The sequence below is a fragment of the Argiope bruennichi genome, chromosome 5, assembly GCF_947563725.1.
Source record: "Argiope bruennichi chromosome 5, qqArgBrue1.1, whole genome shotgun sequence".
NCBI lineage: Eukaryota > Metazoa > Arthropoda > Arachnida > Araneae > Araneidae > Argiope > Argiope bruennichi.
Window position 1 is genome coordinate 3,685,105 of NC_079155.1, and position 144,179 is coordinate 3,829,283.

At 38.0% G+C, this 144,179-nt stretch overlaps 10 protein-coding genes across 10 annotated transcripts; 7 read left to right on the plus strand and 3 right to left on the minus strand.

The window, feature by feature from the left end:
• The first annotated feature begins 31,972 nt into the window (after window positions 1-31,972).
• Window positions 31,973-47,855, plus strand: LOC129969057 (uncharacterized). Its single transcript, XM_056083465.1, has 3 exons — window positions 31,973-33,324; window positions 33,916-34,205; window positions 47,728-47,855. Exons 1-3 carry the CDS (start codon window positions 31,973-31,975, stop codon window positions 47,853-47,855), a joined length of 1,770 nt encoding a protein of 589 aa, XP_055939440.1.
• A 3,004-nt stretch (window positions 47,856-50,859) lies between these two features.
• Window positions 50,860-51,846, plus strand: LOC129969059 (uncharacterized). Its single transcript, XM_056083467.1, has one exon. It carries the CDS (start codon window positions 50,860-50,862, stop codon window positions 51,844-51,846), a length of 987 nt encoding a protein of 328 aa, XP_055939442.1.
• A 7,308-nt stretch (window positions 51,847-59,154) lies between these two features.
• LOC129969061 (uncharacterized) lies at window positions 59,155-60,423 on the minus strand. The gene has a single exon (XM_056083469.1). It carries the CDS (start codon window positions 60,421-60,423, stop codon window positions 59,155-59,157), a length of 1,269 nt encoding a protein of 422 aa, XP_055939444.1.
• Window positions 60,424-61,423: 1,000 nt separating this feature from the next.
• Window positions 61,424-62,506, minus strand: LOC129969062 (uncharacterized). Its single transcript, XM_056083470.1, has 2 exons — window positions 61,871-62,506; window positions 61,424-61,657 (listed from the first exon to the last, which is right to left on the minus strand). The coding sequence occupies exons 1-2, from the start codon at window positions 62,504-62,506 to the stop codon at window positions 61,424-61,426; spliced, it is 870 nt and encodes a 289-aa protein (XP_055939445.1).
• Window positions 62,507-64,695: 2,189 nt separating this feature from the next.
• Window positions 64,696-66,722, plus strand: LOC129969064 (uncharacterized). Its single transcript, XM_056083472.1, has 2 exons — window positions 64,696-65,754; window positions 66,642-66,722. The coding sequence occupies exons 1-2, from the start codon at window positions 64,696-64,698 to the stop codon at window positions 66,720-66,722; spliced, it is 1,140 nt and encodes a 379-aa protein (XP_055939447.1).
• Window positions 66,723-70,611: 3,889 nt separating this feature from the next.
• On the plus strand, window positions 70,612-71,880 carry LOC129969066 (uncharacterized). The gene has a single exon (XM_056083474.1). It carries the CDS (start codon window positions 70,612-70,614, stop codon window positions 71,878-71,880), a length of 1,269 nt encoding a protein of 422 aa, XP_055939449.1.
• A 2,972-nt stretch (window positions 71,881-74,852) lies between these two features.
• LOC129969068 (uncharacterized) lies at window positions 74,853-76,875 on the minus strand. Its single transcript, XM_056083477.1, has 2 exons — window positions 76,084-76,875; window positions 74,853-74,906 (listed from the first exon to the last, which is right to left on the minus strand). Exons 1-2 carry the CDS (start codon window positions 76,873-76,875, stop codon window positions 74,853-74,855), a joined length of 846 nt encoding a protein of 281 aa, XP_055939452.1.
• An 18,244-nt stretch (window positions 76,876-95,119) lies between these two features.
• LOC129969069 (uncharacterized) lies at window positions 95,120-96,406 on the plus strand. Its single transcript, XM_056083478.1, has one exon. The coding sequence runs from the start codon at window positions 95,120-95,122 to the stop codon at window positions 96,404-96,406; it is 1,287 nt and encodes a 428-aa protein (XP_055939453.1).
• An 8,275-nt stretch (window positions 96,407-104,681) lies between these two features.
• LOC129969074 (uncharacterized) lies at window positions 104,682-105,860 on the plus strand. Its single transcript, XM_056083482.1, has one exon. The coding sequence runs from the start codon at window positions 104,682-104,684 to the stop codon at window positions 105,858-105,860; it is 1,179 nt and encodes a 392-aa protein (XP_055939457.1).
• A 21,252-nt stretch (window positions 105,861-127,112) lies between these two features.
• LOC129969077 (uncharacterized) lies at window positions 127,113-128,384 on the plus strand. Its single transcript, XM_056083487.1, has one exon. It carries the CDS (start codon window positions 127,113-127,115, stop codon window positions 128,382-128,384), a length of 1,272 nt encoding a protein of 423 aa, XP_055939462.1.
• Window positions 128,385-144,179: the final 15,795 nt, after the last annotated feature.

A 144,179-nucleotide genomic window follows, 5' to 3' on the forward strand; every position in this document is an offset into this window, starting at 1 on the left:
TTTCACTTCTAACCTTTATCCGAGCACACCTCTAACTCTACATACATCTCTACAGGCTGTGGCTGTACAAGTTCATGTACGGACATTAGTCACAGTCTGCTGTCTTTACTTACCACCTCATGCAGTTATATGTCAGCAAGATCTTGATAACCTAGTAGACCAGCTTCCCTCACCATTTCTCTTACTGGGCGACTTTAACGGACATAGTACATTGTGGGGTTCAGAAAGTACAAACTCTCGAGGGCGGAAAATTGAGCAGTTTATTTCTAACAACTGTCTCTGCCTGCTCAATACTGAACAGAGAACTTACTTCCATGAACCCACACGTAGCTTCCATACACTTGATCTGGCCATATGTTCTCCTGAACTCTTGCCGTTGCTTAAATTTTCAGTCAGTAATGATCTGTACAATAGTGATCATTTTCCAGTTATTGTCTCATATGCTGAAGGAGGAAATAAGACTCTACTTCCTCCACGTTTTTTATTCCATCGAGCAAACTGGGATATGTTTATGTACTCAGCAGACATCTCGCAGGCTATGGTCAGTATTTCAGACATCACAGAAGCAGTTCAACATGTCATTCAAACACTTATAAAAGCCGCTAATAATACCATACCAAAATCTTCCTCGCGTCTAAGGAAGTTTTACAAACCGTGGTGGAATAAAGAATGCCACGACAGCCATAAGAATCAAAAGAAACTATGGAATATTTTTAGACGATACCCAACAACAAAGAATCTTGTCGCTTTCAAAAGAGCCAAAGCGCTTGCTCGCCGCATTCGCCGACGTAGTCAAAGAGAATCGTGGATAAAATTTATATCATCAATCACATCTTCTACTTCCAGTAAACATTTATGGAGGAAAGTAAAGGCTGCTAATGGGATTTATAGTGAATCATCCATCCCTGTTTTAAAAACCGGAACTGAGATGCACTCTTTCCCATTAGACATAGCCAATATTCTTGGTCATACATTCGCACAGGTTTCCGCTATGGATTCTTATAGTCCTGAATTTCTGGCAATTAAGAATCCAGCGGAACGGTTATCATTGAATTTTAATGACCGAAGTTCCTATCCATACAACTGTGAGTTTAGGATGTTTGAATTAAAAGCCGCCTTGTCTCAAGCCCGTGATACAAGTCCTGGGCCAGATGGAATCACATATAGTATGCTTCGCCATTTGAATGAAAACTCGCTTTCCAACCTACTGTTTTTATTTAATAGAATCTGGACGGAGCAGAAGTACCCATCACAATGGCGTGAAGCTATTGTGATTCCAATCCTGAAACCTGACAAGGAATCTTCCAATCCTCTGAGCTACAGGCCAATTGCTCTAACAAGTTGCATTTGTAAAACCTTTGAGCGCATGGTCAACGCTCGTCTTATCTTTGAATTGGAGAAACAAGGATGTATCTCGCCGTTGCAGAGTGGTTTCCGGAGAGGTCGTTCCACCTTCGACAATCTCATTTTACTGGAAACCCAGATCCGTAACGCTTTTGTTAAGAGGAATCACCTTGTCTCCATATTTTTTGATATAGAAAAGGCCTATGACCGTGCTTGGCGCTTTGGAATACTTTCAACACTTTTTAACTGCGGTTTTAGGGGAAACCTACCTATGTTTTTACAGAACTTTTTATCTCATCGGACTTTCAGAGTTCGTGTAGGCAACTTTTATTCCGATTCTTTTATTCAAGCTGAGGGAGTTCCGCAGGGAAGTGTCCTCAGTGTCACGCTTTTTATCGTTCATCTTAGCCAAATTTTAACAAGCTTACCTTCATCTGTACATGCCAGCCTTTATGTTGACGATCTGCAGATATCATGCCAAGATAGCGATATGAATGTAATTGAACAAAATTTACAAACTGCCGTAGATAAATTAGTATCTTGGTGCGATAACAATGGGCATACTATCTCTCCGGAGAAGAGCCAATGTGTCCACTTTTGCCGGAAAAGAAAGCTTCACCTTGATCCGAATATACATATTCGAAATACTCAAATCCCTGTGGTGAACGAAGTACGGTTTTTAGGAGTGATTCTTGATCGGAAGCTCACCTTCCTTCCGCATATCTTATATTTACGGAAGAAGTGTGAGAAATCATTGAACATTTTAAAAGTGCTCTCGAAAACATCTTGGGGTGCCGATCGAACCTCCTTAATCCGTATTTACCAAGCAGTAATTCTTTCCCGAATTGACTATGCTTGTATGGTGTATGGTTCCGCCTGCCCATCAGTTTTGAGGCGACTGGATACCATTCACCATTCTGCTTTGCGTATCTGTTCAGGTGCATTCCGTACTTCTCCGGTTGAAAGCCTATACGTTATATGCCATCAGCTACCTCTTTGTTTAAGGCGTAAAAAATTGTCTGCCATATTTTATTTTCGAATTAAATCTGTTTTGAATCATCCCTTGAGCCACATGCCATTACCAGTTAGTCTTCGTCGACTTTATAATGCACGTCCCTCTCACATCCTCCCATTTTGTGAGAGAACTAAATTGCTTTTGAATGACTCGGACATTAACGCTGTTCATGTTAAAGTTGTTGACACTTTTAGTTTTTCACCCTGGGATATACCGCAGTTTTCGTTTTTGAATCCTTTTACTGGCTTTGATAAATCATTAACTGCTCCAGTTGTCTTCCAACAGCTCTTTTTATATCATCGCTATCAATATTCTTCCTTTGTGCCAATTTTCACGGATGGCTCAAAATCGGATGGTTATGCTGGTTGCGGCATCATACTTCCATCTGATACACTCAGCCACCGTCTGCATAATTGTTGCTCAGTTTTTACTGCTGAGTTGGTGGCAATTTTCTGCGCACTTGAGAAAATTTCATCCTTTACTCAGCACAAATTTATTATTTACACTGATAGCATGAGCGCACTGGAGACACTGTCGCATTATCACAATCGGATACATCCGATTGCCATTAAAATTTTGCTCACTTTGCGCCTGCTTCAGAATGATGGGTTTCAAGTAATCTTCTGTTGGGTTCCGAGTCATGTCGGTATCTTGGGAAATGAGAAAGCAGACTTGGCTGCAAAATCTGCATCGACTTCTTTGAGCATGAGCCTTCCCTTTAATGATGTTAAAAGGTCCATTGCTCATCATTTCTCATCTATCTGGCAAAAATCATGGGATCTGCAGATTGAAAATAAATTGCATTTTATTAAAGCGAACATTGTGCCTTGGCCTGTCCATCCTATACGTGAGATGGATGTTAAATTAACACGTCTCCGTATAGGACATACGCGCTTTACACACAAACATCTCATATTTGGCGAAAATGCGCCTATGTGCAATGGCTGCAAAGTTAATTTTACTATTCGGCATATCCTAATTGAATGTCCTCTATTTAATTCATACCGTGCTCGTTTTTTTACCCTGTCTTCAACATTGCAGGACTTAGTGGGTGAAAGATACCACCCAAATATTTTTAAATTCTTAAAAGCTATTGACTTTTTAACTTGTATATAGACTTTTTAATCATTCCTTTTTGTGTATTTGTACATTCCATCATTGTATCAAAATTTCATGAATCATAGTTTTTTAATTTTAAAATGTTAAAACTATTTTCACATTTTTTTTGGAAATTTTCTTTATGTCTGTGTTAATTAAATAAATGGGTGTTTTTGAACAAATTTTATACTTTTACCATTTGATTGGCGCAGTATAGCCAAATATGGCTCTTGCGCCAGTAAAAAACACACAAAACCAAAAAATCCGCCTGATGAACTTTTATCTATTAATCCATCCTCTTCAGACCTCTCTGAAATGGATATGGAACCTTCTACGCAGCTCGATGATGTTACTGCAGGCAAAGTTAAGAAAAAATCTCAACGTAAACGCTGATTTTATGGCCACACTTATTTCATGGAACTGTCGTGGCTTTCGCAATAAATTGCACCAAATCAAGGACTTTATTAACAATTTTCACCCTGTCTGCATGGCATTTCAAGAGACATACTTAAAATCAAGCGACCCAGCAAAAATTAAACGTTATAGTTTGATTCGAAGAGATGGTAACTCTGATAGAGCATCGGGAGGTGTTGCTCTCCTCGTCTCGCATGACCACCCCACATCTATAATCCCACTTCACACACAACTGCAAGCGGTTGCGATTCGTACTGCGATTCCGCGCTGAATTACAGTTTGTTCTTTTTACTTGCCTCCTAATTCCGCCATTGATAAACATGAACTTGATAGATTAGTTTCTGAATTGCCAGCACCGTTCATAATAATAGGTGATTTTAACGCTCATAGTCCTGTTTGGGGTAGTAATAGCACGAATCCTCGTGGAAGACAAATTGAGGAATTTATTTCTGATCACTCTCTTTGTCTTTTGAATAATGGTGACTATACCCATTTTCATTTGGGTAGTAAAACTTTCCATTGTTTAGATCTTGCTCTCTGTTCAGCGCCTATTGCTACGTTTTTCACTTTTCGAGTGGGGAATTACTTATGTGAAAGTGATCATTTCCCAATTTTCCTCACTCAAGTTAATATACCTGTCATGGTACCGCAACGACCTAAACGTTATATTTTTGATAAAGCTGATTGGACGAGTTTTACTAGCAGGGCCAAAATATCAAGGGATATGGTGGAACATCCAGACCTTGATGATGTTGTCAATAATGTGACCTCTTCAATACTCAGAGCAGCAGATGAAACAATTCCGAAATCTGGCACTGCTTTCCCTAAATTTCGGAAACCTTGGTGGAATAGTCAGTGCACAGAAACGCGCCGGAATCAACAAATTGCATGGAATAAGTTCCGAAGACGGCCATCTACGAAAAATTTTATTTTATTTCAAAAAGCTAAAGCTATAGCTAGACGTACTCGGCGCCAAGCCCAACGGAATTCCTGGATTAAACTTACATCCAATATTAATTCTTCTGTATCAGTGACAGAAATGTGGAATCTAGTAAAAAAGGCGTGTGGAATTTATTCTGAATATCCTGTTTCATATTTAAAAGTGAAGGATCGGGAAATTTGTGACTTACAGGAAATGACTAATATTTTAGCAGAAACATTTGCATCTGTATGCGCAGCACAAAACTATACAGAACCATTTCTGTCATATAAGAACAAAACAGAAAAAATTCCCCTTCGATTTCGCACAAAAAAGATTCTCACATATAACGTCGATCTGACCATAGAAGAATTACGTGAATCATTGTCCACAACTAAGCAAACTTCACCAGGTCCTGATGGCATCACTTATTCTATGATCTCGCATCTGTCAGATGACTCTCTTGATAATATTCTATACATGTTTAATAGAATATGGAAAGAGCATTATTTTCCATCAAAATGGAAATATGCCACCGTCATTCCCATATTGAAGCCTAATAAAGATCCTTTAGATCCTCTCAATTACCGTCCAATTGCATTGACCAGCTGCATGTGCAAACTTTTCGAAAAGATTGTAAATGCGCGTTTGACCTACATTTTGGAAAAAAAAGGATGTATTTCGCCATTTCAGAGCGGTTTCCGTAAAGGCAGCTGTACAACAGATAATCTGATTTTATTAGAAAGTGCCATTCATACAGCCTTTCTCAGACGCCACCATCTGGTCTCAATTTTTTTCGACATAGAGAAGGCTTATGATAGAGCATGGCGATATGGGATTTTGAAAGACCTATTTGAGCTGGATTTCCGTGGACATTTGCCTATGTTTATACAAAACTTTTTACAACATCGTTATTTTAGATTTAGATTGGGAAATACTTATTCTGATGTTTATTGCCAAGAAGAGGGCGTTCCTCAGGGCTCAGTTTTAAGTGTAACCCTATTTATTTTAAAAATTAATAATATTTTATCAGTTTTACCTTCCTGCATACAAAGATCACTTTATGTGGACGATCTTCAGATATCTTGTTCTGGTAGAGATATGAGATTTATTGAAAGACAGCTGCAAACAGCAATCAATAATATGATAGCTTGGACAAATAAAAACGGTTTCACGTTTTCTGCTCAAAAAACCTTTGGTGTTCATTTCTGTAGAAGATTGTTACATCCAGATCCGGAATTATTTATTCAAGACACACCTTTAATTATGCAGAATGAATGCAAATTTCTTGGGGTAATTTTTGACAAAAAATTGACTTTTCTTCCCCATATTACATATTTGAGGAAGACATGTCTCAAGTCTCTAAATATTTTAAGAGTTCTCTCAAACACTGCTTAAGGCGCTGATCGCACTTGCTTACTACGTGTATATAGAAGCGTCATACGTTCAAAACTGGATTATGGGTGCATCGTTTACGGATTCACGCGACATTCATACCTTTCACGGCTTAATTGTATTCACCATCAGGCTTTAAGACTATGCTCAGGCTCTTTCCGCACCTCTCCAGTAATGAGTTTGTATGTGGAAAATTTTGAGCCATCTTTGACTCGCAGAACACACATGCTATCCTTTTGTTATTACTTTCGAGTTTTATCAAATGAAAATAACCCTTTGAGCAAAATAATTTTGGATCACAGCACAGACAGGCTATTCAATAACCGGTCTTCATGTATACCTCCTTTAGGACTACGAATTCGCCAATTACTTCCAGATGAATTTCAGACTCTTGATGTCAGCAATAGTGATTCATTTGTAAACCCCCCTTGGATCTGCAATAACATCACCTACCTGAATCCATTTAAGAATCTATACAAAGCAGAGATATGTAGCTCTATTTTCAAATCTATTTTCTTTTCCCACAGACAATTATTTCATGATTATCTACCCATTTATACAGATGGCTCTAAATCTGATACAAATACTGGTTGCGCTTTTGTTTGTGAGAATGACATTATAAGTTATAAACTTCACGATTTCACCTCTGTTTTTACCTCTGAATTGGTAGCATTGTATATATCACTAAAATATCTTTCTGAAAAAAGTCCAGTAAAAGCCATTATTTACTCTGATTCTTTGAGTGCTTTGGAATCCTTGAATGGTGGTAAGAATTCTCATAGTCTTACATGGGAAATCAAGCGTTTGCAATCCCATCTGCATAGGAGAGGTTTTACAATTTTATTTTCATGGATACCAGCGCATGTCGGCATAACAGGAAATGAACAGGCAGATACTGCAGCTAAATTTGCTACTACATACCGCCCTCAACCTCTTCATTACACTGATATAAAGAGCACAATACGTAAGTGGATGCTGAAGACTTGGCAAAATGACTGGAATCAAGAAGTAAATAACAAACTCCACGAAGTGAAACCGTATATTACGACATGGACTTCAACTTTCAACAGAAAATTTGATGTAATTTTAACTGGACTGCGTATTGGCCATTCACGTGTCACACACAGACATTTACTATTCGGTGAATCTCCACCTATGTGTGGTTCGTGCAATGTTCCACTGACTACACGTCATATTTTAATTGAATGTTCGGATTTTTATAGAGAGCGCATTAATTTTTTTAACTCCTCTGATTTTAACTTGTCTTTCCTTATAGGAGAAAGACCCCATAAAAATTTATTTCCGTTCTTAAAGAAAATTGGAATTTTTAATGAAATTTAAATTTACTATTATAGTACTTTTACCTACTTTTTTACCAGTATTTTACGTTGGATCTTAAGGAGCTAAATAGAAACTCGACAAATGAACTGTGTTTTCGGTGCAGCATATCCTAGAAAAGGATCTTGCGCCAGAGAATTATCACATCCATCCATCCATCAGGGGTTTACTACAAATTTATTAAAAATAAGACAAGGATACAGGTTTATAGAGACAACCGTGATAATCACAAAGAAACAAAAGAGCATCATGGAACAAACACCTTACTGGTGGGTTAAGGCAAAAGTTCCGCCTTGTTCACCTACTAATTGGAAGCGCAAAACGGCATGCTCTACAACAGATCGGGGGTATCTACTGCAAGAATGGATGTGGTAAGAACTGCTAGATTCTTAATACGACAGCTAAAAACAACCTTCTTTAGGTACTCCGAAATCCAGAAATCACATGTGTTTAAATCGGGAGGGGGGGGGGGGGTACGTGGCGGCCACGTTTTTGGAAAATGGTGGCTTATGATCCTATCATCTCCGAAGTAGTAGTAGCTGCTCCCCAGGAGTAGAAATGTGCGAAGGAGCTCCATCTTGCTTGAATATTGTGCGATCAATAAACTGACGCTGCTGGTATCGGAAGGACATGGTTACGCAAAAGTGTTTCAAACCAGTTGACAAAAATTGTGCTGGTGACGGGATCCGCAGGTGTAATCTCCTAGAAGAAAAACGGACAGACGATAAATGCTGTCGTTATTCCGCACCACACAGGGACCTTTTCAGACTGAAGAGGTAGTGGTTGTAGCTGGAACAGGATTCACGGTCGCCCATATTCTGCAATTTTACGTATTTTATAGAATCGTGCAAATGGAAATGGGTTACGTTAGACCACAGAATGTTCCATGACCATCCGTTGTCCACTTCCATCTGGGCAAGAAATCATAGTGCAAAAAATCCATGTACTTCCAGGTGAGCAAGTAGCAACAGCTGCACATGAGCTTTCTTGTACGTATAATAGCCGTTCCGTAGGACTTTATGCATCGTGATGATCGGCATAGTCAGCATTCGGTCAACTCCCGTTCACTGCTCATTCCAGCATCACTGTTAGTCTGTTCCTGTAATGCTATAGCCCCATTTTCCACTGCCTTCCGGTTTCCTTCCTCTAGTCTGTTTCACGTTAAATAAACCGGTCTCTTCAAATTTATCAATCATTTTTCGCAGGCCATTTGTGGTTATCGGATCCGATTTTATGGATTTTAATGTCCGTAACTTCCTGATAGCTGTAAGTGCTCAGTCATCATTCTTATAAAAAAGCTTCAAGTCAGAGTCATGATGAAGCATTTAGGCAAAGAGCTGGTGTTCTGCATTTTAATCGCAGCTATGTCTGCGGTGTGCATGCCACGTATAAGTAATTCCCATAACTCCAGATAGTATGAACTTGACAATGCCATCTATTGGCAGATTTTGGAACCCTTTTTTCCTTCGCCAAAAAAAATTCCATTGCCCCTCGTATGATTACCAAGTCATTCTAACCAGTAGTTTTAAAATTATCGATTTTTGAAATCGTAACTTTAATTATAATCATATAAATTGTAAATCATACAATTGTTAAACAAAATTTAATTCAATATAATTTCCTTTTTTTAATCATCTTTGTTCAAAAATTAGTGATTTCTCTGGTTTCGGATACTATATAACGATAAAAAGCATCTAGAATAAATTGAAATGGTTTCATTATTCTTTTTATTTATATTAAATATCGTCAATTTTTAAAAAAAGTTTTTGAAACACCCCTCACAATAATAATTTATTGTGTTATTTTATTTTATTATTGGATTTTATTTTTCGCTTTTATAATTAATTTGTAGATTTAACCAAAATCGTTCATTTTTCTTTATTAAGCTAAACATTTAATGTGACCAAATATTTTTAACAGGTGTGTTCATAAAATTATTTATCTTCCATTTCATTTAACCTCCTGACATTACTGATTTCCTAATTGAACCTTATCTTTGCCTTCAAATTATTGAAACATAACTACACAATTGTATAATCAACCTGAATAAAATTCAACTATAATTAGCAATAATGGAAAATTTTCCAAAGAATAAATAAAAGCGCAAAACCCTACCTTCAAGCCAGATATTTGATCTATGCTTATGAGATTATTTGCGTCTAATTACACTCAAGAGAAACATGCAATTCATACAGGATTTGAATATTCGACATTGTAATGAATATTTTAGTAACCTCGAATATTAAAGGACATTTCGGTCAGGATAAATGAATCGACGGCGAAAGCAATTACTCCAGTTATTTCAAATCACCGAGTAATTGGAACACAGCCAATATCTCCTCGTTGCAAGAATTTCAATAATAATAGATATTGACGATGAAATCCTTTGTTCGCGTATTTGTATATGTTCTCCCAATAAAGCTCAGCCCTAAGAAAATATGCTGTTATTACTCCTGTTAATGAATGCTCGGCATGAACTTGACTACACTGTTTTCGTTCCGAATCGTATTGCATAGATGTGAATTTTTGCTATATGCTTACAGTTTTGTTTATAATAGCAGATTATTTTAATTAAAGGGTCATTGTAAGAAATGAAGTAAACCATCTCTTTCTTGGAAATTTAATCAAATTATCAGTAAGTCTTTGCTTTCAAATTTATTTCTTTACATTACAAAATCAACGCCTCTTGTCTTTATTCTATATAAATAGAAGATGTTTAATTTTATGAAATTTAGGGGTATTCTTTTCCAATTTTTCTATAATTTCACGAGTGTGTATATTTGAACATCATCTGCCGTCTTGATATGAAATTTCAAACACAATTTGATATAATGGCTTTCGTATCATTTATATTCACACATTTTATAAATAAGTATTTTTTACTATTGTTATACATGAGGCTTCTGTTCTTTTTCTCTATGCTCACTATTTTAATACTTAAAATTTCTGGCGTACTTAAAAACAGAGCGTGGGAGACATTGCCATACAAAAAGCAATGTTCATTTCACCATTAAGAATTGTTATAAAGAAGAAAAATATCCTAAACGATTGTTCAAACGAATATATGATAGGCAAAAATATATTGGATAGCTTTTGCTGACAAAGAATTTATGAAGTTATCAGAAATGTATTAATAGGTAATTTGGGATAATTTAAATTTGATAAATGTGAATTTCAGACATCTCAACTTCAGCTTAGATATAATAACGTTCCGTTTTATAGCAACATTAGAGCTATTTCTGGACGGACTTCGAAATTTTGAACTATAGTCAGATACCGTGAATGACACCTGAGCTGGCACCCCATCTCCAAACTTTCACACCACACCAGTGAGTAGACGCTGGCTCCAACAGATTTAGTCTGCATCAGAACCGCTTACACAAAGGGTCTTCGATGATAAAATGTATCGAACTTGAAGCCCTCTGGTTCCAAAGCCGGGATTTTACCACCAGGCCACCGCGACCCGTACTGATCTCTCAAAACAGGTTTTTTTTTTATGTACTGAATCATTTTCACTAGAATAGAAAACCATCACGAAGAATAAGAGATTTGTGGCACTCATTGAGATTTTGGGTTATTAAGCTCACACGCACATTGACTCAAAGAAATAGAATTCTCATTGAGAAATTTCACTTCAAATTTTATATAAAAATGTCTTGATTTAAATATTCCTCACTACATTATAGAGGGAATTATATTTTCAAATAAAACTCCTATACCTAAGAGATGGATTAAATAGATAACGAGTTCCTTCAAATTAGAAAATTAAATTATTATTTAGTAAAATATAAAATTAATTTTAAAAAGAACTTTTTTGAGATTACATGTGAGCCTTTTATAGAATGAGTTTAATTGTTTGATTGTGTAGATTACATTTGCTTTAATTCTCGTGATCTAAGAATTAATCTTTCTTAATATAATAAAATTTCATATCTGATGTAGAATTATACCCAATTAAATTAAACTGTGTAATAAACTTTTATAACAGTGCATAGTAAACAGAAATTCCAAAAATCAACTTACGATTTTACAAACATATTACTTTTGAGCCTTTAAGATACAGACAAGAATTTACAAAGATTAATATAAGTATAAATTATTCAGATACTTATATTATATCAGTTAAGCGTTATTCATTCATTATTAATAGATTCTTATTTTAATTCTTAATAATTAATTCTTGTTTTATGAGAAATAATTTTAATTCCTTGCATGTTGCAAATATAACATATTTGCAACATGCAATAATTAATCAAATATTCACTAGTTACAACAAAGTGAAACAAAAAAAAAGTGTCTTGATTAAATTCTTTCAAAATATATTGCTTTCCTTTTCCACATAAATTAATAATGAATTTACAAACAAAACATAATATACACACATGAATTTATAAATATATAATTCAATTTTTGACAAAATAAGAAAGTTAGACATTTTCCTAAGTTTTTGGGTAAAGATTAAATTTTTGAGTAAAGAAATAATCCGATTGTAATAAAAAAATTCGGGGTATAATTCCAGGCTCATTTTCAGAATTTCGTTTATGCATAAAAGAGTTCAATATGTAGAAATAATATCATATCTCTAACAACCATTTGTCATCTAATGAAACCGAGAAAACGGATAAAAATTATTCTTCAATTCAAATACTCTTTTATTTCCACTTTTTGAATTAATTATTAAGGATTCAAAGATTGATGAAATCCTACGTGTATCACACAATAACTTTTTGTCGATTAATTTTTTTTTAATTTTTAATATTAGTTCGCCTTAAGGTTTAACGAAGAAAATATTATGGTTTTACATAGATTTCCTAAGAAATCTTACGCTCGATAAACTTTTGTGGAAGTTAAAAAAATTCTTTTCAAATGAAATATACTAATTAGAAAATAAATTCTGAATATTCAAATCCTAGCCTGATATGTTATTAGCTGGAAGTAATAGAATTTTTTAGAAGAAAGAAGGCTGTGAAATGAGATTTTTACAATTGTATCCTGCATTATTTATGAAAAAAAGAATAGAAATGACCTATTTTCGACATGTTGTATAAAATGGATATATACGACATCAGTTTTGCGCATTTGAATTTTTCTGTATCAGCAGTTTTGACGCTGAGGTTATCTGCTAAGTGTTCGATTTTACTTTTAAGTATGTTCGTTTCTTTGCATAGTTTATGAATTGATTTATAATGGTGGTTTTGCAGATTTTGAAAGATATATTAGACTTCTAAAAATGAATCTATTAATGCTAAATTTGAGAACTTGCTTCTTTTGCAGTATTAGCATACATTCTTATATTGCATTTTTCTTTGTATGATTAGATCTAAAAATTATTTTTTTAAATAGGTCAAGAAATAAAAGATATCTCGCAGAGAACTAGTTTCTTCTTTCTACTGGGTTATCTATGTTTTCAATTTGCTTTGAAGGAACTCGTGTGTTAAAGTGAGAAGCGTGCTTTAAGCCCTCTTCTGCATTGATGACCTGAGTTTATTTAAGCTCTAAAGCTTCAACTCGTATCCTACATAATAACAAATAAGAACTAAAAGTCATCGAAACCAGTAATCATCAACATACAGTAATTTTAAATCTAATCATAAAGACAAAACAATATAAAAATTCATATTTATAAGAAAAATAATGGTTTCAAATTCAGCGTTAATATGCATGTTTTTGCACTTTTCTTATTATTTTTATTTATATTGTGTCTCAAATTTATATCTGTTTCTTTATAACATTCCTTTTACAATAAAATTCGACATTTCAGTTTTCAGAACATTTGTTTCTGCATTCACACCTCAAAGCTAATGTAAAGTGTTTGTTTGAAAGCGCTTAGGTAAAGGTGAGTGCTTTTTGTCATACCAACTAATCTTTTGTTTGAATAATTTGTAAGCAATAATTCTTGGTCCGAAATGATACTCGAAGAATCAACTTTTACCCCCCTCCAACTTAATATACATACCATATAAATAAACTAAGGCAGATAATATACTTAAATAATACAAGGAATTTTACTTCATATCTCAACGAATAAAAATGAACCACGAATAAACATATGAATTTGAGAAACATGAAGTAAAAATATTATTTATAAAAAATTTAATAAAGATTAGGATTCTATATATATACAGGCAAAATAAAATACAAAAGTGATTGCCTATTAGTATACAATATCTTTTGAAATCTTATTCTTGGTACGTAGAAATCCGTAAAAAGCAATTACGGATTGATGAATTAAATTAGATGAATTACTTGAATTAAAACACTTAACCTGCTAAAAAGAGTACAAAAGATTTCTTCATGGCAATCATATCTTTTCACTCTTTGAATCACCCTGGAATAATTCAGATTACATTTCAATAAAATATCTATGACAAAAGAATGTTTTAAAAATGTATAATTCAATCATAACATTCAACGCTTAGACCATAAAAATAATTAAAATAAACAAAGCAAATTGCTGAGGAGGTGTTGTAATATCATAATTTATTTACTGATTAATATTGAAGTAAGTATTAATCAATGTGATGAAGAATTCAATAAAAGTAATTTTTATGGCTGATTCAATTTTCTTCCTTTCTAATGACATTTTTCATTATCTTATTCTTAAAAGATATTGTATAATATTTATGAAGTAAATCTTAACATTAATATAAGATTTTATAAAATCATTTATATCTACTTTCAAGCAATTGGAGAAAAAAAAATCGCCAAGTATTAAAGGTACAGATTTTGTAAATGATTGGAATAATTTATCATTATCATACTTATTTTTCTACTTATCATACTTATTTTTCTTTCTTTTCTTAAAAAATTAAGAAAACAACTTATAAATATTTATTTAAAATCATCTGCGAAAAGAAAATCGAAAATTAGTTCATGTGTAGATAAAGTAATACTCATTTAGCTTTATAGTGCTTGATTTCTTAAATAAATTGAAGAGATCTATGCAATTATTCCTAAAATAGAACAACGCTCTAAGTAAGAATTTTATATTGAATGAATAATTTATATTTTGAGCGAATGAACTTTTCATCGTGATTTTTTTTATTCCCATCATTCTAAATATATCTAAGGATTAAATGTGTGAAAAAAGATTTTTTGAATAGTTTATGACGTTGAATAAACGTAAAAGAAATTATTGAAGATTTGAAATAGAATATATCAACAGTATAGGTTATTTTTTAGTTTAATTTCATTTTAAAAATATTTAAACGCATTTTTATTTTTGAATTTAATACTTTGTTCATTATTTTATAAAAGATATTAAACATATTTTATTCATTCGTGCACTTTCTGTTTAGTGAAAACCCTATTTTATTATAAATAAAATTTTTAAAAAATATTTTCAGTAAACTCACGACTGTGAATTTACTCTTGGTTTAATTGAAGCATAAATCTCTGCAACTGGTTCAAGTTTACTTATAATGTCACGTCTAAGCAAACTTTGACGCTATCTAATGTTTAATGTGCTAGGCAAAGTAAAAGATCAAATGAAAATTTAAAGAAACTAGTTAAAGGTATTTTCACATCATCTGTACCAGAAACGTATGATATTTTATCTAATCTTCAAACACATTAGAACATCAAATAATCCTTTTCTCTAAAGAGAGAGTTTAGAGTATTTGCAGAAATTCTTGATTAGAAATGCTCTCGAACGCCTTTATTGGGACAACTCTCAGAACTATTTACCGGCACATTATTTTAGCTTAGATAAAATAATATATTTTGAATCCAAATAGTATGAATTTTCTGCAAGTCGTGATTTGCTAAAGGAATTAGATTTATTTGGAAATGCGTTATGTTTTCAGTGTACATAACACAAACAGAAATTAATTTCACTTTGCTTCTTTATTTTAAATATGTAGAGAATTTATTTCGCCTAAATAGGATAGTAACGCTTAAATTCTTTAAAAACTGCATAAAAATTTCTAGTATTTTTATAGTAAAGCCATCAGTGATTGTTCACAGAGACGGTAATTATAAATTGCATAGTAATTACAAATAAATATCAGTTTTTGTAGTCTATATTATTTTATTGCACATTAAATCTCATTTTTGTTACATTAGTCATATTTTGATAACATTCATGTGTTTGATTTTAACTGTGATTTTAAATTTCACCTAAAATCCCCATCTGTTTGTTTAATCCATTGACTTCGGGATAAATAGTTGTGTCAGTCTAGGCAGAAAATATCCCACCGCGAACACATTGAAATTCAACATATTTTCTGTAGAATAAAATTCATTAATTTCTGTTCATTCTAATATTGAAAAACTTTCCGGTATAGAAATAAAATCTTTATATAAGCTTCCTCTTTAGAGCATTAATTCACCAATTTTACATTTAATTGTCTTATATGCCAAGTTTGTTTGCGTTATGATTAGAAATCTAATTAATTTAATTATTTAAAAATAAATGTTATAATTAACTTATTAAGTGAATTTGAAATAATTCCAATTAAAATGTATATTGATAAATTACAAAATCAAAATAATTCGTTATTTATTAATTGCACTTACAAAAAAATATATAAATGCTTTAGTGAAAATTGTGTTTCGTTTACAGTATTTAAGTAGATCGAGTGTAACGGGCATTCACTTATTTTTTAAAAAAATTGTCTTGAATATATTCTTCGTTATAGTAAAGTGTTTACCCTTCATAGAAAGCTACTGAAAACCCTTACATGAAGTATGTCTCTCCTCTATATAATATCATTTTTTCAGAAGAATCTCTTGGAGTTAATGCTAATTTTAAAGAAAACGTTATTAGATATTGGCGTTTATGAATGAAAGGTATCTATATATATGTTTACTACAATTCAACATTGTGGAATTTTCCTTAGGATTTTTTTACCGTCTGGTTGTTGACTGTAGATTTCCTGTTTAGTCAACTTGAGTAGTCACATACAGCAATCATAAAGAAATTGTGGAGATCTATATAACAATCTTCATCACCACTCACCAACACTTCCTTTACTTGACTGTGAAGCCTTCGTGTATTATAAAAAAGGAAGACATGACTTGTGTTCACGGACTTTTTTGTCTCATTTTTGAACTATTATGCTTATTGATTTGAATTTCAATAAAATTAACTAAATTATTTTTATTAACTTGCATATTTTGATAAAATTCATTGGTAAAGATTTGAGAGCAAAATAGTGACTATTTTGCTATAAGCGCTGTAAAATAATATACCGGAATAATATTACTCCAAGCAAAAATGTCCTGAAATTTTAAATAATTGTTTCCAGAATTTGTTTCAACTGGAGTTCTTTTTTAAAATGCGTCAAACCATGGTAAATTGAAATATTTTCTGAATGGTAAATTAAATTTTCTGAATACAATTTTTCAGCAACATTTCCTGCACTCAATCTTACCCTTTGCTACGTTGGAATCTTTGTGCTTTTTACCTCCATTCTTCGATTTCAAATGATACAGCTCTCTGCATGAAAAGCTGACAACTCTCTGATTGGTTTGTGATTCTCATGAATTACCAAAAACCACGCATAAGCCCTGTGAGATGATCTAATAGGTGTGTAATGCTTTATAGTTACCACGGCAGGAATTTAACTGATAAAAAAAGTATACGAACGATTAATTTATAAGTGATCAGACAAAAGGATAATTTTTTGATGTTTAATGTCATGGATAGATAATATTTCTGGAGGTGAATTCCTAGCATATAGATTTCGACTAGAACTGCGTTAAGCTGGGATTAAAAGTGTCCAGAACCTGTGGCTTGTTTTATTTGTTGAACTCACTGATCAATGGTGAAATCGGGATAGGAATTAACTTGGGAACTGGGATGATCTGAAGAAAACTTCTCCATCCATTGGGCACTCGTTATCATTTTTTTAACCATTATGAAACATAATGGTATCTTTTTTTTACTGTCAAACCCTTTTGTCTGAAATTGAAATGTTTCATTCCGTTTCATCTTTTTGTTTCGAAAATCAATAGTTGGATACGTTTGTAGATCCATCTTGCAAACGCCGACCAAGCAGTTACCAGATAGAGTTTACATCAAGAATTCAATATCAAAAATTATGAAGTAAAAACTTTTAAACATTTACCGTTTTATGGGGAACCTCATAGCTCATTAAATTAGCCTGAAGGTGTTATATTTTTCATGCAATTGTCAATGAATCGACTTATTAAGTAACAAAAAAAGGAATGAAAAGTGGTAGATCATATCTCTGTATGAATATGCTGTTGTTATAGTTCTGTACGAAAATAAAGATGGTTTAACATCTCCAGGCTCTTTTAAGATACCTCGCTCGACTTCTTCCACTTAGTTAACGGTTGAATCGATCCCAAACAATGTTGCATTCTTTGACGCACATGGTGCAATAAAAACTAAGCATAAGCAAACAAACATTAGCATTTGGTTATAATGGAAATGAAGCAATTATTTCAAATTCCTGAAAGTTAACCTACATTATTAAGAAGCGTCGTCAGATTCATTTAAAGAATCACAAAAACATTGTAAATAGTTTAAAACAAAGAGAACAAATTTTCAAACCTATCCAACAATTATCTTTGAAAAAATAAAATAATTTGGCTTTAATCTATAAAGAATGATTTTAAAAGGAAATTATCGCTGGCAGTACACGAGTTTGAATAGAAAATAAGTATTCCAATTTGAAATCTGCATGTGTGTGTTTGAGAGAGAGAGGGAGAGGGAGATAGAGGAAGAAAATATTCGTTCTATTCTTCTCATTCTCCCAGACAAGGAAAGAGTGAGCTTGATACGATAAAGATTATATTTTTCCTTTCTCAGCTTTTCACAGAGATTTCTCTCATCATAGCTGCAGAACTTGGAAAGAGAGACGAAATTTAATTGCGTAACGCAGTAGCTGTTTCCCATGAAATTTAACTGAAATGGGCAATGTGGGGAAAGAATCGCAAAGATACTCCATTAAAAATGTATCAAAAGACGGAAAATTCACTTTTCAGTTTCAAAATATTCTCTTAGGTCCCTGTTTTGACGTAGAAATGTAGTTCCTTACTTATTAATGTTACGGTAATGTCTCATAGCTGTCTCGGAATCAATTTACATCAAGAGAGTAGAATAGTTTCGAGCAGTTCCTATCCAGAAAATAATGAAAAGGGTATCATATTTATTTAAATCATCCGTTCTAGTATGATAACGCTTACATAAAATTTGAATATAAATAAGCCGGTTCGTGTATCCTGAATTGTAATCCAACACAGATCTGAAATCGAAGATGAAAGAAGAAAAGGAAACAAATGTTTGAAACGATGTACAAAAGATCGTGTATTAGAAGTTATTTTTTAAATTTCAAATTATTCGTGTAGTGTGATGAATATTTTGTTAGGTTTAAAAATGGGTTTTATTATGATATAGAGCAGAGAAATAATCATTGTTTTCAGAAATAAAAATTAAAAAGCTAATACTCTTTCTGAAAAATTCTTCAAATGTCACATTCCGATTATAAAGTACTTAAGTTAATTTAATCCTCCCTTGCATTATAGATAAAATTAATATTCAAATCGAGTTCCAAACTTACGTGTTGAATTAAATGATTATTGAGTTCATCCTAATTAGAAAATTAAATTTAAATATAGTAAAATAGCAAATTAATTTCAAAAGGATCGTTTTTGAGATGACGTGTAAGCATTCTATATAATTAGTTAAATCGTTTGATTATGTAAGCTACATTTTCTTTAATTCACTTGATTTAAAAATCAAACTTTCTTAATCTAATTAAACTTTATATCTGATGTAGAATTATACCCAATTAATTCAAATTGCGTAATAAATTTTAAACTTTTGCGTAAAAACAAGTAATGCATACTAAATAGAAATCTGCAGAGGATTTTACAAACACAATACTTTTGAGCAATTAAGAAACATATCAGATTTTACAATTATTAATATATGTAAAAAAAAATATTCTGAAACTTGTATTAAATCAGTGAAACCTTATACATTCCTTATAATTAAATATAAAATTCTTATCAAAAAATTATTTTAATTTCTTGTATAAAAGCGAATATAATGTTTGCAACATGCAGTAATTAGTCAAATATTCACTCGTTACAATAAAGTGAAACAATCAATAATGTCTTCATTAAATCCTTTCAAAATATATTTCTTTCCTTTTACACAGAAATAAATAATTAAATTCCAAACAAAATATAATATACATATGTAAATTCATAAATATATAATTCGGTTTTTGACACAAACACATACTCACACACAAAAATACAAAAAGCTTTCGGCATTTATCTAAGTTTTTGGGTGAAGATTAAATTTTTGAGTAAAGAAATGATCCGATTGTAATAAAAAATTCAGGGTATAATTCTAGACTCATTTTCAAAATTTCGTTTATACATAAAAGAATTCAATATGTAAAAATAATACCATATCTCTAACAACCATTTGTCATCTAATGAAACCGAGAAAATGGATAAAAATTATTCTTCTATTCAAATAAATTCTTTTATTTCCACTTTTTGAATTAATTATTAAGGATTCAAAGATTGATGAAATCCTACGTGTATCACACAATAACTTTTTGTTGTTTAATTTTTTTTTTAATTTTTAATATTAGTTCGCCTGAAGGTTTAACGAAGAAAATATTATGATTTTATAAAGATTTTCTCAGAAATCTTGAGCTCCATATATTTCTCTAAAACTTAAAGAATTCTTTTCAAACGAAATATTCTAATTAGAAAATAAATTCGGAATATTCAGATCATACCCTGATATGTTATTAGCTGGAAGAAATAGAAAATAAATTTTTTGAAAGAAAGAGGGCTGTAAAATCATACTTTTACAATTGTATTCTATATTATTCATGAAAGAAAGAGTAAAAGTAATATAAAAAAGAGTAGGAATGACCTTTCGACACTGTCGTATAAAATGGATGTATATGACATCCATTTTATATATGTATATGAAAATGGAAGTATATGACATCCATTTTATGGATGTATATGAAAATTGATGTATATGACATCCATTTTATGTATTTTAATTTTTTAATATTTAGTATGCCAGCAGTTTTGATGCTGAAGTTATCTATTAAATGTTTGATTTGATTTTTTAACTGCGTTCTTTCCGTTTCATATATTATTAATTCATTTAAAATGGTGGTTTTGCATATTTTGTTTTATATATTTAGGGTTCCAAAAATGAATCTATTAATGCTGAATCTGCAAAATTGCTTCTTTTGTAATGAGCATACATTTTATTGTTTTTTTCTCTCTATAAATATATCTAAAAAGTTCCTTTATGTTAAATGTACCTCTAAAGTTAATCTATGTTTTTACTTTTCTTGAAAATAACTCGTGTGTTAATATAAGATGCAACGTGTTTTAATCATTCTTATGTATTGATGACCTGAATATATTTAAGCTCTAAAATTTCAACTCTTTTAGCCTACTTAATAACAAATAAGAGCTGAAAGTCATCAAAAAACAGTAATCATCAACGTACAATATTTTATACCTAATCATAAAGACAAAACAATATAAAAATTGATATTTATGAGAAAATAATTATTTCAAATTTAGTGTTAATATACATATTTTTGAGCTTTCTTCTTCTTATTATTATTTATTTTGTGCCTCAAACTTATACCTATTTCATATCTTTATAGCGTTTCATTTACTATCTAATTTAGAAAGAAGGCAGTATCATTTGAATTAATTATCCGTGGTAATTTGCAAAAAAAAAAAAAGAAAAAAAAATTCTATACATGCTTTTATGATCTACATTTATTTCACCCCCTAATGATTAAAGACACTTTTGAAATTTTAAAACTTTTATTTATTTCGCTACGGAAGGCATAATTTACGTATAGAAAATAAGTGGTAAGAAATACGTCTGTCTATATAGCGATAGAAGAGCAGAAGATACCAAAATTTTTCCCCTCAGTGATTTTTCTATTTTGATAGAAAATTCTTTGACGTGTGACGATTTGGGAAAAGGAATTTTAGGTTTCTTTAAAAAAATATTTAACAATTAAATATTCTTATCCCTTCACTTGGAGAGTGAGAAAATGCTGAAGTGAGCAATTTTATAGTGTGCGTGTAGGATTAATTAATAAAAAGCAGGAATTTCACCAGGGAATAAAAGGCCATTTCCGAATGAAGTTAATAAGAGCTAAATTAAGATAAAAATTTGGCAATAAATTAAGATTTAAATTAAGTTTAAAAATATCCTCATACACACACACACACACACACACACTTTGTGGACTTTGTAATTTTTAAAGTCTTTTTAATCCCCATCGGAAAAGCATAATTATTTACAAGCAAAGACGCGGGTAAGACGTCCGCCCCAGCGCAGTACAAAAGCCGAAGTGGGGAAGAAGAGAGAAATAAATTATCCCTCGTCTTATATAACATGAGATATGGATAGGGTCATAGTGCTTATATATTATTAAGATTCTGATAGGGATTTCTGAGAATGTGCTTACTGGACATTTGCCTATCTCTCCAAGCGGAGCGTGAGAATGTGTCGGCGTTTAGTCGATTCAGAAATTTTATAAGGCTTCTCGTGAATGATAATTAGTAAATTTATCATTTTATTTATATAAATTATTTCGAAATTTAGAAAGAAAACAATTTCTTGAAATTAAGTAATTGTACTAAGAGAATAAAATGTGTCTAGTCGTATTTCCATACAAAGATTCACACTGATGAATGTATGATAACTCGTTTCATTGGAACAAACAAACGAGCCACATGCACTGAATTTTAATATTCATGTTGCTGATGTCACTATTTTTACATCATAATTTTATTATTATTGTCTCATATACAATTATTCCAATTCATTAATGTCAATACCCTTATCTTCCTGCACAGTCGTTGTTTTTCTACTCATTCCATTCAACATATGACATGACCAACATTGCCCGGTGGGCTCACATATAAATAAAGTATGTTCCTCTTCGCTACATATAAGTTCTTATTTTTTCTTGTAATATTTATCACATGATTTTTTTTCCATCGAAATATATTCTTTTCGTTATTATAAACTGGTCCATATCTTATCTCACAGTTTTGATTCTTCACAAAATTTTTACATTTATTTATGCCAAAGGAAGTTTTTACAAGACTTAAGAAAATTTATTCGTAATGCAAAAATTGAAAATCTAGCAGGGTTTTTTTTTTTTTTTTTTTTTTTTTTTTTTTACATTCACATCTCAAACCAAATAAAAAAAATCTTTGCATGCATACTCTTAGTAAAGGTGAGTGCTTTTTTCTCAAACAAGTCAAATGTTTGTTTGAATAATTTGTACGATTTGATCATTGGGTCGAATGGATGTTCGAAAAAACGGCTTTTCCCCCGCTTCAACCTAATACATACCATATAATTAAATAAAGGCATACAATACACTTCAATTATAAAAAAATACTTCATATTTCGACGAATAAAAGTGACCATCAATAAACAAACATTTTGAAAAACATGAAGTAAAACATAACATAATTTAATAAAGATTAAGATTCAAAATACATGCAGAAAAATACAAAATATACAAAAAATGATTGCCTATTATTGTATAATATCTTTTGAAATCGTATTATCGCTGTGTAGAAATCCGTAAAATGCAATTATGGACTGATAAAAGGTCGGTCACTTGGATTAAAAGGTTTAGCACGCTAAAAAGAGAATAAATGGATTTTTTTCATGGCAATCATATTTTTGCACTCTTTGAATGACACAAGAATAATTCAGATTTTCAGATATTCAGAATTCAGATTTCAATAAAATATATTTGAAAATTGCAAGATCAAATTTTTAAAACACATCAAATAAATCTGATTTAATGATAATGTTCAATCTTAGACCCAATACATAATTAAATTCAACATAGCAAATTGCTCAGGAATTGTAGTAATACCATATATTATTAGACTCATTGATACTGAAATAAGTGTTAACCAGTGTGGTGAAGAATTTAATATTATTGAATGACTTTTACTGGCTATTTCACTTTTTTTCCCTTTTTCTGAACCTGATGATGATGTCTGTCTTAAAATATATCGTATCATATTTTTGAAGCAGATTTTAACATTAGAAAATGCTTTTATAAAATATTTTATATTTACTTTCAAACAATTGAAAAAAAATCACCAAACATTAAAATGACAGTTTTTGTAAATAATTGGAATCAATTATTATTAATGCACTTAAACTGCAGACATATTTCAATATTTTCCCATTGTTTTCATTTCTAAAAAAAAGCAAGTAAACATGTCATGAAATTTTTATTTATAAGGTCGCAAGCGAAAAGAAAAACAAAAATCATTGAAATGTGAATCATGTGAAATTTAGGTAATACTCATTTAGCTATATAGTGCTTGATTCTTAAATAAACTGAAGAGATCCATGCAATTATTACTAAAATAGAACAACGCTCTAAGTAAGAATTTTGATATTGAATGAATAATTTATCTTTTGAGCGAATGAACTTTTCATCGTGATTTTTTTTTATTCCCATCATTCTAAATATACTTAAGGATTAAATGTGTGCAAAAAGATTTTTTGAATAGTTTAGGACGTTCAATAAACGTAACAGAATTTATTGAAGATTTGAAATAGAATATATCAACAGTTTAGGTTATTTTTTAATTTAATCTCATTTTAAAAATATTTAAACGCATTTTTATTTTTTAATTTTATACTTTGTTCGTTATTTTATAAAGGATGATAAACATATTTTGGTTATTCATGCACTTTCTGTTAAGAAGTGAAAACTCTATTTTATTATAAATTAAATTTAAAAAAATATTTTCAGTAAACTCACCACTGTGAATTTTTTCTTGGTTTAATTGAAGCATAAATCTCTGCAACTGGTTCAAGTTTACTTATAATGTCACGTCTAAGCAAACTTTGACGCTATCTAATGTTTAATGTGCTAGGCAAAGTAAAAGATCAAATGAAAATTGAAAGAAACTAGTTAAAGGTATTTTCACATGATCTGTACCAGAAACGTATGATATTTTATCTAATCTTCAAACACATTAGAATATCAAATAATCCTTTTCTCTAAAGAGAGAGTTTAGAGTATTTGCAGAAATTCTTGATTAGAAATGCTCTCGAACGGCTTTATTGGGACAACTCCCAGAACTATTTACCGGCGCATTATTTTAGCTTAGATAAAGTACTATATTTTGAATCCAAATAGCATGAATTTTCTGCAAGTCGTGATTTGCTAAAGGAATTAGATTTATTTGGAAATACATTATGTTTTCAGTGTACATAACGCAATCAAAAATTTTGTTTGCATTATATAACTTTGATTTTGCTTATTTTTTTTCGAATTTGTAGAAAATTGATTTAGCCTAAGTAAGATAGAAATTTTAAAATACTTTAAAATTTGCTTTAATGTTTCTAGTATCTTTACAGAAAAGTCATCAGTAATTACAAATAAATATCATTTTTATAGTCTAATTTATTTTGTAGGTCATTAACTCTCATTTTGGTTGCATTATTATTTATTAGTTATTATTTGATAAATTAAAAATTTTTAAACTTAACTGTGATTTTATATTTCACCTAAATTCCCCATCCGTTTATTTAACTCTTTGACTTCGGGATAAATAATTGTGTCAGTCTAGACAGAATATATTCCACCCCAAACACTTTGAAATTCAGCATATTTTCTATAGAATATAAGATTTATTATTTCTAATCTTGAAAACCTTTCTGGTATGGAAATAAAATCTTTATATACTGCTTGACAACTGCAAAGGAAGAGTTACGTTTTTCGAAATAATTAAGTATAGACAATGATTGAAGAAATGAAACTAAGTACATAATTAGTAGGGAGGATGTGCATTTATTAGAGTGGAAAATGATGCACATATCGACACATAGAAGAATTAAAAACTTAAAAACAAAAAAGATGCTCATTAGATTATTTCCAAACAGTCCCACAAAAATTGATCTTCAGGTCACAATGACGCAGGCATGAGTACCTTAGTAAGATGTGTGAAAATTTCGGACACTAATGCACATTTTGCATCCGTTCTCCGTGATCTCCACTAAACTATCGAGGAGTTCTTGGGGGATATTGTCCCATTCCTCTCTCAAGGCGATTTTGAGCTCTTGCACTTTTTGGGAAGGAATGGTTCTTTGTGAAACACGTCTGCCAACAGCATCCCAGACATGTTAAATGGGATTTAGGTCGGGAGAGTAAGTAGACCATTGCATACGGACAATATTTTCACTTTGCAGTGTGTCCGATACCTCAACACTTCTGTGTGCCCATGCATTATCGTCCGTAAACAAAAACTCTGGACCTACAGCACCCCTAAAAATACGAACAAGATCTAGAATATCTCTCTGCAATACCGTTGCGATGCAACGCTTCCTTGCTCAAAGATTCAAAGATGTTAAGCGGTGTTCTGCCATTGTGCATGATGCCTGCCCACACCATCACGCCTGGGCCGTTCCGATCACGTTCACTACCAAAATGTTGTGCATAACGTGTTCCACGCTCTCTCCACAGTAATTGGTGACCAGAATCGCTCGTCACACTGAAACGAGATTCGTCTGAGAGCATCACTCTAAACCAATTTTGGATATCCCAACCAATATGTCCTCTACACTAGCGTAATCTCTCACGACGATGGCATGGTTGAAGCGGGATGTAACGAACATGCTTGAGTGCATACAAATCAACTTGATTTTATCGCCTTGAGATAGTTCTTGTAGAAACATGCGTACCAGTAGAGGTTACAAGTTTTGCAGCTATCTAGCCAGGAGTTAAATTTCTGTTCCTTTTTACCACGAGGGCTACATAGCGATTCTCTAAAGGTGTGGTGTTTTTACCACGATCCCCGGCATGCTTTTGGAAAGCATTTTCACCTTCAGCGGCCTTCTTTAATCGCGATATGACACTCTTTGATACACCCATTGCAGCAGCTAAAGTGGTGACACTTTGACCTGCTTCCAGTCGTCCAATTGCTCGTCCACGATCGTAGGCACTTAAATGATGTCTTTTTAACATTTTGCTTTTAATTATTGCAAAAAAGAACCAAACAGAATTTCAGAGAAAAACTTTTATAACATCCTGCACTACTTTGGGTTAAACATCAAAAAACATGAATTTTCGTATGAATCATGAGCTTGTATACAATGTCTTTTATACAAATAACGAGTCCTGGTCTACCACGACCTCTCAACTTGAATTTGCTTTTATTGGTTACTGTCTGAGACGCAATTTTGCATAAATCACTTGTTCCTTAGCAATTGTCAAGTAATGCATAAGCTTCTTCTTTACGGCATTAGTTGACCAATTTTACATTTATGTTTAACATACCAAGTTTTGTTGCTGTTATGATTATAAATCTAATTAATTTAGTTGCTATTTAAAAATAAATGTTACAATTAACTTATTAAGTGAATTTGACATAATTCCAATTAAAATGCATACTGATAAATTACAAAATGAAAATAATTCTTTTTTTATTAATTGAACTTACAAAAATTATAAAAATACTTTTATGACCATTGTGTGGCATTTAAAGTATTTAATGAGAACGAGTGTAACTGACACTCACTCATTTTCTTATCTGTCGTAGATTATATTCTTCGTTATGGTAAATTGCTCAACTTGCCTAAAAAGCTAAAAAAAACTTTATATGAAGTGCGTCTCTCCGCAACATAATGCCGTTAGAAGATTTTCATGGAACTAATGCTATTTTTAAAGAAACCTTTATCAGATATTAGTGTTTAAAAATGAAAGTTATGTATACAGGATGTCCTAGGATTATTGGAATAAACTTTTAGGGGTGGCCGTGGACATCACAAGGATTTAGATTTGCATAGCAATCCATGGTGGCAAACGTCATCATTCGGCGCTAAATAGCGTTGTTTACAAGAGCATTAGAGAAAACAAACCTCACTGCAGCAGTCATTTCAGCTGCAATTGCCCATAGAGGTGTATGGAACGTTTTACAAAATATCGAGATGTCAGATATTCACCTGATTTATGGATTCGCAGAGAGAAATGTACTAACAGCAGAAAGTTTGTGTCGCGAAGGTTACCCACAGAGAGATGCACTGGATTGCCAGATTGCATCACAATTTGTGTGAATATAGATCATTACGAGGTAATAAGCATAATGAGGGTAGTCCATGAGTGACTCGAACTCTCAGCATGGAACAATATGTGCTGCATACCATTCCAAAGAATTCGAGTATTAGCGTAAGAATTGTTCGAGGATCTTGGAGTAGTGTTCGTCGTGTTTTGAAACGTGGAGGCTTACACCCATACCATCTTCAAAAACTAATGTCTCTTTCCCCACAGATCATCTTGCCCGTGTGCGTTTTGCACAGTGGTATCTCGACCAATGTCGCCAAGAAGAGTATTTCCCATCCTACGTTTTATGTATGGATAAGGCTTACTTTACCCAAAGTGGTGGTTCAACCACCACAATGTGCATTTACGGGCTGGCGAGAATCCCCATGGGATGAGACCACATGCTGCCTAACATCACTTTTCAGTGTATGTTTAGGTTAGTGTGGTTGGAGTCCTCTTATTCGGCCTTATTTTTTGTCAGCACCTCTAACAATTGCAGATTATCTGTTATTTTTTAAAAGAGGTGCTAACAAGCTTACTTTACCCTATGCTACAACATATCAGACCTCATATGTGATTTCAACATGATAGGACACCTTCTCATTTTGGCAGATGTGTTTGTGAACATTTGAATCAGGTGTTTTGTCCCGGATCGAATCGGCATCGGTTCCCGGTTACTTGACCACCACGCTCTCTTAATTTAAATAGCATGGATTTCTTTCTTTGGGTTGCACTGAGACTAAGACTTGTGCAGGTACGCAACACCTGCGGATTCCGAAATAGATCTGGGTTTCATTTGTGTTTCTGCGGATATCCAACAAAATCCAGGAATATTTGTGCAAGTCAGCCAATCCATGGTCCGATGGTGTGACACATGCAACGCTAGCAATGATGGAAACTTTGAACATCTTTTGTGAATTTCACATATTATCTACCAGAGCTATGTAATATCTTTGATCAATAAATATTTCAGATGATCTCAATCTTGTGTCTCTTCGTTTCTTGTACCTGTCATATGTACCTCAAGACGTTTCCGACAATGGGTTGATTTTCAAACTTGAATCCTTGTGATGTTCTCGACCTCCCGTTAAAGTTTATTCCAATAATCTTGGATCAACTTGGATATATTTACTACAATTCAATACTGTGTAAATATTCTTAAGAGAATTTTACCGTCTGCTTGTTAACTAGTTTTCCTGTTTAGTCAACTTGAGTAGTCACATACATCAATCATAAAGAAATTGTTGATATCCATATAACTATCTTCTTCCCCATTCACCAAGGCTTCCTTCATTTGATTGTGAAACTGGCATGTATTATAATAAAGGAGGACATGGATTGTGTTGTCTGCCCTTTTTATTTCATTTTAGAAGTATTATGCTTATTTATTTGAGTTTCAACAATATTAACTAAATTGTTTTTGTTAATTTGCATATTTTGATAAAATTAATCTGTAAAATTTGAAAGGCAGACTAATTATCAGCATAATAAAATAATATATCAGAATTATATTATTTAAAGCAAAAAAAAAAATGTACTAAAATTTTAAATTTTTTCCGACATTTATTTCAAATAGAGTTCTTTTTTTAAAAAGCGTCAAAACATGGTAAATCAAAATAATTTCTGAATAGTAACTTGAATTTTATGAATAAAATTATTTAGGAGCATTTGTTTTTTTATATGATTGAATTTTGAAAAAAAAATAATTAAAATTATCATACGAATTTTAATAAAAATATGTGTCCTATTTTCGAAGAGTGTGTTACCCTTAATTACAAATAAATATTAAAATTTAAAAAAAAAATGAAAAAAAATATTTTAAATAATTTTTGTGTTATTTATTTTTTTCCATCATATTGTTTAATATTTATATATTCTGTGACTCATTTTCTGCATGTTTGATATGCAAATATAATAAATGGCAATTCAGTAATAAATTTACTTCTAAACTCTCAAATGAAATTTCGAGTAGATATTAAATCTTGGTTCGAAGTAATGTTATCCAACCAATAGCGTGCAATATCAGTCATGGGTTTACATTCCTTAGGCGGATACAGATGACAAACTGGTGCACACAGGAACATTTCCTCCACTCAAGCTTACTTAATCCTTTAGCCTTTTCTTACTCAAGCTTCTTCCTCCACTTTGCTCCTTTGCTACGATGGAATTTTTGTGCTTTTTGCCTCCACTCTTTGACTTCAAATAATTGAGTTTTCTGCATGAAAAAGTGTTAGCTCTATTATTGGTTTCTGTTTTTCATGGATTTTCAAATTTATATGTGGTCAGAAAAAAAATTTTGAGACTTTATGTCATGGAAAGCTAATATTTCTGGAGGTGATTCTGAACATATAGGTTTCGACTAGAATTAAGGTAAGCTGAGATTAGAAGTTCCCAGAGCCGATGACTGATTTACTTGTTGAGTTCTTTGATAGATGGTGAAGTCGGGATATGTATTTCCTCGGAAACTGAGTTGGTCCTAAGAAACCTTCCCCTTTCACTGAAATGTCATATAGCATCAGCTTTTGATTTCTATTTATGCCACTGATACCGTTTCCATTCATGCCACGGACTACTACCACTTTAACAAATCGAACAAACGATTTCCCCTCAGGGGCTCACCTACTATAGGTGGGTACGGGTGTCCCAACCCCGAGGTACCCAGGGATCTTTACTCCCTTTCTGTTCGCACTCCTCTACGCCTTCTGCTTTTTGCTGTATTTTTTCTTTCCCTCGACGGCAAGCGAGGGAGCTCTCCATGAGAAGCAGTCGCCGCTCTGTTTGCTTCTTGCTTCTCATGGACAGCCAATGTCCCACGTGTTGGCCGTGCGTGGCGACCCATTTGAAAGACGGGTGGTGTACTGTGGTCCCCTGTACATCAATCGGCTGGTCGCTAGCCACCTAAGTGGTTAGTTTGCTAGGGATCAAGCGAAGGGGTTACTCCTTGGGCTTGGCGTTAAGGGTGGTCACTGTCCCCGGGGGTAACTCCGAGCGTATAGGTTCCGGCTAGCACCAAGGTAAGCGCCGAGGCTGGGAATGGCCAGAGCCGGTGGCTGCCTTCCCTTGTTGGGCTCCGTGGTGGGCGGTGCCGTCGGGCCCGAACCTTACACAATGTCGTATGGCTCCTCCCAAAAAGGGTCCCTTCAGTGGGCATCATCACAAAGTTCAAATCCAATCAGCTGAAAAATATTTCGATCATTTTTTTATTGTACACCGTATTTCTGATGAAAATGAAACTTTTAACACAGTGTCACCGTTTTTGGTAGACAAAGCATTTCTTAGTACAGTTGGTGAAGTTACTAATATTCGCAAACTTCGATCAGGTGATTTGCTGGTTGAGGTAAGCTCCCGTCAGCAATCCCAGAAAATTATGAAATTGAAAGCCTTGGCAACAATTCCGATAAGCGTTAGTCCTCATAAGTCTTTGAACTCTTCAAAAGGAGTAATAACTTGTGGGGAATTATTCAATGTCCCTGTCGAAATTATAACCAAAGAATTAAAATTCCAAGGGGTGACTCATGTACGCCAGATTACCATTCGGCGGGATGGACAACTCCTTAATACAAAGCACTATGTTCTTACGTTCAATAGTCCCCAATTACCTGAATCAATTAAAGCAGGATACATAAATTTGCCTGTACGACCATATATTCCTAACCCTCTACGCTGTTTCCAATGTCAGCGCTATGGTCATTCTAAAATGAACTGCCGCGGGACTCTGACTTGCGCCCGCTGTGCAGAAAAGGGTCATGATGGTCAGCAGTGTTCTGCACCTGAAAAGTGCATTAACTGCAATGGAGACCACACTGCTTATTCCCGACTTTGTCCGCGGTGGCAACTAGAGAAGAAAATAGTTGCAGTCAAATTTAAAGAGAACATCTCGTATCCTGAAGCGAGACGCAAGATTATAGCTCAAACTCCTACAGAAGGTTCAAGTTATGCATCAGCTGTTCAAAGGAATCCCCCAACTGTAGTTAATCAAAACGTTCAAATCGAAAAAACAAAACTTTCCATTCAAGCACAATCCTCGAATTCTGAATGTGACTTAAATGATATTCCTGAGCCATCTAACGCCCGTAGGCGTAAATCTAAATCTAAATCACAGACTTCTTTGGCACTTAGACTTTCAAAGCGAGGTCTAACAAAACATGATTTACCGATAAAATTAAAAAAATCTACAGTTAAAAACTCTGTCGCTCTAGGTTTAGCAAATAAGGGTGTTGTCCAACAGGACTTAACGTCAATTTTTGGGGCTCCCTTAAAAAGTCCTGAACTTATTTCCCTTCACCCATCGGAGGAAGAGGATGAGTTAAAAATGAGTTGCGATGCTCCGGCAACTCCAACAACTTCTATTTATCCCCTTACTAAAACATTATCTTAATGGGTACGTTCCTTTCATGGAATTGTCGCGGCCTTCGTTCTAAACTACAAGACATTAAAGATATCATCAACAAATTTCATCCAATTTGTATTGGACTCCAAGAAACCTTCTTGTCGTCCAACATTCCTCTCAAACTACGTGGTTACAACAGTGTTCGGAAGGATACAATCCATGGAACTGGTGGCGTTTGTGTCCTTACATCTAACTTATACCCGAGCACAGTTCTCGCTTTGCGCACTACATTGCAGGCTGTGGCTGTGCAGGTTCATGCTCGAAAATTAGTCACAGTTTGTAGCATTTATTTACCACCACACGATTTGATTAACCAACATGATCTTGATAATCTTATGGACCAGCTTCCCGCGCCTTTTCTGTTATTTGGCGATTTTAACGGCCACAGTATCTTGTGGGGCTCTGATAGTACAAATTCTCGCGGGCGACAGATCGAACGGTTCATATCTGATAACTGTCTCTGTCTCCTTAACAGTGACGAGAAAACCTACTTTCATGAGCCCACACGTACCTTCCACAGCTTAGACTTGGCCATATGCTCTCCTGATATCCTACCTTTGCTTAATTTTATAGTCGGAAGTGATCTCCATGATAGTGATCACTTCCCTTTAATAGTCTCCTATACTGAAACTGATTTCAAGCAATGTCCACCACGTTATGTCTTTCAGAGGGCTGATTGGGCTGCTTTCATGCAACAAGCAGTGATTTCTGAGAATATGGTCAGCATGGCCGACATTACACACGCAATACAAAGTGTCGTCGACTGTTTACTTAAAGCCGCCAATAATACCATACCTAAAAGTTCCCCACGTATGCGAAAATTTCGAAGACCGTGGTGGAACGAAGCCTGCCGCGATAGTTACAGGGAACAAAAGAAACGGTGGAACATTTTCCGCAGGTACCCTACATCGGAGAATCTTATTGCCTTCAAACGTGCTAGAGCGAATGCTCGTCGAATTCGTCGGCGTAGCCAGAGGGAGTCCTGGTGTCGCTTTATTTCCTCAATCACATCCTTTACTTCCAGCAAATTGTTATGGAAAAAAGTCAAAGCTGCTAATGGAGTATATAAAGATTTCTCCTTCCCAGTTTTGAATACTGGAAATGGGGTGATGTCTTCTCCATTAGACGTTGCCAATACTCTCGGAGAAGCCTTTGCAAAGGTTTCCGCAGCTGATAATTACATGCCTGCTTTTATAATGGCTAAGAATCGCGCGGAACGGAAGTCTTTGCGTTTCACTACCCGAAACTCCTACTCTTACAATTCAGAATTTAGGATGAATGAATTATTGACGGCCTTGTCTAAAGCACGTGATACCAGTCCTGGTCCTGATGGAATCACGTATAACATGCTTCGCCATTTGTCTACCACTTCTCTTTCCAACCTGTTATTTCTATTTAACCGTATTTGGAATGAACAGAAGTTCCCATCACAATGGCATGAAGCTATTGTGATTCCAATCCTGAAACCCGGCAAAGACGCCTCTAACCCTCTGCACTATAGGCCAATTGCTCTCACAAGTTGTCTATGTAAAACACTAGAGCGCATGGTTAATGCCCGTCTTGTGTTTGAGTTGGAGAGAAAAGCATGTATTCCGCCATTGCAGAATGGCTTCCGCAAGGGACGCTCGACATTGGATAATATCGTCCTTCTCGAGACCCAAATTCGAAACGCATTCGTCCGGCGGAATCATCTGGTCTCCATATTCTTCGACATAGAAAAGGCTTATGACCGTGCCTGGCGTTTTGGCATTCTTGATACTCTTTCAAATTTCGGATTTAAGGGAAATTTACCCGTGTTTTTAAAGAACTTTTTATCATTAAGAACATTTCGTGTACGCATTGGAAATTTTTATTCTGATCGTTTTATTCAAGCTGAGGGAGTTCCACAAGGAAGTATCCTCAGTGTGACGCTTTTCGTAACTCATTTTAGCCAGATTCTTAATGTGTTACCACCATCTGTTAAAGGCACATTATATGTGGATGATCTTCAGATCTCTTCCCAAGGGAGCGATATGCGCGTAATCGAACGCCAACTGCAGGTTGCGGTTAACAGGCTAGTAGACTGGTGTGATGGAAATGGGCATACGATTTCTCCCGAGAAAAGTCGATGTGTTCACTTTTGCAGGAAGCGTGGCATCCATTTGGATCCTTTAATCCATATCCGGAATGCTAACATTCCTGTAGTAAACGAAGTAAAATTTTTGGGAATAATATTTGACCGTAAGCTCACTTTCCTTCCGCATGTCTTACATCTGCGGAAGAAGTGTGACAGGTCTTTAAACATTCTCAAAGTACTTTCTAGTACATCTTGGGGTGCTGATAGCATTTCATTACTCCGCATTTATCAAGCAGTGACACTATCACGTATTGATTACGGATGCGTGGTGTATGGCTCTGCGCGATCTGCCATTTTACGTAGATTAGACACTACACACCATTCTGCTTTAAGAATTTGTTCGGGTGCATTTCGGACTTCGCCAGTGGAGAGCCTTTATGTAACCTGTCATCAGTTACCACTAAGTTTACGACGCCAAAAATTAGCTGCCCAGTACTATCTTCGAGCTGTGTCTATTCCGAAGCACCCCTTGTGTTCTATAGCTGTTCCAGCGAGTCTTCGGAGACTCTATACTGCTCGACCCTATAATATTCTACCATTCTGCGAAAGGGTTAAAATAATACTTCATGATTCGGAACTTCATGATGTAGCGATTCAGACTACAGATCTCTTTCCGTTTCCACCATGGGATATTCCTCAATTTCGTTTTCTAAATCCATTCTCAGATTTCGAGAAAACGACAACTGCTCCTGTAATTTTTCAGAAACTTTTTGATTCTCATCGTAGTCAATATTCGGACTATTTGAAAATTTTCACAGATGGGTCAAAGTCAGACGATCACGTTGGTTGTGGTATTGTTTCTGACACTAATATACTGAGCTACCGTCTCGATACAACATTCTCGGTCTTATCTGCCGAATTAGTGGCGATCCTTTTTGCCCTTCAGATGATTTCACTGTCTACTGAACGAAAATTTTGCATATATACAGACAGCTTGAGTTCCTTGGAAGCACTTTCCCACTTCTGTAGCCGAATTCATCCTGTTTCCCTGGAAATTTTGAGTCTGTTAAGGACTCTAAAAAACAGAGACTACGAGATATTGTTTTGTTGGGTTCCGAGTCATGTCGGAATTGGTGGAAATGAGATGGCAGATAATGCAGCAAAGAGAGCATCTTTACTGTTGAAACGAGATATACCAAGCAATGATGTAAAAAATTCTTTGGTGCGTCATTTATATACGCTGTGGCAGGAATCATGGAATCACCTTGTTAGAAATAAACTTCATTCAATAAAACCCACAATTTCATCCTGGCCTTGCCATCCAGTGCGTGAGTACGATGTTAAACTAACTAGACTCCGCATTGGCCATACCCGTTTAACTCATCGACACCTTTTATTCGGCGAAAGAACTCCTACTTGTCCAAATTGTCATGTAAATTTAACTATTGTTCATGTTTTGATCGAGTGTCCTAATTTTAGATGTCATCGGAAACAATTTTTTAACAGCTCATCGATAGAAATGCAAATTCTGGTGGGGGAACACCCCCATCAAAACATTTTTAAATTTTTAAAAGCTATTGGCGTGTACCATTTTATTTAATATTTTATCATCATGTAATTTAAACATCTTGTTCTCTTTTAAAAACCCCATGCCGACATTTTAATCAAAGTGCATTTTGACAATTATTTAATTTTACATACATAATTTTTTATATCTATTTTAACCATACGTTTGGCGCAGTATGGTCAGAATTGGCTCTTGCGCCATTAAAACCCACAAATCCACAAATCCACGAACAAACGATTTCTCCTAGATATTGCTAGATGCTTCCGGATAATATCAACGTGACTGTTAATAACAATTGAAAATCTATAATCCCGCAGAAAACGTATTCACGAAATCACGAAGATTACGTTTTTGCCCCTTTTCTCCCGCTACTATATAAGTATTCAATTCTTTAAAATAAAAGTTTTAGCTATTCATTTTTCCATACATTTTCTTTTGGTTCATTACCATCATGCATATACCTGTGAATATTAATATTATTGCTATGTTTTTAATGATGAGCTTAGAATTCATGCCGTACTTTAACTTTTGGAAGGAAGTATAGTATTTTTTAATTATATTTTTGAATTTTTATTGTTTTTTTCTTCTCAATATTCTTGGAAAGTTTCCTTTCTATGACTTAGCATTTGAAAGTTTTAAAGAACTATGTTAGCATCACTATTTGTTTTTAAATTAAATCCCTGCCCTTGTCATAAACCTATGATTTTTCAGTCACATTTACCTTACTCTTCCAAATTATATACTTCATAGCTTTATTATTTCCATTTGCTAAGTGTAATATGGCCAATTGTAAGTTAAGTGCCATAAAACTAAACACAAATAAATAGAATTAGGTTATGGTTGTAATGAAAAAGAAGTAATTATTGTAAATTTATGAAAGATCTCTTATGTTATTAAGTAGCATTTAACTATATAGTTAATGAAGAATTCTTCTTCACCATGAGATTTATTTAAAGAAGCAAAAAAACACTGTAAATAGTTTAAAACAAAGAGAACTGATTTTGAAACATATCCAACAATCATCTTTGAAAAATAAAATAATTTAGCTTGAATCTAGAAAGAATGATGTTAAAAAGTAATTATCGCCAGCAGTACACGAGTTTGAGTAGAAGATAAGTATTCCAATTTGAAATCTCCATGACACTGTGTGTGTGAGAGAGAGAGGGAAAATATACGTTCTATTCTTCTCATCTTCCCAGACAAGGAAAGAGTGAGCTTGATACGATAAAGATTATATTTTTCATTTCTAAGCTTTTCACAGATATTTCTCTCATCATAACTGCAGAACTTGTAAAGAGAGACGAAATTTAATTGTGTAATGCAGTAGCTGTTTCCATGAAATTCAACTGAAATAGGCATTGTGGGGAAAGAATCGCAAAGATACTCCATTAAAAATGTATTAAAAGACGGAAAATTCACTTTTCAGTTTCAAAATATACTCTTAGGTCTCAAGTTTGACGTAGAATTGTAGTTCCTTACTTATTAATGTTACGGTAATGTCTCATAGCTGTCTCGGAATCAATTTACATCCAGAGAGTAGAATAGTTTCGAGCAGTTCCTATCCAGAAAATAATGAAAAGAGTATCATATTTATTTAAATCATCCGTTCTAGTATGATAACGCTTACATAAAATTTGAATATAAATAAGCCGGTTCGTGTATCCTGAATTGTAATCCAACACAGATCTGAAATCGAAGATGAAACAAGAAAAGGAAACAAATGTTTGAAAGGATGTACAAAAGATCGTGTATTAGAAGTTATTTTTGAAATTTCCAAAGAAAAATGAAATTAATTTCATTATAATAATTTCATCTTTATTATATTTGTTAATTGTTAATTACTGCTACTTAAAAACATTTAAAACATTCAAAAAAAATTCCTACTATTCATTCTTTACAATTTACATCAAATACTTAGAATTTTACTACTATAGTATTTTTTGTATGTTTCAAATCGCTACTTGCTTTTTGAATTATTTAAGCGCTATACCCTAAGTAAATTAGATCCTAAAATAAGATGATGTATCAAAAATAATAACATTATAACTTATACCCAAATAACAGTCTTCATTTTCGAGTACGCAACAGAATAAATCATTTAAATGAAAAAGGATAATAAAAATTGTATTAAAGTGAGAGATTTTATTTCAAATAGAAGTAAAATAAATAATTTTAATTCTATTATAAATCTAAAGATGCAATCGACGAAGAAAGGAGAAACTTACAATCTTTAAATTTTGCTACCCCTCAGGGGCTCACCTTCTTTAGGTGAGTACGGGTGTCCCAATCCCGAGGTTCCCAGGGATCTTTACTCCATTTATGTTTACTCTCCCCTCCGCCTTCTGCTGTCTGCTTGATTCTTCCATCCCTCGACGGCAAGCGAGGGAGCTCTCCATGAGAAGCTGTCGCCGCTCTGTTTGCTTCTTGCTTCTCATGGACAGCCAAAAACCCCACGTGTTTGCCGTGCGTGGCGACCCATTTGACGGGTGGTACATTTTGGTCCCCGGTGTATCAATCGGCTTGTATCCCAGCCATTTGACTGGTCTGCTCAAGGGGATCAAGCGAAGGGGCCACCTTCTGGGGCTCTGCGTTAAGGGTGGTAGACGTTCCTGGAAGTGGCTCTCAGCGTATAGGTTCCGGCCAGCACCATGGTAAGCGCCGAGGCTGGGAATGTCTAGAGCCGGTGGCTGCCATCCCTTGTTGGGCTCCGTGGTGGGCGGTGCCGTCGGAACCCGAATTTTTTTCTGACTCTTATGGGTTTTTTTTCTTCCGACACTGAACCGTTTTCTGAAACTGCTCGTTTTGTTATTCTTTCCATTACTGATGGAAAAATATCTCAATTATCTCCTTTTGCCGTTGAAAAAGCTTTGAAAGGTATTGGCGGTAGTCCAAAATCAGTCAAGAAACTTCGGTCGGGCGACTTATTGATCGAAACAACTTCTGCTCTTCAAACCAAATCCTTTTTGCAAGCAAAATCATTTTTAAATCATCCAGTTTCTGTAACACTTCACCGAACACTTAATTTCTGCCGTGGTGTTATATCTGAAAAGGAACTCTTGAATTCTCCAGAAAGTGAAATTCTTGATGGCCTTGCCAGCCAAGGTGTAATTGCAGTGAAACGCATTTTTATGAAAAAAGGAAATACTCTGGTTGCCACTAATAGTATTATCTTAACTTTTAATACAACGAAATTACCATCCAGCATTAAAGCAGGCTACTTAAACTGTAAAGTACGCCCTTATATACCTAATCCTATCAGGTGCTATAATTGCCAACGTTTCGGTCATTCCAAGACAGCTTGTAGAGGGACACAGACCTGTTCTAGATGTGCAACTGCTGGCCATCAAGCCAATGAGTGCACTGCAGACCCACAATGTGTAAATTGTAAACAAGCACATCAATCTGACTCTCGAGACTGTCCACAATGGAAATTAGAAAAGAAAATCCAAGAACTTAAAATAAAGAAAAACATATCATACTTTGAAGCAAAAAAGCTGTTGACACCTGAACAAAGGCCACTTTCTTATAGCAATGCAGTGAAGTCAGTAACTTCCTCAAGTACACTGACTGATGAAAACATTACAAAAATAATTTGCCCCCCGTTATCTAAATTAAAACCGATAGCTAAGAATTTTCCACTCAATAATACTTCTGCATCCATTGAAACTGGGAAATCCAAACCAAACACCAAGCAGAAAGTTGAGACTAAGAAAGCAAACAAAAAATCTGACCAAATAAAACAAACTAAAGAAACAAAAGACAATAAACGAACTAAAATTTTAACAGAGCGTAGAGCCCAAATGAGGTCTTCACCAAAACATTCCTTAACACAGGAAGACTTCTTAAAAGAACAGAAAAAGATTAAAGACAAAGAATCGGACAGTGATCCTCTCTTCAGTGTTCACTTGTCTGACGAAGAAATGTCCTTTAGTGACTCGAACGAATCGGTCTCCTCTAAGAAATTATAAAGCAGTTTTTCTCCTTTCTTCCCCTCTTTAATGGCAGACTTTCTTTCTTGGAATTGTCGTGGGCTAAAAACTAAAATATCAGACTTAAAAGATCTCATCAATACCTATGCACCAGTATGTGTCGCTTTACAAGAGACCCATCTGAAACCGGGCGATAATATCCATGTTTCAAACTACACTGCTTATTACAAAAATCATATAAATGATAGAGCTACAGGTGGAGTTTCACTGCTTGTTGCAAGCGGCCACCCGTCCACTCCGTTGAATTTAAACACAAATTTACAGGCTATTGCTGTTCGAATACATATAAAATCCTTGATAACCATATGTAATTTATATTTACCTCCCAATGAACACATCAATCAAACAGATTTAAATTGTTTAATTCAACAACTTCCTACTCCGTTTCTTATCATCGGAGATTTTAATGGCCATAGCCTCATTTGGGGAAATTCTGACACCAATGCAAGGGGTTTACAGATTGAAAAACTTTTACAGGATCACAATCTATGCCTTCTAAATACAGACGAACTAACGTATTTCCACCAGCCTACAAAATCCTTCCATGCAATCGACCTTGCCATTTGTTCTCCATCAATCTTACCGTTTCTTAATCTGACTGTAGACAAGTATCTCCACAACAGTGACCATTTTCCTCTGATTATAACTGATAATAGGCATAACCATCATAATTATTATCAACCATCTAGATATATATTCACAGCAGCTGACTGGAATACATTCTCAGTTCTTTCAAAAATAAGTAAAATTATGGTAAAGAATTATTCTATTGATCAAGCATTAGACTTAATTACCCAAACTATAATCCATGCTGCGAATGCGTCCATCCCGCAGACTAAATGCACTCGGAGGAAGCAAAGTAAACCATGGTGGAATAGTGACTGTCAACAAGCCCGTAAGAAACAGAGGAAAGCATGGAACAACTTTCGAAGATACCCCACAACCGAAAACTTAATTGTATACAAAAGAGCCAAAGCAGAGTCACGACGTATTCAACGATATAGTCGTAGAATGTCGTGGCAAAAATTTGTTTCAACATTAAAAGTTCCTATTTCAAGCCGAGAACTTTGGCAAAAAGTTAAAAAAGCTACAGGCACTCCTTTTTCTAATACTGTATCAATATTAAATGTTAATAATCAGACTATTTCAAATTTAAAAGACATAGCCAATACAATAGCTTCTACTTTAGCAAGTGTATCCTCCAGTGAAAATTATAATCCACAATTTTTAAATTTCAAAAGACTTTCTGAGAACAAAAAATTGAATTTTGAGTCACAATCTGATTTGCCTTACAATAGTAATTTTACATTTCAAGAACTTCAGTTTGCTTTATCAAATGTTCATAAATCTTCTCCTGGTCCAGATAACATCAGCTATGCAATGATCCAGCATTTAACTTACGAATCGCAGAAAAACTTGTTGTATCTCTTTAATCGAATTTGGAAGGAACAATATTTTCCGTCTTCTTGGCAACAGGCAATAATTATTCCTCTCTTAAAGCCCAATAAAGATCCCACGAATCCTTTGAATTATCGCCCAATAGCTTTAACAAACTGTCTGTGCAAACTCTTAGAAAAAATGATTAACCGACGACTTATATACTTTTTGGAAACAAACAAAATTCTTAGTCAGTTCCAAAGTGGCTTTAGAAAGGGAAGATCAACCTTAGACAACATTTTAAGTTTAGAAAACGATATTCGATCTGCTTTTTTACAGAGAAAACACTTGGCGGCCATCTTTTTTGATATCGAAAAAGCCTACGATCGCACATGGAGATATGGCATCCTGAAAGATCTATACGACTTTAATTTACGAGGAAACCTTCCAATTTTTATTCAAAATTTTTTACGATTGAGACAGTTTAAAGTTAAACTAGGACATGAATTTTCTGATATTTTTACCCAAGAAGAGGGTGTCCCACAGGGCAGTGTTTTAAGTGTCACACTTTTCATTATAAAGATTAATAGCATTTTAAACCAGCTTCCACCATGCGTCAAAGGATACCTTTATGTAGATGACCTATACATTTCTTGTATGGGAAATCATATGTGTTTTATAGAGAGACAACTGCAAACGGCTGTGAACAAAATTAAACAATGGTCAGATCTAAATGGTTTCACTTTCTCAACGGCAAAAACAGCGGGAGTGCATTTTTGTAGGAAGAGAAATCTTCATCCAGACCCTGAAATTATTCTATATGGTCAAAAAATTCCTTTTCTAAATGAAATTCGTTTCTTAGGAATCATTTTCGACAAAAAGCTAACGTTTCAATCCCACCTAACTTTTTTAAGAAAAAAATGTGAGAGATCTTTAAATATCTTGAGAGTTCTTTCTAATACATCTTGGGGAGCTGACAGAACTTCACTGCTGAGGATTTATAGAGCTACCATCCTTTCGAAAATAGATTATGGATGCGAAATTTATTACTCAGCTAGGAAAAGCATACTGAAAAAAATTGACCCTATTCACCATGCAGCTCTTAGAATATGTTCTGGAGCTTTCCGCACCTCTCCAGTTAAAAGCTTATATGTTGAGTGTTACGAACCAGATTTACACCTTAGAAGACAAATGCTTTCTTTACATTATTATTTTAGAATTCAATCTCATCCTTGCCATCCATATTACGATTTTAAACTTCGACCTTTTCTCCTTCGTTTGCAAGAAGCTAGAAAGAATTTTGAACCTATATTTTTAACCAGGGTACGCATTATTTTATCAGAACTGAATATGAACCATCTAGAATTATCACCACAACCTTTTAACAGTATCCCCCCATGGAGAATCCATACCTTTTATTTTCTTAATCCTTTTGAAAACTTTAACAAATCGGACACAACAGATATTGTTTATCAAAAATTATTCCTCGAACACAGGTCTCATTATCAGTCTTTCGTTCCTGTTTACACTGACGGATCTAAGACATCCACCCATGCCTCATTTGCTGTTATATTTCCAGATAAAAAGTCATGTTTTCAACTTCCTTCATGTTGTTCCATTTTTACTGCTGAGACCACTGCAGTTTTGCATGCTTTATTAGAAATTTTAAATAGACGTAGTGGAAGCTATATTATTTACATTGATTCCTTAAGTGTTTTACAATCTTTAAAATCACTCCAAAATCATGCTCATCCAAATATTTTAAAGATTTTAGACCTATTTTATAAGATTATCTCTCATGGTTTTACAGTCCTATTCTGTTGGATACCATCCCATGTGGGAATTTGTGGGAATGAGCAGGCTGATAAGAGTGCCAAATCGGCAACTCATTTTTTAGAAACACCCATACCTGCATGCGATTTGAAGAAACAGGCAAAAATCTGTCTTTACAAAAATTGGCAAATTCAGTGGGATTCGGAAACTCTAAACAAACTTCATACTTGCAAGCCTACCATAGAAAACTGGCCTTCTTTGAATGATCGAAAACATGACACAGTTTTAACTCGTCTGAGAATCGGTCACACTAGATTCACACATAGACATCTATTATTAAAGGATCAATTGCCAACATGCCCACATTGTGACTGTGGAATAACAGTTTATCATATCCTTGTTGAATGCCCTTATTTTAATGCTCAACGCTTATTTTACTTCAAAACAACTACAGTGACTTTGCCCTTGTTGCTTTCTAGGGATCCACATGAGAACCTTTTTGTCTTTTTAAAATCTATAGGTTTTTATTCCTTAATTTGAACTTACCATTATGGCTTCGTTTTGAGTTTTTGTAATTTATCATCATTTTACCAATGTTCTTTATATCACTTTTATAAAAACTGTTTTTATTAAACTTTGAATTAGAAATAATCTTGTTTGGCGCAGTATAACCTACATATTGGTTCTTGTGCCATAAAACCTCAAATCAAATCAAATCAAATTAAATTTTGCTAATACTATTAATAAAGGAAAAAAATGAAAATACAATATTTTGCCTAAGGACATTTTATTTAACTTGCAATCAGCTGGCCAATTCTTTATTAATCGAACTATATATGCAGATAAAAGAGAATATTTCGAGTAATTAGGTCCGCGGGTTTTTCTTTTTCTCATATCTTCCAAGAACATCAATCAATAAAACATCGCTATTCCCCTTTAAGGAGATATCACACCTGGATCTATTTTCCATCTCGGAATCTATTTAATTGCATTAACGCGGTTTCTGAGAGGAAAAAAAATGTTTTGATAACTGTAATATCTATATTTTACTCCCTTTCTTATATATGTACTAGCATTGATCCTTGTTCTGTAGTGTATCTCTTTTGGAGATTAAGTAGTCATCAGAACACACACACACACAGAAAAAATGGAATAAAAAAATAATAAGTTTATATTATCATTCTTTATTTTTTATTTTTGTAAAATTGTCCGCCACATTTTTTCACTCTCAAATAACTGGATCTTGATTAATTTTCGTTAGAGCGTAAAAGTGGACGAGTGATGACTCTTCATATTCTCTAAGAATCGAAAAAAAAAAAAAAAAAGAAAGAAAACTAAAAGGCTTTTAATATCAATTTAAAACTTATCAATTACTTTTTAAAGAGTTTTTTATTGATTCTTACAATGACGTTTCGAAAATAGGAAAACATTTTGTTTATGTGGCATATTTAATGAAAAAATGGCAACGATAAAGGAAGCATTTCTGACATTTTTTTTTGATAAACTCTATCATGAATTTAATATTTACTCTCCTTTCGAGATGTAGCCACATATACTTTAGCAGACTCTAGAAGAACATTGAAGGTATTGCTGATCACATGTCCTATGAGTGGGATTGATGAAGAGCACTTGATACAGGGTAATTGACCGCCGAATCCTACTTGTTATTCGATATGACCTGTCATTCAAATACATCAAGTGCCTTTGAGTTAAGGCGGGTAAATTTTGCTCCAATATCATATTTGTTTAGTATCATTAAATATTATTTAAAGCAAATATTTCGAGAATACATGTTAATATTTCATTATTGTAAATCATGCAAAAAAAAAATCAAAGCATTACATTTTTATTCAATCTGTTGTTTTAGTTTATTCAATAAATTGAAAAATAAACTGCAATTAAGAGACCCTTTTGCTTTAACAAATGAAATCCTTTAAATTAGTATAAGAGTTACAGTGTAAATATCTCAGATGCACTTAAATAACATATGAAATTATTTCAAAGCAGCACCGAATTTAAAAGAATAAAACTTATTAATAAATGAAAATTAAAAAAAAATGTGAGTCAATAAATTATTTGATGGTAACTAAATGAAAGAAAAGATGTTAAATGTCCATTCCCAACACACGAGTGTTGGGAATGGGATTCAAATCATGAATTATAATGAACTTAAAATAATTTGTGGAAAAAAAATTCATGTCTTTCCTTCAGTTTTTGTGCATGCTTTTTCAAACAAAATATTGTTGTTCGGAACATAATAAAATTTTACAAGACGTTTATTTAACAACGGAGAAAAATATCAAGAAATCTATCTGAATTCCAACTATGAAATAATTTAAATATCTTTGCTTAGCTTTTATCACTAATACTTAAATCTAAAAATGGATATCTTAATGGAATCCAAATTTAAATAATGTGTTTCTTTTGAGATTCATTATTTATTGGAATCATCAATGTAACATATAGTCTAAATGCGCATCAATAAAAATATAATCTTATCAAATGCCTTTAGTGAAGTTGATATTTAATACATATGAATTACCATGCGAATATCAAATATTATTAGAGTATGCATTTTGGGAGTCACGTTAAAGTCTACTTCAATAATATTTCCAGTTCTTTATCCTTGAACTATTTTAATACATATATCACTTTGTTCCACGCGCTTTAATCGCTTTTAGTTTTTAAGTTTTTATCAAAAACTTGATAACTAAGGGTGAAGGCCATTGAAGCTCGTTAAAGAAGGCCGAATGTATTGTTTTAGACGTTTTTCTCCATCTGAGGAAATATTGATCTTACGAACATTTGATACTTTTATTTCTTTTCGTATCGAAATGTGCAAGCCTTTATTTAACAATAATATAATTGAAATGAGAAATATTCTCTTATCTTTCTCACTCACTCTTTCTTCTCCTAAGTTTTCAATGAGACTTTACTATCATAGTCAAAGATTCAAATATGTCTTCTTCTTCTAGATTTCACTTTCGAAAGATGACCAAAATCGTCTCTCTAAAAATGAAACTATAAAGTAATAGAAATTTTCGAATACCGGACACATTTCTCTAGAGAAGCATTTCTCCACTGTTTTTGAGCACATACCCTGTGATCCAGTTTGCAAAAAATAGAAGATTATACGCAAGAAAAAGCAGGAAACAGTTTTCTTAAATAATCGTCCATTTATTAACATTGAACTACTGTTTATTTTTATATCATTTCTAATAAGCAATTCCATATCATGGTTACGAATATTTCTTAAAGACAGTAAAAATTATTTTCCTTTAAATTGCTAATTTCACAAGAAACTCGCTCTGTTTCCACATGATCGTTAAAATAAATTTGCTCTCTACGTGAACATATACTTTTCTTGATTAACCAAGCATGCAAGAAATCTTTTCAGCATAACTTTCAAGATAGCGAGAATGCGCTGCCATTTTGGGTTAGGAAGGGAAAATAATCCCAATAGATATATTATATATAACAACAGTTATGCAAATATATTTCTGTTTAATTCTCATTAAAAATAAAACATCACCAAATTGTGCATTTTACCACATAGAAGAAGTGCTGATACGTAAAATTTTCGCTTAATGTTCAGCGGTACCCTCATACGAGTTTTAAATAATGAATCACTCTATTTGCCATCTCACTCAAATGAAAGGTGCATTCATAACCACATAAGTTTTATTTAGTAGTGCATCCATATGCATAAGTTGAGGATAAAATCGGTTTGTTTGATTTAGGAAGAAAAAAAAAAATAAACAACTTATTGTAACTTAAATAAATTAATAACTTATCTTAACTTATTATATTAAAAAATAAATAACTTAAATAAGGCCTGTTTAAAGAAAACGAAAAGATGCCTATACTACAGTACTTAATAAAATAAAGGGAGAACCTTTATGCAGCAAAAGGAGAATATAGTTCCTATATAGAGAAGTGAACAATGTAGCAGAACTTCTGTTAATATTTTGTGTGTTGCATACTGAAAGATAGTTTGTACGATGCCAGAGAATACTTAAATTAAATTACCTAACTGCTTTTGCAGTATTTATTCCCTCTTGAATCACAGTCATAAAGTGAAGTAAAGTTGTCTAAATGAACAATCTTAGTAGATGATATACCAGAACGCGTTACCCGATATTGTCTCATATATGCTTACATGAACATTCGTTGTAACTGCTAAGTGAAAATGGACCATAATTCCACAAAAATCCGAGTTTATTCAACTCTTAGCATTCGAGCATGTTATCGCAAAATAATTTTCTGGTAAGTATAGAAGTTCAGGATATCATACATATTCCGAAGGCCATATATGTTCAGTATTGGATATGAAGATGGGTTTTGCAGAATTTCCCTGTGATAATATTAGTTCGGTTACACCTTAATGATGATACTGAATAACTTTTTCTTTGTTTTAAGAAGTTTTAGATACTTCCTCTCTAAGAATATATGACGTAAGGTTATATTACAGGTAAACTTGAATTCACTAGAATTATCGTTCTAGTATCCACTTGCTAAATTTTTATACCATGCTAAATGATCCTTGATTTCTGCCGGTTAGCCTGGTAGCCAATACAAGTTTTTAAAACAGTTTACAGATTGTATTCTCCTGACATTCTGTATGCAATAGTGATAACAATTGTGAGACTCCACACATCTATTCTCAATGACGAAGGCTGAAATATTGGCAAGAGTGCAAAAATCACATAGTATCTGAGGTGAGGAAGCCAAGAAATAATACACTTTCTTAATTTCATTAAAATAATTTTCGTTCTAAAAGCCTGTTTATTGGAGAAACTTAACAATAATGATGATATATAATTAGAAGAAATATATGACGATAAATTGATTTAAATTTCAGCTGTGGGATTTTTCAAACAGTTTTCAATATTTCAGTTACAACAAAAGGAAATTTATTCACGTGGATACGAATAAAAGTTGCATGGTAAGCTGCAACTCCTTGCATTTTTCTTTTAATAGTTAGGGTCAAATACTTACCATCTTATGAGTCCATACCCAATGACGGTTATCCTGAAGAGCCTTCATGGGTACCGATTTTCGATAAACGGTTTCCAAAGCCCAAAAAAACCCCTTTGAGCTTGCAATAATAATTTTGAATAATCATTCCTTAGCATCAAATATATAAACGTTACATCAAATTGAAAATGAATGATAAGGAACCATTTTTTTTTTTTTTTACAGAAAAGAACCATTTTAAAAGGCAAAAGCAGCAGATTGATCATTAAAAAAGAGAATAATATCTGTCAAAACTTGTTACCCTTTGATTTATATTTTAATATATGACTCACACGCTATATTTTATTCATCCTCAATGTCATATCAGTATAGTCCATATTATTAACATTTCAATGAAGTTTTGAAGTTCGTACAGACTTTGCATTTGAAGTCATTGCCTTTAATATCCTGCAATAATCCACTTCTCTTATGTATTATCCACTCTTACATCCAGCAACATGTACTATGTTTGACAGAAAGATGCATTTCACTCATTCACAGAGTAGACGATTCTGTCAGTGTCATCTGGATAAAATCATGCTACTTGGATAACCTTCAAAATATTTTAAAACATTATTTAAGTTATTTCGAGTCAAACAGGCGGCTATATCATTACCATATATTTAACAATCATCATCAGTTTGTTTCTGGGCCTAAATTGGAAATAAACAATAAAAAGCCCAACTTGCTCATATCAGCCATTAGGAGTAGATGAGAGATTCAAGAACTTACACAATCAGATCTGGAGAAAATTGTTTCATCTTAACCCATTTATATAAAATCCCTCACATTTGTGAGCCCTTGACGTTAATAAAATGTGCAAATTTGAAGATATTTTGAGAAGACTTCTGTGTATTTTAGGTTGAGAGGATAAATTATGCAATATTCGTTATACGTTATAATTGTTGATCATTTTTCAAATAAGTAAACATTCATTTTTATTGAAATTAAATATTTAGAAACTGTTATTTAGTTTTCCTAAAATAAAATATTCCTATTCCAAAATTATACCAAACTTTTGGCACTTCAAATATTTTCTCCAACTGTTTAAATCCTCTAAAGAATGTAAAGAACGTCTTCATTTTAAATTCTTCGTCGCCTCCACACTCGTTTTCTTTTGAGTACTTATTACAATTTGACACTGAAGTATTATTACATTTGAGCTATAGATGACTCAGGAAACTCCGGTTGAAATAAAATTACTATCCATAATGAATGATTTACATCACAGGAGCGGACCGCCCATGATATTAACAATTCTGTGTTTCCGGACTTCAATCTTGAAGGGAAGGAACAGATTACGTAACAGCAGCAGAAATTATTCCTCGCCTCTCTAGCATTAGCATTGACGAATGGAGATCAGACGTTCACGTTTTCTTGAAGGAATTTTATTTTTCAGATACTAAATCCAAAGAATGGTAAGGCGAAGGCGAATAGATATTACTTATTAATATCTATTACTTTAAAAATAGTTATACAGTTTTGAATGTTTCTGTAGATAAATAGATTTACTAACGTGTCTTATATTTAAAAAATAATGTCTAGCTGAAGTGAAAAAAAAAAAATGCTACATACAATTATGCTGAATCAAATAAGAAATTTAGTTTAATTATATATTTATGTCCTTTTTTAAAGCAACGATAGGATTATTTTCGGACAGTCCTTGTCATTTTAAACCGCGGTCAGATGACGAAGACGACAGCTGAGCTGGCACACCCTCTCCAAACATCCACACCACACTTGCGGGAGGACGTTTTGACGCGGCGGTTCAAATTAGAGAAGGATTCAGGATGAAACCTTTTTTCATTAGATACAACAACAAGTCCCTTGATAGCAGTTCCTTACGTACAGTTTGCAAATCAAATATTCGAGCTACATACATTTATATAGACACTGGCTGAGAAATTAAACATAAGCAATAAAAACAACCAAAAGCCTTTGATTAGACTAGAACCGGCGACATGGCAGCCCGCAGATAAAGATGTATCCTCTAGACTAATGCAGCACGCCGCATATGTCTCCTACAAATGTTATAGTATTTCAAAACCGATTTATTAATTAGCATAACAGTAAAGTTATGCTAATTAATAAATCGGTTTTGTTTTTAAATTTTCTCTACAAACATTATAGATTCTTTACTGGAGAGATGTTTACCTGTGAAAGCATTTTTCGAAAAAAAAAATTATACTGGTACACCTCAAATGATGACAATTACCAAAGATTTTGTGCATTTGAATTAAATGAGAAAAATGAAATATGTTGAAATAGCGCTTTAATTGTTACAACTTTAATCATATCTCGGGCTTGAAACAACTGATAAGATTTGATAATATAGTCCTGATTCTAAAATCGTCAAAATCGCTGAATATTTTATTAATGAATAATTAAGATAATAAAAAAAAACAATAATTTGAAAGAAGAAATCGCAAACTACTAAAAATATAAGTGTCTTTCCAAACATTATTACGACTCAACCTGGCCGTTTCTACTGTGGAAGAAGCCCCTTAGGGGCTCACCTACTACAGGTGAGTACGGGTGTCCCAATCCCGAGGTACCCAGGGATCTTTACTCCCTTTAGGTTTACTCTCCTCTGCGCCTTCTGCTGTCTTCTTTTTTTCTTTCCCTCGAGGGTAGGCGAGGGAGCTCTCCATGAGAAGCTGTCGCCGCTCTGTTTGCTTCCTGCTTCTCATGGACAGCAAATACCCCCCCGTGTTTGCCGTGCGTGGCAACCCATTAGACGGGTGGTGCACTGTGGTCCCCAGTGTATCAATCGGCTGGTACCTAGCCACCGGAGTGGGTAGTCTGCTAGGGATCAAGCGAAGGGGTTACTCCTTGGGCTTGGCGTTAAGGGTGGTCACTGTCCCCGGGGGTAACTCCCAGCGTATAGGTACCAGTTAGCATTATGGTAAGTGCTGAGGCTAGGAACATCTAGAGCCAGTTACTACCATCCCTTGTAGGGCTCCGTGGTGGGCGATGCCGCTGGGCCTGAATCCCCATCAATATCGTATGGGCCGTAAAAACTTTGCTCCCTTCAGTGGGCAACAAAAGAATCAAACTTCCTTAATACATTTTGACAAATTTTTCATCATAAAGCGCATGTCTACAAACAATGAAACCTTCCATAATGTTTCACCTTTTATTGTTGAAAAGGCCATCACTGGAACACTTGGTACTGTATCATCGACCCGGAAACTACGATCTGGTGATTTGCTTGTGGAAGTGAGTTCCCGAAAGCAATCACAACAAATACTGAAACTGAAAACATTGGGAACAATATCTGTAAGCGTAAGTGCTCACGCTACATTAAATTCTTCAAAAGGTGTAATAACGTGTGGCGAGTTGTTTAATGATTCCATTGAAAAAATTACTGCAGAACTGAAACCTGAAGGAGTAACTCATGTACGCCGTATAACTATCCGACGGGATGGACAACTCCTTCCTACTAAGCACTTCATTCTCACGTTTAACAATCCTAAATTACCTGAATCTGTGAAAGTCGGCTATATGAAATTGCCTGTTAGGACATATATTCCAAACCCACTTCGATGTTTCCAATGCCAACGCTTTGGGCATTCTAAAGCCAGCTGCCGCGGGACTCTCACCTGTGCCCGCTGTGGAGAAAAAGGCCATGACAACCAACAGTGTTCTGCAGCGGAAAAGTGCGTGAACTGTGATGGTAACCACAGTTCCTTTTCTCGATCTTGCCCCCGTTGGACATTGGAAAAACAGATTGTATCGGTTAAATTCAAGGAAGATATTCCATATCCTGAGGCCAGGCGAAAAGTACTTGCTCAGACGCCAACACCAGGCGTGACTTACGCATCTGTTACCAAAAAACAATTTTGTGCAAATTGCTCCTGTGCAAATTGTGTGCAGAATATGCCCAGAACTAAACCTCTACCAAAAGTATCTGATACAGATTCTGAAATTTCTATAACCAGTGCTTCTGAACCCAGTAAACCGGAAAAGCATCAACGCAAAGTAAAACCGAACAAAGCATTGAAGCTTAAGATTTCGAAACGCGGCATCCCTCAAAATAATCTTCATCAAAAAATGAAAAAGTCAACTTTGATGGATGGATAGTGGGATTTAGTGGCGCAAGAGCCAAATTTGACAATACTGCGCCAGTCGTATGGTTAAAATATATAAGGTGGTTTTTATGCAAGGTTCTGTAGAATTAAAAACTGATTAAAAAATTGCAAGGTCATATCTACAAACATTGTACAAATTGGTAACAAATTAAAATGTCAAATAAAATTGTAAAAGCCAATTTCTTTTAAAAATTTAAAAAGGTTTTTGTGGGGACGTTCCCCCACGAGCATTTGCATGTCCACTGTTGAAGTACAGAAAAAACGTAAACGATGATGATTAAAATTAGGACACTCTATTAAAAGATGAAGAACGGTTAAAATCACTTGGCATCTAGAGCAGAAAGGAGCTCGATCGCCGAATAAAAGGTGTTTATGTGTATAACGAGTATGACCAATGCGGAGTCTAGACAATTTGACGTCTAGCTCTCGCACTGGTAAACAAGGCCAGGATGAAATGATAGGTTTTATGACATAAAGTTTGTTATTGATATGATTATTCCATGATTCCTGCCAGAGTGAGTACAGACGACGTTGAAAAATATTTTTAGCATCACAGAACGGGATGTCTCGCTGTGCAAGCAAAGATGCACTCTTTGCTGCGTTATCCGCCTGCTCATTACCAGTGATTCCGACATGACTCGGAATCCAGCAAAATAATATCTTAAATTCCCTGTTTTTTAAAGTTCTTAGAAGATCAAGAATTTCCAGGGCAACCGGGTGAATCTGATTATTACAGTTGGAAAACATTGTCAATGAACTCATGCTGTCAGTATAGATACAAAATTTACGATCAGAGGAGAGTGAAATCCTCTGAAGAGCATAAAAGATGGCTAATAATTCAGCAGATAAAACAGATAGAGATGAATCTAGACGGTAACTAAATGTGTCGGTATCAAAAACCATACCGCAACCAACATGGCCTTCTGATTTCGAACCATCCGTAAATATTTTTAAATAATCTGAATACTGACAGCGATGAGAATGAAACAGATTCTGGTAGACAATAGGGGCAGTACTCTGCTTCTCAAAACCAGAGAAGGGATTTAAAAATGAAAACTGAGGAATATTCCAGGGAGGAAAGGAAAATGGATCGGAAGTCTGGATTACCTTATCATGAAGTCCATAATCACGAAGGAGCAGTTTAACTCTCTCGCAGAATGGAAGTGCGTGAGAGCGACGAGCATTATAAAGTCTCCGAAGACTAACTGGAAATATCAAAGAACACACCGGATGCTTGGGAACAGACAGTGCTCGAAGATAATATTGGGCAGATAATTTTTCACGCCGTAAACTTAGTGGTAGATGATTGCAGAGAACATACAGACTATTCACAGGCGAGGTGCGAAATGCTCCTAAGCTAATTCTCAAAGCAGAATGATGTATGGTATCAAGTCTACGTAAAACCGTAGGACGAGCAGAGCCATACACCATACTTCCGTAATCTATACGGGATAAAGTCACTGCCTGATAAATTCTGAGCAAAGAAGTTCGATCTGCTCCCCAAGTGGTTCTGGACAGTACCTTGAGAATATTTAATGACCTATCACACCTCTTCCGCAAATGTAGGACATGCGGAAGGAAAGTGAGCTTACGGTCAAATATTATACCCAAAAACTTTATTTCATTTACCACAGGGATGGTAGCATTACGAATCTGAACTTTGGGATCTAAATGAATACCCCGTTTCCTACAAAAATGGACGCATCTACTTTTCTCTGGAGAAATCGTATGTCCATTTTCATTGCACCAATTTACAAGTTTGTTTACAGCAACCTGCAGTTGTCGCTCTATCAGGTGCATATTGCTCCCTTGGCAAGATATCTGGAGATCATCCACGTATAATGTGCCTTGAATAGATGGAGGTAAAACATTAATTATTTGGCTAAAATGGACAATAAAAAGAGTAACACTAAGGATGCTACCCTGCGGGACACCTTCAGTTTGAATAAAATCATTTGAATAGACGTTACCCATGCGAACTTTAAACGTTCGACAAGATAAAAAGTTTTTTAAAAATATCGGTAAATTTCCTCTAAAGCCATAGTTAAAAAGCGTTGAGAGTATGCCGTGACGCCACGTACGGTCGTACGCTTTCTCTATATCGAAAAAAATAGATACAAGGTGATTTCTCTTCACAAATGCATTGCGGATTTGCGTTTCCAGAAGGACGAGGTTGTCAACAGTTGACCGTCCTCTACGGAAACCACTCTGTAACTGAGAGATACATCCTTGTTTTTCTAATTCAAAAACCAGACGAGAATTGACCATACGTTCTAAGGTTTTACAGAGACAGCTCGTCAAAGCTATTGGTCGGTAGTTCAGAGTATTGGATGGTTCTTTGCCAGGTTTTAGGATTGGGATAACAATAGCTTCGCGCCATTGAGAAGGGTACTTCTGCTCGATCCAGATTCTGTTAAATAACAACAACAGGTTGGAAAGGGAAGTGTTACTCAAATGACGGAGCATATTGTATGTAATCCCATCTGGCCCTGGACTGGTGTCATGAGATTTAGATAAGGCCTTTTCGAGTTCAAACATTTTAAATTTACAGTTATATGAATACTTGCGATGGTCATTAAAAAGCAGAGGCAACTGTTCCGCGGGATTCTTAATCGCCAGAAACTCCGGATTATAAGATTCTATTGCGGAAACTTGTGCAAATGCTTGGCCCAGGATATTGGCTACTTCTAATGGAGCCGAATGTATCCCACTTCCTGTATTTAAAACAGGAATGGAAGATTCACAATAAATACCATTCGCAGCCTTTACTTTTTTCCACAACTGTTTGCTGGAGGTCGATGATGCAATGGACGATACAAATTTAATCCAGGAGTCCCTCTGACTCTGACGACGAACGCGACGAGCTAGCGCTTTGGCTCTTTTAAAAGCAATGAGATTTTCAGTTGTCGGGTACCTCCGAAAGATGTTCCATAATTTTTTTTGCTGCTTGTGGCTGTCGCGACAAGCCTCATTCCACCACGGCCTGCGAAATTTTCTGAGACGTGGGAAGGTCTTTGGAATGGTGGCATTTGCGGCGTTTAATATGGCGTCAATAACAAGTTGCATTGCTTCCGTGATATCATAAGTACTGATCATGGTCTCAGTTATATCTGCCAATTGCGTGAAAGTATCCCAGTCTGCCCGCTGGAATAGAAAACGCGGAGGACGGAGAGTCGCACCGCCGCTATCAGCATGGGAGACAATAATAGGGAAATGATCACTATTATGTAAATCTTTGCTAACTCCAAAGTTCAACACCGGCAAAAGTTCAGGAGAACACATGGCTAGATCAAGGCTATGGAAGCTACGTGTGGGTTCATGGAAGTACGTCTTCTCTTCATTATTGAGCAAACAGAGACTTGTTGTTGTTGTGCGATTTTATTGGCGCAAGAGCCATTCTTGGCCATACTGCGCCAAGCGTATGGTTTTTGGTTTCATCTCATGATACAAGATATTTTTCTAGAATTTAAAATAGAAAGTTCTGATAAAAATTAATGAATTATTATTTTTTAAAATTGTCCAAATTCAAATTTAACATTGAGTAAAGACAACAAAATTACTCCAAAAGAGAAAAAAATGATTCTGTTAAAGGCTCAGTAATAGACAGTTGAATGATAAAAATGTCAGATACAAGTAAAAAACCGAATAGATTTTAAAAATTTAAAAATATTTGGATGGTATGTTTCACCCACCAAGTCTTGCATGTTAAGTGACGAGTGGAAGAAGTGACGACGATGAACATTAAATTCAGGGCATTCGATCAAAATATGTTTAACGCTAAGTTCAGTACGACATTTGGAACACGTTGGCGCTCTCTCACCAAAAAGGAGATGACGGTGAGTATGACGAGTGTGTCCTATACGTAGGCGAGTCATTTTGACATCAGCCTCACGTTGTGGAAGAATGGGCCATAAACCAATTGTGGGTTTGATGAAATGTAATTTATTATTGATCTGCAGATCCCATGCCATCTGCCATTTAGAAAAGATTTGACATACAAGAGACCTCTTAGCATCACAATATGGAAGCGATTGCGATAGAAATAATGTTGCAGATTTGGCTTCAAAGTCTGCCTTTTCATTTCCGGATATACCTGCATGCCCTGGGATCCAACAAAAAATAATTTTGAAACCCCTATTTTCTAGGAGTCGTAATGTACACAAAATTTGAATGGCAATTGGGTGCATCTGATAATGATAATGAGAGAGTGTTTCTAAAGCACTCAGACTGTCAGTATAAATTATAAAATTACGCTCAGAAAGAGGCAAGATTTCGCGAAGAGCACAGAAAATCGCCACCAACTCAGCTGTGAATACAGAGGAATAATTATGTAGGCGATAGCTCAGAGTATCAGCTGGAATTATGATGCCGCAGCCGACATGCCCATCTGATTTGGAGCCATCTGTAAAGATTGGTGTGAAAGAAGAATACTGACAGCGATGATAAAGAAAAATCTGCTGGTAAACAATAGAAGCAGTAGAAGACTTATCGAATCCTGCAAATGGATTCAGAAAGGAGAAGTATGGGACATCCCAAGGCGGAAAGCAAAATGAATCAATTGTCATGATGGTGAGATTTGAAAGACCCGAATCACGCAAGAGCAATTTTGCTCTCTCACTGAATGGAAGAATGTGAGAAGGACGGGCATCATATAGTCTACGAAGGCTAACTGGAAGGTTCATTTGACAAATAGGGTGATTGGGAACAGATTTTGTACGGTAATAATATGAAATAGATAACTTCAAACGCCTTAAATGAAGAGGAAGTTGATGGCAAATGACATACAGGCTTTCTACTGGAGAGGTGCGAAACGCTCCGGAACAGATTCTTAGAGCAGCATGGTGAATGGTATCCAGTCGCCTTAAAACTGTAGAGCGTGCGGAGCCATACACCATGCAGCCATAATCAATGCGAGAAAGGATGACTGCTTGATAAATACGGAGTAGGGAGGTTCTATCAGCTCCCCAAGATGTTTTAGACAGAACTTTTAAAATATTCAATGCTTTTTCACACTTCTTCCGTAGGTGTAAGATGTGCGGAAGGAAGGTGAGCTTCCGATCAAGAAACACTCCCAAAAACCGAATTTCATTCACAACAGGAATAGGGGTATTTTTAATGCAAATACTTGGATCCTGGTGAATGTTTCTTTTCCTGCAGAAATGAACGCATCTGCTCTTCTCAGGAGAGATAGTATGCCCATTGTTATCGCACCAATCTACAACTTTATTAATGGCATTTTGCAATTGTCGTTCGATTGAATTCATATTACTGCCTTCGCATGAGATCTGCAAATCATCTACATAAAGTGATCCCTGAACAGATGAAGGTAAATGAGTTAAAATTTGACTAAGGTGGACGATAAAAAGTGTGACACTGAGGACACTACCCTGTGGAACTCCCTCAGCTTGATTAAAATGAGTTGAATAAACATTTCCAACACGAACTCTAAAAGTCCGATTTAATAAGAAGTTCTGTAAAAATATGGGAAGGTTTCCCCTAAAACCAAAGTTAAAAAGTGTTGAGAGTATGCCAAAACGCCAAGCACGGTCATAGGCCTTCTCGATATCGAAGAATATGGAAACTAGGTGGTTCCTCCTGACGAATGCGTTGCGTATTTGGGTTTCCAATAGTACGAGGTTGTCAAAAGTTGACCTACCTCTTCGGAAACCACTCTGCAACGGGGAGATGCATCCTTGTTTCTCCAATTCGTGTATGAGACGTGCATTAACCATTCTCTCAAAGGTTTTGCAGAGACAGTTTGTCAGAGCAATTGGTCGGTAGTTCAGAGGGTTGGATGCTTCCTTACCAGGTTTTAATATCGGAATCACAATAGCTTCGCGCCATTGTGAGGGATACTTCTGTTCAGTCCAAATTCTGTTAAATAATAGTAACAGATTTGAAAGGGAAGTTGCATTCAAGTGGCGGAGCATATTGTATGTTATCCCATCTGGTCCAGGGCTTGTATCATGAGCATTAGATAAGGCCGTTTCCAGTTCAAACATCCGGAATTCACAGTTATATGGAAAAGTACATCGGTCATTAAAGCGCAGAGGCAACCGTTCCGCTCGATTCTTAATTGCCAGAAATGAAGAGCTATAAGAATCCGTTGCGGACACTTGTGCGAATGCTTGACCGAGAATATTGGCAACATCTAATGGGGCTGAGTGCGCCACATTTCCTATATTTAAAATAGGTATGGTGGTTTCACTGTATATCCCATTAGCAGCCTTAACTTTTTTCCACAAATGTTTACTGGTAGTGGAGGATGTGATAGATGATACAAACTTAATCCAAGATTCCCTCTGACTACGGCGACGAATTCGACGAGCAAGGGCCTTGGCACGCTTAAAAGCAACAAGGTTTTCTGTTGTCGGGTATCTTCTAAAAATATTCCAAAGTCGTTTTTGGTTTTTATAGCTGTCGCGACAAGCTTCATTCCACCACGGTTTACGATATTTTCTTAAACGTGGGGAAGTCTTCGGAATGGTGGCATTTGCTGCACTTATTATGTTATCAACGACATGTTGCATTGCTTCCGTGATGTCGCAAGTGTTGACCATAGTCTCGGTGACATTTGCCAATCGCATGAAGGCACCCCAGTCTGCCCGCTGGAATAGAAAACGGGGGGGACAATGAGTCACACCACCTCTATCAGCATGGGAGACAATAATAGGGAAATGATCACTATTATAAAGATCTCTGCTCACTGCAAAGGTCAGCAATGGCAGAAGTTCAGGAGAACATATGGCCAGATCAATTGTATGAAAGCTACGTGTAGGTTCGTGGAAGTACGTCTTCTCTTTATTATTGAGCAGACAGATACAGTTATTAGTTATAAACTGTTCGATCTGCCGCCCACGAGAGTTTGTACTATCCGAACCCCACAAGGTACTATGTCCGTTGAAATCTCCGAAAATAATAAAAGGCTCAGGAAGCTGGTCCACTAAATCATCAAGATCTTGTTGGCTAATGACATCGTGAGGTGGCAAGTAAATACAACAGACTGTGACCAATGATCGTACATGAACTTGTACAGCCACAGCCTGTAGAGCTGTATTCAAAGTGAGAGATGTGCTCGGATATAAATTTGATGTAAAGATACAGACACCACCAGAACTGTGAGAGCCAGTGCCTGCATCTTTCCGAATACAGTTATAACCACGCAATTTAATGGGAATGCTTGGTGTCAAAAAGGTTTCTTGGACACCAATGCAAGCAGGATGAAATGTGTTTAAGATAGACTTGATGTCAGAAAGTTTGGACCGGAGGCCGCGACAATTCCATGATAAGAAGGTACCCATTAAGAGGTTCTTGTTGCAGAAAAATTTGGAACAGTGTTAAGGGGTTGCGAGATTTCGCAACTCATTTTTAAATCGTCATCCTCTTCTTCTGATGGATGAAGTGATATGAGCTCAGGGCTTTTGGACGTTCCACCAAAAATTGAGGTTAAGTCCTTGTGGACTATGCCCCGATTAGCAAGACCAAGAGCGACTGAATTTTTGAAAATTGATTTTTTTAATTTTGGAGAAAGGTCTTTTTCAGATAGGCCACGTTTAGAAAGTTTTAGCTTCCGAGATTTATTAGGTTTCGGTTTTTGTTTGGAAGTTTTTGATTTGACAGGCTCAGGAGCACTGGTAGTTGAATTTTCTGTTTCTGAATCAGATGCTTTTTCAGGAGGTTTTTTATGGGAAGTGTGTTTTGAGCAATTTGGGCAGGAACAGTTTTCACAGAAGGACTTTTGGACCGCAGATGCATAGCTAAGACCAGGTTTAGGAGTCTGGGCCAAAACTTTCCGTCTGGCTTCTGGGTATGAAATATTTTCTTTTATTTTAGTTGCAACTATTCGTTTTTCCAGTTGCCAGCGTTCGCATAAACGAGAATATGATGTGTGGTTGCCATTGCAGTTTGTGCACTTTTCTGGTGCAGTGCACTGCTGACAATCGTGGCCTTTTTCTGCGCAGCGGGCACAAGTGATAGTCCCGCGGCAGTTAGTTTTCGAATGCCCAAAACGCTGGCATTGAAAGCATCTCAATGGATTGGGGATATACGGGCGTACAGGTAATTTTATATAGCCAGCACATATATATTCAGGTAACTGATGGCTATGGAATGTTAGAATAAAATGCTTTGTTGGGAGGAGTTGTCCATCCCGCCTAATTGTTATCTGGCGTACATGTGTCACTCCCTGCGACGATAGTTCTTTCGTTATCTCTTCTATAGGTACATTAAACAGTTCTCCGCATGTTATTACCCCTTTCGAATAGTTTAGCGATGCATGTGAACAGACTGTAACTGGTATTGTGGCCAATGCTTTTAGTTTAATGATTTGCTGGGCTTGCTTTTTAGAGCATACTTCAACCAGCAAATCGCCTGAACGCATTTTGCGGATTGATGCAACCTCGCCGACTGTCGCCGATATTGCTTTTTGGACCAAAAAAGGTGAAACAGAGTTAAATGTATCGTTTTTATCGGATACTCGCTTGATAACAAAAAAGGAATCAAAATGGTGAGTGAAGGATTTGTAATTAGAATGATGCCCACTGAAGGGAGATTTCTTGGAGGAGCCCATATGACATTGTTGAATTTTCGGGCCCGACGGCACCGCCCACCACGGAGCCCAACAAGGGAAGGCAGCCACCGGCTCTGGCCATTCCCAGCCTCGGCGTTTACCTTGGTGCTAGCCGGAACCTATACGCTCGGAGTTACCCCCGGGGACAGTGACCACCCTTAACGCCAAGCCCAAGGAGTAACCCCTTTGCTTGATCCCTAGCAGACTAGCCACTCAGGTGACTAGGTACCAGCCGATTGATACACCGGGGACCACAGTGCACCACCCGTCTTTCTAGTGCGTTGCCACGCACGGCCAACACGTGGGGTTTTGGCTGTCCATGAGAAGCAAGAAGCAAACAGAGCGGCGACAGCTTCTCATGGAGAGCTCCCTCGCTTGCCGTCGAGGGAAGGAAAGACAGCAGAAAGCAGAAGGCGTAGGGGAGTGGAAACATAAAGGGAGTATAGATCCCTGGGTACCTCGGGATTGGGACACCCGTACTCACCTATAGTAGGTGAGCCCCTGAGGGGGAGCAAACAGAGACAATTATTAGAAATAAACTGTTCTATCTGTTGCCCACGAGAATTTGTATTCTCCGAACCCCACAACGTACTATGGCCGTTAAAATCGCCAAAAATAATAAATGGTGCAGGCAGTTGGTCCACAAGTTTATCAAGATCTTGTTGACGAATGACATCATGAGGCGGTAAGTAAATGCAGCAGACTGTGACCAAAATTCGAGTATGAACTTGAACAGCCACAGCCTGCAGAGAAGTATGTAATAGGAGAGGTGTGCTCGGATATAAATTCGACGTGAAAATACAAACTCCACCAGAAGGATGAGATGCTGTTTCTGCATCTTTACGAGTACAGTTATAACCGCGTATTTTGATGGGGATACTAGATGTCAAGAATGTCTCCTGAACACCAAAACAGATAGGATGAAAGTTGTTAAGGATGGTCTTGATGTCATTTAATTTGGACCGAAGGCCACGACAATTCCATGAAACGAAGGTACCCATTACGAAACTTTTGCTTCAAGTGAAGGATTGGAAACAGTGTTGGGAAGTTGCGAAATATCGCAACTCATTTTAAGTTCATCCTCTTCTTCAGATGGATGAAGTGCGATTAGGTCAGCACTTTTGGATGTGCCACCAAAAATGGATGTTAGGTCTTTGTGGACTGCACCTTGATTTGCAAGTCCCAAAGCAACCGAATTGCGCAAGGTTGATTTTCTGAGTTTTGTTCTAATTTCCTGTGGAGAAAGACCACGTTTTGAAAGTTGTAATTTTAAATGCTTTCCAGATTTTGATTTGTTTATTTTAGGTTTATCAGGTTTCAATAATTCAATTTCATTGTTTGTGGAATGCTCTGTTTCTGAATCACTTGACTTTTCAAGTGTTTTTGTGTGGGTAACAGATTTAACACAATTTGGACAAGAACAATTTACACAAAACTGTTTCTGTACCACAGAAGCATAAGTTAAACCAGGCGTAGGTGTTTGAGCTAGAATTTTACGTCTAGCTTCAGGATAAGTTATATTTTCTTTGAATTTGAGAGTGGTTATTTGTTTCTCGAGTGTCCAACGTTTGCAAAGTCTCGAATAGGAAGCATGATCTTCACCACAATTGACGCACTTTTCTGGTGCAGTGCACTCCTGGCTTTCATGACCTTTTTCAGCACATCGGGCACAAGTTACTGTCCCGCGGCAATTAGCTTTGGAGTGACCGAAACGTTGGCATTGGAAACATCTCAAGGGATTAGGAATATAGGCTCGAACAGGTAATTTCAGGTAGCCGGCATATACAAATTCAGGCAGTTTAGGTGAATGAAATGTGAGGATGAGGTGTTTCGTATTAATGAGTTGCCCATTCCGCCGAATGGTTATGCGGCGTACATGAGTTACTCCTTGCTGTTGAAATCCTTTAGATATTTCTTCAAGAGAAACATTGTACAGCTCTCCACAGGTTATGACGCCTTTCGAGTAATTTAAGGAAGAGTGAGGGGAAACAGTAACAGGTATTGTAGCTAAGGCTTTTAGTTTGGTTACTTGCTGGGCTTGCTTCTTAGAATTAACTTCTATGAGCAAGTCACCAGAACGCATTTTGCGTATACCTGCAACATCACCGACGGTTGCTACTATGGCTTTTTGCACAAGAAATGGTGATACAGAGTGAAAAGTATCTTTAGATTCAGAAACTCTTTTTATGATGAAAAATGTGTCAAAATGTGAAATGGTTTGGATTTGATTTGGTAATATTTGACGCCCACTGAAGGGAGAACGGTTTTTTTTGCCCATACGATATTGATGGGGCTTCGGGCCCCGACGGCACCACCCACCATGGAGTCCAACAAGGGAAGGCAGCCACCGGCTCTGGCCATTCCCAGCCTCGGCGCTTACCCTAGCGCTAGCCGGAACCTATACGCTCGGAGTTACCCCCGGGGACAGTGACCACCCTTAACGCCAAGCCCAAGGAGTAACCCCTTCGCTTGATCCCTAGCAGACTAGTAACTCAGGTTGCTAGCTACCGGCCGATTGATACACCGGGGACCACAGTGCACCGCCCGTCTAATGGGTCGCCACGCACGGCAAACACGTGGGGGTATTTGCTGTCCATGAGAAGCAGGAAGCAAACAGAGCGGCGACAGCTTCTCATGGAGAGCTCCCTCGACTACCCTCGAGGGAAAGAAGAACAAAGGAGACAGCAGAAGGCGGAGAGGAGAGCGAACTGAAAGGGAGTAAAGATCCCTGGGTACCTCGGGATTGGGACACCCGTACTCACCTAAAGTAGGTGAGCCCCTGAGGGGAAGTCAACTTTGAATAACTCAGTCGCTCTGGGACTTGCGAGTCAGGGCATAGTCCACAAGGATTTATCATCCATTTTTAAAGGCGTGCCCAAAAGTCCCGATAGTATTTCGCTTCATCCATCTGAAGAGGATGATAATGACCTCCAAATGAGTTGCGAGTTATCGCCAACTCCATCTAATGTTCCTACCACTGCTTTTAAAACACACGCTTCTTAATGGGTTTTTGTATTTCATGGAACTGTCGCGGCATTCGTCCCAAATTAAATGAAATTAGGACAATGCTTAACAAATTTCATTCCGCTTGTCTCTGCCTTCAAGAAACTTTCTTGAAGACAAACATCCCACTTAAATTACGTGGTTATAATACCGTTCGGAAAGATGCAGAAAACGGCTCCCATAATTCTGGAGGTGTCTGCATTCTAACCTCCAATTCCTTTCCGAGCACACCTCTTTCGCTCCATACTGATTTGCAAGCTGTGGCTGTTCAAGTGCATGCACGAGCATTAATTACAGTCTGTTGTATCTATTTGCCACCTAATGCTTCTGTTAGTCAACAAGATCTTGACAGTTTAGTGGATCAACTTCCAGCTCCGTTTATTCTACTTGGCGACTTTAATGGCCATTCTACTTTGTGGGGTTCAGATAGAACAAATTCTCGTGGGCGGCAGATCGAACAGTTTATTTCTAATAACTGTCTCTGTTTGCTCAATAATGACGAGAAAACTTATTTTCACGAACCAACACGCTCCTTTCACAATCTAGATCTTGCAATATGTCCGCCAGTTCTCTTTCCGCTTTTGAATTTTACAGTTGAAAATGATCTTCACAGTAGTGATCATTTCCCTATAATAATTTCCCATGCTGACAGTGGCGGTATGATTCAAGGTCCGCCTTATTTTCTATTTCAGCGAGCGGATTGGTCTGCATTCACAAAACAGGCAAAAATCACTGAAGCTATGGTTTATACAGCAGATATCCCCTCAGGGGCTCACCTACTACAGGTGAGTACGGGTGTCCCAATCCCGAGGTACCCAGGGATCTTTACTCCCTTTATGTTTACTCTCCACTGCGCCTTCTGCTGTCTCCTTTTTTCTTCTTTCCCTCGAGGGTAGGCGAGGGAGCTCTCCATGAGAAGCTGTCGCCGCTCTGTTTGCTTCCTGCTTCTCATGGACAGCAAATACCCCCACGTGTTTGCCGTGCGTGGCGACCCATTAGACGGGCGGTGCACTGTGGTCCCCGGTGTATCAATCGGCCGGTAACTAGCAACCTGAGTTACTAGTCTGCTAGGGATCAAGCGAAGGGGTTACTCCTTGGGCTTGGCGTTAAGGGTGGTCACTGTCCCCGGGGGTAACTCCGAGCGTATAGGTACCGATTAGCGCTAGGGTAAGCGCCGAGGCTGGGAATGGCCAGAGCCGGTGGCTGCCTTCCCTTGTTGGGCTCCGTGGTGGGCGGTGCCGTCGGGACCCGAAACCATATTCATATCGCATGGGGCCTAAAAACTTTCAGCAACGAACGGAAATCAAAAAAACTAAACTAATCTATTTTGATCATTTTTTTGTCATCAAGCGTTTATCAGACACAAAGGAAACATTTCACACAGTTTCGCCATTCCTTGTCGAGAAAGCTATTGTGAGCGTAATTGGAGAAGTACCATTAATCCGTAAACTTCGTTCTGGTGACCTACTTGTGGAAGTTGGTACTCAAAAACAATCTCATCAAATTTTAAAAATGAAAGCTTTGGCTACAATTCCTATTGAAGTGAGCACTCATTCTTCCCTTAATACCTCAAAGGGTGTTATAACCTTTGGGGAGTTGTATCATTCTACGATTGAAGAAATTACAGAAGACCTGAAATCTGAGGGAGTAACTCATGTGCGTCGTATCTTTATCAGACGAGATGGACAACTCCTCCCCACAAAACACCTTGTTCTCACTTTCCAATCTCCAACTTTGCCAGAAAAGGTTAAAGCAGGCTATATGAAATTGGCTGTGCGACCCTTTATTCCTAATCCTCTGCGATGTTATCAGTGCCAACGATTTGGACATTCTAAAATTTCCTGCCGCGGGACACCCACTTGCGCCCGTTGTGCAGAGAAAGGACACGACAGCCAGCAGTGTACGGCTCAAGAAAAATGTGTTAACTGCAGCGGCGATCACACATCTTTTTCTAGATCTTGTCCGCGTTGGCAGTTGGAGAAAGATATCATTGCATTGAAGATTAAGGAACAAATATCGTATGTAGAGGCAAAAAGAAAGATTCTCGCTCAAACACCTAAGCCAGGTCTAAGTTATGCTACAGCTGCAAAAGTTCCAGTTCAGGGAAATTTCTGTACAAACTGCTCCTGCATGAATTGTATTAAATTTACCACCAAAACAAAAATTGTTGAAAAAACATCAGAGTCAGAAACTGAACCATCCTCAAATAGTGTTCCAGACACAGATAAACCCACAAAACGGAAAACATCATCCAAATCGCAGAGATCACTTAAACTGAAACTTTCGAAATCTAACATTCCAGAAAAAACGATTTCAGAAAAATTAAAGGCAAAATTAAGAAAATCAAAAATCAAAAATTCTGTTGCTCTGGGGCTTGCAAATCAGGGTGTGGTCCATAGAGACCTTGCGTCTGTTTTTGGTGGCATGTCCAAGAGCCCCGACCTTATAACGCTACATCCGTCTGATTGGTTGGTTGGTTTGTGCGGTTTATTGGCGCAAGAGCCATATTTGGCCATGCTGCGCCAAGCAAATGGTAAGAAAAAAGGCCAACAACAAAACCAAACACATTAAAAAATATAAAAGCGAAAATGATCAGCATAAAAATGCAGGAAATTACTGTGCGATTAAGTTAAGGGATTGGATTGGATATTGTTGTTTATTGGCGCAAGAGCCATATCTGACTATACTGCGCCAGACATATGGTTAAAATATAGTCTTAGACTTTACGTCCTACAGCTGATTAAATAAAACTGATAAAATTGCAAAGCAGCAACTCTTAAAATTGTAAACAAGGTAAAACCAACAAAGTTAAATGTTAAATAAAATGGTAAAATCCAGTTGCTTTTAAAAATTTAAAAAGATTTTTGTGGGGACGTTCCCCCACGAGCATTTGCATGTTCAGTGTTGAAGCATAAAAAAAACGTAAACGATAATAATCAAAATTAGGACACTCTATTAAGAGATGAAGAACGGTTAAAATCACTTGGCATTTCGAGCAGAAAGGAGCCCGTTCGCCGAATAAAAGGTGTTTATGAGTAAAACGAGTGTGACCAATGCGGAGTCTAGACAATTTGACGTCTAGCTCTCGCACTGGTAAACAAGGCCAGGATGAAATGATAGGTTTTACGTTATGAAGTTTGTTATTAGTATGATTGTTCCATGATTCCTGCCAGAGTGAATTCATACGACGTTGAAAAATATTTTTTGCATCACAGAACGGGATGTCTCGCTGTGAAAGCAAAGATGCACTCTTTGCTGCATTATCCGCCAACTCATTACCAGTGATTCCGACATGACTCGGAATCCAACAAAACAATATCTCAAAATCCCTGTTTTTTAAAGTCCTTAGAAGATCGAGGATTTCCAAGGCAACCGGGTGAATCTGATTATTACAGTTGGAAAACATTGTCAGTGAACTCATGCTGTCAGTATAGATACAGAATTTACGATCAGAAGAGAGTGAAATCCTCTGAAGAGCATAAAAGATGGCTAATAATTCAGCGGATAAAACAGATAGAGAGGAATCTAGACGGTAACTAAATGTGTCGGTATCAAAGACAATACCGCAACCAACATGATCGTCTGATTTCGAACCATCCGTAAATATTTTTAAGTAATCTGAATACTGGCAGCAATGAGAATAAAACAGATTCTGATAAACAATAGGGGAAGTACTCTGCTTCTCAAAACCAGAGAAGGGATTTAAAAATGAAAACTGAGGAATATTCCAGGGAGGAAAGGAAAATGGATCGTATGTCTGGATTACCTTATCATGAAGTCCATAATCACGAAGGAGCAGTTTAACTCTCTCGCAGAATGGAAGTACGTGAGAGCGACGAGCATTATAAAGTCTCCGAAGACTAACCGGAAATGTCAAAGAACACACAGGATGCTTCGGAACAGACAGTGCTCGGAGATAATATTGGGCAGATAATTTTTCACGCCGTAAACTTAGTGGTAGATGATGGCAGAGAACATACAGACTATTCACAGGCGAGGTGCGAAATGCTCCTAAGCTAATTCGCAAAGCAGAATGATGTATGGTATCAAGTCTACGTAAAACCGTAGGACGAGCAGAGCCATACACCATACTTCCGTAATCTATACGGGATAAAGTCACTGCTTGATAAATTCTAAGCAAGGAAGTTCGATCTGCTCCCCAAGTGGTTCTGGACAGTACCTTGAGAATATTTAATGACCTATCACACCTCTTCCGCAAATGTAGGACATGCGGAAGGAAAGTGAGCTTACGGTCAAATATTATCCCCAAAAACTTTATTTCATTTACCACAGGGATGGTAGCACTATGAATCTGAACTTTGGGATCTAAATGAATACCCCGTTTCCTACAAAAATGGACGCATTTACTTTTCTCTGGAGAAATCGTATGTCCATTTTCATTGCACCAATTTACAAGTTTGTTTACAGCAACCTGCAGTTGTCGCTCTATCAGGTGCATATTGCTCCCTTGGCAAGAGATCTGGAGATCATCCACGTATAATGTGCCTTGAATAGATGGAGGTAAAACATTAATTATTTGGCTAAAATGGACAATAAAAAGAGTAACGCTAAGAATGCTACCCTGCGGGACACCTTCAGTTTGAATAAAATCATTTGAATAGACGTTACCAATGCGAACTTTAAACGTTCGACAAGATAAAAAGTTTTTTAAAAATATCGGTAAATTTCCTCTAAAACCATATTTAAAAAGCGTTGAGAGTATGCCGTGACGCCACGTACGGTCGTACGCTTTCTCTATATCAAAAAAAATAGATACAAGGTGATTTCGCCTCACAAATGCATTGCGGATTTGCGTTTCCAGAAGGACGAGGTTGTCAACAGTAGACCGTCCCCTACGGAAACCACTCTGCAACTGAGAGATACATCCTTGTTTTTCTAATTCGAAAATCAAACGAGCATTGACCATACGTTCTAAGGTTTTACAGAGACAGCTCGTCAAAGCTATTGGTCGGTAGTTCATAGGATTGGATGGTTCTTTGCCGGGTTTTAGGATTGGGATAACAATAGCTTCGCGCCATTGTGAAGGGTACTTCTGCTCGGTCCAGATTCTGTTAAATAATAATAACAGGTTGGAAAGGGAAGTGGTATTCAAATGACGGAGCATGTTGTATGTAATCCCATCTGGTCCTGGACTGGTGTCATGAGATTTAGATAAGGCCTTTACGAGTTCAAACATTTTAAATTTACAGTTGTATGAAAACTTGCGACGGTCATTAAAATGCAGAGGCAACCGTTCCGCGGGATTCTTAATCGCCAGAAACTCAGGACCATAAGAATCTATTGCGGAAACTTGTGCAAATGCTTGGCCCAGGATATTGGCTACTTCTAATGGAGCAGAATGTATCCCACTTCCTGTATTTAAAACAGGAATGGAAGATTCACAACAAATACCATTAGCAGCCTTTACTTTTTTCCACAACTGTTTGCTAGAGGTCGATGATGTAATAGACGATACGAATTTAATCCAGGATTCCCTCTGACTCTGACGACGAATGCGACGAGCTAGCGCTTTGGCTCTTTTAAAAGAAATGAGATTTTCAGTTGTCGGGTACCTCCGAAAGATGTTCCATAGTTTTTTCTGCTGCTTGTGGCTGTCGCGACAAGCCTTATTCCACCACGGTCTGCGAAATTTTCTGAGACGTGGGGAGGTCTTTGGAATGGTGGCATTTGCGGCGTTTAATATGGTGTCAATAACAAGTTGCATTGCTTCCGTAATGTCGAAAGTACTGACCATGGTCTCTGTGATATCTGCCAATTGAGTGAAAGTATCCCAGTCTGCCCGCTGGAATAGAAAACGCGGAGGACAGAGAGTCGCACCGCCGCTATCAGCATGGGAGACAATAATAGGGAAATGGTCACTATTATGTAGATCTTTGTTAACTGCAAAGTTCAATACCGGCAAGAGTTCAGGAGAGCACATAGCTAGATCAAGGCTATGGAAGCTACGTGTGGGTTCATGGAAGTACGTCTTCTCATCATTATTGAGCAAACAGAGACAATTGTTAGAAATAAACTGTTCTATCTGTTGCCCACGAGAATTTGTACTTTCCGAACCCCACAACGTACTATGGCCGTTAAAATCTCCAAGTATAATAAATGGAGAAGGAAGTTGGTCCACAAGGTTATCAAGATCTTGCTGACGAATGACATCATGAGGCGGTAAGTAAATGTAGCAGACTGTGACCAAAATTCGTGTATGAACCTGAACAGCCACAGCCTGCAGAGAAGTGTGTAATAGGAGAGGTGTACTCGGATATAAATTCGACGTGAAAATACAAACTCCACCAGAAGGATGAGATGCTGTTTCTGCATCTTTACGAGCACAGTTATAACCGCGTATTTTGATGGGGATATTAGGTGTCAAGAAGGTCTCCTGAACACCAAAACAGATAGGATGAAAGTTGTTAAGGATGGTCTTAATGTCATTCAATTTGGACCGAAGGCCACGACAATTCCATGAAACGAAGGTACCCATTAAGTAACTTTTGCTTCAAGTAAAGGATTAGGAACAGTGTTGAGAAGTTGCGAAGCATCGCAACTCATTTTAAGTTCTTCATCCTCTTCTTCAGATGGATGAAGTGCGATTAGGTCTACATTTTTGGATGTGCCACCAAAAATGGACGTTAGGTCTTTGTGGACTGCACCTTGATTTGCGCCCCTCAGGGGCTCACCTACTATAGGTGAGTACGGGTGTCCCAATCCCGAGGTACCCAGGGATCTATACTCCCTTTATGTTTCCACTCCCCTACGCCTTCTGCTTTCTGCTGTCTTTCCTTCCCTCGACGGCAAGCGAGGGAGCTCTCCATGAGAAGCTGTCGCCGCTCTGTTTGCTTCTTGCTTCTCATGGACAGCCAAAACCCCACGTGTTGGCCGTGCGTGGCAACCCACTAGAAAGACGGGTGGTGCACTGTGGTCCCCGGTGTATCAATCGGCTGGTACCTAGTCACCTGAGTGGCTAGTCTGCTAGGGATCAAGCAAAGGGGTTACTCCTTGGGCTTGGCGTTAAGGGTGGTCACTGTCCCCGGGGGTAACTCCGAGCATATAGGTTCCGGCTAGCACCAAGGTAAGCGCCGAGGCTGGGAATGGCCAGAGCCGGTGGCTGCCTTCCCTTGTTGGGCTCCGTGGTGGGCGGTGCCGTCGGGCCCGAAAATTCAACAATGTCATATGGGCTCCTCCAAGAAATCTCCCTTCAGTGGGCATCATTCTAATTACAAATCCTTCACTCACCATTTTGATTCCTTTTTTGTTATCAAGCGAGTATCCGATAAAAACGATACATTTAACTCTGTTTCACCTTTTTTGGTCCAAAAAGCAATATCGGCGACAGTCGGCGAGGTTGCATCAATCCGCAAAATGCGTTCAGGCGATTTGCTGGTTGAAGTATGCTCTAAAAAGCAAGCCCAGCAAATCATTAAACTAAAAGCATTGGCCACAATACCAGTTACAGTCTGTTCACATGCATCGCTAAACTATTCGAAAGGGGTAATAACATGCGGAGAACTGTTTAATGTACCTATAGAAGAGATAACGAAAGAACTATCGTCGCAGGGAGTGACACATGTACGCCAGATAACAATTAGGCGGGATGGACAACTCCTCCCAACAAAGCATTTTATTCTAACATTCCATAGCCATCAGTTACCTGAATATATATGTGCTGGCTATATAAAATTACCTGTACGCCCGTATATCCCCAATCCATTGAGATGCTTTCAATGCCAGCGTTTTGGGCATTCGAAAACTAACTGCCGCGGGACTATCACTTGTGCCCGCTGCGCAGAAAAAGGCCACGATTGTCAGCAGTGCACTGCACCAGAAAAGTGCACAAACTGCAATGGCAACCACACATCATATTCTCGTTTATGCGAACGCTGGCAACTGGAAAAACGAATAGTTGCAACTAAAATAAAAGAAAATATTTCATACCCAGAAGCCAGACGGAAAGTTTTGGCCCAGACTCCTAAACCTGGTCTTAGCTATGCATCTGCGGTCCAAAAGTCCTTCTGTGAAAACTGTTCCTGCCCAAATTGCTCAAAACACACTTCCCATAAAAAACCTCCTGAAAAAGCATCTGATTCAGAAACAGAAAATTCAACTACCAGTGCTCCTGAGCCTGTCAAATCAAAAACTTCCAAACAAAAACCGAAACCTAATAAATCTCGGAAGCTAAAACTTTCTAAACGTGGCCTATCTGAAAAAGACCTTTCTCCAAAATTAAAAAAATCACTTTTCAAAAATTCAGTCGCTCTTGGTCTTGCTAATCGGGGCATAGTCCACAAGGACTTAACCTCAATTTTTGGTGGAACGTCCAAAAGCCCTGAGCTCATATCACTTCATCCATCAGAAGAAGAGGATGACGATTTAAAAATGAGTTGCGAAATCTCGCAACCCCTTAACACTGTTCCAAATTTTTCTGCAACAAGAACCTCTTAATGGGTACCTTCTTATCATGGAATTGTCGCGGCCTCCGGTCCAAACTTTCTGACATCAAGTCCATCTTAAACACATTTCATCCTGCTTGCATTGGTGTCCAAGAAACCTTTTTGACACCAAGCATTCCCATTAAATTGCGTGGTTATAACTGTATTCGGAAAGATGCAGGCACTGGCTCTCACAGTTCTGGTGGTGTCTGTATCTTTACATCAAATTTATATCCGAGCACATCTCTCACTTTGAATACAGCTCTACAGGCTGTGGCTGTACAAGTTCATGTACGATCATTGGTCACAGTCTGTTGTATTTACTTGCCACCTCACGATGTCATTAGCCAACAAGATCTTGATGATTTAGTGGACCAGCTTCCTAAGCCTTTTATTATTTTCGGAGATTTCAACGGACATAGTACCTTGTGGGGTTCGGATAGTACAAACTCTCGTGGGCGGCAGATCGAACAGTTTATAACTAATAACTGTATCTGTCTGCTCAATAATAAAGAGAAGACGTACTTCCACGAACCTACACGTAGCTTTCATACAATTGATCTGGCCATATGTTCTCCTGAACTTCTGCCATTGCTGACCTTTGCAGTGAGCAGAGATCTTTATAATAGTGATCATTTCCCTATTATTGTCTCATTGTGACTCATTGTCCCCCCCGTTTTCTATTCCAGCGGGCAGACTGGGGTGCCTTCATGCGATTGGCAAATGTCACCGAGACTATGGTCAACACTTGCGACATCACGGAAGCAATGCAACATGTCGTTGATAACATAATAAGTGCAGCAAATGCAACCATTCCGAAGACTTCCCCACGTTTAAGAAAATATCGTAAACCGTGGTGGAATGAAGCTTGTCGCGACAGCTATAAAAACCAAAAACGACTTTGGAATATTTTTAGAAGATACCCGACAACAGAAAACCTTGTTGCTTTTAAGCGTGCCAAGGCCCTTGCTCGTCGAATTCGTCGCCGTAGTCAGAGGGAATCTTGGATTAAGTTTGTATCATCTATCACATCCTCCACTACCAGTAAACATTTGTGGAAAAAAGTTAAGGCTGCTAATGGGATATACAGTGAAACCACCATACCTATTTTAAATATAGGAAATGTGGCGCACTCAGCCCCATTAGATGTTGCCAATATTCTCGGTCAAGCATTCGCACAAGTGTCCGCAACGGATTCTTATAGCTCTTCATTTCTGGCAATTAAGAATCGAGCGGAACGGTTGCCTCTGCGCTTTAATGACCGATGTACTTTTCCATATAACTGTGAATTCCGGATGTTTGAACTGGAAACGGCCTTATCTAATGCTCATGATACAAGCCCTGGACCAGATGGGATAACATACAATATGCTCCGCCACTTGAATGCAACTTCCCTTTCAAATCTGTTACTATTATTTAACAGAATTTGGACTGAACAGAAGTATCCCTCACAATGGCGCGAAGCTATTGTGATTCCGATATTAAAACCTGGTAAGGAAGCATCCAACCCTCTGAACTACCGACCAATTGCTCTGACAAACTGTCTCTGCAAAACCTTTGAGAGAATGGTTAATGCACGTCTCATACACGAATTGGAGAAACAAGGATGCATCTCCCCGTTGCAGAGTGGTTTCCGAAGAGGTAGGTCAACTTTTGACAACCTCGTACTATTGGAAACCCAAATACGCAACGCATTCGTCAGGAGGAACCACCTAGTTTCCATATTCTTCGATATCGAGAAGGCCTATGACCGTGCTTGGCGTTTTGGCATACTCTCAACACTTTTTAACTTTGGTTTTAGGGGAAACCTTCCCATATTTTTACAGAACTTCTTATTAAATCGGACTTTTAGAGTTCGTGTTGGAAATGTTTATTCAACTCATTTTAATCAAGCTGAGGGAGTTCCACAGGGTAGTGTCCTCAGTGTCACACTTTTTATCGTCCACCTTAGTCAAATTTTAACTCATTTACCTTCATCTGTTCAGGGATCACTTTATGTAGATGATTTGCAGATCTCATGCGAAGGCAGTAATATGAATTCAATCGAACGACAATTGCAAAATGCCATTAATAAAGTTGTAGATTGGTGCGATAACAATGGGCATACTATCTCTCCTGAGAAGAGCAGATGCGTTCATTTCTGCAGGAAAAGAAACATTCACCAGGATCCAAGTATTTGCATTAAAAATACCCCTATTCCTGTTGTGAATGAAATTCGGTTTTTGGGAGTGTTTCTTGATCGGAAGCTCACCTTCCTTCCGCACATCTTACACCTACGGAAGAAGTGTGAAAAAGCATTGAATATTTTAAAAGTTCTGTCTAAAACATCTTGGGGAGCTGATAGAACCTCCCTACTCCGTATTTATCAAGCAGTCATCCTTTCTCGCATTGATTATGGCTGCATGGTGTATGGCTCCGCACGCTCTACAGTTTTAAGGCGACTGGATACCATTCACCATGCTGCTCTAAGAATCTGTTCCGGAGCGTTTCGCACCTCTCCAGTAGAAAGCCTGTATGTCATTTGCCATCAACTTCCTCTTCATTTAAGGCGTTTGAAGTTATCTATTTCATATTATTACCGTACAAAATCTGTTCCCAATCACCCTATTTGTCAAATGAACCTTCCAGTTAGCCTTCGTAGACTATATGATGCCCGTCCTTCTCACATTCTTCCATTCAGTGAGAGAGCAAAATTGCTCTTGCGTGATTCGGGTCTTTCAAATCTCACCATCATGACAATTGATTCATTTTGCTTTCCGCCTTGGGATGTCCCATACTTCTCCTTTCTGAATCCATTTGCAGGATTCGATAAGTCTTCTACTGCTTCTATTGTTTACCAGCAGATTTTTCTTTATCATCGCTGTCAGTATTCTTCTTTCACACCAATCTTTACAGATGGCTCCAAATCAGATGGGCATGTCGGCTGCGGCATCATAATTCCAGCTGATACTCTGAGCTATCGCCTACATAATTATTCCTCTGTATTCACAGCTGAGTTGGTGGCGATTTTCTGTGCTCTTCGCGAAATCTTGCCTCTTTCTGAGCGTAATTTTATAATTTATACTGACAGTCTGAGTGCTTTAGAAACACTCTCTCATTATCATTATCAGATGCACCCAATTGCCATTCAAATTTTGTGTACATTACGACTCCTAGAAAATAGGGGTTTCAAAATTATTTTTTGTTGGATCCCAGGGCATGCAGGTATATCCGGAAATGAAAAGGCAGACTTTGAAGCCAAATCTGCAACATTATTTCTATCGCAATCGCTTCCATATTGTGATGCTAAGAGGTCTCTTGTATGTCAAATCTTTTCTAAATGGCAGATGGCATGGGATCTGCAGATCAATAATAAATTACATTTCATCAAACCCACAATTGGTTTATGGCCCATTCTTCCACAACGTGAGGCTGATGTCAAAATGACTCGCCTACGTATAGGACACACTCGTCATACTCACCGTCATCTCCTTTTTGGTGAGAGAGCGCCAACGTGTTCCAAATGTCGTACTGAACTTAGCGTTAAACATATTTTGATCGAATGCCCTGAATTTAATGTTCATCGTCGTCACTTCTTCCACTCGTCACTTAACATGCAAGACTTGGTGGGTGAAACATACCATCCAAATATTTTTAAATTTTTAAAATCTATTCGGTTTTTTACTTGTATCTGACATTTTTATCATTCAACTGTCTATTACTGAGCCTTTAACAGAATCATTTTTTTCTCTTTTGGAGTAATTTTGTTGTCTTTACTCAATGTTAAATTTGAATTTGGACAATTTTAAAAAATAATAATTCATTAATTTTTATCAGAACTTTCTATTTTAAATTCTAGAAAAATATCTTGTATCATGAGATGAAACCAAAAACCATACGCTTGGCGCAGTATGGCCAAGAATGGCTCTTGCGCCAATAAAATCGCACAACAACAACCTTGATTTGCGAGTCCCAAAGCAACCGAATTGCGCAAGGTTGATTTTCTAAGTTTTGTTCTAATATCCTGTGGAGAAAGACCGCGTTTTGAGAGTTGTAATTTCAAATGCTTTCCAGATTTTGTTTTATTTCTTTTAGGTTTGTCAAGTTTCGATAATTCAATTTCATTGTTTGTGGAATGCTCTGTTTCTGAATCAGTTGATTTTTCAAGTGTTTTTGTGTGTGTGGCAGATTTTACACAATTCGGACAAGAACAGTTTACACAAAACTGTTTCTGTACCACAGAAGCATAGGTTAAACCAGGCGTAGGTGTTTGAGCTAGTATTTTACGTCTAGCTTCAGGATATGTAATGTTTTCTTTGAACTTAAGAGTGGTTATTTGTTTCTCGAGAGTCCAACGTTTGCAAAGTCTCGAAAAGGAAGCATGATCTTCACCACAATTGACGCACTTTTCTGGCGCAGTGCACTCCTGGCTTTCATGACCCTTTTCAGCACATCGGGCACAAGTTACTGTCCCGCGGCAATTAGCTTTGGAGTGGCCGAAACGTTGACATTGGAAACATCTTAAGGGATTGGGTATATATGCTCTAACAGGTAATTTCAGATATCCGGCTTTTACAAATTCAGGCAGTTTAGGCGAATGGAAAGTGAGGATGAGATGTTTTGTATTAATGAGTTGCCCATCCCGCCGAATGGTTATGCGGCGTACTTGAGTAACTCCTTGCTGTTGAAATCCTTTAGATATTTCTTCCAGAGAAACATTGTACAGCTCTCCACAGGTTATGACACCTTTTGAATAATTTAAGGAAGAGTGAGGGGAAACAGTAACTGGTATTGTAGCTAATGCTTTTAGTTTGGTTATTTGCTGCGCTTGCTTCTTAGAATTAACTTCTATAAGCAAGTCCCCAGAACGCAGTTTACGTATACCTGCAACATCACCGACGGTTGCTACTATGGCTTTTTGTACAAGAAATGGTGATACCGAGTGAAAAGTATCTTTGGAATCGGAAACTCTTTTAATGGTAAAAAATGTATCGAAATGTGAAATGGTTTGCATTTGATTCGGTAACATTTGACGCCCACTGAAGGGAGAATGGTTTTTTTTGCCCATACGATATTGATGGGGCTTCGGGCCCCGACGGCACCACCCACCATGGAGTCCAACAAGGGAAGGCAGCCACCGGCTCTGGCCAATCCCAGCCTCGGCGCTTACCCTAGCGCTAGCCGGAACCTATACGCTCGGAGTTACCCCCGGGGACAGTGACCACCCTTAACGCCAAGCCCAAGGAGTAACCCCTTCGCTTGATCCCTGGCAGACTAGTAACTCAGGTTGCTAGGTACCGGCCGATTGATACACCGGGGACCACAGTGCACCGCCCGTCTAATGGGTCGCCACGCACGGCAAACACGTGGGGGTATTTGCTGTCCATGAGAAGCAGGAAGCAAACAGAGCGGCAACAGCTTCTCATGGAGAGCTCCCTCGCCTACCCTCGAGGGAAAGAAAAAACAAAGGCGACAGCAGAAGGCGCAGAGGTGAGTAAACCTAAAGGGAGTAAAGATCCCTGGGTACCTCGGGATTGGGACACCCGTACTCACCTATAGTAGGTGAGCCCCTGAGGGGCTACATCCGTCTGAGGAGGAGGATGAAGAACTTCAAATGAGTTGCGATGCCACGCACTCTCCAACTACCGTCTCAAATACCTCTCCCCAAAATAAACTTTCTTAATGGGTACTTTTCTTTCGTGGAATTGTCGCGGCATTCGTTCAAAACTTCACGACATCAAGTCCATGTTCAATCAGTTTCATCCAATTTGTTTCGGTGTTCAGGAAACTTTCTTGTCACCTAACATTCCCATCAAATTGCGCGGGTATAACTGCGTTCGGAAAGATGCAGACACTGGATCTCGCAGTTCTGGAGGAGTCTGTATCTTCACATCTAATATTTATCCGAGCACAACTGTCACATTACATACATCTCTGCAGGCTGTGGCTGTACAAATTCACATACGAACATTGGTCACAGTCTGTTGCATATATTTACCACCTCATGATGTCATTCTTCAACATGATCTGGACAGCTTGGTAGACCAACTTCCTCCGCCTTTTATTATGCTTGGTGACTTTAATGGGCACAGTACCTTGTGGGGTTCGGCGAATACTAATTCTAGAGGAAGACAGATTGAACAGTTAATTTCAAATAACAATCTCTGCCTACTTAATAATGATGAAACAACATACTTCCACGAACCCACACGCACCTTCCATAGTCTCGATCTTGTTATATGTTCTCCAGAATTGTTGCCGTTCTTAACCTTCGAAGTTTGCGAAGAATTATATGATAGTGATCATTTCCCAGTTATTGTTACCCATGCTGATAGAGGCGGTGTGGTTCATCAGCCTCCGCGTTTCTTATTTCAGCGGGCAAACTGGGATATTTTCTCGAAACTGGCAGTTATCACTCAGGAAATGGTTAGTTCCGAAGACATTTCGGAGGCCGTTCAACATGTAATTGATGTCATAATGAATGCCGCTAATAATAGTATCCCTAAGAGCTCATCGCGTCCAAGAAAATTCCGAAGGCCATGGTGGAATGATGCTTGTCGAAATAGCTATAAAAACCAGAAAAAGCGATGGAATATTTTCAGGAGATATCCTACGACCGAAAACCTTGTAGCCTTCAAACGAGCGAAAGCCATAGCCCGTCGCATACGGCGTAATAGTCAAAGGGAATGCTGGATAAAATTTGTATCGTCTATTACATCCTCTACTTGCAGTAAACATCTATGGAAGAAGGTGAAGGCCGTAAATGGGATTTATACCGAATTTTCTATTCCTGTTTTGAAATCGGGAAATTTGATGCATAGTGCCCCATCAGACGTAGCCAATGTACTCGGACAAACGTTCGCACGAGTTTCCGCAGTTGATTCTTACAGCTCTGATTTTCTAGCAATTAAGAATCGCGCGGAACAGTTGCCGTTGTGTTTCAATGACCAAAGTACCTCTCCATACAATTGCGAGTTTAGGATGTTTGAATTGGAAAGGGCCTTATCTCAAACTCACGATACCAGTCCCGGCCCAGATGGAATCACGTACAGCATGCTCCGCCATTTGAATAAAACTTCACTTTCCAATCTACTGTTGTTATTCAACAGAATCTGGATAGAGCTGAAGTACCCAATACAATGGCGCGAAGCTATTGTGATTCCGATCTTAAAACCGGATAAAGACTCATTCAACCCTCTTAACTATCGGCCAATAGCTCTGACGAGTTGCCTCTGTAAGACTTTAGAACGGATGGTCAATGCTCGCTTTATGTATGAATTAGAGAGACAAGGATGCATCCCCCTCAGGGGCTCACCTTCTTTAGGTGAGTACGGGTGTCCCAATCCCGAGGTACCCAGGGATCTTTACTCCCTTTCATTTCGCTCTCCTCTACGCCTTCTGCTTTTTGCTGTATTTTTTCTTTCCCTCGACGGCAGGCGAGGGAGCTCTCCATGAGAAGCTGTCGCCGCTCTGTTTGCTTCTAGCTTCTCATGGACAGCCAAAACCCCACGTGTTTGCCGTGCGTGGCGACCCATTTGAAAGACGGGTGGTGCATTGTGGTCCCCTGTGCATCAATCGGCTGGTAGTTAGTCACCTGAGTGGCTAGTCTGCTAGGGATCAAGCGAAGGGGTTACTCCTTGGGCTTGGCGTTAAGGGTGGTCACTGTCCCCGGGGGTAACTCCCAGCGTATAGGTTCCGGCTAGCACCATGGTAAGCGCCGAGGCTGGGAATGTCTGGAGCCGGTGGCTGCCATCCCTTGTTGGGCTCCGTGGTGGGCGGTGCCGTCGGGCCCGAAACCTTCTCTAAGTCGCATGGCTTCTACTATTTCTAACCATTGTAATGCGTTTTCTAAATTTTTTGTTATAAGTGCTGAGAAAAGTTCATTGAAATTTGTTTCACCAATTGTTATTCACAAATGTATAACTAGTCTCATTGGAGAAGTTAGTAATATAAAAAAATTATTTAATGGTAACCTTCTTATAGAAGTGAAAAATAAACAGCAATCAGTAAACATTGAAAAGCTAAAAATGATAGGGGAAACCCAAGTCACTGTTGCAGCCCATCGATCTTTAAATCATTCTAGAGGCGTTATATCGGAACGAGAATTCCAGACGGACCTTGAGGAAGACATCCTAAATTGTCTCAAAGAACAAAATGTAATAGCTGTTCGTAGAATCACGATTAAAAAAAACAATCAAATCCAGCCTACAAAGTACCTTATCTTAACATTCAACACTCCTGTTTTACCAAAATCTGTGAAAATAGCATATATAAACTGTTCTGTTAAACCATACATACCGAATCCCATCCGATGTTTCAAATGTCAGAAATTTGGACACACCATAACTGCATGCAGGGGAGACAAAGAAATTTGTGCTCGATGCTCCCTTCCTGATCATAATAGTAACAATTGCACTTCGACAACACCAAAATGTTTCAATTGTAGCGGTGACCATCCGGCATACTTCCGATCATGCCCACGTTACAAAGAAGAAAAAGAAATTCAAACAGTTAAAATCACAAAAAACATACCTTTTCCAGAAGCTCGAAAAATAGTAACAGACAGAACACCTAAACCAGGTCTCTCGTATTCTGCTGCATTAAACTCAACAACTGAACGAAATTCGCAGCCAATACCTAAACCGACTGTTAATAATCCTGTAACACCTTCAAATACCAACCCAGATACTGTAACAATAAAAAGAAGTGATTGGCTCGCACTTCTTGAGATAAAAAGATTATATGAAGAAAATTCCTCCCAGCCTCCTAAAAACGTTAAGCGAAAAAAGATTTTAAATAAAGTAAAAGCTCGTCAACATCTTGAAAAAGAAAATAAAAAACATCAAATCGAGGAAAAGGAAGAACAACTGACAATTCATCCATCAGACGATTCTATAAGTAGCATGGATGAGGACAAAGTTAATTCTGTTTCTACTCACATGACATCCGAACATTTTAAATCAAAATTTTTTAAAAAACCCAAATAATGGCTATTCATTTAATCTCTTGGAACTGTAATGGATACCGCACCCATTCTGATGACATCAAATCTATTTTGAATAAATATCAACCAGTTTGCTTAGGGATCCAAGAAACACATCTCCACTCTATGACTGACGTGAGAATAAAAAATTATAAAATAAATAGAAAAGATTATTTACAAAATACTCGTGCTTCTGGAGGTGTCGCCACTTTCATACCCAGCTGTTTTCCATCCAAGAATATTGATATTACCTCTCCACTGCAGGCTGTAGCTGTACAAATTCAGATCAAATCTGTAATTGCCGTCTGTTTTGTGTACCTTCCACCTAATGACACCATTCACCAGAAAGATCTTGATGATCTTATCAAACAGTTACCAGCTCCCTTTATTATTCTTGGAGATTTTAATGGGCATAATACGCTTTGGGGTAGCACAGATACAAATGCAAGAGGTCGACAGATCGAAAAACTCATTGATGATCATTCTCTTTGTCTTTTAAATGATTCAAATGTTACTTATTTTCATCAGGCAAATAAAACTTTTCACACCATTGATCTAGCCATTTGCTCACCTTTACTTGTTTCCCATTGGGATTTCTCAGTTTCAGACGATCTATTCAATAGTGACCATTTTCCCATTATTTTAAAATATTCAAAATCTGATGTTAGCCTTCCCAGGAGACCTGAGCGTTTTATCTTTGACAAAGCCAACTGGCAACTTTTTAGATCACATTCCGAAATTACAGAAGACATAGTAAAACAGCCAAATATTGATAATGCAGTAGATTTAATAACAAAAAGCTTGATAAAAGCTGCTGAAATAGCAATTCCGAAATCCTCTGGAAATTTGCCAAGGTTTTACAAACACTGGTGGAATGAAAAATGCGCTGCTGCTAAAAAAGCACAAAGAAAGGCTTGGGATAAATTCAGAAGATATCCTACCACCCCAAATTTTATTGCCTTTAAAAAATCTAAATCCTTTTTTAGAAGAATTAGACGAGAGAGTCAGTTTAACTCCTTCCAAAAATATGTTAGCTCCATCCACGGACATATGTCTTCCAAGCGCATGTGGGAAAAAGTTAGGAAAATTTTAGGGAACAATAAATCATATCAGAAACTTTCATTCTTACACAGCAATGGAAATTCCATCACTGATACAAAAGATATAGCGAATACATTGGGTACAGCTTTTGCTAATGTAGCCAGTGAAGAATCGTATTCTCAAAGTTTTATTACCTATAAAAACAACAAGAAAAAAGAAAAATTGATTTTAATACCTTAGCGTCATATGCTTATAATGCTGATTTTCAGCTTCATGAACTTAAGCGAGCATTGCAGAACTCACATCCTACAGCACCTGGACCTGACGGCATTCATCATGACATGATAAAAAATTTGAGTTCCAATTCGTTAAATTCTCTTCTAATTTTATTCAATAGAATATGGAATGAGCATGTTTTCCCAACGTCCTGGAATCGAGCAACGATTATTCCCATTCTAAAACCTGGTAAAAATCCAGAGCTTCCATCAAGCTACAGGCCTATAGCCCTTACCAGTTGCCTCTGTAAGACTCTGGAAAGAATGATCAATGCTAGATTAATCCATGTTCTAGAAGAGAAGAAACTGCTCTCTAAATATCAGAGTGGATTCAGACATGGTCGTAGTACTTTAGATAACATACTAATCCTGGAAACGGCCATCAGGGAGGCGTTCATTACCAAAAAACATCTAGTATCTATTTTTTTCGACATGGAGAAAGCATATGATCGTACTTGGCGGCATGGCATTTTAAAAGATTTACATAATATGGGTTTTCGTGGAAAATTGCCAATATTTATTCAAAAATTTCTTCAGAAAAGAATTTTTAACGTTCGTATTAATGATGTTTTATCTGAAGATTTTATTCAAAATGAAGGGGTACCGCAAGGGAGTATTTTAAGTGTTGTTTTATTTATTATTAAAATTAATGGAATTATGGAAAAACTTCCACCATATGTTCATGGGTCATTATTTGTCGACGATTTTCAAATCCATTGCTCAAGTACACACATGCCCTTTATCGAACGACAATTGCAAGCTGCTGTCAAATCTATAACGGAATGGTCTGATAAAAATGGTTTCGTCCTTTCTACTCAAAAAACCGAATGCACTCATTTTTGTCGAGTTCGTGGATTGCACCCCGACCCAGAAATTCAGTTAAATGGCACAGCTATTCCCGTTGTGCCGGTCGTTAAATTTTTAGGCCTCTTATTTGATTCTAAACTAACATTCCGTTCTCATATTCTTCATCTAAAGAAAAAATGCGCTCAGTCTTTAAATATTCTCAAAGTTTTGTCAAATACAACGTGGGGATGCAATACTTCAACTCTATTAAAAATTTACAAAAGTGTCATTTTATCAAAATTAGACTATGGTAGCGTGATTTACAACTCAGCAGCAAAGTCTATTCTGCAACAGCTTGACGCAATACATCATCAGGGGCTCCGACTTGTATCAGGGGCTTTTAGAACTTCTCCTGTTCAAAGCTTATATATAATAACTAAAGAACCAGGTTTACAATTACGACGCCAGAGATTTTCTCTCAAATACTTTTTTAAAATAAATCAGAATCCGTCACACCCTTTATATGACAGAATCGTGAATCCGATTTATGGACAATTATACGAGAAAAAGATTTCATTTATTCCATCATTTGGTTTTAGAATCCGCCCTCTTTTAGATAGTTTTAACCTAAAGAACATTGACATTTTAACTAAAGAAGACGAAATTCCTCCTTGGACATGCAAAAGCATTCTAACTGTCGATGATTTTAATAAGCTACCAAAATCTACAACTGCACCATCTGTGTACATACAAATTTTTTGTGATCATAGGCAGTCGTTTGAAAAATACGGCACTGTTTTTACAGATGGTTCCAAAATCGGTGACCACGTTGGCTCAGCTGTAATATTTGACCACATTGTACTTTCCAGAAAGCTAAACAAACATTGTTCTGTTTTTACCTCGGAGATTTTTGCCATCTACACTGCTTTAAGAACGATAAGATTATTATCGAAGAAAGACTGGATCATATATACCGATTCAAAGAGTTCAATTGAAGCAATTTTGAACTCATCCAAACAAAGCCATCCTTTAGTGCTCAGTACAGTAAAACTATATTTTAAATTGCTGGATCGTAATTTTAATATTCTATTTTGTTGGATTCCCGGACACGTTGGTATCCTTGGGAACGATCAAGCTGATGTTGCCGCAAAAACAGCTAATTCAAATGAAGAAACCTTTGTCCCATTTCAAGACTTAGATCAAATTCTAAAGCAATGTTCACTTCGTATATGACAGAGTACTTGGGACTCGCAACTTGATAATAAATTGCATTCCATCCAACCATTTATTTCTGGGTTTAAGAATGACTCTCTCAGCCGTAGAATGAGTGTTGTGTTAACAAGGCTTCGCATAGGTCATACTCATTTTACTCACAAACATTTACTTCATTCAGTCACAGCTCCAATTTGTACAAAATGTAATGTTATAATTTCAGTTCGGCATATCATATGTGAATGCCCTAAATACCGCTTTCTAAGAGCAAAATATTTCGGCAGTGATTATCCAAATTTGAAAGATATAATTGGCGAACCTTTCCATATTAATGTATTTTCATTTTTACTTGACATTAATTTCATGCATAATATCTAAAATTCTATTTTCACCTTGTTATTTTAACTTTACACATCCCCTTACTGAAATGAGTTTATTTTTTGTATTTTAAGTTAATTCGAGTTTGGCACAGCTTGGCCAGTATTGGCCCTTGCGCCATAAAAAAACAATCAATCAATCAATCAAACAAGGATGCATCTCTCCGTTGCAGAGTGGTTTCCGTAGAGGTCGGTCAACGTTTGACAATCTAATACTTCTCGAAACCCAAATCCGCAACGCATTTGTTAGGAGAAACCACCTTGTTTCTATATTTTTTGACATAGAAAAAGCTTACGACCGCACATGGCGTTACGGCATACTTTCAACACTTTTCAATCTTGGTTTTAGGGGAAATTTACCTATATTTTTAAAAAACTTTTTATCTTGTCGAACATTTAAAGTTCGCATAGGAAACGTTTATTCTAATAATTTTATCCAAGCTGAGGGTGTTCCGCAGGGAAGTATCCTTAGTGTTACCCTTTTTATCCTACATTTTAGTCAGATACTAAACGTATTATCTCCACCCATTCAAGGCACTTTATATGTAGACGATCTTCAAATATCTTGCCAAGGGAGCAATATGCACTTGATTGAGCGGGAATTGCAAGTTACTGTTAATAAACTCGTAGATTGGTGCAATGAAAACGGACATACGATTTCTCCAGAGAAAAGTCACTGCGTTCACTTTTGTAGGAAGCGGGGTATTCATTTGGATCCTATAATCCGTATTCGAAACGCTACCATCCCTGTGGTTAATCAAACTAAATTTCTGGGTATAATATTCGACCATAAGCTCCCCCTCAGGGGCTCACCTTCTTTAGGTGAGTACGGGTGTCCCAATCCCGAGGTTCCCAGGGATCTTTACTCCCTTTACGTTTTACTCTCCACTACGTCTTCTGCTGTCTCCTTTTTTCTTTCCCTCGAGGGTAGGCGAGGGAGCTCTCCATGAGAAGCTGTCGCCGCTCTGTTTGCTTCCTGCTTCTCATGGACAGCAAATACCCCCACGTGTTTGCCGTGCGTGGCGACCCATTAGACGGGTGGTGCACTGTGGTCCCCGGTGTATCAATCGGCTGGTCGCTAGCCACCCGAGTGGTTAGTTTGCTAGGGATCAAGCGAAGGGGCTACTCCTTGGGCTTGGCGTTAAGGGTGGTCACTGTCCCCGGGGGTAGCTCCCAGCGTATAGGTACCGATTAGCACTAGGGTAAGTACCGAGGTTGGAAATATCCAGAGCCGGTGGCTGCCTTCCCTTGTTGGGCTCCGTGGTGGGCGGTGCCGTCGGGCCCGAATCACCATCAATATCGTATGGGCTCCTCCCGGAAATCTCCCTTCAGTGGGCAACAAAAAGAAACAAAACAAAATTTTCATTTCAACAAAGACAAATACTTTGATCACTTTTTTGTCATTAAACGAATATCGGAAGACAATGAAACATTTCATTCTGTTTCACCGTTTTTGGTTGAAAAAGCCATCGATAGTACACTTGGTGAAGTCGCTTCAATTCGGAAACTCCGCTCTGGAGACTTGCTCGTTGAAGTTTCATCTAAACAGCAAGCTAATAAAATCGTAAAACTGAAAGCTTTGGCCACAATACCAATCACTGTAAGTGCCCATAACTCACTTAATAACTCGAAAGGTGTAATAACATGTGGAGAGTTATTCAATTCAACAATTGAAGAAATTATGAAAGATTTTCAGCCTGAAGGAGTTATACATGTACGTCGTATTTCAATACGACGAGATGGGCAGCTCCTCCCCACGAAACACCTTGTTCTTACATTTAAAAACCCGTCTTTGCCGGAATCGGTTAAAGTGGGTTACTTGAAATTGGCGGTCCGACCTTTCATTCCGAATCCTTTGCGTTGTTTCCAGTGCCAACGTTTTGGGCACTCTAAAATGGCCTGTCGCGGGACACTCACTTGCGCCCGTTGTGCAGAGAAGGGACATGACAGCCAGCAGTGTAGCGCACAGGAAAAGTGTGTTAACTGCGATGGCGCCCACACCTCCTTTTCACGATCATGTCCACGTTGGCAAATGGAAAAAGAAATAATAACGCTCAAAACGAAAGAGCAAATTTCGTACCCTGAAGCGAGACGGAAAATTCTCGCTAGAACACCATCACCTGGGAAAAGCTATGCCTCAGTTGTTCAGAATACATTTTGCAAAAACTGTACATGTACAAACTGTGCTAAATTTACTTCCCAAGCAACTCACAGTGAAAAGTCATGCGACTCCGACACCGAACCATCAATAAACAATCCAACTGAAACACATATATCCCAAAAGCCCAAATTAAAATCAAAAATGCAGAAATCACCCCAGCTAAAGCTTTCTAAACGTGGTCTATCACCAAAACAACTGACATCGACCCTTAAAAAACCCCATATTAAGAGTTCTGTAGCTCTGGGACTGGCAAGAAAGGGCATAGTTCAAAAGGACTTACCAAGCATCTTTGGTGGCTTACCTAGAAGTCCCGATCACATTTCCCTACATCCATCTGATGAGGATGATAATGACTTTGCAATGACTTGCGAAGTCACTCCTATTCAGGCCACTGACCCTACTATTTCAAAAATTAAAAAACTTTCTTAATGGGTACCTTCCTTTCATGGAATTGTCGCGGCATTAGATCTAAACTTTATGATATCAAGTCCATTATTAACAAATTTCATCCAATCTGTTTCGGTGTTCAAGAAACTTTCTTGACGCCTAGCATTCCTATAAAATTGCGTGGTTTTAACTGTGTGCGAAAAGATGCAGACACTGGACATCATAGTTCGGGAGGCGTCTGTATCTTTACTTCGAATTTGCATCCAAGCACACCACTTATTCTACACACTTCACTACAGGCTGTGGCTGTACAAGTTCACACTCGAACATTGGTCACAGTCTGTTGTATATATTTACCACCTCATGATATCATACGTCTCCAAGATCTTGACAACTTAGTGAATCAACTTCCTAAGCCATTTATCATACTTGGCGATTTCAACGGGCATAGTACTTTGTGGGGTTCGGACAGTACGAACTCTCGCGGGCGACAGATCGAACAGTTTATTTCTAATAACTGTCTCTGTCTGCTCAATAAGGATGAGGAAACATACTTCCACGAACCAACACGCACTTTCCATAGTCTGGACTTGGCCATTTGTTCTCCTGAGCTTCTTCCATTCTTGAATTTTACAGTCGGGAATGATCTTTATAATAGTGATCATTATCCTATAATAGTCTCCCAAGCTGATAGCGGTGGTGCGACTTCATGTCCTCCACGTTTCCTATTCCAGCGGGCAGATTGGACTGCTTTCTCGAAACGGGCAGATATCACAGAGACTATGGTCAAAACTCCTGACATTTCGGAAGCAGTGCAACATGTCGTTGATATTATAATGAACGCCGCAAATGTAACTATACCAAAATCTTCTCCACGTCTAAGGAAATTTCGTAGACCGTGGTGGAATGAAGCTTGCCGTGACAGTTATAAAAATCAGAAAAAGCTTTGGAACATATTTAGAAGGTATCCAACAACGGAAAATCTCGTTGCTTTTAAACGTGCCAAAGCCCTTGCTCGTCGCATACGCCGTCAAAGCCAGAGGGAATCCTGGATATCCTTTGTTTCTTCTCTGAAATATTATACTCCCAGTAAAACTTTGTGGAGGAAGGTAAAAGCTGCTAATGGGATTTATAATGAATCTTCCATTCCTGTTTTAAAAACCGGAAATGTGATGTATTCTGCCCCATTAGAAGTTGTCAATGCTCTCGGCCAAGCATTCGCACAAGTGTCAGCAATAGATTCTTATAGTCCTGATTTCCTGGTAATTAAGAATCGCGCGGAACGGTTGCCTTTGCGTTTTAATGCTAGAAGAAACCTCGCATATAATTGTGAATTTACGATGTCGGAACTGGAAATGGCTCTGTGTCAAGCCAATGATACTAGCCCAGGGCCAGATGGAATCACCTATAACATGCTTCGCCATTTGAATACCACTTCCCTTTCTAATCTGTTAGAGTTATTCAACAGAATTTGGACTGAGCAGAAGTTCCCTTCACAATGGCGCGAAGCTATTGTGATTCCAATCCTAAAACCCGGTAAGGATTCCTCCAACCCCCTGCATTACAGGCCAATTGCTCTGACGAGCTGCCTTTGCAAAACTTTTGAGCGCATGGTCAATGTTCGACTAGTATACGAATTGGAAAAACAAGTATGCATCTCTCCGTTGCAGAGTGGTTTCCGAAGAGGTAGATCTACTTTCGATAACCTCGTATTGCTGGAAACTAAGATACGAAACGCATTTGTCAGAAGGAACCACCTTGTCTCCATATTCTTCGATATGGAGAAGGCCTATGACCGTGCTTGGCGCTTTGGCATACTTTCGACACTTTTCAACTTTGGTTTTAGGGGCAACCTGCCAATTTTTTTACAGAATTTTTTATCGCATCGCACTTTTAGAGTTCGTTTAGGAAACTTTTATTCTGATCATTTTATTCAAACTGAGGGAGTCCCACAGGGAAGTGTCCTCAGTGTCACACTTTTTATCCTTCATCTCAGCCAAATCCTTAATCATTTGCCTTCTTCTGTATCTTGTAGTTTGTACGTGGATGATCTACAGATTTCTTATGAAGGTAGTAACATGAGCCTAATTGAGAGGCAATTACAAAATGCCGTGAATAAAGTAGTGGCATGGTGCAAGGGCAATGGATATGCTATCTCTCCTGGGAAGAGTCGCTGTCTACATTTTTGCAGGAAGAGAGGGATTCATCCAGATCCGAATATTTGCATTGAGAATGTTTCTATTCCTGTTGTGAACGAGATACGATTTTTGGGAGTGGTTTTCGATCATAAACTGACTTTCCTTCCTCATATCTTATACCTGAGGAAGAAGTGCGAGAAGTCCTTGAATATTTTGAAGGTACTATCCAGAACATCTTGGGGAGCTGATCGAACCTCCCTACTCCGTATTTACCAAGCAGTAATTCTCTCTCGATTAGATTACGCTTGTATGATATACGGTTCAGCCCGTGCGTCTGTTTTGCGGCATTTGGATACCATTCACCATTCTGCTTTAAGGATCTGCTCAGGGGCATTCCGAACTTCCCCGGTAGAGAGCCTGTATGCTATTTGTTATCAACTACCTCTTTATCTAAGACGAAAGAAGCTATCTGCCCTTTATCATTTTCGAACAAAGTCTCTGTCAAATCATCCCATTTCCCAAACAACTTTACCAGTTGGTCTTCGAAGACTCTATGATGCCCGATCCTCTCACATTCTCCCATTTACTGAGAGGATCAAAGCAATTCTCCACGATTTAGATATTAATGAAGTTGCCATAAAACCGCATGATTTCTCTTCTTTTCCACCCTGGGATATCCCAAAATTTTCCTTTCTGAATCCCTTCTCAGGATTCGACAAAAATTCAACTGCTCCAGTTGTTTTTCAACAGCTATTTAACTATCATCGCTGTCGGTATTCTTCATTTACACCAATATTCACTGACGGTTCCAAATCAGTTGATCATGTTGGTTGTGGCATTGTTCTCCCATCTGGTGTTCTGAGCTATCGTATACATAAGTACTGTTCTGTATTCACTGCTGAGCTAGTAGCTATTTTTTATGCTCTCCAGGAAATTTCCTCCTTGGCTCAACGGAATTTTATTATTTATACCGATAGCATGAGTGCATTAGAAACTCTTTCTCACTACCACAATAAGATGCACCCGATTGCTAATAGCATTCTGTTTACTTTGAGTCATTTGAAGATCGATGGTTTTAATGTCATTTTCAGCTGGGTGCCAAGTCATGTTGGTATCCCTGGGAATGAGATGGCGGATTCTTTAGCTAAATCTGCATCCTCCTTCCTAAACCAAGAACTCCCATACTGTGATGTCAAGAGACTATTGGCGTGTCGTGTTTTGATTACTTGGCAAGAAACGTGGGATTTATTGACCCACAATAAATTGCACTCTGTCATGCCATCCATTGCTATGTGGCCACCTCTTCCTATCCGTGAGGTAGATGTCAAGCTAACACGCCTCCGTATAGGACATACGCGCTATACTCACAAACATCTGATCTTTGGCGAAAGGGCACCAATGTGTCAGACGTGTCATGTTGATTTAAGTATTAAGCATGTTTTAATTGAATGTCCTGTCTACCATCCCCATCGTGTCAGCTTTTTCAATACATCATCCGTAACTCTAACCGACTTGGTGGGTGAGAAATACCACCCAAATATTTTTACATTTTTAAAAGCAATTCACCTTTTTACTTGCATCTAATTGCCTTTAAACATTTTATCGTCTGTTATTGCATTTTTATGGAGTCGTATCATTAATATCACACTTTTACCGTTTCATAATTATTTTTTCCTGAGATTCATAAATTTTAAAATTTTATTAGTTGATTGCTACATCGCTTATACTATATACAGTTTATCTTAGTTGGTATTAATTTATAATTGATTGATTCAGTTCATATTAATGTGCTCTTAAATTAAACCATATGACTGGCGCAGTATGGCCTCACATGGCTCTTGTGCCAATAAACCATACCTACCTACCTACCTACCTCGACCATAAGCTCACTTTCCTTCCGCACGTTTTACATCTGCGGATGAAGTGTGACAGGTCATTAAATATACTCAAGGTACTTTCTAGAACTACGTGGGGAGCAGATTGTACTTCCATGCTCCGAATTTATAAAGCAGTTGTTTTATCTCGTATTGATTACGGATGTATGGTGTATGGCACTGCGCGTTCTACCATCTTACGCTCCCCTCAGGGGCTCACCTACTATAGGTGAGTACGGGTGTCCCAATCCCGAGGTACCCAGGGATCTTTACTCCCTTTCAGTTCGCTCTCCCCTACGCCTTCTGCTTTGTGCTGTGTCTTTCCTTCCCTCGACGGCAAGCGAGGGAGCTCTCCATGAGAAGCTGTCGCCGCTCTGTTTGCTTCTTGCTTCTCATGGACAGCCAAAGTCCCACGTGTTGGCCGTGCGTGGCAACCCATTTGAAAGACGGGTGGTGTACTGTGGTCCCCTGTGCATCAATCGGCTGGTACCTAGTCATCTGAGTGGCTAGTCTGCTAGGGATCAAGCAAAGGGGTTACTCCTTGGGCTTGGCGTTAAGGGTGGTCACTGTCCCCGGGGGTAACTCCGAGCGTATAGGTTCCGGCTAGCACCAAGGTAAGCGCCGAGGCTGGGAATGGCCAGAGCCGGTGGCTGCCTTCCCTTGTTGGGCTCCGTGGTGGGCAGTGCCGTCGGGCCCGAATCATATTTCATATCGCATGGCTCCTCCCAAGAAGGGTCCCTTTAGTGGGCGTCACATAGTTCCTAACACTTTTTCTATTAACCAACATTTTGATCGATTTTTTATAATAAAACGAATTTCTGAAAGTGAGACATTTGAAACAGTTTCCCCTTTTTTGGTACAGAAAGCAATTTGTGCTACAATTGGTGATGCGACGTCAATACGCAAGATGCGTTCTGGCGACTTACTGATTGAGATTAATTCACGAAAGCAAGCCCAGAACATACAAAAGGTAAAGGCTTTGGCAACTATACCAATCAAGGTATACCCACACACATCTTTAAATACATCAAAAGGTGTTATTACATGTGGAGAGATTTTCAACTTGCCTGTAGATTTAATTACCGAGGAATTAAAATCGCAAGGTGTCACACATGTCAGCCGTATTACCATCCGGCGAGATGGACAAACTCTTGAGACTAAACATCATATACTTACTTTTATGTCCCCTAAACTCCCGGACTACATATATGCTGGTTACATTAAGCCTCCCGTGAGACCATACATACCGAATCCTCTCAGATGCTTTAAATGTCAGCGTTTTGGGCATTCGAAAGCAAACTGCCGTGGGACAGTCACTTGTGCCCGCTGTGCTGAGAAAGGACATGAGAGCCAGGATTGTTCAGCACCAGAGAAGTGCGTGAATTGTAAAGGCGAACATACGTCCTTCTCCCGCTTATGCCCACGTTGGAAAATCGAAAAACAAATTACAGCAACTAAAATTAAAGAAAATATTCCATATCCTGAGGCTCGAAAGAAAGTTCTTGCACAAACACCCTCCCCTGGCGTAAGTTATGCATCCATAGTAAAGAAAAACTTTTGTGAAAATTGTACCTGTCCCAACTGTGCTCAAAATACCACCCGTATGATCTCTCCTAAACAGTCATCTGATTCTGATACAGAAAAATCGATTGGCAACACACCTGATATTGAAAAACTAGACAAAAATAAGCGAAAAACAAAGCCGGTAAAATCTCTTAAACTAAAGCTTGCAAAACGTGGACTGTCGAAGAAAGAACTGTCTTCGCAGTTAAAGAAATCAAGCACCAAACATTCTGTTGCATTGGGACTTGCTAGTAGGGGTATAGCCCATAAGGACTTGACGTCCATTTTTGGAGGCTTATCAAATAGTCCCGATTTAAAACTCCATCCTTCTGAGGATGAAGCTGAATTTGACATGAGTTGTGAAGTTTCAGCAACTCCAACCACTGCTCTTAATTCCTCTTTTCGCAATAAAATTTTTTAATGGGTACCTTCCTTTCTTGGAATTGTCGCGGCATTCGTTCCAAACTTCATGACATCAAGACTATTCTTAACAAATTTCATCCCATCTGTTTTTGTGTCCAAGAAACTTTCTTGACACCAAACATCCCTTTAAAATTGCGTGGCTTTAATTGTGTTAGAAAAGATGTGGAAACAGGATCTCACAGTTGTGGAGGTGTCTGTATATTTACGTCAAACCTGTATCCAAGCACACCACTAAGTTTACATACTTCCCTGCAAGCTGTGGCAGCACAGGTTCACGCAAGAACGCTGGTCACAGTTTGCTGCATTTATCTTCCGCCTCATGATATCATCAGTCAGCAAGAACTCGACAACTTGGTGGATCAGCTTCCTTCACCTTTTATCCTACTCGGCGATTTCAATGCGCATAGTACCTTGTGGGGTTCGGATAGCACAAACTCTCGTGGGCGACAGATAGAGCAGTTCCTATCAAATAACTGCCTCTGTCTGATAAATAATAACGAGAAAACGTACTTCCACGAACCCACAAGAACCTTCCATAATCTTGATCTGGCCATTTGTTCTCCTGAGATCCTCCCTTTGCTTAATCTCACAGTCGAAAGTGATCTCTATAATAGTGATCACTTTCCTGTAATAGTTTCACAAAATGGCATTAATGAGGTGACACCATGTTCCTCTCGTTTCATATTCCAGGGAGCAAACTGGAATGCTTTCTCGGAACTTGCATTACAGAGACAATGGTCAGAACTGCGGATATCTCGGAAGCAGTGCAAAATGTTATTGATACCATAATGAGCGCCGCTAATGAAACCATACCAAAGAGTTCCCCACGTCTCAGAAAATTTCGAAGACCATGGTGGAATGAAGCTTGTCGCGACAGTTATAAGACTCAAAAAAAAACTTTGGAACATATTTAGAAGGTACCCAACAACAAAAAATCTAATTGCTTTTAAACGAGCCAAAGCCTTTGCTCGCAGAGTTCGCCGTCAAAGTCAAAGGGAATCATGGGCATCTTTTGTTTCATCCATAACATACTCCACTTCCAGTAAAACCTTGTGGAACAAAGTTAAGGCCGCCAATGGGATTTATCGTGAATTTACCATCCCTGTTTTGAATACAGGAGAAGTGAAACATTCCGCTCCATTGGACATAGCTAACATTCTTGGCCAAGCATTCGCGAAAGTTTCAGCAATTGATTCTTATAGTCCTGAATTTACGGCAATTAAGAATCGCGCGGAACGATCGCATTTGCGTTTTAATACCAAGAGAACTTTTCCATATAACTGCAAATTTGGAATGTCAGAACTGGACGCAGCGTTATCTCGCACCCGTGATACCAACCCCGGGCCAGATGGAATCGTATATTGCATGCTTCGCCATTTGAATAGAGTTTCCCTTTCCAATTTATTATTTTTATTCAATAGAATCTGGAATGAGCAGATATACCCTCATCAATGGTGCGAAGCTTTTGTGATTCCAGTGTTAAAACCTGGCAAAGAACCATCAAATCCTTTGAATTATAGACCAATTTCTCTTACGAGTTGTCCCCTCAGGGGCTCACCTACTATAGGTGAGTACGGGTGTCCCAATCCCGAGGTATCCAGGGATCTATACTCCCTTTATGTTTACTCTCCACTGCGCCTTCTGCTGTCTCCTTTTTTTTCTTCTTTCCCTCGAGGGTAGGCGAGGGAGCTCTCCATGAGAAGCTGTCGCCGCTCTGTTTGCTTCCTGCTTCTCATGGACAGCAAATACCCCCACGTGTTTGCCGTGCGTGGCGACCCATTAGACGGGTGGTGCACTGTGGTCCCCGGTGTATCAATCGGCCGGTAACTAGCAACCTGAGTTACTAGTCTGCTAGGGATCAAGCGAAGGGGTTACTCCTTGGGCTTGGCGTTAAGGGTGGTCACTGTCCCCGGGGGTAACTCCGAGCGTATAGGTACCGATTAGCGCTAGGGTAAGCGCCGAGGCTGGGAATGGCCAGAGCCGGTGGCTGCCTTCCCTTGTTGGGCTCCGTGGTGGGCGGTGCCGTCGGGACCCGAAACCATATTCATATCGCATGGGGCCTAAAAACTTTCAGCAACGAACGGAAATTAAAAAAACTAAACAAATTTATTTTGATCATTTTTTTGTCATCAAGCGTTTATCTGACACAAACGAAACATTTCACACGGTTTCGCCATTCCTTGTTGAGAAAGCTATTGTGAGCGTAATTGGAGAAGTACCATCCATCCGTAAACTTCGTTCTGGTGACCTACTTGTGGAAGTTGGTACTCAAAAACAATCACATCAAATTTTAAAAATGAAAGCTTTGGCTACAATTCCTATTGAAGTGAGCACTCATTCTTCCCTTAATTCCTCAAAGGGTGTTATAACCTGTGGGGAGTTGTATCATTCTACGATTGAAGAAATTACGGAAGACCTGAAATCTGAGGGAGTAACTCATGTGCGTCGTATCTTTATCCGACGAGATGGACAACTCCTCCCCACAAAACACCTTGTTCTCACTTTCCAATCTCCAACTTTGCCAGAAAAGGTTAAAGCAGGCTACATGAAATTGGCTGTGCGACCCTTTATTCCTAATCCTCTGCGATGTTATCAGTGCCAGCGATTTGGACATTCTAAAATTTCCTGCCGCGGGACACCCACTTGCGCCCGTTGTGCAGAGAAAGGACACGACAGCCAGCAGTGTACGGCTCAAGAAAAATGTGTTAACTGCAGCGGCGATCACACATCTTTTTCTAGATCTTGTCCGCGTTGGCAGTTGGAGAAAGATATCATTGCATTGAAGACTAAGGAACAAATATCCTATGTAGAGGCAAAAAGAAAGATTCTCGCTCAAACACCTAAGCCAGGTCTAAGTTATGCTACAGCTTCAAAAGTTCCAGTTCCGGGAAATTTCTGTACAAACTGCTCCTGCATGAATTGTACTAAATTTACCACCAAAACAAAAATTGTTGAAAAAACATCAGAGTCAGAAACTGAACCATCCTCAAATAGTGTTCCAGACACAGATAAACCCACAAAACGGAAAACATCATCCAAATCGCAGAGATCACTTAAACTGAAACTTTCGAAATCTAACATTCCAGAAAAAATGATTTCCGAAAAATTAAAGGCAAAATTAAGGAAATCAAAAATCAAAAATTCTGTTGCTCTGGGGCTTGCAAATCAGGGTGTGGTCCATAGAGACCTTGCGTCTGTTTTTGGTGGCATGTCCAAGAGCCCCGACCTTATAACGCTACATCCGTCTGAGGAGGATGATGAAGAACTTCAAATGAGTTGCGATGCCACGCACTCTCCAACTACCGTCTCAAATACCTCTACCCAAAATAAACTTTCTTAATGGGTACTTTTCTTTCGTGGAATTGTCGCGGCATTCGTTCAAAACTTCATGACATCAAGTCCATGTTCAATCAGTTTCATCCTATTTGTTTCGGTGTTCAGGAAACTTTCTTGTCACCTAACATTCCCATCAAATTGCGCGGGTATAACTGCGTTCGGAAAGATGCAGACACTGGACCTCGCAGTTCTGGAGGAGTCTGTATCTTCACATCTAATATTTATCCGAGCACAACTGTCACATTACATACATCTCTGCAGGCTGTGGCTGTACAAATTCACATACGAACATTGGTCACAGTCTGTTGCATATATCTACCACCTCATGATGTCATTCTTCAACATGATCTGGACAGTTTGGTAGACCAACTTCCTCCGCCTTTTATTATGCTTGGTGACTTTAACGGGCACAGTACTTTGTGGGGTTCGGCGAATGCTAATTCTAGAGGAAGACAGATTGAACAGTTAATTTCAAATAACAATCTCTGTCTACTTAATAATGATGAAACAACATACTTCCACGAACCCACACGCACCTTCCATAGTCTCGATCTTGTTATATGTTCTCCAGAATTGTTGCCTTTCTTAACCTTCGAAGTTTCCGAAGAATTATATGATAGTGATCATTTCCCAGTTATTGTTACCCATGCTGATAGAGGCGGTGTGGTTCATCAGCCTCCGCGTTTCTTATTTCAGCGGGCAAACTGGGATAATTTCTCGAAAGTAGCAGTTATCACTCAGGAAATGGTTAGTTCCGAAGACATTTCGGAGGCCGTGCAACATGTAATTGATGTCATAATGAATGCCGCTAACAATAGTATCCCTAAGAGCTCATCACGTCCAAGAAAATTCCGAAGGCCATGGTGGAATGATGCTTGTAGAAATAGCTATAAAAACCAGAAAAAGCGATGGAATATTTTCAGGAGATATCCTACGACAGAAAACTTTGTAGCCTTTAAACGAGCGAAGGCCATAGCCCGTCGCATACGGCGTAATAGTCAAAGAGAATGCTGGATAAAATTTGTATCGTCTATTACATCCTCTACTTGCAGTAAACATCTATGGAAGAAGGTGAAGGCCGTAAATGGGATTTATACCGAATTTTCTATTCCTGTTTTGAAATCGGGAAATTTGATGCATAGTGCCCCATCAGACGTAGCCAATGTACTCGGACAAACGTTCGCACGAGTTTCCGCAGTTGATTCTTACAGCTCTGATTTTCTAGCAATTAAGAATCGCGCGGAACAGTTGCCGTTGTGTTTCAATGACCAAAGTACCTCTCCATACAATTGTGAGTTTAGGATGTTTGAATTGGAAAGGGCCTTATCTCAAACTCACGATACCAGTCCCGGCCCAGATGGAATCACGTACAGCATGCTTCGCCATTTGAATAAAACTTCACTTTCCAATCTACTGTTGTTATTCAACAGAATCTGGATAGAGCTGAAGTACCCAATACAATGGCGCGAAGCTATTGTGATTCCGATCTTAAAACCGGATAAAGACTCATTCAACCCTCTTAACTATCGGCCAATAGCTCTGACGAGTTGCCTCTGTAAGACTTTAGAACGGATGGTCAATGCTCGCTTTATGTATGAATTAGAGAAACAAGGATGCATCTCTCCGTTGCAGAGTGGTTTCCGTAGAGGTCGGTCAACGTTTGACAATCTCATACTTCTCGAAACCCAAATCCGTAACGCATTTGTTAGGAGAAACCACCTTGTTTCTATATTTTTTGACATAGAAAAAGCTTACGACCGCACATGGCGTTACGGCATACTTTCAACACTTTTCAATCTTGGTTTTAGGGGAAATTTACCTATATTTTTAAAAAACTTTTTATCTTGTCGAACATTTAAAGTTCGCATAGGAAACGTTTATTCTAATAATTTTATCCAAGCTGAGGGTGTTCCGCAGGGAAGTATCCTTAGTGTTACCCTTTTTATCCTACATTTTAGTCAGATACTAAACGTATTATCTCCACCCATTCAAGGCACTTTATATGTAGACGATCTTCAAATATCTTGCCAAGGGAGCAATATGCACTTGATTGAGCGGGAATTGCAAGTTACTGTTAATAAACTCGTAGATTGGTGCAATAAAAACGGGCATACGATTTCCCCAGAGAAAAGTCACTGCGTTCACTTTTGTAGAAAGCGGGGTATTCATTTGGATCCTATAATCCGTATTCGAAACGCTACCATCCCTGTGGTTAATCAAACTAAATTTCTGGGTATAATATTCGACCATAAGCTCACTTTCCTTCCACACGTTTTACATCTACGGAAGAAGTGTGACAGGTCATTAAATATACTCAAGGTACTTTCTAGAACCACCTGGGGAGCAGATTGTACTTCCATGCTCCGAATTTATAAAGCAGTTGTTTTATCTCGTATTGATTACGGATGTATGGTGTATGGCACTGCGCGTTCTACCATCTTACGCAGACTTGACACTATACACCATTCTGCTTTGAGAATTTGTTCAGGAGCATTTCGCACCTCACCAGTGAATAGTTTGTATGTTCTCTGTCACCAATTACCACTTAGTTTACGACGCGAAAAATTATCCGTACAGTACTACTTTCGAGTTTTGTCTTTTCCGAAGCACCCCTTGTCTTCTATGACTTTTCCGGATAGTCTTCGGAGACTTCATAATGCTCGACCGTCTCACATCCTTCCCTTCTGCGAGAGAGCTAAATCTATCCTTCATGATTCTGAACTCCACGGTAGGGTAATCCAAACTACTGATCTCTTTTCCTTTCCCCCTTGGGATATTCTCCAAATTTCGTTTTTAAATCCCTTCTCTGGGTTTGGGAAGCAGGGTACTGCTCCTATTGTCTATCAGCATTTATTCAATGCTCATTGCTGTCAGTATGCAAAATACTTAAAAATTTTTACGGATGGTTCGAAGTCAAATGATCATGTTGGTTGCGGTATTGTTTTTGATGCCGATACATTCAGTTACCGTCTTGATACTTCTCTTTCAGTTCTATCTGCTGAATTATTAGCAGTTTTTTATGCTCTTCAGAAGATTTCACTCTCTCCTGAACGCAAATTCTGCATTTATACTGACAGCATGAGTTCATTGAAAATTCTTTCTAATCTCCAAAACCAGGTTCATCCAGTTGCCTTGGAAATCCTGAGACTCTTAAGGACTCTACAAGACAGGGATTTTCAAATACTTTTTTGCTGGATTCCTAGCCATGTTGGAATAATAGGTAATGAGATGGCGGATAGTGCAGCAAAAAATGCGTCTTTGGTTTTGCAGCAAGATATTCCGTACAACGATGCAAAAAATGCCTTTACGCGTCGTGTATACTCATTATGGCAAGAGTCATGGAATAATCAGACGAATAATAAACTCCATTCTGTAAAACCGATTATTTCTTCCTGGCCTTGTTTACCAGTGCGAGAGTTAGATGTCAAATTGGCTAGACTCCGCATTGGCCACACACGTTTTAGCCACAAACATCTTTTATTCGGCGAACGGGCTCCTTTCTGCTCAAAATGCCAAGCGTTTTTAACGGTTTTTCACCTTTTAATTGAATGTCCTAATTTTAATCATCATCGTTTGAGATTTTTTAATGCTTCATCAGTGGATATGCAAATGCTTGTAGGGGAACATCCCCACAAAAACCTTTTTAAATTTTTAAAAGCAACTGGATTTTACCATACTATTTAACATTTTTCTTTTTACCTTGTTTACAATTTTAAGACGTACTGCTTTGAAATTTTATCAGTGTTCAGTGTTATCAGTGCTCTATCCAGTTTTTAAAATTATTTAAATAAAGTCAAAGACTACCTTTTTACCATGTGTCTGGCGCAGTATAGTCAGATATGGCTCTTGCGCCAATAAACGCCAAATTCCACTCCACTCCACTCTTACGAGTTGTCTCAGCAAGACCTTTGAGCGTATGGTCAATGCCCGCCTTGTGTTTGAATTAGAGAAGCAAGGAAGCATTCCCCTGTTTCAGAGTGGTTTCCGAAAAGGACGATCAACTTTTGATAACCTGATCCTACTGGAGACCCAAATTCGCAATGCTTTTGTCAGGAGGAATCACCTTGTTTCTGTTTTCTTTGATATTGAAAAGGCATATGACCGTACATGGCGATACGGCATACTATCTACGATCTTTAATCTTGGTTTTAGAGGAAACTTGCCCATCTTTTTAATGAATTTTTTAGCTTACCGAACGTTCCGAGTTCGCTTGGGTAATTTTTATTCTAATTATTTTATTCAAACTGAGGGTGTTCCACAAGGAAGTGTCCTCAGTGTTACACTTTTTATTCTTCATTTTAGTCAGATACTTAATCATTTGCCATCCTCTATTCATGGAAGTCTTTACGTAGATGATCTGCAGATCTCTTGCCAAGGAAGTAATATGCGTTTGATTGAGCGTCAGCTACAGAATGCAATTAACAAGATAGTAGCTTGGTGCGATACAAACGGATATAAAATCTCACCTGAGAAATGTCGGTGCATTCACTTTTGTAGAAAACGGAACATTCACTTGGACCCTGTACTATATATACGCACTACTACCATACCTGTCGTAGAGGAAATGAAATTTTTAGGGATCTTCTTTGATAATAAACTAACTTTCCTTCCACATATTCAGTTTTTGAGAAAGAAATGTGAGAAAACCTTAAACATTCTGAAGGTTCTCTCCAAAACAACTTGGGGTGCAGATAGAACTTCCCTCCTCCGTGTGTACCAGGCTGTTATCCTTTCTCGGATTGACTATGGATGTATGGTGTATGGATCTGCTCGCTCTAGCGTTTTACGACGTCTGGACACTATCCACCATTCGGCTTTGCGAATTTGCTCGGGCGCCTTTCGAACATCACCCATAGAAAGCCTCTATAATATCTGCCACCAGTTACCACTCGACTTAAGGCGAAAAAAAATATCTACTTTATACTTCCTACACGCACACGCTAACTTGAATAATCCATTGGGTGAAATGACACTATCGGCTGGACTGCGGAGACTCTATGATGCGCGTCCCTTTCACATACGCCCTTTTTGTGAGAGAATGAAAATGCTTCTGAATGATTTGGAACTTAATGATATTACTATTAAATCAGTTCCTTCTCTCCAATTCTCTCCTTGGAATGTTCCAAAATTTACCTTTTTGAACCCGTTTTCTGGTTTCAATAAAGACATAACTGCGCCAGTTGTTTTACAGCAGCTTTTCCACTATCATCGCTGCCAATATTCTTCTTTTGCACCAATTTTTACAGATGGTTCGAAATCGGATGGACATGTCGGTAGTGGCATCATACTTCCATCTGAGACACTGAGCTATCGTTTGCACAATTGTTGCTCAGTGTTTACTGCTGAGTTGACTGCAATTTTCTGTGCTCTTGAGAAGATCTCGCCAAACACTCAGGGTAATTTCATAATCTATACTGATAGCATGAGTGCATTGGAGACATTATCCAACTACCATAATCGAATGCATCCGATTGCCATTGAGGTATTGTCTCTTTTACAAACTCTTAAGGAAAAGGGATTTAATATTATATTTAGCTGGGTACCAAGTCACGTGGGCATTGTTGGAAATGAAGCAGCAGATGTCGCTGCAAAACATGCTTCCACTTCGCTGTGTCAAAGCATCCCATATAGTGACTTTAAAACAGCCATTTTTTCCGGCCTGCTATCAATATGGCAAGGAAAATGGGATCTGCAGACTGAGAATAAGTTGCATTCAGTCAAACCATCCATTGGTTTATGGCCTACGATTCCTATACGAGAGCTTGATATTAAGTTGACTCGTCTCCGTATAGGGCACTCCCGCTTTACGCATAAGTATCTTATTTTTGGAGACAGTGCACCGATATGTCCCACATGTCGGGTCGTTTTTAGTATTGAACACATTTTAATAGAATGTTGCTCATTTAGCTCACATAGAATTTGTTTTTTTAAATCTTCATCTTTAACTTTAACAGACTTGGTGGGGGAGACGTACCACCAAAATATTTTCAAATTCTTAAAGGCTATTCGCCTTTTCACGTACATTTAATTCATTTTTTTGGCTTGTTTGACAACTAAAAATAACTTTGTGACTTTCACTTTTTATTTCCACATTTAAACCATCATTGTTCATTTTAAATTTCTGAATGTTATATGTTCATTTTAATCTATTCAATTTTCACCTTCTTTTACCGAGACTAAACTGTTTTATATTTTAATTGATGAAGCAATTTTTTATGTAGTATGATTTTAAACCATATGCTTGGCGCAGCATGACCAGATATGGCCCTTGCGCCAAAAAAATCCAAAACAACAACAACAACAACAATCTACCATCTTACGCAGACTTGACACTATACACCATTCTGCTTTGAGAATTTGTTCAGGAGCATTTCGCACCTCACCAGTTAATAGTTTGTATGTTCTCTGTCACCAATTACCACTTAGTTTACGACGCGAAAAATTATCCGTACAGTACTACTTTCGAGTTTTGTCTTTTCCGAAGCACCCCTTGTCTTCTATGACTTTTCCGGATAGTCTTCGGAGACTTCATAATGCTCGACCGTCTCACATCCTTCCCTTCTGCGAGAGAGCTAAATCTATCCTTCATGATTCTGAACTCCATGGTAGGGTAATCCAAACTACTGATCTCTTTTCCTTTCCCCCTTGGGATATTCTCCAAATTCCGTTTTTAAATCCCTTCTCTGGGTTTGGGAAGCAGGGTACTGCTCCTATTGTCTATCAGCATTTATTCAATGCTCATTGCTGTCAGTATGCAAAATACTTAAAAATTTTTACGGATGGTTCGAAGTCAAATGATCATGTTGGTTGCGGTATTGTTTTTGATGCCGACACATTCAGTTACCGTCTTGATACTTCTCTTTCAGTTCTATCTGCTGAATTATTAGCAGTTTTTTATGCTCTTCAGAGGATTTCACTCTCTCCTGAGCGTAAATTCTGCATTTATACTGACAGCATGAGTTCATTGAAAATGCTTTCTAATCTCCAAAATCAGGTTCATCCAGTTGCCTTGGAAATCCTGAGACTCTTAAGGACTCTACAAGACAGGGATTTTCAAATACTTTTTTGATGGATTCCTAGCCATGTTGGAATAATAGGTAATGAGATGGCGGATAGTGCAGCAAAAAATGCGTCTTTGGTTGTGCAGCAAGATATTCCGTACAACGATGCAAAAAATGCCTTTACGCGTCATGTATACTCATTATGGCAAGAGTCATGGAATAATCAGACGAATAATAAACTCCATTCTGTAAAACCGATTATTTCTTCCTGGCCTTGTTTACCAGTGCGAGAGTTAGATGTCAAATTGGCTCGACTCCGCATTGGCCACACACGTTTTAGCCACAAACATCTTTTATTCGGCGAACGGGCTCCTTTCTGCTCGAAATGCCAAGAATTTTTAACGGTTTTTCATCTTTTAATTGAATGTCCTAATTTTAATCATCATCGTTTGAGTTTTTTTAATGCTTCATCTGTGGATATGCAAATGCTTGTGGGGGAACATCCCCACAAAAACCTTTTTAAATTTTTAAAAGCAACTGGATTTTACCATACTATTTAACATTTAACTTTGTTCTTATCTTGTTTACAATTTTAAGAAATACTGCTTTGAAATTTTATCAGTGTTCAGTGTTATCAGTGTTCCAGTTTTTACAATTATTTAAATAAAGTCAGACTACCTTTTTACCATGTGTCTGGCGCAGTATAGTCAGATATGGCTCTTGCGCCAATAAACGCCAAATTCCAATTCCATCCCTTTAGGTTTACTCCCCTCTGCGCCTTCTGCTGTCTTCTTTTTTTCTTTCCCTCGAGGGTAGGCGAGGGAGCTCTCCATGAGAAGCTGTCGCCGCTCTGTTTGCTTCCTGCTTCTCATGGACAGCAAATACCCCCACGTGTTTGCCGTGCGTGGCAACCCATTAGACGGGTGGTGCACTGTGGTCCCCAGTGTATCAATCGGCTGGTACCTAGCCACCGGAGTGGTTAGTCTGCTAGGGATCAAGCGAAGGGGTTACTCCTTGGGCTTGGCGTTAAGGGTGGTCACTGTCCACGGGGGTAACTCCCAGCGTATAGGTACCAGTTAGCATTATGGTAAGTGCTGAGGCTAGGAACATCTAGAGCCAGTTACTACCATCCCTTGTAGGGCTCCGTGGTGGGCGATGCCGCTGGGCCTGAATCCCCATCAATATCGTATGGGCCGTAAAAACTTTGCTCCCTTCAGTGGGCAACAAAAGAATCAAACTTCCTTAATACATTTTGACAAATTTTTCATCATAAAGCGCATGTCTACAAACAATGAAACCTTCCATAATGTTTCACCTTTTCTTGTTGAAAAGGCCATCACTGGAACACTTGGTACTGTATCATCGACCCGGAAACTACGATCTGGTGATTTGCTTGTGGAAGTGAGTTCCCGAAAGCAATCACAACAAATACTGAAACTGAAAACATTGGGAACAATATCTGTAAGCGTAAGTGCTCACGCTACATTAAATTCTTCAAAAGGTGTAATAACGTGTGGCGAGTTGTTTAATGATTCCATTGAAAAAATTACTGCAGAACTGAAACCTGAAGGAGTAACTCATGTACGCCGTATAACTATCCGACGGGATGGACAACTCCTTCCTACTAAGCACTTCATTCTCACGTTTAACAATCCTAAATTACCTGAATCTGTGAAAGTCGGCTATATGAAATTGCCTGTTAGGACATATATTCCAAACCCACTTCGATGTTTCCAATGCCAACGCTTTGGGCATTCTAAAGCCAGCTGCCGCGGGACTCTCACCTGTGCCCGCTGTGGAGAAAAAGGCCATGACAACCAACAGTGTTCTGCAGCGGAAAAGTGCGTGAACTGTGATGGTAACCACAGTTCCTTTTCTCGATCTTGCCCCCGTTGGACATTGGAAAAACAGATTGTATCGGTTAAATTCAAGGAAGATATTCCATATCCTGAGGCCAGGCGAAAAGTACTTGCTCAGACGCCAACACCAGGCGTGACTTACGCATCTGTTACCAAAAAACAATTTTGTGCAAATTGCTCCTGTGCAAATTGTGTGCAGAATATGCCCAGAACTAAACCTCTACCAAAAGTATCTGATACAGATTCTGAAATTTCTATAACCAGTGCTTCTGAACCCAGTAAACCGGAAAAGCATCAACGCAAAGTAAAACCGAACAAAGCATTGAAGCTTAAGATTTCGAAACGCGGCATCCCTCAAAATAATCTTCATCAAAAAATGAAAAAGTCAACTTTGAATAACTCAGTCGCTCTGGGACTTGCGAGTCAGGGCATAGTCCACAAGGATTTATCATCCATTTTTAAAGGCGTGCCCAAAAGTCCCGATAGTATTTCGCTTCATCCATCTGAAGAGGATGATAATGACCTCCAAATGAGTTGCGAGTTATCGCCAACTCCATCTAATGTTCCTACCACTGCTTTTAAAACACACGCTTCTTAATGGGTTTTTGTATTTCATGGAACTGTCGCGGCATTCGTCCCAAATTAAATGAAATTAGGACAATGCTTAACAAATTTCATCCCGCTTGTCTCTGCCTTCAAGAAACTTTCTTGAAGACAAACATCCCACTTAAATTACGTGGTTATAATACCGTTCGGAAAGATGCAGAAAACGGCTCCCATAATTCTGGAGGTGTCTGCATTCTAACCTCCAATTCCTTTCCGAGCACACCTCTTTCGCTCCATACTGATTTGCAAGCTGTGGCTGTTCAAGTGCATGCACGAGCATTAATTACAGTCTGTTGTATCTATTTGCCACCTAATGCTTCTGTTAGTCAACAAGATCTTGACAGTTTAGTGGATCAACTTCCAGCTCCGTTTATTCTACTTGGTGACTTTAATGGCCATTCTACTTTGTGGGGTTCAGATAGAACAAATTCTCGTGGGCGGCAGATCGAACAGTTTATTTCTAATAACTGTCTCTGTTTGCTCAATAATGACGAGAAAACTTATTTTCACGAACCAACACGCTCCTTTCACAATCTAGATCTTGCAATATGTTCGCCAGTTCTCTTTCCGCTTTTGAATTTTACAGTTGAAAATGATCTTCACAGTAGTGACCATTTCCCTATAATAATTTCCCATGCTGACAGTGGCGGTATGATTCAAGGTCCGCCTTATTTTCTATTTCAGCGAGCGGATTGGTCTGCATTCACAAAACAGGCAAAAATCACTGAAGCTATGGTTTATACAGCAGATATATCGGCAGCGGTACAACAAGTCCTTGACAGCATGATTAATGCTGCAAATAATAGTATTCCCAAGCGTTCCCCACGTCTAAGAAAATTTCGTAGACCGTGATGGAATAAAGATTGCCACGATAGTTACAAAAAGCAAAAGCAACTTTGGAACAAATTCCGTAGGTGTCCTACTACGGAAAATCTCATTGCTTTTAAACGAGCTAGAGCTTACGCTCGCAGTATCCTTCGGCGTAGTCAGAGGGAATCCTGGCTTAGATATGTTTCTACTATTACTTATTCTACTCCTAGCAAACAATTGTGGAAGAAAGTCAAAGCAGCCAATGGAATATATCCCGATTTTTCCTTCCCTGTGTTAAAATCGGGAAATGTGGTGTACTCTTCGCCTCTTGAAGTTGCCAATAATCTCGGGCATACTTTTCAAAAAGTTTCCGCTGTAGATTCATACAGTCCATCATTTCTGGTGGCTAAGAAGCGAGCGGAAGGCAGTAAATTACAATTTATTTCCCGTAGATCTCTTCCATATAATTGCGAATTTAGTTTGTTTGAGTTGAAAAGTGCACTGGCTTGCTCTAATGATAGTAGCCCTGGTCCTGATGGTATAACTTACAATATGCTTCGCCATTTGGACGAGGTCTCTCTTTCCAATTTATTAAAGCTATTTAATCGAATATGGACTGAGCATGAGTTTCCATTACAATGGCGTGAAGCTATAGTTATCCCAATCCTTAAACCTGGAAAGGATCCTGCAAACCCTCTAAACTATAGGCCAATCGCTTTAACTAGTTCGATGTGTAAAACTTTCGAACGCATGGTCAATGCGCGCCTGGTATTTGAATTAGAAAAACATGATTACATTTCGCCACTACAGAGTGGTTTCCGCCGTGGACGTTCAACTTACGATAACATCGTCCTCCTGGAAACACAAATTCGTAATGCTTTTGTACGAAGAAACCACCTTGTTTCTATCTTTTTCGATATAGAAAAAGCTTATGACCGTGCGTGGCGCTATGGTATTTTACGAACTCTCTTTAACCTAGATTTTAGAGGAAATCTCCCTATTTTTATTCAAAACTTTTTAACCTCACGAACTTTTCGAGTACGTCTTGGTAATTTTTATTCCGATATTTTTAATCAAGCTGAGGGTGTTCCGCAAGGGTGTGTTCTCAGTGTCACTCTTTTCATAACCTATTTTAGCGAAATTCTTAGTCAGCTGCCTCCATCTGTTCAAGGTACGCTTTATGTTGACGATCTGCAGATCTCCACTCAAGGTTCTAATATGCACCTAATTGAACGGCAACTGCAGAACGCAGTCAACAAATTAGTTTCGTGGTGTGATAAAAATGGGCACACTCTTTCTCCGGAAAAGAGTCGTTGCGTTCATTTTTGTCGAAAACGACAGCTGCATCCAGAACCTGTGATCAATATTCGTGGAACTGTCATTCCCTCTGCCGATGAAATACGGTTTTTAGGAGTCATTTTTGATAGGAAGCTCACTTTCCTTCCGCATGTCCTGCATCTGCGGGAGAGGTGTGAGAAATCTCTTAACATCCTGAAGGTGCTATCTAATACTCCCTGGGGGGCCGATCGTACATCCCTCTTACGGATCTATCAGGCCGTCATTTTATCCCGTATTGATTACGGGTGCATGGTGTATGGATCTGCTCGCCCTTCCGTTCTGCGAAAGCTTGATACGATACACCATTCTGCCCTTAGAATTTGCTCTGGTGCTTTTCGCACGTCACCAGTAGAAAGCCTGTATGCCATATGCAGTCAACTTCCTTTAAATCTTCGACGTAAGAAGATAGCCGCACAATACTATTTTCGAATACTATCGGCTCCGAAGCATCCTGTTAGTCACCTGTGTCTCCCGGTTGGTCTTCGGAGACTTTATGATGCTCGCCCCTCTCACATTCCTCCATTTAATGAGAGGGTTAAAGCTTTTCTTCATGATTCGGGACTCACCGAGGTTTTAATTCAACCAATAAATTTCTATTCTTTTCCTCCTTGGGATGTTCCACAATTTTCATTCCCCTCAGGGGCTCACCTACTATAGGTGAGTACGGGTGTCCCAATCCCGAGGTACCCAGGGATCTATACTCCCTTTACGTTTCCACTCCCCTACGCCTTCTGCTATCTGCTGTGTCTTTCCTTCCCTCGACGGCAAGCGAGGGAGCTGTCCATGAGAAGCTGTCGCCGCTCTGTTTGCTTCTTGCTTCTCATGGACAGCCAAAACCCCACGTGTTGGCCGTGCGTGGCAACCCATTTGACAGACGGGTGGTGTACTGTGGTCCCCTGTACATCAATCGGCTGGTCGCTAGCCACCTAAGTGGTTAGTTTGCTAGGGATCAAGCGAAGGGGTTACTCCTTGGGCTTGGCGTTAAGGGTGGTCACTGTCCCCGGGGGTAACTCCCAGCGTATAGGTACCGATTAGCACTAGGGTGGATGCCGAGGCTGGGAATGACCAGAGCCGGTAATTGCCTTCCCATGTTGGGCTCCGTGGTGGGCGGTGCCGTCGGACCCGAATCACTTATCATATCGTATGGGCTCCTCCAAACGTGGTCCCTTCAGTGGGCGTCGCATCGTACCAATCAATTCAAATTTTGAGAACCATTTCGACAGTTTTTTTATAATCAAACGAGTTTCTGATAATAATGAAACCTTTGAAACAGTATCACCATTTCTTGTCCAGAAGGCCGTCACCGCAACAGTTGGCGAAGTAACATCAATTAAAAAGATGCGTTCTGGTGACTTGTTAGTAGAGGTCAACTCTCGAAAGCAAGCCCAGAACATACAAAAATTGAAAGCCCTTGCAACTATTCCAATCAGCGTCAGTCCCCATGCATCCTTAAATACCTCTAAAGGAGTAATCACTTGTGGGGAAATCTTGAATCTCTCTGTTGATTATATAACAAATGAGTTAAAATCACAAGGAGTTGTACATGTCCGCCGAATTACCATCAGGCGTGATGGAGAAATCATTGAAACCAAACACCACATCCTAACATTTAAATCTCCAAAATTACCAGAATATATCTATGCAGGTTACATCAAACTACCCGTAAGACCATATATCCCGAACCCACTCAGATGCTTCAAGTGCCAGCGCTTTGGCCATTCAAAGACAAACTGCCGTGGTGCACTCACTTGTGCCCGATGCGCAGAAAAAGGCCACGATAGCCAGCAGTGTGCCGCAGCTGAAAAATGCGTGAACTGCGGTGGCGATCACACGTCCTACTCTCGATCCTGCTCGCGATGGCAGCTTGAAAAACAAATAATAACTCTCAAAATCAAAGAAAATTTATCCTATCCTGAAGCTAGGCGTAGGATTGTAGCTCAAACTCCTACTCCTGGCATAACATATGCTTCCGTTGCACAAAGGTCATTTTGTGCAAACTGTTCTTGCACAAACTGTGCTAAAAACAACACGACACCCAAGCAACTCAAAAAAGTTTCCACTTCAGATACTGAAAACTCCATTAGTAGTACCCCTGAAACTCCTCCAGTTTTAAAAAAGAAATCAAAGAAAAAAGCTAAAAACTCGCTGACATTGAAACTTGCAAAACGCGGCCTTTCATTACAAGACGTTCCTCAAAAATTGAAAAAGTCAACATTAAAAAATTCCGTCGCTCTCGGGCTTGCGACGCAAGGTAATGTCCATAAGGACTTAACGTCCATATTCGGCATGCCAAATAGCCCTGATATTAAGTTACACCCTTCTGATGATGAGGATGACTTGCAGATGAGTTGCGAGTATGAAGCAACTCAAACAAATGCTTCTAAAGCTTCTTCAAAACCGCTCTCTTAATGGGTACCTTCATTTCTTGGAATTGTCGCGGCCTTCGGTCCAAACTTCATGACATTAAGTCAATTTTCAATATTTTTCATCCTGTTTGTTTCGGTGTTCAAGAAACCTTCTTGACACCCAACATTCCAATCAAATTACGCGGATATAGCTGTGTTCGGAAAGATGCAGACACTGGATCGCATGGTTCTGGTGGTGTCTGTATCTTCACATCTAATTTGTATCCGAGCACGCCTCTCAGTTTGCATACTCCTCTTCAGGCTGTGGCTGTACAAGTTCAAACACGAACACTGGTCACAGTCTGCAGTATTTATCTTCCGCCCAGTATTGTCATTTGTCAACGAGATCTTGACAATTTAGTGGACCAACTTCCTTTGCCTTTCATTTTATTTGGCGATTTCAACGGACACAGTACTCTGTGGGGCTCGGAAAGTACCAATTCTCGTGGGCAGCAGATCGAACAGTTTATTGCTAACAACTGTCTCTGTCTGCTCAATAATGACGAGAAAACATACTTCCATGCGCCCACACGTAGCTTCCATTGTCTTGACCTGGCTATATGCTCTCCTGAATTGCTACCGTTGTTGAATTTGGCTGTTGGGGATGATCTGCACAATAGCGATCACTTTCCCTTAATTATCTCCCATGCTGATAGCGGCGGTGCGACTTTTTGTCCTCCGCGATTTCTATTCCAGCGGGCAGACTGGAATACATTTTCCCAAACAGCAATTATCAATGAGGCTATGGTCAGTAATGTAGACATTTCGAAAGCAGAACAAAATGTCATTGATTCGATAATGAATGCCGCTAACGCTACCATTCCTAAAACCACCCCACGGCTAAGAAAATTTCGTAGACCGTGGTGGAATGAAGCCTGTCGCGACAGTCATAAGAAACAAAAAAAATTATGGAATCTTTTTAGAAGGTACCCTACGACTGAGAATTTTATCGCTTTTAAAAGAGCCAAAGCACTTGCCCGTCGCATTCGGCGTCGTAGCCAGAGGGAATCTTGGATAAACTTTGCTTCATCCATCACATCATCCACTTCCTGTAAACTTTTATGGAGAAAAGTAAAAGCCGCCAATGGGATCTATCACGAAACTTCTATCCCGGTTTTAAAAACCGGTAATATGATGTATTCGAACCCATTAGATGTTGCTAACCTTCTCGGCCAAGCGTTTGCACAAGTTTCCGCGATTGATTCTTACAGCCCTCAGTTTCTGGCAATTAAGAATCGAGCGGAACAGTTGCCTCTGCGCTTCAAAGTTAGAAGAACCATTCCATATAACTGTGAATTCCGGATGCATGAATTGGAGATGGCTCTGTCTGAAGTCCATGATACCAGCCCTGGACCAGATGGAATCACGTATAACATGCTTCGCCATTTGAATACCATTTCCCTTTCCAATCTGTTACTCCTTTTTAACAGAATATGGACTGAGCAGAAATACCCTTCACAATGGCGAGAAGCTATTGTGATTCCTGTCTTAAAACCTGGCAAAGAACCATCTGTCCCTCTAAACTACAGACCGATTGCTCTTACAAACTGTCTTTGTAAGACCTTCGAGCGCATGGTCAATGCTCGTCTAATATTCGAATTGGAAAAACAAGGCTGCATCTCCCCGTTGCAAAGTGGTTTCCGTAGAGGTCGTTCTACATTTGACAACCTCATATTACTTGAAACTCAAATTCGCAACGCATTTGTTAGGAGGAACCTCCTTGTTTCTATATTTTTCGACATAGAGAAAGCGTATGATCGGGCTTGGCGCTATGGTATACTTTCCACACTATTTAATTTAGGTTTTAGGGGTAACTTGCCCATATTTTTAGAAAACTTTTTAACACAACGTACTTTTCGTGTTCGAGTTGGTAACTTTTATTCTAACAATTTTATTCAAGCTGAGGGAGTTCCGCAAGGAAGTGTCCTCAGTGTTACTCTTTTTATTGTGCATCTAAGCCAAATTTTAAATCAGTTGCCTTCATTTGTTCAGGGAACACTTTATGTTGATGATCTGCAGATCTCATGCCAAGGCAGTAACATGACGCTAATAGAGCGACAGCTGCAAAACGCAGTAAATAAATTGGTAGCTTGGTGTGATAATAATGGTCACACTATTTCCCCAGAGAAGAGTAATTGCATTCACTTCTGTCGGAAAAGAAACATTCACCAGGATCCTTGTATTCGAATTAAAAATATTCCGATTCCTGTGGTGAACGAAGTACGGTTCTTGGGAGTGATTCTCGATCGGAAACTCACCTTCCTTCCCCATATATTATATTTGCGGAAGAAGTGTGAGAAATCATTGAATATTTTGAAAGTTCTCTCAAAAACATCTTGGGGGGCCGATCGAACCTCCCTTCTCCGTATTTATCAGGCAATAATTCTCTCCCGGATAGATTATGGATGTATGTTGTATGGTTCCGCCCGCTCATCTGTTTTGCGGCGACTGGATACTGTCCATCATTCTGCATTGCGCATTTGCTCTGGTGCGTTTCGTACGTCTCCAGTTGAAAGCTTATATGTTATGTGCCACCAACTACCACTTTGTTTAAGACGAAAGAAAGTGTCTGCCTTATTTTATTTCCGTACTAAATCTGTTCTCAAACATCCCCTAAGCGATAATTCCTTGCCAGTCGGTCTCCGTCGACTATATAATGCCCGCCCCTCTCACATTTTTCCATTTTGTGAGAGAGCCAGATTGCTCCTGCATGACTTGGAGCTTAATACTGTTCGCGTTAAAGCTGTTGACTTTCTTAGTTTCCCTCCTTGGGATATCCCACAATTTTCATACTTGAATCCTTTCACAGGATTCGACAAATCATTAACTTCTCCTTTTGTTTTCCAACAGTTATTTTTATATCATCGCTATCGGTATTCCTCCTTTGTGCCAATTTTCACGGATGGCTCAAAATCGGATGGTTATGCTGGTTGCGGCATCATACTTCCATCTGATACACTTAGCCACCGTCTGCATAATTGCTGCTCAGTTTTTACTGCCGAGTTGGTAGCAATTTTCTGCGCTATTCAGAAAATTTCATCCTCTACTCAGCGTAAATTTATCATTTACACCGATAGCATGAGTGCTCTGGATACACTATCGCAGTACCACATTCGGATGCATCCGATTGCCATTAAAATTTTATTCACCTTGCGACTTTTAAAAAATGATGGGTTAAATATTATTTTCTGTTGGGTACCGAGTCATGTCGGCATCTTGGGGAATGAGAAGGCGGACTTGGCCGCAAAATGTGCAACGAATTTTTTAAGCATGGGAATTCCCTTCTGCGACATTAAAAGGTCCATCTATCACCACATCTGTTCAAACTGGCAAATGTCATGGGATCTGCAGATCCAAAATAAACTACATTTTATAAAAACGGACGTTGTTTCTTGGCCTGTTCATCCTATACGCGAGATGGATGTTAAATTGACTCGTCTCCGTATAGGGCATACGCGCTTCACCCACAAACATCTCATTTTCGGGGAAAATGCGCCTATGTGCAACAGATGCCACGTTAATTTTACTGTTCACCATATCTTAATTGAATGTCCTGCTTTTAATTCGTATCGTGCTCGTTTTTTTAACTCGTCTTCAACATTACAAGACTTGGTGGGTGAAAAATACCACCCAAATATTTTTAAATTCTTACGAGCTATTGGCATTTTTACTTGTATATAATTTTTCTATTATTCTATTTGTGTTGAACATTTTTGTGTTCTTGTTCGTTCTTCTTTGTTTCACATTTTCATGTTTTTAAATGTTCAGATACCAAGATAACCTTTTAAATTATGCAATTTTATCTTTGCACACTTTTTTAAAACACTCATTTGTTGGTTCAGTATATCTTTTATAATTTTACCATTTGATTGGCGCAGTATGGCCAAATGTGGCTTTTGCGCCAGAAAACCTCACAAACCAACCAACAATTTTCATTTTTGAACCCTTTTTCTGGTTACGATAAATCTACAACAGCACCGATTATTTTTCAGCAACTCTTTCACTATCACCGTTGTCAATACTACCCTTACACAGAAGTTTTTACTGATGGATCAAAATCAAATCAGCATGTTGGTAGCGGAGTAGTATTTCCCTCTGAAACTTATAACTATCGCCTACCCACGTCTTTCTCGGTTTTTACTGCTGAATCGATTGCAATAGCTTGCGCTCTTCAACTGATTTCAGCTTCTTCTAATCGGACATTCTGCATTTATACTGACAGTATCAGTGCTTTGAGGTCTCTTGCCAATTTCAATAATCGGATGCATCCTGTTGCTATGGAAATCCTTATTCTTCTTCGCGACCTTGAAAAAAGAGGCGCAAACATTTTATTTTGTTGGGTCCCGAGTCATGTCGGAATACCCGGAAACGAAATGGCAGATATTGCGGCAAAAACGGCAAGTTCTTTGTTGCAGCGTGAACTTCCATATGACGATGCAAAAAAATATTTTGCTGATCATGTTCGCGCTTTATGGCAGCAATCCTGGGAACAGCAAACTTCAAATAAACTACACTCGGTTGATCCAGTGACAAGTTTATGGCCTGTTATCCCTGTACGTGCATTAGACGTTAAATTAACTCGACTGCGCATTGGCCATGCCCGCTTTAGCCACAAGCATCTTTTATTTGGGGAACAATGCCCTTCATGTCCAAAATGCCATGTAATTTTAACAGTCAAACATGTTTTAATAGAGTGCCCTAATTTTAATCCTCATCGGTTAAAGTTTTTTAATTCACTATCCATCGAGTTGCGAGAGATTGTGGGTGAAAGTCCTCACCCTAACATTTTTAAATTTTTACATAACATTGGGTTTTTACATTCTATTTAGTTTTGCTTTCTAAATTTGTTAAATTTTCGTCTTTAATTTGTTTGACGCCTTTATTAAAAATTATGAAAAGCATATTTTTAGAGTACTAATTTTAATACGTTGCCCTACAAAATTTGAATTTTTATTAATAAATTTCTTAGTATTACTTTTTATATGAATTTGATTTATCTCACCATTCGAGTGGCGCAGCATAGCCAGATTTGGCTTTTGTGCCAAAAACCCTAAATAACCAAACCAAACCTACTGTGGAAGAATAAGAACTCTTAAGTGCGTATTATAATGTAATATTTTGAAATTTACTAACAGTTTTTTCTAAAATGTTTTTTAGCATCAGACTCTTTGATCAGATTTAGCATCAGACTATTAATAGTTTTAAAATTTTCCAGGCTTTTCTTTTTATTTTTTTTATTTTGAGTTTTAAAATTCCATTTGTTTTAATAATTTTTCTTATGTAATGATCTGAAATCACATCCTTCGGGCTTACTTTAGAAAAACACAAGAATTATTCGCATAGGTAAGTAAAACATTTTTATTCTTTTTAGGTAAATTTCAATAAATTGACACAGCTTCGTTTTTTATAAAAAGGGAATGTAATTTCAAACCTATGAAATAATTAAACTCACCCTCGGGATATCTTTGATTTCGAGTTTTCTTGCAAAAATTAGCAAGACTCTGCACAAAATCCGAAATGCTGGTTCATCGCTTCTCTGCTAAATGTGTATCATAAATTTAATATAAGCAATCCGGTGAAATAACCAATCCTCTGGAAGCCATTTCTCTCAACTACAGTGTAAATTAAAAATTAAAAGTACTTCTTCCATAGTTTAGAATTATATACACATGCACGGTAATAAATTTAGAATGACATTGACGGGTAAAAAAAAAAAAAAATGGCAGAAAGTGAAAGGAAAGTGATAAAGGGTGAAAAGATAGACAAAAAGCTTCCAGATTTAATTTGGTTTCTAAAATTTAGCCTTGGTTAACCAAAAAATATTGTTTAAAATATTTAAATATACAATAAAAAAACCAAGAAAATAAATAATGTGTACGTTTTAAAAGAAGTTATTTATAAAATTGTACATATTTGATTTGGGACTTGTGACAAAATTATGCATAACAGACTATTTTGATAATTTTTTTCATCAACCAAATAATTAAGATATTTCTTATTTCTAAACTGACATAGGTTATTATTTTATACTAGCTCTCTTTGGCTACCATCTATTTCATAGCGATAAATGATTACTAAAAATTTCAATTAAATATTTTAGTTAACATGCTTTTAAAGACTTTCTTAGCAGAGTATTTTTAAATTGAAATTTTGAAATATATTCAACATATACTATTATAAAAACCTTTCATCTTTCTGTTCAAGCGTTTCTCTAAATCTCTCTCACCCCAACTAAAATAAGAATATGAATTTTATAACATCAACTGGTTGAACTCTGGTTGATAATGAAAACCTTTATTGCAGTAATCAAGCCTTTTTATTTAAAATATAAGAAAAAAATAGAATTATTAATTATTGAAGAATTATGTGTACTACAGAATATTTTTTTTTATGATTTATATAATAATTCAGAGTATTATTTAATAATAATTTCTCTGACTCAACAATAATAACAAAAATTTCAATGCATTAAAAAAGGGAAGTAAGTTTCAAGTGGTAAAAAAATAATTATACTTTTACAAATACAGTTATATTATATTAAAGAACAGCAGTGCCGAATTTGATGCATTTTAAAACTTTTCCCCATTTCTTAATTGTAAAGTTAACCTTAAGTACAGTAATTAATTGAATTAATTTCAAAACGCATAATAAAATCATACTTTTAATCAGAATAAACTCATTATGGAACAGGAGGTTAAGCAATAAGCCTTAACTTCCTGTCTTCGTCATCAACAATGGAAGCAATATTCGAGATGAAATAGTTGTAGCAACAGTTAAAACGATTTGAGTTAGTTTTCAGAACTGAAATAAAACTTGTAAAATCAATTTACATTGTTTTTAAAAATTACTTAAAAGTACTTTTAAAAGATCGTATTGGAATTAGCCCGGAAGCATTGAAAAACATTGCTTTCTTTAGGAGGTGATTAAGATAATGCAAATATCATTATTGTTTTGTAATAATTAAAGATTCTATGATGGAAAAAATCCAAAATTCGGTTAAATTTTAATTAATTAATTCTGTATCTCTATCTTCCAAATTATATTTCTGCCAAATTTGGTTGTTTTATATCTAAGAGTCTGTTAATACACCCAAATTCATCTTTATTATAATAGATATTAGTATGTGTATATTATTTCATAATTTTATTCCTGAAACTTCATCGTTAACATTTGTTGTCAAGATTGTTATAATTATAAGGACTTTTATGAATTTCTTGCATTTGAATGTTATATACAATTTTTTTCAGTATTTCTTATTATCTTAGATGAAGTTTATGACCCAAGAAGCTGATTTCCTTTCAAAGTAAATGCTGCATTTAAATATAGTCAGTAATTGAGGTTCCAATTATTTTAAGACGAGATAATTAAGTTGATGCAGAAATGAATGCAAACCTTCGATGTTCCTGATATATGAGAGTTTTAAATCACTAAAGGGAATAGTGTGTAGTTAAATTAGGCATGCATTTGCTTCGGTCGTTTGAACAACGATCTGAAATTTAGTTCTTACTTATCAAATAAAAAAAATAGATTAACTGCCTTACATATTCGATATAGATTCAAAGCGTATCGATTGAATTTATCATTTCATTTTTCAAAATCTCAGGATCGTTTATTATAGAAAAATTAATTGTTGCAGCATCGCAGATGTAAATTGAAGATCAAGAAATACGTGAGACCATTTCATACTGCGTAACTTTCAATCAAATTCATAAAACAAAGTGAATTGCTTTTAATTTTGAAATATTTTTAAAAATATTGGAAACAAAGGCAAATAACACCAAAAATTTTACCAGTTTTAATTGTTTATTGTTTATCATTGAAAGCTGCAGTTAAATCAGAGATATTAAGCCTAAGATTCATTAACAATTTTTAAAGTGATGATTTCATTTTATTTCTTAACTTGTAAGCATAAAAAGACACTTTTTTTTAAATCTTGAAATATGTTAAAAATAATGTAAAATATGGGAAAAAAATATTACTGATTTTGTGACAGAAAAATCCTTATGAAAATTCTTGAAATAAAAATTAAATGAAAAAGCTTTTGAAATACGATTTTCTTAATAATCTAAAATATATATATAAAAAAATCTATATTTTAAAGTAAAAAGTATGAGCGTAATGAACTGATAGAAATGCTATAAATATATCTAAATTTTAAACATCATCATAATATCATATTTGTAAATGCTTATAAACTTGTTGTTTATAATTATCATTTTATTTCACTTTCTTATCTCTTTGTTGACGGACATCACGCATTCAGTTCTCTGGTTTGCTCCTATTCGATTGACATTTTTTTAATCTTGACATTTTTGACATTGCTTCACTTTTTTTTAAAAATTATTTAATAAGATTATTTCTAAAATGAAATTCTAAATATTTTCTAAATAATTCCATTTTTTTCTTAAAAAAGTTTCTAAATATTTTCTAAATAATTCTATTTTTTCTAAAATAAAATTCCAAAATTTTATTCTATAAAAATTAAATAATAAAATTCTGAATATGTTAGGATTGTATATTTTAATTCAGATCAAGATGCCAGGATTCTAACAAATTAGGAAATGCTTATAATATGTTTGTTTTTCCTTCAAATATTTTAGACCTATCTTGGTGTCATTTGGAACAATAGCTCATAAAAACAAGAAAAAAAAATCAAATATTTTAAATTAGAAACATTCAAATTATGTTCTACAGATCAAGAAATAATCAATTAAAGCCTTCATAAGAAAAAGTAAAAAGTTCAAGCAAAAATATATTAAGAACAATTCTTTGCTGCAGATATCTATTCTTCTGTCTCAATGCAATTTTCATTGATCAGATACTCCAATTTATTTACTCTCTAAATGATGGTTACACCTCTTCGGGATCATTTCTCAGTTGGCAGAAGGAGCATCAGATAAAAGAAAGGATATCCGCCACAGTTTTCTGAGTTATTGCTCTCTGTTTGTTTCTGGAAAAAGAAATTTTCATCAAGAGTTTAAAATCTGAAGCCTTTTTAAGGTGCCAGTATGATTTCAAAAAAATTAGAAGAAGGAATTTTTTGTGCCAAAAATGTTATTTTTTGAATACCGGAAAGCGTCTGTAGATTTGAAATAAGAATAAAATTTAAGAAAAGTCTCAATGTCATTATATGCAGCATATTTCCTGAATTTTGGTACATAATATTAAAGGGAGGAAGGACACATCTAAAAGATTCAGGACTGCATATCAACCCATGAAGGGAAATTTCATGGAAAAGTAATATCAGAAGTTAAAAAAATGAGGAGACTCAAGACAGCGGTTACGAGAAATATTTATTGCTCATAAATTATTCTGAAGTAAATAATACCATGGGAAAGTGTTACAAAAGATGCTAGAAGTTTCTATCATTGCCTACGATGCATATGTTATAGCGACATTTAATGTATTGGCGGACCCTATCAAATACACCTGGGGTGGGGTGGATGAGGCAACTGGTCCATCATGCCCAATCAACTCACTCAAATAAATCCGAGCGCATCTTCTAAAATGAGTAGGAACACCATCATGCTGAAATCATGCGTAGCGTTTCACATTCTGTGGCACAAGGCCTGTTAGAACCTCTTTCTAAAAACGATGAGATATTTTGCTGATAACGGCCGTTCTCTAATCTCAAACCAATCATGCGGTCATTCTACATGGGGGGTTCTCGCGAGCCCGTTAATTATTCTGCTTCTACACACCATCTCGAGTGAAGTACGCCTCACCTGTAAACAAAACATAAGATGAGAAACGAGCACCTTGGGCACATTGTTGGAGATACCACTGTGCAGAAAGTATACATCCAGGATAATCTGTGAGGAGCCTTTTTAAACACCCCTCAGGGGCTCACCTTCTTTAGGTGAGTACGGGTGTCCCAAGCCCGAGGTACCCAGGGATCTTTCCTTTTCTCAGGGGGTTTACCGTCTTTGGTAAATACGGGTGTCGCGCCCCCGGGTTACCCTAGCGATCCTTCTCTTTTTATTTTTCTAATTTCCATTTTTGTATCATTTGAATTGATATTTCATTTCTATTTATGTTGGATTTTGTTTGATATTTGAGTTTTACATTAAACCCATGTGTTGGCCGTGCATGGCGACCCGTTAGGGGCAAAGTGGGATCCTGGGGTCCCTTTGCGTTCTCTTTGGCCCATGCTGCTCCGTAAGTCGGGCGGCAGGAGTGAGCCCGCTCTTGTCAATCGGCTGGTGGTATATTTCTATGGGAACAAGGAAGTACTGCTCTAGGGTTAGGTCTGCAGTCTTTGTAGATCTATATTCCGGTACCACCCCTAAGGTAAGTACTGAGGCTGGAGAAGCCCAGAGCCGGCAACTGCCTTCCTTTATTGGGCTCCATGGTGGGTGGGGGCGTACTGGAATGAACATCACATAAAAATTATGGGTTCCCAAAACTTCGGTCCCGGCGGAGACATGCGTCCGTCAAACTCTCCTTTGGAGCACCATTTGCATTTTGATAAATTTTTCGTTATTAAAAAAATTGAAGGTAATTTTAAAACTGTTTCTCCTATTTTGATCCATAAGTCCATTATGGGAATGATTGGTGAAGTTGAATCTATTAAAAAAACAAAAATTGGTGACATCCTAATTGAACTTAAATCCTTGGAACAAACACAATTATTAAAATCATTGAAATCGATTGGAGAACATGCAGTCACTGTCACTCCTCATAAATCTTTGAATAATTCTCGAGGTGTAATATCCGAATCTGAATTTCAATCAGACTCTGAAGAAGAAATTCTTGAATGCTTGCAGGATCAAAACGTAACATCAGTAAAGAGAATATCTATTAAACGTGATAACCAGATAATTCCAACTAAACATCTAATACTGACTTTCAATATCCCTACACCTCCAAAATCTGTTCGTATAGCCTACATAAACTGCCCCGTTAAGAAATATATACCCAATCCATTAAGATGCTTTAAGTGCCAAAGATTCGGGCATTCTATGGCAGCCTGCCGCGGCAAAGAAACGTGTGGCCGTTGCTCGGAAATTGGGCACAACAGTAAATCCTGCTCCTCTATCCCGAAATGTATTAATTGCAAAGGTGACCATCCATCTTATACTCGGAAATGCCCTAGATGGATCGAAGAAAAGGAAATTCAAACAATAAAAGTCAATAAAAATATTTCTTTTGCCGAAGCACGAAAAATTGTAATTTCCAGGACACCGACTATTGGAGTGTCATATTCTTCTGCGGCCAAAACCTGCCCGTATTGTTCAAATAAAACAGCACCACAAACAGAAATATCATCTGATAATAACCCAATGCCTTCATCTAGGCAATATTCAGCTAATCACAATAGAGCCAATGATCCTGGAAAAGAAATAATACAAAACAAAACTGGACCTCCAAATATATCTAAAGTAAATGACCAAAAAAACCAAAAGGAAACTAACTTAGGAAATCTAAATGACAATAATGCCTTAAAAATACCACCCACTATTCAATTAAACAGTGGTAACATTACTCATAACAAAACATCTCGTATACCTACAACCAACAATAAAAAAGTAGAAACACCCAAAAGAACGTTAAAACTTTTCAAAGAAACAAAAGCTATGAGGAAGTCTCGAATACAGACAATGAAAAATAACTTCGACGGAAAAATAAGAGATTCCATTAAAAAACGTACACTTACTAAACAAGATTTTTTAAAACAATCAAGAATTGACGAAGATGACGATACTGATGATTTTAAAATTCACCCATCTGATGATGACGTGATGTTCACTGACGGGGTAGAAGAGACTTTAAATACATCAAAGAAAAAATAAGCTTTTATGGCACTTAAACTTATTTCGTGGAATTGCCGTGGTTTAAAGTCCCACTCTGATGATATTAAATCGCTTTTAAATAAATACCAGCCCATTTGCCTCGGATTACAGGAAACTTGTCTTTCTCCTGACGATGTTATTAATATTAAATATTACAACATAATAAGGAAAGATTACACTCAAGGCGCAAGAGCTTCAGCTGGTGTAGCAATTCTAATCTCAAAAGATTTTCCCTTTATACAGATACCATTAAATGGCGAGATACAAGCATTGGCAATTCAGCTGCAGATTGATGTCCTTGTTACTGTTTGTTTTATTTACCTCCCACCTAATTATATTTGCACTCAACAGGAATTAGATGAATTAATAGATCAATTACCTGAACCGTTCTTTCTTCTTGGGGATCTCAACGGCCATAACCCAATATGGGGCAGTCCAGATATTAATATAAGAGGGAAACAAATAGAAACTCTAATTGATGACCACTGTATCTGTTTATTAAATAATAATAACCAAACATATTTTCATCAACCAACTCGGACGTTCCACACACTTGATTTAGCTCTTTGCTCCCCTTCTTTAGTCATCAAATGGAATTTCAATACAGAAGACGACTTGTATAACAGTGATCATTTCCCGATCATATTAAATTACATAGATGATGACATTAGATATCCTGAAAGACCGAAGAAATTCATATTTCAGAAAGCAAACTGGACACTATTTTCACAACTTGCTACAATAACATTGGAAATGGTACAAGATTATAGCATAGAAGACGCAGTCGACAAAGTTACAAATTTAATTATTCAAGCAGCAGATATAACTATTCCTAAAACATCAGGGAAAACACCAAAAATATGGAAACCCTGGTGGAATGAAGAATGCCGAATTACTATGAAAGAACTAAAGAAAGCTTGGGGAAACTTTCGACGCTATCCGACCACATCTAACCTAATTGCTTTTAAATTGGCTGGTGCAAACTTTAGAAGAGTCAAACGCGTAAGTAAAAGGAAATCTTGGCAAAATTTCATTAACTCCATAAATAATCAAATATCATCAAAAAAGCTGTGGGACAAGATAAGAAAACTATCTGGTAGATATGATAGCCCAGTAGTATCCTTTTTGAATTACAATGGACAAGTCGTAACAGATATTAAAGAGATTGCGAACACATTAGGAGAAACTTTTGCTGCTGTTTCTAGTGCGAATTCATATTCGCCAGATTTTATTTTATTCAAGACAAATGAAGAGAGACAAGGTATAAATTTTAATACCGTTACAGACGAAGAATATAATTCTGATTTTTATCTTAATGAACTCAAACGCGCTTTGAGTAGATCGCATGCTACGTCTGCTGGTCCTGATAAGATCAATCTCCTCATGCTCACTCATCTAACTGAGACGTCCATGCATAACCTTTTAATTTTATTTAATAGAATATGGAAAGAACATAAGTTCCCCAATTCTTGGAGAAGAGCCATGGTAATCCCTGTTTTAAAACCTGGGAAAGACGCTAAAACTCCTAGCAGTTATCGACCTATAGCTCTCACTAGCTGTCTTTGCAAGGTATTGGAAAGGATGGTAAATTCTAGACTTATACATGTTCTGGAAAAAAAGAAATGGTTGTCGCCTTTTCAATCTGGTTTCCGAGTCGGTAGAGGAACAGTGGATAGTATTTTACAACTAGAAACTTCTATACGAGAGGCCTTCGTTAGTAAAAAACACCTTGTTTCAATTCTGTTTGACATGGAGAAGGCATATGATAAAACATGGCGATACGGAATTTTAAAAGACCTCTATGAAATTGGTTTTAGAGGCAATCTCCCAATTTTTATTAAGAACTTTTTAAAGACAAGAACGTTTCAAGTCCGAATAGGAAATATTTTATCTCGCAACTTTTATCAAGAGGAGGGTGTTCCTCAGGGTAGCGTTCTTAGTGTTATCCTATTCATTGTTAAAATAAATGGAGTCATGAAGCAATTACCAACGTGCGTGAAAGGCTTTCTTTTTGTAGATGATCTTGCAATTCACTGCTCCGGCACAGATATGGTCTATATTGAAAAGAAATTGCAAGAGGCGGTGAATAATATCAGTCAATGGAGCAGAGAAAATGGATTCCAGATTTCAACTCAAAAGACAAATGGCGTACATTTTTGCAGAAGACGTGGACTCCATTTGGATCCAAAAATTTTACTGAATGATTGCACAATTCCTATCGTAAAGGAAGCAAAATATTTAGGACTGATACTTGACTCTAAGCTGACTTTCAAATCTCATATAAATTACTTAAAAAGAAAGTGCATTCAATCTCTAAATCTTATCAAAATACTTTCGGGGACATCATATGGAGCCGAAAGCACTGCTATGATGAGAGTTTATAAAGCTCTTATACGTTCAAAACTCGATTATGGATGCGTTATTTACGGCTCGGCTGCAAAATCTACCCTGAACGCTCTTGATACTATACATCATCAGGGCCTCCGGCTGTGTCTGGGAGCATTTAGAACATCCCCGATTCAAAGCATCTATGTAATGAGCAATGAACCTTCATTAGAGTTGAGACGGGAGAGGCTTACTCTCAATGCTTTTTTTAAAATTAAAAGCGATTCATCTCACCCGATGCATTATAAAGTCCTTAATCCTATATATGGGTCATTATTTGCGCTAAAGCGTTCGTTCATCCCTTCATTCGGCTTCAGAGTTGGGGACACTTTGAGGAATTTTAACGTTACCGATTTTCCAATCTTGGAGAAAAATGATGAACTTCCACCTTGGGAGGAATTAAATATAAATTTTATTAATGAGTTTGAACACTTGCCGAAATCAACAACACCTGAAATCGTGTACAAAAATTTATTTTAAGATCACAGAGATCGCTTTTCAAACTATGAGCCTGTGTTTACTGATGGCTCTAAAAATGAAGATCATGTTGGAGCAGCAGTTGTGATAGGAGATATTACTATATCGGAAAGATTACACCAGTTTTGCTCAGTATTTACCTCAGAGATATATGGTATATATTTAGCTTTACTTAAACTGAATTATTTCGGAGGGAAATTTATTTTATATACAGATTCAAAAAGTGCAATCGATGCTCTGAAGAATGTCAATCCTCTTAGTCATCCTCTGGTTCTTAAATGTGCAGAAATGTACAAATATTTAACCAATAAAGGTCTGTATATTGCTTTTTGTTGGATTCCTGGCCATGTGGGTATTGTAGGTAATGAGGTAGCTGACAAGGCATCTAAAACGGCTACGCTCACGGTGGAAAACTTTGTCCCACTGAAAGATTCTTTACAAGCTGTTAGGAATTGGATCAATAAAAAATGGCAAAGAAATTGGGACGAGCAGCTCACAAATAAATTACACGCGTTTTGGCCTTTTATCGGTCGCATTAACACATCTAATTTAAGCAGGAAACAAGATGTAATATTGACTCGCCTTAGAATCGGTCATATAAAAATTACGCACAAGCACTTGCTTTGTTCAGAGCCTGCACCTATTTGTTCTCATTGTCAATGCATTCTTTCAGTGCGGCATATTTTAATAGAGTGTCAAAATTTTAATACATATAGACTCGACCGATTTGGAACAAATAACGTTACCTTAAGCCAACTGATTGGAGAAAATCCCCATCCAAACCTTTTTAAGTTCCTTAGAGATGTAAATATTTATAATCTCATTTAAGTTCTTTTCTTTAAACTTTAAAATTTTCATTTACTGAACTGGTTACTATCACATAAAATATGAAGAATGTGCATATCTAGTGTTTTGGCGCAGTTTAGTCAAATATGGCTCTTGCGCCATAAAACGCAACTCAACCAACCAACCAACCAACCAACCTTTTTAAACATGTCATGAGTTCTGAAATGGTCTCTAAACAGTCTCTAACAGTAGGATTTAAATTGTCATTCTAAGTTAATATATACCAATTTAAATATTAACTATAATCCAGATCAAAATAAATCATCCGAATAGTTAATCGCCATACATAGTCTTTTTTTTTTTCGTGCGTTTCAGTGGCGTCCATTTCAGTGACATTCATTTATTTGCTTCATTTTAATCAATGCATCCAAATGTGTTTAAACCTAAAATTATACACATCGATTTTACTTTTGCACAGAATATATCTTCATCTACAAGATTTCTAGCATTCTCATAATAAATCATGACATTATAAGGTAATAAATAATGTTAGATTTGAAAAGATATTTTCAAAAGTAAGAAATTCACGAGAAAGGAAGTCAGCAGTATTTGTAGACAATGAAAGTAGCAGATTTATGAAAATATTTTTGGTCTCGTATTATGCCGTGTACATTAGTTAATTTTAACAAAGTGATACCAGAATGAATCAAGTAGATATTTGAAAATTCAGTTATTGAAACCCCTCAGGGGCTCACCTACTATAGGTGAGTACGGGTGTCCCAATCCCGAGGTACCCAGGGATCTATACTCCCTTTATGTTTATACTCCTCTACGCCTTCTGCTATCTGCTTAATTTTTTCCTTCCCTCGACGGCAAGAGAGGGAGCTCTCCATGAGAAGCTGTCGCCGCTCTGTTTGCTTCTTGCTTCTCATGGACAGCCAAAACCCCACGTGTTTGCCGTGCGTGGCGACCCATTTGAAAGACGGGTGGTGTACTGTGGTCCCCTGTGCATCAATCGGCTGGTCGCTAACCACCTGAGTGGTTAGTTTGCTAGGGATCAAGCGAAGGGGTTACTCCTTGGGCTTGGCGTTAAGGGTGGTCACTGTCCCCGGGGGTAACTCCGAGCGTATAGGTACCGGCCAGCACTAAGGTAAGTGCCGAGGCTGGGAATGGCCAGAGCCGGTGGCTGCCTTCCCTTGTTGGGCTCCGTGGTGGGCGGTGCCGTCGGACCCGAATCTTATTCGATATCGCATGGGCTCCTCCCGAAAATCTCCCTTCAGTGGGCATCACAAAGAACTCAATCTCAAAAGTAATTTTCCACATTTTGACCGTTACTTTGTTATCAAACGTGTTTCTGAAAAGAATGATACATTTAATTCTATATCACCATTCCTCGTACAGAAAGCCATTACAGCAACCATTGGTGAGGTATCTTCTATCCGGAAGATGCGTTCTGGTGACTTGCTGGTACAGGTAAATTCCAAAAAACAAGCACAACAAGTTATGAAACTTAAAGCCTTAGCCACCTTTCCCGTTACTGTCAGCTCTCATACATCCCTAAATTTCTCCAAAGGAGTAATAACGTGTGGGGAATTATTTAACGTTCCTCTAGAGGAGATCTCCGAGGAACTGAAACCCCAAGGAGTAACTCATGTACGCCAGATCACCATTCGGCGGGATGGACAACTCCTACCCACCAAACATTACGTAATGACCTTTCATAGACCAAAAATACCTGAATACCTTTATGCAGGATATATAAAATTGCCTGTCCGCCAGTACATCCCTAATCCGCTAAGATATTTTCAATGCCAGCGTTTTGGCCACTCCAGGGCTAACTGCCGCGGGACATTAACATGCGCCCGCTGTGCTGAAAAAGGCCACGACAGCCAGCAATGTAACGCTGAAGAAAAATGTGTAAATTGCGGTGAGAATCATGCATCTTTCTCTCGGTCCTGTGAACGATGGAAAGTAGAAAAAGAAATTACCTCTATTAAATTTAAAGAAGACATCAGCTATCCTGAAGCTCGGAAAAAAGTTTTAAATCAGACACCAAAACCTGGATTGAGCTATGCCTCCATAGTTAAAACAACCTTCTGTGTAAATTGTTCCTGCACAAATTGTGCAAAATATGCTCCTCAACCGAAAAATACTGAAAAGTCATCCGATTCTGAAATTGAAAATGAAACAAACACGACTCCTGTAACTAGCAAATCGTCTAGACCTAAAATGAATTCTAACTCTCAAAAATCACTTAAACTTAAGCTTTCGAAACGAGGAATCTCACCAAAAGACATCAGATCAAAGTTGAAAAAATCGACATCACAAAATTCTGTCGCTTTGGGACTTGCGACACAAGGTAATGCTCATAAGGACTTAACGTCCATTTTTGGCAAACCTAAAAGTCCCGATTCCATTTCCCTTCATCCGTCTGACGAGGAGGATGAATTACAAATGAGTTGCGATGTTTCGCCAACTCTTGATAAGACTCGCACCAACATTCTCAATACTTCTGTTACTTAATGGGAACTTTCATTTCCTGGAACTGTCGTGGCCTTCGGTCCAAATTTGTTGGTATTAAGCAAATTATTAACCAGTTTCATCCCGCTTGTTTTGCTTTTCAGGAAACTTTCCTGAAGCACGACATCCCCATGAAAATCCGTGGATATAACTGTGCTCGTAAAGATGCTAATACTGGAAATAATCCTTCCGGTGGTGTTTGCATCTTAACCTCCAATCTTTACCCGAGCTCACATTTAAATTTGCAAACTTCTTTACAAGCTGTTCCCCTCAGGGGCTCACCTTCTTTAGGTGAGTACGGGTGTCCCAATCCCGAGGTACCTAGGGATCTTTACTCCCTTTCAGTTCTCTCTCCCCTACGCCTTTTGCTGTCTGCTTTGTCCTTCTATCCCTCGACGGCAAGCGAGGGAGCTCTCCATGAGAAGCTGTCGCCGCTCTGTTTGCTTCTTGCTTCTCATGGACAGCCAAAACCCCACGTGTTGGCCGTGCGTGGCAACCCATTTGACAGACGGGTGGTGTACTGTGGTCCCCTGTGCATCAATCGGCTGGTTGCTAGCCACCTAAGTGGTTAGTTTGCTAGGGATCAAGCGAAGGGGTTACTCCTTGGGCTTGGCGTTAAGGGTGGTCACTGTCCCCGGGGGTAACTCCCAGCGTATAGGTACCGATTAGCACTAGGGTGGATGCCGAGGCTGTTAATAACCAGAGCCGGTAATTGCCTTCCCTTGTTGGGCTCCGTGGTGGCCGGTGCCGTCGGACCCGAATCATTTTCTATATCGTATGGGCTCCTCCAAACATGGTCCCTTCAGTGGTCGTCGCATCGTTCAAATTTCTTCAAATTATGATCACCATTTCGATAGTTTCTTTATAATTAAGCGTTTGTCAGATAAAAATGAAACATTTGAAACTGTATCGCCATTCTTAGTACAGAAGGCCATCACTGCAACTGTTGGTGAAGTAACATCAATTAAAAAGATGCGATCTGGTGACTTGTTAGTAGAGGTCAGTTCTCGAAAGCAAGCCCAGAACATACTAAAATTAAAAGCACTTGCAACTATCCCAATCAGTGTCAGCCCCCATGCATCATTAAATACCTCTAAAGGTGTTATCACCTGCGGAGAAATTCTGAATCTCTCTGTTGACTATATAACAGATGAACTCAAATCACAAGGAGTTGTACATGTCCGCCGAATTACCATCAGGCGTGATGGAGAAATTATTGAAACTAAACACCATATCCTAACTTTTAAGTCTCCAAAATTGCCAGAGCATATCTATGCAGGATACATCAAATTACCCGTAAGACCGTATATCCCTAACCCCCTCAGATGCTTCAACTGCCAGCGCTTTGGCCATTCAAAGGCAAACTGCCGTGGGACACTCACTTGTGCCCGATGCGCAGGAAAGGGTCATGATAGCCAACAGTGTGCCGCAACTGAAAAGTGCGTGAACTGCGGTGGCGATCACACGTCGTACTCTCGATCCTGTTTACGTTGGCAACTTGAAAAACAGATTGTAACTCTCAAAATCAAAGAAGGTTTATCCTACCCTGAAGCTAGGCGTAGGGTTGTAGCTCAAAATCCTACACCTGACAAAACATATGCTTCTATTGTACAAAAATCATTTTGTGCGAACTGTTCTTGCACAAACTGTGTTAAAAACACCACTAAAACCAAGCAGCCAAGTAAAGTCTCTCATTCAGATACCGAAAATTCCATCAGTAGTACCCCTGAAACTCCTACAGTTTTAAAAAAGAAATCAAAGAAAAAACCTCAGAAATCGCTGACACTGAAGCTTGCAAAACGCGGCCATTCATTACAAGATGTTACTACAAAATTTAAAAAATCAACATTAAAAAATTCCGTCGCTTTCGGGCTTGCGACGCAAGGTAATGTCCATAAGGACTTAACGTCCATATTTGGCATGCCAAAAAGCCCTGATATTAAATTACACCCTTCCGGTGATGAGGATGATTTGGAGATGAGTTGCGAATATGAAGCAACTCAAACAAATGCTTCTAAAGCTTCTTCTTCAAAACCGCTTACTTAATGGGTACCTTCCTTTCTTGGAATTGTCGTGGTCTTAGAATGAAACTACAAGACATCAAGTCAATTATCAACACATTTCATCCCTTTTGCTTTGGCTTCCAAGAAACTTTCTTGAAGCCAAATATGCCGTTAAAACTGCGTGGCTATAATTGCGTTCGGAAAGATGCAGACTCTGGATCTCGTAGTTCGGGAGGAGTCTGTATTCTAACATCAAATCTGTATCCGAGCACACCTCTCCCATTACACACTTCCCTGCAGGCTGTGGCTGTGCAAATTCATACTCGAACACTGGTTACAGTCTGCTGCATCTACTTGCCACCACATGATGTCTTAAGTCAGCAAGAACTTAACAAAATAGTAGACCAGCTTCCTAAACCGTATTTATTAATAGGCGATTTCAATGCACATAGCACCTTCTGGGGCTCAGAAAATACGAACTCTCGAGGGAGACAGATTGAGCAATTTATTGCTAATAACTGCCTCTGCCTACTAAATAACGGAGAAAAAACATACTTCCACGAGCCAACACGTACATTCCATAGCATCGATCTGGCCATTTGCTCCCCTGAGTTATTGTCATTACTGAAATTTAAAGTCGGAGATGATCTTTATGGTAGTGATCATTTCCCTTTAATTATTTCCCAAGTCGATAGAAATAGTGGAACTCGTCCTCCACAACATTTCCTTTTCGAGCAAGCAGACTGGTCCGCATATACAAAATTGGCAGATATTACCCAGGCAATGGTCAGTACCACAGACATTTCGGAAACGGTGCAAAATATCATTGATGTCTTGATTAACGCCGCTAATAAATCCATTCCTAAAAGTTCACCAGGTTTACGAAAATTTCGAAGACCTTGGTGGAATAAAGCATGTCACGACAGTCGCAAACAGCAGAAGAAATTATGGAACGTCTTCAGAAGGTACCCGACGACGGAAAACCTTGTCGCATTTAAACGAGCCAGAGCCTTTGCTCGTCGTATTCGACGACGTAGCCAGAGGGAGTGCTGGATAAGATATATTTCCTCAATTACATATCGCACTCCAAGCAAACAACTGTGGAATAAGGTAAAAGCTGCAAATGGAGTTTATCAGGAGTTTTCATTTCCTATCCTGAAATCCGGTAGTACAACATATTCTTCTCCATTGGATATCGCTGATATTCTCGGACAGACTTTCTCACAAGTCTCCGCTGCGAGATCATATTGCCCTGATTTCGTGGCAATTAAGAATCGCGCGGAGCAGATGACTTTGAATTTCCAAGCTCGGAAGCTTCGTCCGTACAATTGCGATTTTCAGATGACCGAATTAAGAAGGGCATTGTCTCAGGCTCATGATACTAGTCCCGGTCCAGATGGAATAACCTATGGTATGCTTCGCCACTTGAGTGTATCATCGCTCTCCAGTCTCCTGTATCTGTTTAATAGAATCTGGAAAGAGCAGACTTTCCCATATCAGTGGCAAGAGGCTTTTGTGATTCCCGTTCTGAAACCGGGAAAGGACCCAGAAAATCCTCTGCACTACAGGCCTATCGCTTTAACGAGTGTTCTTTGCAAGACACTTGAACGTATGGTCAACGCCCGTTTAATCTTTGAATTGGAGAAAGTGACATGTATTCCGCTCTTACAGAGTGGTTTCCGTAAGGGGTGCTCCCCAATTGATAATATCGTCCAACTGGAAACCTACATCCGCAATGCTTTTGTACGTAGAAACCATCTTGTCTCCATTTTCTTTGATGTAGAAAAGGCGTATGACCGTACATGGCGATATGGAATTCTTCAGAAACTTTTTAACTTGGGTTTTAGGGGAAATCTTCCAATTTTTATTCGAAATTTTATAACTTCTCGAACTTTCCGAGTTCGTGTTGGCAATTTTTACTCCAATTATTTTATTCAAGAGGAGGGTGTTCCACAAGGGAGCGTCCTCAGTGTTACGCTTTTTATCATCCATTTTAGTGACATACTTAATCATTTACCACCATCTGTGCAGGGAAATTTATACGTTGACGATCTGCATATCTCTTGTGAGGGTAGTGATATGCGTTTAATTGAACTTCAACTGCAAAATGCAGTTAATAAATTGAACAAGTGGTGCGAGAAAAATGGACACACTCTTTCTGCCGAAAAGAGTAAATGTATGCATTTTGCAGAAAACGAAACCTTCACCCTGATCCTTCAATCTATATACGTAATGGCCTGATTCCAGTTGTAGATGAAGTGCGGTTTTTGGGTGTATATTTTGATAAAAAGCTCACTTTCCTTCCGCATATTTTATACCTTCGGAAGAAGTGTGAGAGATCACTCAATATCCTCAAGGTACTTTCTCGCACTTCCTGGGGTGCCGATCGTACCTCTTTACTTCGTATATACCAGGCTGTCATTCTATCTCGGATTGACTACGGGTGTTTCGTATATGGCTCAGCCAGATCTACTGTTCTGCGTCGACTAGATATCGTGCACCACTCTGCTCTGCGGATTTGTTCGGGAGCTTTCCGCACATCGCCAGTGGAGAGTCTTTATGTCATTTGTCATCAGTTGCCGTTGGAGCTGCGAAGGAAAAAACTTTCCATGCAGTATCATTTTCGAACGCTGTCTTTTCCACAACATCCTGTGGCAAATACAAGTCTTCCTGCTACTCTCCGCAGAATTTATAATGCTCGTCCCTCTAACGTTCGTCCCTTTTCTGAGAGAGTGAAAAGCACACTTCAAAATTTGGATTTGCAGTTTCCTGAAATCCAGACTGTTGATTTCCAAACTTTTCCACCTTGGGATATTCCCAAATTTTCCTTTTTAAATCCTTTTAGTGGTTTCATAAAAGATACAACTGCTCCAGTGATTTTTCAACAAATTTTTTGTGCTCATCGCAGTCAGTATCCTTCTTTTGTGCCTGTCTTCACTGACGGTTCAAAGGCATCCGATCATGTTGGTTGCGGAATTGTTTTTGATTCCGATATAAACAGTTTCCGTCTCAATACATCCTTTTCAGTTTTGTCAGCCGAATTAGTGGCAATTTCTCATGCTCTGATGAATATATCATCCTCATCTGAGAGACAGTTTTGTATATATACAGATAGCATGAGTTCTCTGGAAATCCTCTCTCAATTTAATCCTCATACAAATCCAGTTGTAATAGAAATCTTGGGACTTTTGAAAACTCTTCAAAATAGAGGTTTTAATATTTTATTTTGCTGGATTCCCAGTCATATGGGAATTGCTGGCAATGAGCAGGCAGATCATGCTGCAAAAACTGCGTCTTCTCTCTTACATCACAAAATACCATACAGTGATGTAAAGAAATCTATTGCCAATGGGATTTTTACTCTGTGGCAAGAGACATGGAATATGCAGACACAGAATAAATTGCATTCTGTTAAACCTGTTATTGACACATGGCCCGTTTTACCGATGCGTAGGGCTGATGTAAAATTGTCTCGCCTACGTATTGGACATACTCGGATTACACACAAACACTTGCTTTTCGGAGAAAGGGCACCTGTGTGCTCCTCATGTCACACCGAATTGACAGTTGGTCATATTTTGATTGAATGCCCAGCTTTTGAATCTCATCGCCACCATTTTTTTCATCTATCAAATGTTACTCTCCCAGAATTGCTGGGAGAGAATTATCATCCAAATATTTTTAAATTTTTAATTGCTATACACCTTTTACCATGTATTTGACTTCAACAATTTCCATTTTTATTATTTTAAAAAAATGTCATATTTCGTCTTAATCTGTTTTAGCTATTTTATTTTAGTTTACACATAAGCATACTTAATTTTATACTAAATTCCAATCATCAACAAGGCTCTACTTTTCACCATACGCATGGCGCAGTATGGCCAAGAATGGCCCTTGTGCCAAAAAACCCAAACTAACCAACCAACCATCTTTACAAGCTGTGGCTGTTCAAGTCCATATACGGACCCTTATCACAGTTTGCAGCATTTACTTGCCTCCACATGCTATCATTAACCAACATGAACTTAATAATTTATTGGACCAACTACCCAAACCTTTCGTACTACTTGGTGATTTTAATGCTCATAGTACTTTATGGGGCTCGGAAAATACAAATTCTCGTGGGAGACAGATTGAACAGTTTATCTCTGATAACTGTCTCTGTCTGCTTAATCATGATGAGAAAACCTATTTCCATGAGCCCACACGTACGTTTCACAGTCTGGATCTGGCTATTTGCTCCCCTCAGGGGCTCACCTACTATAGGTGAGTACGGGTGTCCCAATCCCGAGGTACCCAGGGATCTTTACTCCCTTTCAGTTCGCTCTCCTCTCCGCCTTCTGCTGTCTGCTATGTATTTCCTTCCCTCGACGGCAAGCGAGGGAGCTCTCCATGAGAAGCTGTCGCCGCTCTGTTTGCTTCTTGCTTCTCATGGACAGCCAATGTCCCACGTGTTGGCCGTGCGTGGCGACCCATTTGAAAGACGGGTGGTGTACTGTGGTCCCCTGTGCATCAATCGGCTGGTAGTTAGTCACCTGAGTGGCTAGTCTGCTAGGGATCAAGCGAAGGGGTTACTCCTTGGGCTTGGCGTTAAGGGTGGTCACTGTCCCCGGGGGTAACTCCGAGCGTATAGGTTCCGGCTAGCACCAAGGTAAGCGCCGAGGCTGGGAATGGCCAGAGCCGGTGGCTGCCTTCCCTTGTTGGGCTCCGTGGTGGGCGGTGCCGTCGGGCCCGAATCACTGTCAATATCGTATGGCTCCTCCCAAGAAAGGTCCCTTTGGTGGGCGTCATTCTGTTCCAACTACATTTATTTCTTCTCATCATTTTGATTCCTTTTTTGTCATTAAACGCATTTCGGAGAAAAATGAAACTTTCGCAACAGTGTCTCCTTTCCTTGTCCAAAAAGCTATTTCAGCAACAATCGGTGAAGTATCATCCATTAAGAAGATGCGTTCTGGAGATTTATTGGTAGAAGTAAATTCTCGTAAACAATCCCTGAATATTCAAAAACTGAAAGCCTTGGCTACAATAGCTATTAGTGTAAGTCCTCACCAGTCGATGAATACCTGTAAAGGAGTAATTACATGCGGTGAATTACTGAATGTACCTCTAGAGGAAATAACATCAGAGATGAAATCGCAAGGAGTTATACACGTCCGTCGTATTTCTATTAGACGTGATGGTGAACTCCTTGAGACTAAACATCATGTTTTAACATTCAAATCGCCAAAATTACCCGAAAATGTATATGCAGGTTACATACGATTACCCGTCAGGCCTTACATCCCTAATCCACTCCGATGTTTTCAGTGTCAGAGATTCGGCCATTCAAAAGTTAATTGCCGCGGGACACTCGCATGTGCCCGATGTGCTGAAAGAGGGCATGATAGCCAGCAATGTGCTGCACTAGAAAAGTGCGTTAATTGTGGCGGCAATCATCCTTCTTATGCTCGATCCTGCCCGAGATGGATACTTGAAAAACAGGTTGTGACAGTTAAAATTAAAGAAAACTTGTCATATCCTGAAGCCCGACGTCGGATACAAACTGAAACTCCTACTGCTGGTGTTAGCTATGCATCCGCAGTTAAAAAATCATTTTGCAAAAATTGTTCATGCAATAATTGTAAAAAGAATTTATCAGAACCAAAAACTGATGACAAACAAGAGTCCGATACAGAAAATTCCACAACCAGTACAGCTGAAACTTCTCGAACCGAAACAATCAAACCAAAACCAAAGAGAAAATTGCAATCTTCACTAACTTTGAAATTAGCTAAACGTGGACTTACACAAAAAGACCTTAGCTCAAAATTTAAAAAATCAACAACAAAAAATTCCGTCGCCCTAGGGATGGCGAAGAAGGGTGTCGCCCATAAGGACTTGCCGTCCATTTTTGGTGGCACGATAAATAGTGCAGACATTAAATTGCACCCATCTGAGGATGAAGATGACCTGGAGATGAGTTGTGAGTTTTCAGCAACTCGTACCAAAGCTTCTAATAATTCTCTTTTAAAACCTGTCTCTTAATGGGTACCTTCCTCTCTTGGAATTGTCGTGGCATTCGTTCCAAACTTCATGAAATTAAATCAATTTTAAACAAATTTCATCCAATCTGTTTTGGTGTTCAAGAAACATTCTTGACACCCAACATTCCAATTAAATTGCGTGGATACAATTGTGTTCGGAAGGATACAGACACGGGATCTCACAGTTCTGGTGGCATCTGTATCTTCACATCTAATTTGTATCCGAGCACACCTCTAAATTTGCATACCTCTCTTCAGGCTGTGGCTGTGCAAGTGCATACACAAGCGCTGGTCACGGTCTGCTGCATTTATCTTCCGCCAAATAATGTTATTTGTCAACGAGAACTCGACAATTTGATTGACCAACTTCCTTTGCCTTTTTTGCTAGTAGGTGATTTCAATGGCCATAGTGTTTTATGGGGTTCAAACAGTACAAACTCTCGTGGGCAGCAGATTGAACAGTTTATTTCTAATAACTGTCTCTGCTTGCTGAATAATGACGAAAAGACATACTTCCATGAGCCCACACGTACCTTCCATAGTCTAGACTTGGCCATATGTTCTCCTGAACTTCTGCCAATGCTAACCTTTGAGGTTAGCAACGATCTATATAATAGTGACCATTTTCCTATTATTGTCTGCCATGCTGATAGCGGCGGTGCGACTTTCTGTCCTCCGCGTTTTCTATTCCAGCGGGCAGACTGGATTGCTTTTAAGCAGCTGGCGGAAATCACCGAGTCTATGGTCAATACTGCAGACATTACGGAAGCAATGCGTCTCACCGTTGAAGCCATTTTGAATGCTGCAAACACCTGTATCCCAAAGTCTTCCCCACGGCCCCGCAAATTTCGTAGACCTTGGTGGAACGAAGCCTGCCGCGACAGTCATAAGAACCAAAAACGACTTTGGAATATATTTCGAAGGTACCCTACGACAGAGAACTTAGTAGCTTTTAAAAGAGCAAAAGCCATTGCACGTTGCATCCGCCGTCGATGTCAGAGGGAATCGTGGATTAGTTTTGTTTCTTCCATCACATCAAACACTTCCAGTAGAACCTTGTGGAAGAAGGTAAAGGCTGCTAATGGTATCCATAGTGAATCCTCTATTCCTATTTTAAAAACAGGAAATATGACGCACTTCGCTCCATTAGACATAGCAAATATTCTCGGTCAAGCATTTGCACAAGTTTCCGCTATCGATTCTTACAGCCCTGCCTTTCTGGCAACTAAGAATCGTGCGGAAAGACTGCCATTGCGTTTTAATGACCGAAGTACTTTTCTTTACAACTGTAAGTTTAGTATGTATGAATTGGAAGCAGCATTATCGAAGACCCACGATACCAGCCCCGGGCCAGATGGAATTACGTATAATATGCTTCGCCATTTGAATTCAATTTCCCTTTCCAATCTGTTATTGCTATTCAACAGAATTTGGACTGAGCAAATGTACCCAGCTCAATGGCACGAGGCTACTGTAATTCCTATCCTAAAACCTGGCAAAGATTCATCAAACCCTCTGAATTACCGACCAATTGCCCTGACGAATTGTATATGTAAAACCTTTGAGCGCATGGTCAATGCCCGCCTTATGTACGAATTAGAGAGACATGGATGCATCTCCCCGTTGCAGAGTGGTTTCCGCAGAGGCAGATCTACATTTGATAACCTCATTTTACTGGAAACCCAGATACGCAACACATTTGTTAGGAGGAATCACCTTGTCTCCATATTTTTCGATATTGAGAAGGCATACGACCGAGCATGGCGCTATGGCATACTTTCGACACTTTATAATTTTGGTTTTAGGGGAAATCTTCCCACATTTTTACAGAACTTTTTATCACATCGGACTTTCAGAGTCCGTGTAGGCAACTTTTATTCTGATTCTTTTATTCAGGCTGAGGGAGTTCCGCAGGGAAGTGTCCTCAGTGTTACACTTTTTATTGTTCATATTAGTCAAGTTTTGTCTGTTTTACCTTCATCTGTTCATGGAACTCTTTACGTTGATGATCTGCAGATCTCTTGCCAAGGCTGCAGTATAAATCTCATTGAGCGTCAATTACAGAATGCAGTTAATAAAGTGGTAACATGGTGCAACAACAATGGGCACGCGATCTCTCCCGAGAAGAGTAGGTGTATTCACTTCTGCCGAAAGCGAAGCATTCATTCGGATCCAAATATCTATATTCAAAATGTACTCATTCCTGTGGTGAGTGAAGTGCGGTTTTTGGGAGTGATATTCGATAGAAAGCTTACATTTCTTCCGCATATTTTGAACCTGCGGAAGAGATGCGAGAAAACGTTAAATATATTGAAGGTGCTCTCCAGAACATCATGGGGAGCTGATCGAACCTCCCTACTCCGTATTTATCAAGCGATTATCCTCTCCCGCATTGACTACGGCTGCATGGTGTATGGTTCTGCACGCCCTACAGTTTTGCGGCGACTGGACACCATCCACCACACTGCTCTGAGGATCTGCTCCGGAGCATTTCGTACTTCTCCAGTTGAGAGTTTGTATGTCATTTGTCACCAGTTACCTCTAAATTTGAGGCGTAAAAAGATATCAGTTTCATTCTATTTCCGCACACAGTCCGTGCCTCATCACCCCATTTGTTGCAACAGGTTTCCAGTTGCTCTCCGTAGACTTTATGGTGCCCGTCCTGCTTGCATTCTGCCATTCTGTGAGAGAATCAAACCCATACTACACGACTCGGACCTCAACGATGTAAGAATCAAAGTTAACGACCCATTTATGTTTCCACCTTGGGATATCCCTCAATTTTCTTTTTTGAATCCCTTCACTGGTTTCGACAAATCGTCAACAGCTCCTGTGGTGTTCCAACAGCTCTTTTTGCTTCATCGCTATCGGTATTCTTCGTTTGTTCCAATTTTCACGGATGGCTCAAAATCAGCTGGACATGTTGGTTGTGGTATTGTACTGCCTTCTGATACACTGAGCCACCGTCTTCATAATTGCTGCTCTGTTTTTACTGCTGAATTGATGGCAATTTTCTGTGCACTCCAGAAAATTTCTCCTTCTCTACAGCGTAATTTCATCATTTACTCCGATAGCATGAGTGCTTTGGAAATGTTGTCTAGCTATAATAATTGTATGCACCCCATTGCTAACCGCATTTTACTCATTTTGCGCTCTTTGAAAAATGATGGTTTTAATATTATATTTTGTTGGGTTCCGAGTCATGTTGACATTCCAGGAAATGAAAAAGCAGATTCGGTTGCAAAATCTGCGACAGCCTTTATGAGGACAGGACTTCCATTTTGTGACGTTAAGGTGGCATTCTCCCGTCATATAAATTCCTCTTGGCAGGAGGCATGGGGTCTGCAGATCCATAATAAGTTACACTCCGTGAAACCTATCATTGGTTCTTGGCCTGTTCTTCCAATACGCGAGATCGATGTTAAATTGACTCGTCTCCGTATAGGACACACTAGATACACTCACAGGCATCTCATTTTTGGTGACAGGAAGCCAGTGTGCCCTACATGCCATGTTGATTTTAGTATAAAACACATTTTGATTGAATGCCCTGTATTTAACCATCAACGTATATATTACTTTCATACATCATCAATAACTTTACAGGACTTGGTGGGTGAAAAATTCCACCCAAATATTTTTAAATTTTTAAAAGACATTCATTTTTATACTTGTATTTAGCACTTTTTACCTTTTGTGTTTTGCATTGTCTCATTGTTTTGCATTTTCATATGTTAACACATATGTTTATTTTGTAATATCGTATATTTAATTTTTACAATACTATCTTTTATAAAGTTCTATATTAATATAGATTTTAATATTTGGCTTTCATTTTACCGTTTGATTGGCGCAGTATAACCAAATATGGTTCTTGTGCCATAAAACAACAGACAAACAAACAAACAAACTGGCTATTTGCTCTCCCGATCTCTTTCCGTTGCTCAGTTTTGCAGTTGCGACTGATCTCTACGATAGTGATCACTTCCCCTTAATGGTTTCCTATGCTGATAGAGGCGGCGCGACTTCTTGTCCCCCGCGTTTCCTATTCCAGCGGGCTGATTGGAATGCTTTCATGCAACAGGCAGTAATTTCAGAGAATATGGTCAGAACAACTAATATTACAGAGGCAGTACAAAATGTAGTTGACTGTTTGATTGACGCTGCGAACAATACCATCCCCAAAAGCTCCCCACGTTTGAGGAAATTCCCGAGACCGTGGTGGAATGAGGCTTGCCGCGACAGTCACCGAGAACAAAAAAAGCGGTGGAATATTTTCCGCAGATATCCCACAACAGAGAATTTACTTGCTTTCAAACGTGCCAGAGCCAATGCTCGTCGTGTCCGTAGGCAAAGTCAGAGAGAGTCTTGGATTAAGTTCATATCTTCTATCACAGCCTTTACTTCTCCGAAACTACTCTGGAGAAAGGTCAAGGCAGCGAATGGAATTTACCAAGAATTTTCCATTCCTGTTCTGAAGACTGAAAACGGATTGGTATCTTCTCCTTTAGATATCGCGAATACTCTTGGACATTCATTTGCACAGGTTTCAGCGACTAATTCGTATAAGCCTTCATTTATAGCTATTAAGAAACGTGTAGAACGCAAGTCTTTGTGTTTCTTCACCCGGAAATCGCTTCCTTACAATACAGAATTTAGGTTGCACGAACTACTGGCAGCTTTAAAGAAGGCTCATGATACCAGCCCTGGTCCTGATGGAATCACTTATAGCATGCTTCGCCATTTGTCTACCACTTCTCTTTCCAATCTGCTGATTCTATTTAATCGCATTTGGATTGAACAGAAGTTCCCATCACAATGGCATGAAGCTGTTGTGATTCCAATCTTGAAACCCAGCAAAGACTCTTCTAACCCTCTGCACTATAGGCCTATTGCGCTCACAAGTTGTCTATGTAAGACGCTTGAACGCATGGTTAATGCCCGTCTGACATATGAATTAGAGAAAAAAGCATCCATACCATTGCTGCAAAGTGGTTTTCGCAGAGGACGAGCGACTTTTGATAATATTGTCCTACTTGAAACCGAAATTCGCAATGCATTTGTTTGCCGAAATCATCTGGTCTCTGTCTTCTTCGATTTAGAAAAGGCGTATGATCGCGCCTGGAGGTTTGGTATTCTCTCTACACTTGCAAATTTTGGCTTTAAAGGAAACTTGCCCATGTTTTTAAAACACTTTTTATCATTGCGCACATTTCGTGTCCGGGTTGGTAATTTATATTCTAACCCTTTTATTCAGGCTGAGGGTGTTCCACAGGGAAGCATCCTCAGTGTTACACTTTTTATTGTCCATTTTAGTCAGATTCTTAACGTTTTACCTCCATCTATCCAAGGTACATTATATGTGGATGACCTTCAGATATCTTGCCAAGGGAGCAATATGCGCTTAATAGAGCGCCAGCTGCAAGTTGCAGTTAACAAACTAGTAGATTGGTGCGATGAAAACGGGCATGTGATTTCACCTGAGAAAAGTCGATGTGTGCATTTTTGCAGGAAGCGTGGAATCCATTTGGACCCTATTATCCATATCCAAAATACTGGAATACCTGTGGTTAATGAAATAAAATATTTGGGAGTAATATTTGATCGCAAGCTCACTTTCCTTCCGCATGTCTTATATCTGCGGAAGAAGTGTGACAGATCATTGAACATTCTCAAAGTACTTTCAAGAACCTCTTGGGGAGCAGACAGAACATCTTTGCTTCGAATCTATGAATCAGTTATTCTAGCACGCATGGATTATGGTTGTATGGTATATGGTTCTGCAAGATCTTCTGTTTTACGTAGATTGGATACCATACACCTTTCTGCTTTAAGAATTTGTTCAGGTGCATTTCGTACCTCACCAGTGGAAAGTCTTTATATTGTCTCTCACCAAATGCCATTAAATTTACGGCGCCAAAAAATATCTATACACTATTACCTCCGAGTGATGTCTGTCCCGAAACACCCTATACACTCCTTGATACTTCCAATCCGCCTTCGGAGATTATACACGGCTCGACCTTCTAACATTCTTCCATTTTGTGAGAGAGTTAAATTACTCCTAAATGATTCGGAACTCCGTGATATGAGTATTCAGACACTTGATTTATTTTCATTTCCTCCTTGGGATATCCCTCGGTTTTCCTTTATAAACCCTTTTCATGGTTTTGAAAAGTCAACAACGGCCCCTGTTATTTTTCAAAAACTTTTTTGTTCTCATCGCTGTCAGTATTCAAAGTATTTGCCTATTTTCACGGATGGTTCCAAGACGGACGACCATGTTGGTTGTGGTGTTGTTTTCCACACGGAAACACTCGGTTACACTCTGTATGCATCCTTTTCTGTTCTATCTGCTGAGTTGATGGCAATTTTTTATGCTTTACAGAAAGTTTCTCTCTGCTCCGAACGCAATTTTTGTATTTATACCGACAGCATGAGTTCCTTGGAAACACTTTCCCATTTTCACATTCGAATTCATCCAATTGCCTTGGAAATCTTGTGTCTTTTAAAGACACTCCAAAATAGAGGTTACGAAATATTATTCTGCTGGATTCCAGGTCATGTTGGTATAGCGGGAAATGAACTGGCGGACAATGCTGCAAAAACAGCCACATTGTTCATGCAACGTGAAATACCTTCTTCCGACGCGAAGAATGTTTTCACAAAACATATTTATTCACTATGGGAAAAATCATGGAGCCAACAGACAAATAATAAATTACACTGTATAAAACCCTTTATTAAATCATGGCCTTGTCTCCCAGTGCGTGAGCTCGATGTCAAACTGACTCGACTCCGCATTGGTCACACTCGCTTAACGCATAAATATCTTTTTTTAGGCGATCGAGCTCCTTTTTGCTCCAAATGCCAAGTTATTTTAACAGTTATTCATATTTTAATAGAATGTCCTGATTTTAATTCTCACCGTTTACATTTTTTTAACTCCTTGTCACTGAACATGCGAACGCTATTGGGAGAAAATCCTCACGAAAACATTTTTAAATTCTTGAAAGCAATTGGTTTTTACCATTTTATCTGAATCTCCATATTTGCCTGACGCATCATTGAATTGATCCAGAGTTTTATCATTGAATTTTTGAACCTTTTTTACTGACGGCTGTTTAGATTTTCATACTTTTGTTTTTTTTTTTGACCATATGCATGGCGCAGTATGGCCTTTTCAGGCTCTTGTGCCAATAAAATCTACAATCCAATCCAATCCAATCAGTTATTGAAAACGAAAATATGTGGAACGTTGGCCAATACTTTTAAAGTAATATATGGCGTATTATTTTCATCTAACAAAAGATTGTTGTTTAATATTTTGAAAGATTAAACATAAAGGGGAAAATAATCTATATAAACCTTTTTATCTAATGCCATGGAATAAGAAATTATAGAATCTTTAGGTGAACGTAGATTTTTATTACTATCCCATAAATAAGTAACACAATAAAAATAATATATTATTTTAATCGTAAAATTATAATAAGTTTGAGCGTAAAACAATATTAAGAAAATAAAAATAAACTAAACAAAATTCTTTTATTGAAATCATTACGTATGTATTGATCTAGAAATGCATTTCAATGAGTAATATTTTCTCGAAATCATTTAATAATCAAATTAACTAAAGGATGATTTTATTTGTGCCTTGGGGGGGGGAAGAAATAATTTTTATGTAACCTGATTTCAGCGATTTGAGATATCCAAAGGAATATAAAAAAAAAAAAACCTTGATGCACAAAGAAAAGATATTTAAT

Coding starts and splice junctions, on each gene's coding strand:
- LOC129969057 (XM_056083465.1), top strand. CDS start 31,973: ATGGGTACGTTCCTTTCATGGAATTGTCGCGGCCTTCGTTCTAAACTA. Junction 33,325..33,915: donor CCTGGTCCTGATGGAATCAC/GTATAACATGCT, acceptor AACTCATTTTAG/CCAGATTCTTAATGTGTTAC. Junction 34,206..47,727: donor TTTGGGAATAATATTTGACC/GTAAGCTCACTT, acceptor TTCTTTTAATAG/TTAGGGTCAAATACTTACCA.
- LOC129969059 (XM_056083467.1), top strand. CDS start 50,860: ATGTCTACAAACAATGAAACCTTCCATAATGTTTCACCTTTTATTGTT.
- LOC129969061 (XM_056083469.1), bottom strand. CDS start 60,423: ATGGGCTCCTCCAAGAAATCTCCCTTCAGTGGGCATCATTCTAATTAC.
- LOC129969062 (XM_056083470.1), bottom strand. CDS start 62,506: ATGCGTTCTGGTGACTTGCTCATAGAAGTTAATTCTAAGAAGCAAGCC. Junction 61,658..61,870: donor GTTTAACTTATGCTTCTGTG/GTACAGAAACAG, acceptor CTTTCTCCACAG/GAAATTAGAACAAAACTCAG.
- LOC129969064 (XM_056083472.1), top strand. CDS start 64,696: ATGGGGCCTAAAAACTTTCAGCAACGAACGGAAATCAAAAAAACTAAA. Junction 65,755..66,641: donor CGATTTCAGAAAAATTAAAG/GCAAAATTAAGA, acceptor TTTGCATCACAG/AACGGGATGTCTCGCTGTGA.
- LOC129969066 (XM_056083474.1), top strand. CDS start 70,612: ATGGGCTCCTCCAAGAAATCTCCCTTCAGTGGGCATCATTCTAATTAC.
- LOC129969068 (XM_056083477.1), bottom strand. CDS start 76,875: ATGTTACCGAATCAAATGCAAACCATTTCACATTTCGATACATTTTTT. Junction 74,907..76,083: donor GTTTAACCTATGCTTCTGTG/GTACAGAAACAG, acceptor AATTACGCTCAG/AAAGAGGCAAGATTTCGCGA.
- LOC129969069 (XM_056083478.1), top strand. CDS start 95,120: ATGGGGCCTAAAAACTTTCAGCAACGAACGGAAATTAAAAAAACTAAA.
- LOC129969074 (XM_056083482.1), top strand. CDS start 104,682: ATGTCTACAAACAATGAAACCTTCCATAATGTTTCACCTTTTCTTGTT.
- LOC129969077 (XM_056083487.1), top strand. CDS start 127,113: ATGGGCTCCTCCCGAAAATCTCCCTTCAGTGGGCATCACAAAGAACTC.